The 144,179-nt window shown below is 38.1% G+C and overlaps 2 protein-coding genes and 1 long non-coding RNA gene across 5 annotated transcripts; 1 reads left to right on the forward strand and 2 right to left on the reverse strand.

The window, feature by feature from the left end:
* Positions 1-42,445: 42,445 nt before the first annotated feature.
* On the reverse strand, positions 42,446-54,921 carry LOC114475405 (pannexin-3). Of its 2 annotated transcripts, XM_028466174.1 has the most exons (6): positions 54,814-54,921; positions 52,541-52,733; positions 47,863-48,005; positions 46,892-47,106; positions 45,457-46,208; positions 42,446-42,623 (listed from the first exon to the last, which is right to left on the reverse strand). In XM_028466174.1, exons 2-6 carry the CDS (start codon positions 52,722-52,724, stop codon positions 42,565-42,567), a joined length of 1,353 nt encoding a protein of 450 aa, XP_028321975.1. In that variant the 5' UTR covers positions 52,725-52,733; positions 54,814-54,921; the 3' UTR covers positions 42,446-42,564. The 2 variants fall into 2 exon arrangements, with proteins under 2 accessions (XP_028321975.1, XP_028321974.1); XM_028466173.1 differs by lacking the exon at positions 42,446-42,623 and having other exon boundaries at positions 45,365-46,208.
* Positions 54,922-62,346: 7,425 nt separating this feature from the next.
* Positions 62,347-76,159, forward strand: LOC114475412 (uncharacterized). The gene is made up of 3 exons (XR_003675466.1): positions 62,347-62,542; positions 67,790-67,794; positions 76,150-76,159. It is a non-coding gene; the product is annotated as an uncharacterized LOC114475412 (long non-coding RNA).
* Positions 69,326-115,088, reverse strand: LOC114475403 (homeobox protein PKNOX2-like). Of its 2 annotated transcripts, XM_028466171.1 has the most exons (12): positions 114,959-115,088; positions 114,724-114,830; positions 111,314-111,450; positions 110,350-110,361; positions 84,567-84,738; positions 81,669-81,854; positions 81,473-81,593; positions 79,916-80,013; positions 76,575-76,694; positions 74,195-74,271; positions 72,050-72,228; positions 69,326-69,588 (listed from the first exon to the last, which is right to left on the reverse strand). In XM_028466171.1, the coding sequence occupies exons 2-12, from the start codon at positions 114,808-114,810 to the stop codon at positions 69,326-69,328; spliced, it is 1,452 nt and encodes a 483-aa protein (XP_028321972.1). In that variant the 5' UTR covers positions 114,811-114,830; positions 114,959-115,088. The 2 variants fall into 2 exon arrangements, with proteins under 2 accessions (XP_028321972.1, XP_028321973.1); XM_028466172.1 differs by lacking the exon at positions 110,350-110,361.
* Positions 115,089-144,179: the final 29,091 nt, after the last annotated feature.

Below are 144,179 nucleotides of genomic sequence, written 5' to 3' on the forward strand. Positions count from 1 at the left end.
GTCCGACTCATAATCAGAATAGATGCTTAAGTAGCCATCTGGTTTTCTTCAACCTGTAGTTTATTGGCCGAAAACAATAACAAGAGTGTGTGGATAGCCAACGACAATTGGTATGTTGTTCAGCTTTGGGATTCCAAACCCCCAAACACAGATGCCACCGTTTTCAAACACAAACACTGTTCATTTTGTCCACATAATGACAATAAAGTCTCTTTAGTCTTGTTTTTTGAAAGATGGCATGCATTCTTCTGCTTCAAATATATTTTTTAGCAAAAACCAAAAATAACAAACTTCTTAGTAAACAAAGGGTTTTCAGCTGTTTCTCAGTTTCACCCATGCACGTACGTTCCTGGTTTTCTGATGGGGCGTCACACATTGGTAATTGGGAGCCACTGAACTTGAAGGAGCAGTTCTTCGCATCTGGACAGATCATAGTAACCTGGAAGACATTAAATCGGCGTTCCTCCAAATTGCGATACCACTCGTAGCTTTGACGATATTGTCCCACCCTCACGTATTTCAAACCAATAGATTCCCTTCCTATATTTATGCCATTTGTGTATGTGTGTGTGTGTGTGTGTGTGTGTGTTGTCTGTTCCTCTCGCTTGTCAGTGTCTAGACATCCATCTTGTCGGTTAGGTGGTTTTTCAGGTGGCTTCCCCTCTATTTAAGTGCCCCTCCACACACACACACACACACACACACACACACACACACACACACACACACACACACACACACACACACACACACACACACACACACACACACACACACACACACACACACACAAAGATTATGAACTAATCTGTCATGGATCCACAGCAAGCGGCAGTAAAGTACTCAAATTAGATCGCTGTGAATTATTTAGCATCTGAAACTATTACTAGTCTGAATAATGCAGCACAAACGATTCATTTATGATTGTAATGTATTCATACAATTGCTGTTATAAGATGATTTATTTGCTTGAAAAAGGTTAAGTGGAAATTCAAACAATTCCCTTCACTGTCCAATGCATTGAGTGGATGAAAAGAGTGTGTAAATGTGATGCTTTTGTGTTAGATCGATAAAGACAGAGCCAAATATCAGCTTAAAAAAACATTAGAAAACTTGCACATGAGTATTTGGAGAGAGGAAATCAATAACTTATATTTTCCGTTAAATCCAGGCAAATTGTGCCAAACTATGTATTTTTTTTTAATTATATGTTTATTTGATGTCGACATCACAATTACATTGGTTACAACCCAGATGTATTGGTTTTAGGCTGGTTTTCCTTCTGGTTTAGTGGTGGACTGGGTCTGAATGGGTGAAGAACAGCTGATCTAAGGTTTGTCTGGGTTTTCGTTCAGAGGTCAACTTCTGATCCACTCCAAACAGCCACGTACTGTTACCAGTTCCATGAGCTAACCAGTTACTGTAACCAGTTACTAGAGTAGAGACTTTTCTAGGGAGAGAAACATAAACCTGACAAAGAGGCTCTCACTGATGGGTCAAAGCCAACGCTGTCGAGTGCTCACAAAGAGGCCAAACAGAAATATAGATTTTAAATTGTTTATTAAAGCAAAGTTCTTAAGAAATAGCGACATAATCAAAATAACTCAAAGAAACAAAAGGTACTGGAGACCCTGGCTAAACTGAACAAAGTAGAAAGGACACTGGGCCATCACACCTATGGCCTTATTTACAAAGGGCTCTATTCTACCATGTGTGTAAGTCAAAAAGCTGCTCAGCAGCGCTGTTTCTGTCTGTGTGCTATATTCCTCCTGTACTTAAGTCAGTCGCTGCACGCCTTCATCCCCGTTACACACTGTGGGTGGAGCCTCCCTGAAATGTGGGTGTTCCCATTCAAATCTGGCTTTACGCACATTCTCCGGTGTGATTATGTCCTTTTCCTCTTACGTTTTTCTAACCTTGGAATAAGTGCAGCGCCCCCATAAGGTGAAACATTATATTACACTAGAAATATGGACTTAGTTCCAATTGAAGCCACACAGACTCGTGTGTCGTGCAGCAGCAGCTGTGATCACTCAGCTGCTGCTGTGTGATTAATTAAAACTGTGACAGACACAGACTTCTGTCCACGTTGGTCACAGTGATTCAACTATTTTATGTCCAACATAAAGTCACAGTTTGATCCACTACAGAGTGAAACATGCTGTCATATGCAGATGAGGATGGAACACAAACTGTTCCCACACATATTTTAATGAGGCTCAGCTCAGGTCACTTTAAACTATTTATATTTAAAACTGTGTATTATGGAAGTTAATAGTTCTGTTTCACTGTAAACATCCCTCTGTATTAAAGCAGGACGATATGTGGACGCGTTATTACATCATATCTACATCATCTAACTCTGTCACACTTTACAGTGATGATGATGATGATGATGATGATGGAGAGAAATTTTAACTGTGACTCAGTCGCACTGCAATAATCTGATCAATAATCTGATCAATGGTCTGATCAATAATCTCTGTGCTGCAGATACCATACAACAATCTTTCTTACCGGTTCTGGCTCCAGCTCCTCCTCCTGCTGCTCATGACTGAAGAATAGTTTTTCATATTTACATTGGGGCTTCTGGGAAAAGCATTGCGTTGCCATGTTGGGAGTGAATAAACCTGCAAAACTGTAACTTTGTGTAATCCACTGATTTTAACATTGTACTTGTAATCTGATTACCAATCATTTAAACTGTAACTGTAATGGATTATAGTTACTCATATTTTGTAATCTGGTTATGCAACGCCGTTACATGTAATCCGTTACTCCCCAACACTGCCTGTAATTAGAAGAGCAGAGGAGGAGGAGAAAGTGACTGAGCAACTTAACACATTCCGGTGAGTTTGAATGACTGCTGCTGCTGTGAGACCCTAAGCACTGAGACCGACTCACTTACAGTGTTTTACTGTAATGTGCAGTTTTTCGGCTGAAAACAATAAGTGTGTAGGTAGCAAAAATAAAATTGCTTTGGTGATCAGTGATCACCCTGTAAAAGAGTGAGACGTGAAGTGAGTGAGTGCCTATAGACACGCCCACTCATGAATATGCATATGTAGGCCCCAAGACTATGAAGATAGATATGTTGCAAAATGAGAGAACTTGTAGAATATGATGTGAGCTTGTGTATTAAAAATCCACACTTTAAATAAATTTAATGTCACAAATGATAGGAAAAAGTGTATACACTGATATTTACACATAAAATTACAGCTGCAAACTTGTAATCTAACATTTATTCACATGTTTTTTTTTTAATTACTTGCGTAAATGATCGTTTACACCACAACTCTCCAGTTATAACTTCTCCAATCTACCGCTACAGAAACACAAACTACTTTTCTCGCTTGAGTTTTGCAACACATTTTGCGAGACGTCGGTAGCAAAACTGATTCATGCTCGTAGAAATGGCCCCTCCCCTCCCCGCTCCCCCGTGTGGGGGATTGTTCAATCAGAAGCAGGGATTTGGAGACAGTGGCTGTGTGCTCGGCTGCTTGGGGCTTCCTCGGATGTGTGTGTGGGGGCGGTGGCTGCCTCTCGGCCTGGGATCTTGGGGGCATCTGGGGGGTTGCTCGGCCGCGGGGTGGTTGCCTGGGGCTCCCTGGCCCCTGCTGTTTGCAGTAGCGGTTTTTTTTGCACATATACTGGTATACGATGCACTGGCACGCCTTGGGATGTGGGATAAAAATCATACTGGGCTTAACCTTAGACACGTTAATCCCAAATACCTGCTTTAGGTACTACCATTCACTCATTCCCCCTGTTCACAGCCACCACCATTATAGCTAAGCTTCACACTTGTCACCATACTGGCTGGATTACACAACATAATAAGCACAATATATTCTACAACCTCACATCTCACCCTCACTGCAAAACAATGTATTCTTCCCCACCTTTTCTATTTCCTGCCTTGAGTCTCTCCTCCCTGCTCCCTTCCCCCTCCCCCTCCACTTAGGTGTAACACTGCTCTCCCTTTTATATCCTCCCTATAATAAAATATTTCTTACCCTTCCTTAGGGAGGGCTGGTGATGGTCACAATTAAGCAATAAAATAAATCAATGTATTTTATTGCAATAACAAAATATGCATTGCTGTCTCATAATGATTGCACTTCCTGTGGTGTTGACCTTTGACAGCATGTGCAGACAAGTAAAAAAAAAAAAAAAAAAAAAGAGACAGTGGCTGTGTCTTTTTAGCGCAGCAGACAGTGATATGACCCAAACAAAGTCATTTTTCAAAGGTTGTTAGAGTGATTTATGAACAAAAATAGTGATGGAGAGTGATTCTCCTTGTTTATATTTAGGTTAACGCTATGTGGAGATGAGGATCTAGAGCTGACAGCTGATGCAGTGGCCAAGCGGTTCATGTATTTTAAAAAATCTACAATCTGTATAATGTGACGAAGCAATAAAACAATGAACATGTATGTGAACTGTCTCATGAAAATAAAGATTTTGTACACAAACCTCTAAGACATTTGATGACTACACTAGAGAAGATATAATTCAGCAAATGTAATCTTATTGCACCAAGAATAAAAAGGTGGACATACTGTTTGATGTGTTGGAAACGTTAAGTCTGAAATCTGAAACAAGGTCAGAAAGGGGGCAGATGAGAAGAAGAGTGACAGGAACAAGTAAGACCCTAAACTGGAGAAGCTTTCTTTGAGATGAAAGCAACAAGACTGAGTTGTTTCACTTCCTTGCAGAGCAGATCTGTGAAGCACAGACAACAAGCACACTCATTGTAACAAAAAGAGAAGATGCCATTAGCAACACAAAGAAAGCCCCTCGATACTGTGTCACCATGGCTGTCATGAAGAAGCTGACAAGTACATTGCAGGGATGCAACAACAGATGGGAGCAAGTCCCTCATCATCAAGGCTAGTGACACAGTCATCCTCGTCATAGCAGTGTCTGTACTGCCATCCTTACAAGAACTTGGTCTTGAGAACATGTGGATCGCCTTTGGCCAAGAAGCCAATATTCAATGGATTCCAGTCCATGCAGTAGTTTCTGCAATTTGTCCTGAGAAAGCTAGTGGAATACCATACTTTCATGTGTTCACTAGATGTGATATTGTATCTGCCTTCCACAGTAAAGGGAAGAAGACAGCATGGCAGACTTGGAACATCTGTGATGAGGTTTCTGAGACCTTCACCAATCTCAGCCAGCATCCAACATCAGTTAGTCAAGATCTGCAACACCTGGAGAGATCTGTTGTCCTAATGCAGTGATTCTCAACTGGTGGGTCAGGACCCAAAAGTGGGTCGCGGACCTGTACTGGGTGGGTCACGGACAGCTGGTCAAAAATAAATAAAAACTTAATGTCCCTCATGTTGGACTTGTCTTTTAGTTTGAAATATTTTTTTCTTTTGATAGACAGGCTGTGAAAATACATGTTACACAGGAAAATATATAGATTTATGTTTGAAAAAAGATTATATATGTGTGTTTTCAACAGCTAGTTTTGAAAAACTAAATTTGGTTGGTTGAATTCTAAAAAAAAAAAATGGGTCACGATTTGTCCTAATGTATGATAGATCAAGTGCAGCCACTGGTGTGGATGACGCAAGACTTGACCTCTTTGCCTGCAAGCAGAGGCCATACAACTCAATTCCACCAACAGAGGCAGGACTCAGAGAACATGCCAAGCATGCTGCTTATCAGGCTGGGATCATCTGGGACCAGGCTATCATCTCTAAATTAGTCACCAGCAGTCCTGCTGACTGGGGGTGGACCCAGAGAGGAGAGACGTGGCAGATTTGTTGGTCAACCTGACCCCTTTTGCAGCCAGCTGTCAGAAACTGACAAAGTGTTCCTGTAAAAAAAGTTGAAACCGGAAATGCAAGTGCTTCAGATCAGGGCTCCATCCCACAGCACTCTGCAGCTGCATATGTGACCAGTACCAGCCAGAGAAACATTTGTGTTACTCAGTTAAATTGGTGTTTCATGATGTTTTCAATAAAGTTATATATAAATCTTTTTTTTCTTGTTTTCCATTAATATTGTCATTTATATGTCTATATACTAAGACAACACAATGCATCTTAAATACAATTTTACACTAATATCATTCAAGTTAGTCAACCATACACATTTCTATAAAAAAAAAAAATTACCTTTGGGAGGCTAATTTGGCAACCATCTTGAAAAGCGGCCACCATCTTGGATTCTCCAATCGGACAGATTTCATCAATGGCCCTAAAGAACAACCAAACCAAATTTCATGCTTGTATCACAATTTGCAAGAGTTTTCTGTTATCTGTTCCACTAATGGATGTTGCTCTGGACGCACAGATCCTTTCTCTCCATGTTTTGTTTGTAAAACTTTCGTGTCGCGTTGATGGCAGGAGTGTCGGGCCAGAATCAGCTGAGCAGCATGTGTAATTTACGCAGCAATGGCACAATATTCACTACTCAGGAGCCAGACCTGCTGGATGATGGTCTGTAGATCATCTTCAAATGGTGCTGATTGACTGATTGACGGACTGTGTTAATGCTCAGATCAATAGGACGGTTTCTGTCCAAATCTGCCTGTTTTTCATGGACTGATCAGAGTAAAGTTACAGGACCTGACAGAGCAGCCGCATTGAATTAGTGGAAAAAATATCACTAGGTTTTAAAATTGTTTAAAAAAAAATAAAAAAAAAATAAAAAATGTATTTGTTCATTTAGTTTTCTACATTAATAAATGTTTGTGCAGCAGACAGAAGTCCATCTGTCTCCAATTTAACTTCCTCAAATGTCAGTGTGTGTTTCTGTTCTCTCACCTCTTCACATTGAACAAGCAAAACGCTCATTAACATAAGGCGGTCTGCACCAGTTCTGCACGCGCGCTAATCATTGCTGCAATTTTAGAGAATTCCTCGCAGCAGGTGAAGAAACTGTGTCACCACAGGATTTAGGGACGCACCTGGTTCACCAGCCTTTATTTCAGATCTTAGTGAATCCGCCCCTCTGAACGCAACAGCAAAGAACTGAGATCCACTGGATTAAAGATTATTTTACTTCAACACTTTCCCTCGGGGCTCATGTTTGAATTTAAAAACCACTGTGTGAGTGAGTGGAGCTGCCTGTACAAAAAGTGTACCACACATTGATAATTCAGTGTTTGATGTATTTTGGGGGGTTTTTGCATTCCCTGGTGTTTTTCTTTTCTCAGTATGCAGTCCAGGTTTCCTGTCTTCTCAAAGAAGAGCTCACACACAAAGCTCAGCTGGAGGAGAGCAGATGATATGATGTAGATTTGTTTTAAACCTCTGAGGTACAGACTCAGCATGAGGTGTCACTACAACAAACAGCTAACGTGGCTGAGCTAATGTTTGCTGCTGACTGATGATGAGCTTTAACAGTCACACAAATAGGAGGAAGAATTTAGAAAACAGCTTGGAAGCTACCGGTGTGTGTTTAGTTCTCTTTATGGTGATTGATGCCCATCTGTTCAAACATATCTTTACTCACCAAGTGGATACAAAAAAATAAAACATTAACCCACCCAGGAAAATATGTTTGAAAAGATATTTATTTTGTCACACAATGGAGGTGCTGTTGGTGTACTCTGCTCCCTTCCATAATCCATAAGTGGATGGTTCGGCAGGTGTGCAGGTTTAGGCAATCAGGGAGTGTTTGACATGCTCTCAGCAGCAACGGGGATCAGACAGCATGTGAGCAGTACCAGAACTGGATGTTTGGAGGACTTTCCCACTACAAACTGACACTGATCTTAGAAGACACCGCTGGTAAGAGCAAGTTGCTCCGTTCACTGCCTTATATGTTCAGTACAATGCTGAATTCAGGGACGTTCTGTACTTCTTAAATATGGCCTAATATGCACTGCTTTTGTTGTGGATTAGACTAAAACATTATTTGGAAACAATTTAAGTGTTTAAAAATAGAGAACTTGAGTTTTAAAACAATTAATAATAAACTATTTGGGTAAAATTGAACAATGATTCATTCATTCATTTTCAGACCCACTTTATCCTGTTCAGGGTCGTGGGGTCTGCCGGTGCCAATCTCCAGCTCTCATTGGGTGCTGGGCGGGGGTACACCCTGGACAGGGCGCCAGTCCATCACAGGGCAACACAGACAGACAAACAACCACTCACTCACTGGGCAATTTAGAGACTCCAATCAACCTTATAGTCATGTTTTTGGATTGTGGGAGGAACGGCACGGGGGAGAACATGCAAACTCCACACAGAAAGGAACCAGGTGTCCACCCCAGGGCTTGAACCCAGGACCTTCTTGCTGTGAGGCGGACGTGCTAACCACTAAACCACCAAAAACAAAGCTTGTTCATAGGCTGTTTTTCAGTAATGTGCAAATGTTTTGCATTGGGGCGACCGTGGCTCAGGTGGTAGAGGGTCATCTTCTGATCGAGAGGTTGGGGGTTCGATCCCAGTACCTGACTATGTGTCAAAGTGTCCTTGGGCAAGACACTGAACCCTAAGTTGCTCCCAGTGGTCGACTACCGTGTAAAGCGCTTTGAGACTGTTTCAGTGGGGATAAAGCTCTATATAAATCTAGTCCATTTACCATTTTTACCATTCCACAGGAATCTAAAAGTACAGGTATTATGTACTTATGCAGTGAAATAATGTGAATTGTTTATATATATATATACATGCTATAATTGCCCTTTCACAGCATCAATAAAATAACCTGCAATGAAATCAGTATTATTGTTTGTTTAGTATGATTATAACCATATCATAACATTTTGATTAGAAAACTATTTAAAAACATCTATTGATCATAATGATGGAATGAATGAGTGATAACACACATTTTAAAGAATGTTATTTTGTAAATAAGTGGAAAGAAACAATATTTAGCAGTGGTTGACAACCTTTTTTGGATTGTGACCCCATTTTAATTACAATAATTTCTGGTGACCACAAAATATATATATTTTTTTTACTAGAATTAGTTTTTGATCATGTTTTTTATCTCAGATATATAAAGAATATATATTCAAATATCTGTTTTACTTTTTCAGAAATTTCAGGTGACCCCATTTAAACTCCAGGCGACCCCACATAGGGTCTAGACCACAAGGTCAAAAAACACTGATTTATTGGCTCCTGAATAGATTTATTTCTATAGTTGTTATCATCTCACGCCTGGGGTCGGACCCAAACACTACTGTAACACACACAGCTCAGAAAGCTGCTTCTACATATGTGACATACAGCAACACAATGAGTCAAAAACTAGTCATTTATGTATTTTATAACATCTCACGCTTATTGAAACACATCAGCTGACTGTTCATTCACCGTGCAGCGTCATACCCAGTCCAACCACAGTCTGTGTTAAAAAGAAATTGTGTTAATTGATGCACACAAACAATAGCTGGGTTTCCAATACAGATTTTTGCAAAATAAAAACAATATTTCTAATGTCGACAAAGTATGTTTCCATTGAACATTGTTTTTTGGGGTGGAGCCTCGTAACTCCTGTAAAATCTCATCTTGTGAGACTTCTCTGCAGGAAGACAGACGCTCCAAACCTCCTTAGAACATTCTGTATTCCTTTATTGTTTCACGTCTAATGTGGCACTAATCGTTTTTAAGTTTAACGCTAAGAAATGTCTGGGTTTCCTCTTCTGTCCACACGTACCACATCATGTTTTCTCAGTGACCTGGTACATCACGTCCTATGACGTGTATTTGTGTAAAAAGTGTTTCCATAGCATTTTTGCGACACATTTCAATATAGAAACGTCTGAAAAACCTCATGAAAGCGTAAAAACGTTCTAGCAATACTTTAGTGTTTTTTTTTTTTTTTAAATTCAGTTGTTTCCATTACCAGTTTTTATTGAGATATTTAGATTTTGCACATTTCCAAGGGTAATGGAAACACAGCTATAGTTACTTGTGTTCAGCTTATTTTGGTTCATTGCAAAATCACACCTGCATTAATTGCCCTGGCATTTTTACTACATGTGTTTTTGTGTTTCCCACGGTCTCATGTAAACTTGTGAATGCATAATTTTTTGGAAACAAAAACAAAACGTTGTGGTGTAAACAGGGCTTTAGTTTACTCTCTCTTAGTCTACCTACCTCGCTCTCTTTTCCTAAACACACTGATCAACTCTAGCTAAATCTCAGTTGTCCAGAGCTGCCTTTGAACCTTTGAACTCATCTCATCTATGTCAGTGTAATTTACAGTTGGGTCATCAGAACTCTCAGAAGATTTTCCTCTCATTTAAAATGTGATTGCCTCCTTGACAAGTCACACATCTTGTTGAACAGTCATTACATGGGTCATCTGCATCCAGCAGGAAATGTTCACGCAAGACCGCAGAGTCATTTAAATTTCACTCCATCATAGCACTGAACCTAATTAGTGATTATGCATAAATACTTTGATTAGAAGAAGCATCAGTCCTTAAATTAAGTTTTTCATTCCCCTGGAAAGGATTAAATAAGACAAATATCAGCTATTATCTAAAGTTCTTTTTTTTTAATTTTGTTCAAATCCTGCAAATCTTGACTCTGATTTATCAAACAAATTGATCAAAAACTATAGCAGAAATATGTATTTTGATTTATTTAGTTTTTTTATTATTATTTATTGTCAAAGAATGATGTAATATTAGTCCTAAAAGTCTACAAACAAAACAAAAAAACAATGGTTGTCAGTTATCTTTATATAAGGGTTCCAACGCTATCAGTTACTAACTCATAATTTTCAGATAATTATGGGATAGTAACTCATAATTTTGAGACACTAAGTCATAATTATCAGGTACTATATTATTTATCAGATACTTTATGGTAATTATGAAATAGATTTTAATATTAATGATCCATTAATAAATTAATAAATGATCCCGTTGTCCTAATAAAGTATGTGATCCCAATTACGTGCACTAATAGAAGCCAACGAAGGGATCACCCTCGATACACGCCTTGATGTTTGCTTTTACTTATTGTACATAAGATCCCTCTTTTTACTATTTAACTGTCTGCACATTTCTTGTCTATTCTGCACATTCTGAGTGATCTCACTGAATGCCAAATGTAACAAGTACATTTCTCCATTGTGAGATCAATAAAGGATAATCTTATCTTATTTTGTCTAATCTTACCTAAGTCAGCTATGCAGATGACATTGTCATGTTTTGTAAGAGCACGACTGAACTAGGAAACATGCTGAGGATATGTGATGAAGAGTTTATTCAGTTTGGGCTAACAATTTCTGTAGCAAAAACAAAAAATGTCTTTCAATGTTACACATAAGGAAAAACATCTGAGGTAATTAGCAAGATAAAGGAGACATGTTGAGAATGTTACCAGCTTCACATACCTTGGCCATAGCATATCAAATGTGGAAGGTTGTTCTTTACTGTCCGACGTATTGTTTCAGCTCATAAGAAGTGGAATGAGATAAAAACCGTGCTCACAGATCGTAGGATAAAGCTGTCCACCCGGGTAAAGTTTCTAACGACGTATGTGCACAGCCATCTTACTGACAGTACCTAAGCTGGTGAAATTAGACTCCAATGCACCATCAAGACAAAGAGATAAAACACCATCGTTAGAAAAAGACAACGTAGACTTCAAATACCAATCTCAACATACTCCGCCTCACCCACTCTACACCGATCCGTAACCCTTAAGTACAACGCTCATATAACTAGACTGCCTGACTCAGCCCTGCAAAAACAACTTCTGTTTCGCTCTAATAATAGACCGTATAACCGTGACATATGGAAAAACTACCATAAACTGCAATGGGATATGCAAGATAAGTCAAGGTTCCTGCCTCTGGTGGAGTGAATCCTTGGCACTCAACCCGCTGAAGCAGTGGAAGGAGAAAATAGATGATGATGAAACCGTCTGCATGACATAAATGTATTTGTCTCAGAGAGAGAGATTTGATTTTTAATCAACTTTATTTGTTGCTCTTTTTTCTGAGAACACATCTCAACATAACAAAAGCCTCCACATTGTTACTCCCTAGAATAAAAAATAGATAAATAAATGGATGAATGAATAAATAAATAGTTCATTTACATGAGCACATCTCCAAACTGTAGTGTGTGATTAAAACACCAAACCTGCTGGAATGAGTCCAAATCTCCTGCTGCTTTGTAATAATTAAAATCAATGAGAAGTCTGGACTTCATCATATTAACACACACAGTGACAGATTCAACAATAAAACAATCCTCCACCTTCCTCCTCCGGCTAAAATACACGTCCATCTTGGCCCTAAAACAAAGTTTAAAAACTGGCATTTGTTCTTAAGTCAGCGTGTGTACTTAAAACTCAGGATAAAAGACTTGTTGGTAAAAACCTCTCCACATTTGGTAAAAACAGTTTGTAAGAACAGAAACAAGGATAAAAGACGAAGACAATGATAAACACAGTGAAACACAGTCTCTCTTTTGTCACAGTAGGGACACTTGTCCTCTACTGCTGGGTTGATTGTGGACACAAAGGAGTTCACTGAGATGATTCCATGGAGGACTCTCCAGTGAAGGTCTGCATGTCTCTTGAAGAGTGGAGGCTTATAGAAGGACCTCCACTCAGGTCTGGCTCCAGGAGCCAGCTGCAGATGTTTCCTCCATGGGGTGTCAGCTCTTTTGTCTAGTCTCGTTTTGTTAATTGTTTTCACCATTAGTCTGTCAAAGGTTTTCCCCGTGGTCCCATCCAGTGGTACAGGGTGTATATGTTCCATTTAAGGACCAGAACAGTCTTTAAAATCTGGTGCCAGAGAAATGGCAGGAAAAGGGTCTTGATCAGTCATCGTTTGAATAAAAGGGGAGTTTAAAAGCAGGCAGTCATGTCCCGTGAGGCTCTGTCTCCAAGAGTTTTTGTGTGACTCTTACTGACGTCAGTCCCAGCCGGGCAGCGAGTCCAGAGGGTCATCCATCCGGGGTCAAGCCAGCTCTGCTACCTGCCCCAGAGTAACAACCCCTGCAGTCTGTAGGCTCAAGGCCAGACTCTGACCTGCCCAGCTGGGAAGGTCTAGGCAGGTCCCCCACAGGACCGGCTCTTGGAGGATCCAATACAGAGAGTTCACCTGCCCCCACACTTGCCAACCTTGAGACCTCAAAATTAGGGAGGTTTTCAAAAGAGCGGCGGGGGGGGTAGTTTGCTTTTGAAAGAGAAAATGAAATAATTCAATTTCACAGTGTTTTTTTATTTGAAAAACACATTTGCAGCCAGTAACACAGCTCTTGAAGGAGCGTAGGTATGGGCAGGACCTTCAAAATTTAATTTGCAGGAAAGGAGTGCGTTAAGGGTTGAATTGTCCATCCTTGTTCTATTCTCTGTCACTATCTTTCTAACCATGCTGAACACCCTCTCTGATGATGCATTGCTGTGGGGCACGCACAAAAGTGCCTTCATCAAATGTACCAGAGTCTGGATTCTTCCATCTCTCCCTAGCATGGCCCAAAACCTGTCCATCCTTGCTTCCTGAGGAAGATCTTTCCTGCCAAGCACCTGGTATTCCACTACTTCTTCTTCCCTCAGTTTATCCAGGTCCAACCGCAGCTGAGGCAGACTTTTCCCTAACTCTATAACTGCAAATGAAAATGAGCAAATTCAGCATAAGTGAGCTGGGGATATAATTGCTTTCTGTTTTCCTCTTAAACAACTACCACCATCAATTAATGGGGATGCACGGTGCACCTGAGTTTGGAGAAAATTGATGCCGTGACTCTGGGTCCAACACGGACAGATTTTGGAGGATGATGTTGTCGAGGGGGAATGCAGTTATCATCTTTGTGGTCACAGCTACAAAGAAGTCTCTAACTGCCCTGTGACACATGATCAGATCAAAAAAAATTGCAGGCATTGTATGATGGGATGTCAGTTAGCTCTTAGGAGGTAAGATAACACAATAATCATAATGTTTACTTGATCATCATTGGGACAGAGGAGGAAAGGTCATCCATGTTGTCCTCCAAGAGGTTTTGTGCAGCTGCTCCAAGGAAGAGTTTGCTGTCTGGTAACTGTAGGCTGGCATCCTTCAGTGGGATGTCAGCGATAAGGCTGGCAGAGAGAAATCTTCCCATGAATCTTCTCACCAGGTTGGTCATCTCCTGGTGCAGCCTATGAACCATCACTCCTTCAGCCTAGAAACACATGATTGGATTATCAGTTCTGAAAAATTATAACGGCATTATTTATTATCACAATTATGTAAGTTTATCTTTTGATAGGCTGGCTGACCTGAAACATAACATTGAACTCTGCCAGTGGTTTCAGAACCTGGGAGAGGAAAAGGAAGAAGAACTTTGTCTTCTTGCTGGTTAAATGTTCTGCCAGCATCTTCACCTTGCCAGGCTTCTCCACATCCTCATGACTGGTAAAATATGCCTGCAGTGCATCCCACTGGCAGAGCATTTATGCAAGTCAGCAAGCTGAGTCACCTGGTTGCACAGTACGAAGTATATTTATTGGGAAAAAGTTAGCTCATTTGGATGAAAAGTTGACACAAAAAATGTAAAATAAATAACAAAAATGTGATACAAGTGTCTGAAAAAACTTGCAGAAATGGACAAAAAAATTGGCCACAGGAAAAAAGTAAAAAGGAGTTAAAAAGTTTCCCCCTTTTAAGGTTTTCTGGGGAATAACAATTGCAATCTAGACATAAAAAGCCACATGTTGAGAATCACTGACTTAAAGCTGATATTTGGAGTTTCTGAGAAATGTTGCGATGTCCCGCCCTAAACAGCTCCACTTCCTCCCCCTGTCTCTGCAATCTACCAGAAGCCACACCTCTACTTTTCTGCACGCACATAGTGGAACGTAACAAGGTCGATGATGCGTGGCCTTGTTTCTGTGCACCGTTCCACATTCACTTTGATTGACAGACTCAAAAACAGGAAGTAGAAGCCTATTGGCTGGGTGCACTCAGTGATCGTTTCCATGTGTATAGGGGTTTATAGGACGAAGGAGGGGCTTATAAACATTAATGTATATGAATGACCACTAACAGTAGACCATAGTAAAAGACTAAGACAGAAAGTTGGAGGAACGCCAAACTACAGTAAGAAATCAATTCAACTCTGAACCAGATCACAAAATAATAATAATACATTTATCATCAAAAGCCTGGTCTGTGTTTTTTTTAGTTTATATAAGGAAACAATGTTCAGATGTTAGAATTGTCACTAACGCAAATAAAAGTTTTACAGTCACTGACAGGATTTTTTTACAAAAGGCTTTTTTCTCAGGTTTTTGCTCTGAAACTGAAGATTTGTGTAAAACTTGCTCTATTCAACAGCTGATTACAGAAGAACAAAATGAGCCAGAAACATTTTGATGAAAGTAGAGGCTTTAATCTTTCAGAATCTGGTGTCAGATTTCAGATAGACATCGTAGAGAATATCCCGTGGGTCTGTAAAATCAGTCAAAATGCTCAAAAACGGCTGGAACTGAATTAATATTTCTACATGGTGTCTCTGATAATGTAGATTATTTGGATAGAAAATGTTTTTGTCCCAGTTTATGTCTCTGCTAATGGTTTGTGTTTCTATATCAACACTAACTGATTCATTATCCACACACTGAAAGGAAACCCCTCCACACATACAGTAATAATAATATCTGTTTGTTGATGCACTGCTTCATCAAATCTTTGTTTCAATTTCAACAGGATAAAAAAAACCTCCTTTATTAGTTTGAGTTTTAAATTGAATTAAAAACCAACAAGGAAGCTTTGTTAGATCCTAATTTATACTGTATTACCATTGGTCACAGAATAATATTGAAATTAACTCTGCAATAGCAGACAGGATAAAGATTTAATTAAATTTCCTTCTTCATTAAGGTTAACTAAACCATTAAATATGGTTAAAAAGCCAAATTATAATTTTAATGTGTAAATCAATCTGTTTTTTTTATTTTATTTTATTTTGTAATGAATATTAACAAAGCTAATTGTTGAGCAAGGAGTGTGGTGAACACGTTTCTGTAATTAAGTTGCTTTTATGGATACTTGTACTTCATTCATTCATTCATTTTCAGACCCACTTATTCCTGTTCAGGATCACGGGGGTGTGGCGATGCCAATCTCTGGCTCTCATTGGGCGCTGGGCGGGGCTACACCCTGGACAGGGCACCAGGCCATCGTAGGGCGGGGTACTTGTACTTTTTTAAGTATTTTTCTAAATCAGTAATTTTACTTGCACTTAAGTAAGTTTTAAAAGAAGTAAAGTCATTTATTACATTTCTACACCCAACAGTTACTGAGTAAATTATTGTTATTTTTGTTTTAAAATGATCAAAAGACATTATGAAACTACAAAAAATGAAATGACTCGTACCAAGATTTATTACCAATAATAAAAGTTATGGGTGAAAGTAACTAGTAACTTATACTTTGAGTATTATTTATTTGAGCTACTTTTTACTTGTATGTGAATACAATTTCATTCCAGTAACAGTGAGAATAGAAAACCATAGAGTTTACTGTGGTTGACGTACATTAGCTCCACATGTGAAGGTAAAAATGTATCAGTCACATTTGTTGTGGGTGGACTTCAGAGAGAACAAACAACTATTTGTTCTTCACATTTAAGACTTGTGGCTATCGTACTCGGCCTCGTGCACTTTGGTTTTCAGACATGTTCAGCTTGTTCTCCCTCTTTCTCTTTTCTCTCCTAAATTGTTGCCATGGCAGTTTGTTTGGAAGCTTTTGGATATGAAACAATCTGTGTGTTCTCTCTTCTCGTGAAGAATCAGGACTTTGAAATAAAGCCTCAGGCAGCATCGTGGTGCAGGTTTAACGCTATGGCTGTCAACGGTGAAAGCAGTCTTAGTCCTCAGTGAACCTATGCCCTGTTCTATTCTGCACAGGTAGAAGAAACATAATGGAAAAACATAATGGATGACCTTTGGTGGCAACAGGAAGTCGGACAGCAGCCAATTAGCAGAAAACAAGAGCTACCGTTAGTGCCCAATCCTTTCACTGGTCTGATCCTTTCAACGCATGTGCCAAACGGCATATTTTATGGCAGTTTGTGTACTATTTAAAAGTTTCAAACCCTGCTGTTAAAAAATCATTTTAAATGTATGTTTTCAGTGAATTACGATTTATTTTGTTTTTTTATTTTAATTTGTCTTCGTTTTTTTGATTGTTAATGTTGTGTATTGTGTATCAGTTCCACTTTTAGTAGTCGTTATATTACCTCGTATCTCCTTTGATCTGACGTGTTTGTGACCCAATGCGACGCAGCGGTTGTACAAAATGGTAATCATTTTGTACAACCTCCATCCATTTTGGTGTAACCCAGCGCACATTACCGTCAAAGAGCGCATCTGTTGCCCGGACATTGAACTGTTTGCTGTTGGGCTCCGACCATATTATCTGCCACGTGAGTTTTCACATGTTTTAATGGTGACATTCCTCCTGCTGCTAACCCAACATCATCCTGTGAAATCATAGCCCGGTTACAGACTTAGTGCATTCATCGCTATCTCGGGTGACTTTAATCACGTTCATCTGAATAAGACTTTGCCTGGTTTCACTCAATATGTGACCTGTCCGACCAGAGAGGGGAAGACGTTAGACCTGCTGTATGCTAATGTTACTGATGCACACGACTCCTATTCTCTCCCCCCGCTGGGTCGGTCAGATCACAACCTCATTCACCTCAGCCCCTCTTATCTGCCCCTGGTGAAACGCCAGCCTACGACCACGAGGACAGTGAGGAGATGGTCGGAGGAGGCGTTTGAGACACTAAGAGGATGCTTTGAGGCTACAAACTGGGATGCACTCTGTGAGCCACATGAAGAGGATATTGATAACCTCACAGAGTGCATCACCAATTATATTAACTTCTGTGTGGACACCACTGTCCCAGCTAAGACTGTGAAATGTTACCCTAACAATAAGCCCTGGGTAACAAAGGACATCAAAGCCACCCTGAACAATAAGAAGAGAGCGTTCAGAGATGGTAATAGGGAGGAGGTGAGAACAATACTGGGGGGCTTAAAAAAGACAATCAGAGAGGCAAAGGTGGAATATGGCAGGAAGCTGGAGAAGAAGCTTCAGCAAACTAACACTAGAGAGATCTGGAAAGGGATGAGGACCATCACCACAGCCAGCAACAGAGGGTTGGACGGTGGTGTGGACCAGGCCAACAAACTAAATCTGTTTTTCAACAGATTTGATACTGTGTCTACTGGACCCCCTACTGTCACCCCTAGTCACACCTCTGCTGGCTGCACTCAAACACAATCATCCCCCCTCCTCTTAACCTTTCACACCCCTGTGTGAACCATCCTCTCACCTCCTTCCCTGGCTCCCTGAATACACACACTTCTTTGAACTGTGCTGACACCCCTCCCCCCACACTTCCCTTCACAATAAACATCACAGCTGACCAGGTGAAAAGGCAACTGGTGAAACTTCACGCTGGAAAAGCTGTAGGACCTGATGGAGTCTGTCCCAGAGTACTGAAGGCTTGTGCGTCGCAGCTCTGTGGAATATTCCAGCACATCTTCACCATGAGCCTGAGTCTGCAGAGGGTCCCTGTGGTGTGGAAGACCTCCTGCCTGGTTCCTGTTCCAAAGACACCACGTCCCAGCAGCTCCAAGGATTACAGACCAGTCGTGTTGACCTCCCACATCATGAAGACCCTGGAGAGACGTATCCTGGTGCAGCTTCGACCATCTATCAGACCACACCTGGACCTACTACAGTTTGTCTACTAGCCCAAGGTTAGAGTTGAGGACACCATCACCTTCCTGCTCAACCATGTCTCCTCTCACCTGGACGTGATGGTGAGCACTGTGAGAGTCATGTTCGTTAACACCATCCGTCTGGTTCTACTGGGTGAGAAGCTGACAGAGATGCAGGTTGACTCCTCCATTGTGTCCTGGATTGTGGACTACTTAACTGGCAGACCACAGTATGTACGTCTGAGACACTGTGTGTCTGACAAAGTGGTCAGCAACACCGGGGCGTGACCCCTCAAGGGACTCTCCCTTCTCCCTTCCTCTTCACCACCTACACCACGGACTTCAGCTACTGCACTGGGACCTGTCATCTCCAGAAGTTCTCTGATGACTCTGCAGTGGTTGGATGTATCAGGGAGGGGGACGAGGTGGAGAACAGGGCTGCTGTGGACAGCTTTGTCACATGGAGTGAGAAAACCATCTACAGCTCAATGTGACAAAGACCAAGGAGCTGATTGTGGACCTGAGGAGAACCAAGAGGCCAGTCAGCCCTGTCTCCATCCAGGAGGTCAGTGTGTACATTGTGGAGGAGAACAAATACCTGGGAGTGGTGATTGATAATAAACTGGACTGGAGGAGGAACACTGACTCCCTCTACAGGAAGGACCAAAGCTGAGGTCCTTCAACATCTGCAGGAAAATGCTGAGGATGTTTAATGAGTCAGTGGTGGTGAGTGTGATCCTCTACGCTGTTGTTTGCTGGAGGAACAGACTGAGGGTCACAGACACCAACAGACTCATCCACAAGGTCAGTGACGTTGTGGATTAAACTGGACTCTCTGACAGTGGTGACAGAGAGGAGGAGCCTGTCCAAGGTGAAATACATCCTGGTCAATGTGTCCCACCCACTCCATGATGTGCTGGTCAATTACAGAAGCACCTTCAGCACCTTTAGAACCTTCAGCACCTTTAGAACCTTCAGCACCTTTAGAACCTTCAGCACCAGGCTGATCCAACCATGGTGCTCCACAGAACGTCACAGGAAATAATTCCTGCCTGTGGAGATCAAACTGTATAATTTATATAACTTCACAGCTTGATTGTTGTACATATTTAAATCACATTTGTATATTTGTATTATTTTGTAATATTTATATATATTTGTATATCATCATTATTATTATTATTATTATTATTATTATTATTATTATTACTATTATTATTATTATCTATCCTACTTTTTTCTGTGTGTTTCCGACCCCTATTTTTAACAGTCTTTACTTAATTATACACTTATTTATTGTTTATTCTTTGTCTTTGTTAATGTTTTTATTCTTTATTTGTGATGTGTTCTGTGGCTGAAACAAAAGCCATTTCCCCCTGGGATCAATAAAGTTATTCTGATTTTAAATGGGCTATTGCTGTCGTTAGAATACGTGAGGATGAAAAGAAAGCGATGTGGCAGCTCTGGTGAGTGTTTAAAACAGCTGCTGCTGATGTGATAAACACACATCCTGCAGCAGCATTTGTTGAACTCACAATCACAATATCTTCTTAAATATCCATGTGTTTTACTGTAATGTGCAGTTGTTTGGCTGAAAACAATACAAATATTGTGTGAATAGCAAAAGAAAATCGTGATAGTGATCAGTCTGTGTCTACAGACACGTCGTACTCATGCATATGCATAAAGGAACCAAAAACCACCTGTTTTTAGAAGCGTCATTAAAGTGACTTTTTAGAGGGCTAAAAAACAAATTAACCTCAAATCCTATGTTGTTGTGGTTCTCAGAACAAATATCAGAATACTGGACCTTTAAGAATTGAATATCATTATCTACTGCACTGCAGGTCGAGTCACATGTGACCTGAAGAACCAGGTTAGCCTATAACCTCCAGTCTGAACCAAAACACTGGCCCTTCAGAGTCGACTGCTGAAGACACAACCAAAGACTGGATTTAACCTTTTTAGAATGAAATGAAAGCGAACTATTGGCTGTTTGGAAACCCTGACCATGTTCAGACCCTTCAAGCTCCCTGAGCTCACTAGATACTCAAAGTAGGGGCGACCGTGGCTCAGTGGGAAAGTAGTCGCCCAGTAACTGAAGGATTATGTGGTGTGTGAGTGAGTGTTGGTGGCGGTGGGAGGGACCAATGGTTCACTATGGCAACCTGACTTCTGTCAGTCTGCCCCTGGGCAGGTGAACATACCAGGTGTGGACCCAGTGAAGAACTGAAGAGCTATGTGAGTGCTATCACTGATGGTGTTGACTAGCTAAACAGAGCTACACAGTGGTTACATCAGCTTTTTCCATCCGAGGCTTTTGGCTAAAGTCAAACTTTATCTGACGCAGAAGGATGTTTAAAAAGTTATTAATGCTTTATTTCCATCACACTTGGACTATTGCGACTCCTTCTATGTTAGCATTGGTTCGTCTAAAAATAACAAAAACACAAAAATAAACACAAGCACATACAGTAACTCTGGTGCTTTATTCACTGCATCGGCTTCTAGTTAAGGACAGGAATGATTTTACGACTCTTTTATTTGTTTTTAAGACCCTATATGGGTCCTGACTTTATTACGTCATATCAGCCGTCTAGAGCTCTGAGGTCAGCTAAGCAGATGGTTTCAGATGTTCCTCAATCCTTATTCAAATTAAGAGGTGGTCGATCAATCAATAAAACTCACTTATTTACTTTGACCTTTGGCTCAGTTTAGTTACTTATATTGTATTTTTATTTGTGGTGTCATACTTTCATGTAAAGTACTTTAACTGTGCTATATTAATAATAAAACTAACATTAGCTGAGTTTCCATTACATTTGGAAATGAACAAAATCTAAATATCACAATAAAAATGTGTAAAGGAAACAACTCATTATCAAAAAAATACAAAAAGAACAAGTTAAAAAAAACAAAAAAAAAAACACAAAAAACAGAAAAACGCTGCTTATCTGGTTTTTGGTTTTCCTGTATTTCTGTTTTGTTTTCAAGGTAATTATCTGTTATTTATCACTTTTAGTGTTATTGTGAAGAAAAAGCCAGAAGAACATTTTATAGCTGAAGAATCAAGCTTAAATCATGAATCCTTGTTTCCTCCTGGTGCTGTGTCCGTTCCGGGTCCCTCTGGCCTGGGGTCGGGTCCCTGCTGGCTCTGGGCTCGGCGGCGGGTGTCCTCCGTCTGCCTGTTCGGCGTGGCTCTGGTCGTCTGCTGGGCGTGGGCTTCGGCTCCTCCGCTAGGGTCTCGGGCGGGGAGCTCTCTGGGCCCTCCCCTCGGGGGGTTTGGCGCGGGGGGGTGGGGGGGGGGTGGGGGGGGGGGGTCTGGGGGTTGGGGGTTGGATCGGTGGCGTGGTGCGCTGGGTCCTTGGCTCCTTGGGGCTTTCTCGGATGTGTATGGGGGGGGGCGATGGTTGCCTCTCGGCTTGGGACCTTGGGGGCGTTCGGGGGGCTGCTTGGCCGTGGGGTGGTCGCCAGGGGCCCCTAGATTGCCAGCTCTTGCTGCTGGCCTGGCTGCTTCTTCGGGCCCGGGGGCGGCTCGTGGGTTTTGCAGTGGAGGTTCTTGGAAATACATTTGTCAGGGACGCACTGGCCTTGGGCTGTGGGATAACACTCATACTGGGCTCAACCACAGACACGTTGTTCCCAAATACCTGTTTTATGTAACTTCCACTCACTTCTTCCTCTGTTCACAGCCACCATCATTATTCCTAAGCCACACACTGGTCACCAGACTGGCTTGATAACACAACAATAAGCACAATATACACAACCACAATTTCACATCGCATCACTTGAAACCTATCGACTACTCCCCACCCATTCCATATCCTATCTTGTATCCCTCTTCCCTGTTAACTTCCTCACCCCCCTCCATCCCCTCACCTTGGTGTAACACTGCCCTCTCTTTGTTACATCCTCCCTTTAATAAAGTATTTCTTAACCTTCCCTAGGGAGGGCTGGTGATGGTCACAATTATGCAATGAAATAAATAAATTTATTTAATTGCAATAACAAAATATGCATTGCTGTTAAAAGATTGCACTTCTTGTAGTGTTAACCTTCAACAGAATGTGCAGACAAAGTAAAAAAAAAAAAAAAAAAAAAAAAAAAAAATGAATCCTTGTGTTTCTAAACACCTCCCTACTAATGCCAAATACATATTTTTAGAATGCAGCATGCTAAATAATTCATCTTTCAGCAAAATACTAAAAACTTTGCTAATCAGGAATGTTAATTGGAAGCTTTTCATTTGAATCCAAACTTAGTTTTCCAAACACAGTTAGCAGGAAAGCATTGCTACGACTGGCTAATGTTTACGCCCACATGCTCCGTCTGTCATCGACACACTGGCAATAGTTTGTGACTAAATGACTAAACTCAGTGACTCACATTCTGCATTTAAAGAAAAGAGCTATCTAACTAGGATGGCACAAGCACAATCTTTTTTAAAAAAACTAAATATCTACACTTAAAATGAGCCAAAATATTTCATGAAAACTCAACTTATTATTTTGAAAATGACACTTGCTGACTGTTTGATTCACTGTTTTGCACTGATTCTCCTAATCTTCAGTCTTTTTTAACCCATGAACACATTCATAGATGAGGTAGGCATATTTAAATATTATAATGTTGTTCAAACTCAAAAAGATGATATAATTTGGGAACTTGTTTATACAACTGTTCTGTAGGTTGTTCTTTTTTTTTTTTTTTTTTTTTTACAGGTGGAGCGTTGTTAGCATTAGAGCAGAAAGTAAAACAATAAAACTCTATCAAATATAAGTATGATTTAGCAACAGTAGTGGAAATAAAAAAGTTGAAATTGCTCTTTTTCTCCATCTTTAATCTGTGTCACACTGAAGATCAAACTGGTCTGTGTTTGAACTAAAATCACTTTTAAATGTTTGATCTAAAGCAGGGGTGCCCACGTCTGTAGGGCGGGGCTATTGAACTCAAAATGACCCTCACTTTCTTCTTCTTCTTCTTCTTCTTCTTCTTCTTCTTCTTCTTCTTCTTCTTCTTCTCTTCTTCTTCTCTTCTTTCTTCTTCTTCTTCTTCTTCTTCTTCTTCTTCTTCTTCTTCTTCTTCTTCTTCTTCTTCTTCTTCTTCTTCTTCTTCTTCTTCTTCTTCTTCTTCTTCTTTCTTCTTCTTCTTCTTCTTCTCTCTTCTTCTTCTTCTTCTTCTTCTTCTTCTTCTTCTTCTTCTTCTTCTTCTTCTTCTTCTTCTTCTTCTTTCTTCTTCTTCTTCTTCTTCTTCTTCTTCTTCTTCTTCTTCTTCTTCTTCTTCTTCTTCTTCTTCTTCTTCTTCTTCTTCTTCTCTTCCGTTAGTTCTCGTTAGATCAGAATGCAGTTTGCTATGAATATTCTATGAATTAATATTCAAATGAGTCGCTCGGAGCTCTTTTTTTGAAATGGGGCCCGGGGGCCCCACCCCCCATTTCCCATAATTTCCAAATTGATAGGAACTTAGTCATGTGATATATTGTTTCAAAGTTAATTCAACGTAGATTACGATTATGTCCCACACAATTTGATTAGGGGCCCGTGGGCTCATCCCCCCCTTTTTATTTTTTTAGCATTTTCTATTAAAGTTGTTTTCTCATTTATTTGTGAGGCAAATTTTGCAACAGTTGGTGGTACCGAGTCATTGACACATACCAATATATGAATGAGGCCCATTACTCCGTATGTGCCACGGGGGCGCCAGGGGGCCCCATTTTTCAAATAACTACTCCTCCGTTAATGCTCGTTGGATCAGGCTGTAATCTGACATAAATATTCTATGAGCGGATGTCTAGAGCCTCTCTGACACCTTTTTTTACTCAACCGAGTCATTGGACTGAATTCTCGGGAACGTGGTACACGTTCCTCGTGTGTATAACATACATTACATGGCCAATAAAGTTGATTCTGATTTTGATTCTGATGTTTTTCGGTGCAGAGACGTTGTTCATCTGACCTTGTTTTCATTGAAGGGCCAAAAATGAATCACAATGGAGAGCAGCAAGCAATACTAAACATTTATGTTCCAGTGCATGAAATTGAATATGCCAATAACCATACTTGCCAACCCTCCCGATTTTCCCGGGAGAATCCCGAATTTCATTGTACCTCCCGAAAATCTCCCGGGGCCACCATTCTCCCGATTTTCTCCCTATTTCCGCCCTGACATTGTCCGGGCGGACCATCCTTCACTGAGCGTCGTTTACGGCCGGACAATAATAACGACTACACCGCATAAGAAGAGGAAGAAGAGACATGGCGGCATGTAAGAAGAAGAAATATGCCTGAAAATTCCAAAATGACTGGAAAAAAAAATGTAACTTTATTCAGGACAGCTCAAAAGGGAAGGGTTATGAGGCCTGCAATGTGTGTAGGTCAGACTTCTCGATTGAACACGGTGGCCGAACGGACATCACGAGTCATCAACGGTCAGAGAAGCACAACTGCTGCAACGCAGCACCGTTCACAGCCCAGTATTTGGAGCCATGTGGCCAAATGGAGACCTGAGGGAGTTACTTTTGCTGAGACAAAGATGGCTATGCTGTTAGCTACAAGTAACATCCCATTTACGTTTGCGGATGTTTTCAACAAATCCGTGAAGGATATTGTCCCGGATTCAGAGATCGCTCGCCAGTATGCAAATGGCAGAACAAAAGCTACTCAAATAGTGAAAGGTAAGTGTATATAAAATAATATTGTTTTCTAAGAGTTACTATTTTAAGATTAAATTGTTAAATATATATATTTTTTTTTGTGTGTGTGTGTGTGTGTGTGTGTGTGTGTGTGTGTGTGTGTGTGTGTGTGTGTGTGTGTGTGTGTGTGTGTGTGTGTGTGTGTGTGTGTGTGTGTGTGTGTGTGTGTGTGTGTGTGTGTGTGTGTGTGTGTAAGCAGAACGTACAGTTAGTAGAAAAACAGTTTTTACATTATTATGTACTTTGATAGGAGGATTAGACAAGGGAGTGATTGAACTGTGCCAAAACCAACCCTTTGGTTTGATGTGTGATGAAAGCACAAGCCGAAACATGGATGTATTTTGTATTTACACTTCTCTTGTAAAGCCATTCGTGGGTGCTGTCAGTGAAAATTGTTTTCTAAATAAATATTTTTTTTTTAAAGGAGTTTGTGATATTGGCCAGGGTTTGTGATCCGAAAACTCAGGAGGTGGTGACAAGGTTTCTGCACATGCCAGTGTGTAACATTGGCACAACACATACAGTAACCTCTTTGAGTCACTGAACAGAGTGCTAAGGTAAATGTAAAGGTCACTAATGTCCATGTAAATACTTTACAATATGCTAGGAGACAGACCACTAATAAGTAATGTTGTATATTATTTATTCCTAGTGACAGAACAATTGATTGGAGAAATGTTGTGGCATTTAATAGTGATAATGCCAGTGTCATGAAGGGGAAGCACAATTCTGTTGTCAGCAGAATCAAAGGCATGCAGCCATCCCTAATGGACATGGGATGCATCTGTCATTTGGTCCAGTGAGCCACAGGATGTGGCATTAGGGCTCTTCACCAGCCTATTGAAGACATCTTCAGCAGCATATATGCTCACTTTGACATCAGGTAATCATATTGATATGTCACATGTTACACTTGCACATGTTTTCATTATTTAACAATTTCTTCACTTTAAAAAAAAAAAAAAAAAAACTTTCTCAACTTCAGTGCCAAACGTTGTGAAATCTTCAAAGAGTTTGTGGAGTTCACAGACTCAGAGACTCTGAAGATACTTTGATACTGTGCAACCAGGTGGCTCAACTTGCTGACTTGCATAAATGCTCTGCCAGTGGGATGCACTGCAGGCATATTTTGCCAGTCATGAGGATGTGGAGAAGCCTGGCAAGGTGAAGATGCTGGCAGAACATTTAACCAGCAAGAAGACAAAGTTCTTCTTCCTTTTCCTCTCCCAGGTTCTGAAACCACTGGCAGAGTTCAATGTTATGTTTCAGGTCAGCCAGCCTATCAAAAGATAAACTTACATAATTGTGATAATAAATAATGCCGTTATAATTTTTCAGAACTGATAATCCAATCATGTGTTTCTAGGCTGAAGGAGTGATGGTTCATAGGCTGCACCAGGAGATGACCAACCTGGTGAGAAGATTCATGGGAAGATTTCTCCCTGCCAGCCTTATCGCTGACATCCCACTGAAGGATGCCAGCCTACAGTTACCAGACAGCAAACTCTTCCTTGGAGCAGCTGCACAAAACCTCTTGGAGGACAACATGGATGACCTTTCCTCCTCTGTCCCAATGATGATCAAGTAAACATTATGATTATTGTGTTAGCTTACCTCCTAAGAGCTAACTGACATCCCATCATACAATGCCTGCAATTTTTTTGATCTGATCATGTGTCACAGGGCAGTTAGAGACTTCTCTGTAGCTGTGACCACAAAGATGATAACTGCATTCCCCCTCGACAACATCATCCTCCAAAACCTGTCCGTGTTGGACCCAGAGTCACGGCATCAATTTTCTCCAAACTCAGGTGCACCGTGCATCCCCATTAATTGATGGTGGTAGTTGTTTAAGAGGAAAACAGAAAGCAATTATATCCCCAGCTCACTTATGCAAAATTTGCTCATTTTCATTTGCAGTTATAGAGTTAGGGAAAAGTCTGCCGCAGCTGCGGTTGGACCTGGATAACCTGAGGGAAGAAGTAGTGGAATACCAGGTGCTTGGCATGAAAGATCTTCCTCAGGAAGCAAGGATGGACAGGTTTTGGGCCATGCTAGGGAGAGATGGAAGATTCCAGACTCTGGTACATTTGATGAAGGCACTTTTGTGCGTGCCCCACAGCAATGCATCATCAGAGAGGGTGTTCAGCATGGTTAGAAAGATAGTGACAGAGAATAGAACACGGATGGACAATTCAACCCTTAACGCACTCCTTTCCTGCAAAAATGTGGTTTTCAAATAAAAAAACACTGTGAAATTGAATTATTTCATTTTCTCTTTCAAAAGCAAACTACAACCCCCCCCCCCCCCCCCCCCCCCCGCTCTTTTGAAATCTCCCTAATTTTGAGGTCTCAAGGTTGGCAAGCGTGCCACTAACATAGAAATGAAGAACGCTTTTCCTTTTTGTGTTTTATGACATAAAATTATTAAACATCTAAATGTCTTAGTAAAATATAAATTAAACAAAATGGGACACAAAATACTGAGCCCATATGATCAGAAAACTACATTTTCCCTGCCTTGAAAAATCCTTAAAAACTCGAGATTAACAATGTAATTAGACCTCAACTATAATACTATTAATAATAATAAATTAGTTTTATATCATACTTTTAAAAGAAAACTCAAAGATGCTTTACAGGAAGGTTTTTCATCACTGTACAGTATTAGTTATCGTTTGCAGGCAAACCTTGGCCCTTGGGCCCCAAAATGGACGGCCACAATCTAAAGCAGAAGCAACTTTTATCACAGCAGGGGCCACAAAAATGTGTTTGTTTGAAGGGCCACATGATCAACATTCATGTCATCATTTACAATAAACACCAATCTGAGCATTAATATAGGAAACAAAAGTTTTACAAGTATTTTTCTGTGTTTTTCCGTTATTCTGTGTCTGTTTGTTGTTGTCTTGTTCGTTGTGAGGCATTTTGTGCATTTCTATAGTCCTTTTGTGTATTTTTCTTGTACAATATATATTTTTTGGAATCATATTGTGTATTTGTGCTGTCATTTTGTGTTTTTTGGAGTAATTTTTGTGTATTTTGTTGTTGTTTTGCTTGTTTGTTAGTGCTGTGGGTTTGTGGAGTCATTTTTAGTGTTTTTCTTGTTTTTTTGTCTTTTTGTTGTGATTTTTCCACAAATTTGTATATCACTGCTTATCTATTTGACCGAGGGCCTTTAGTTTCCTGCTTGTGATCTAAAGGATTAAAGTAGAAGCTGTAGGTTCAACTCTACCCATAGCTTTGTTGCAGTAAAATCCCAGTCATCTGTCTAAATTAGGGTTTTAAACACCTGTGACGCCCAGTGATTGTGAGCAGCTGCAGACGCTTTGTTTAAATGGGTCGTGTCCCAATGGCCTTCCTGTAATTTGAGAAAAAGCCAGTTATTCCAATTATTGACGAATCATTAGAGCGACTGCCTTTCATTTGTCATAAAAGCTGCTTTAACTGGGTTGGTGTGTTTTTGATTATCTGATGTCAGTAATTCATAACATGCTGCTGTGTTCATTTACAGTGAATCCTTGTCTGTTGATTAATAGTGAACGAATGACTTCCTTTCATTGGAAACAGCTGCAGACTGACAGTTTTACTGGATGTTTAGATGTAGATCTTTCTCTATGATCTGTCTGTTGACTCGTGTCCATAAGCTGCTCACACAGGAAGTGAAGGTGAAATAACTTCACAGGTAAAAACCAATAAAAGTAGACAGTGTGGTCACATGGAAAGTCATTGTGGAATTTTATCTGTGACCATCCTTTAAAAGTTTTATCACATTAAGTGGTTGTCTAAAGATGGAGCATCAGGAGAACTAATGTACAAACCTTATTCATGGAGAATGGAAGAAAAACTAACCAATAATATTAAACCAGTGAAAGGAAAGTTTCCACATTTCTAAGGAAACACTCTTTAAAAATGTGTGTGTGTGTGTGTGTGTGTGTGTGTGTGTGTGTGTGTGTGTGTGTGTGTGGGGTTTGTTTTTTTGTGGGGGGGTGTGTGTGTGTGTGTGTGTGTGTGTGTGTGTGTGTGTGTGTGTGTGTGGGGTGTGTGTGTGTGTGTGTGTGTGTGTGTGTGTGTGTACAGGTGTCAATAAAACAAAGCTGCTTTAAGACGTAGATGTTCCACTGATAGTTTGGAGCCAATGAAAACGTATCAGGAAGGTGGAAATAAATGACTTTTAATAATCAATACAGCAGCTGAACTAATGCAGTCACACCTTAATGAAGATGGGCTTCACCTGTGGAGGTGTGTGTGTGTGTGTGTGTGTGTGTGTGTTGGGGGGGGGTTAATCAACTCACTCAGTTCAAGCTGCAGAAAAGACAAGACAAAATCAAACCCATTTAACTGCATCTTCAAGGCCCAAGTTCATCATTATTTTTGGTTACATTTTATTCATTTTTGAATCACATTTCAGCATTTACTGTATATGTCTATGAATCAAATGGTTTGTTCCCTCCTCCCTGTTTATACAGCGTGATCTTTTAACCCCATCATAATTCAAAGCTGCGTTTTGGATCAATTTAGAGCAGTGGGTCCCAAACTGGGGTGCGTGTGCCCCAGGGGTACTTTATTTTTTAACATTATAGATATTTTTTTTACACAAACTTTTTTTTCTCATTCATCAATAATAATTTGTGTGTCGTCAGAAATAAATGAATAAATAGTCCTAAATTCAAGGTTAATTTTGGACGAGACACAGGAAAGAGTTTAGACGATGTAAATGTAAATAATGTATAACATGAGCTGAGGGGTACATGGGGCAATAAAGTCAGGAAAACAGTCATTTAGGGCAAAGCCAACTTCACCCAGTTTCCTTATCGTTCCTTCCGTTATGCTTCATTACTGCTTTGATGATGAGCGTTGATGATACGCTTTGATGATGCGCTTTGATGATGCGCTATCAGTGGATGGTTTGGATGTTACTAATGCAAAATAAAAATCTTCTCTCCATCTTTATTCCTCACAGGTGCTCTATAAGCCATGGATGACACTTGGCTGTTCTATGGTTAAAGCTGCAGTATGTCAGGTTTTTTTGCTGTTATTTGGTCATAAATCCACGCTAATCTTTGAGTATATTGTAATTCAAAGCATTGTGAGAGGACAGTGGACCACAGAACCTTCTCCTGAATCTGTGTTTAAGCTTTAGAAATCCAGGAGCGTGATGCAGCCAATCAAAATAAAGGAACACAATGATTAAAAAGAAATACACAAAAATATAAAACATAAATAACAAATTTACTAAATGGCAACAAAAATACACTAAATCACTCAAATAACAGAAAAATACACAAAAGAGGAAAGGAAAACCAACATACTCATCATTTTTATTTATTTATTTTTATTCCGTATATAAAATAGTACATAAATAACACAACATAAATCTGAAATGTGAACAGAAACCAACAAAATAACCCAAAAGTTGCACAAGACGACTAAAAATACACAAAAATAACAGATTAAGGTTTTAATTGACAACAAAAATACACATAATGATTGAACGAAACATACAAAATTAAGAGAAAAAAAAACCCACAAAAAGATTATATATATTTGAGAAAGTGAAAGTAATATTTCTGTTTCAGATTGTGTGTTTTCAGCTGTGATTTCTATATTTTACAGTACCTGTTACTGAGTTTAAACGTGCATCACATGCTTGAAATAAAATTATTTATCCACAGTTTAAAAAGGATGCAAACAATTTGTTTCTGTCCATTTTTATTTTTATTTTCTGGGGGTAAAATTATGTAATTTTTTGGCTTTTTTGTGTTTTTTCATTGTATATAAAGGAAATAAACATTTGTATGCCAAAAAACATTTGTAATTGCAACTAGGATGCCAATACTTTAATCCATGACTGTATGGCGCGCATGTGTCAAACTTAAGGCCCAGGGGCCAAATCCGGCCCTTCAGAGCATCCGTTTCGGACAGAGAAAACAGGAATCATTGTGTAAACTACAAAATTATTCAGTTGTAAATTGTGGTTAAAAGAACTAAAAAAAAAAAAAAAAAAAAAAAAAAAATGCAATTTTTCACAAATTATTCCACTTTGATATTGAACAATAAAAGTAAAATATTTATCTGTGATATGCGATAGCACGGCGTGTACTCTGTTCAGCTTGTACGGCTTAATATTCATAAAAATTGATGAAAATAAATCTATTAAATGTCATTATCATTATTTAAAAAGTAATATGACAAGATTTTTGTGACCCTGTCAGTCAACACGACAGATAATGGTAAAATCTGTTTATGATGTGGAGAAAATAAACTCACAATATCTAGTATAGAAGTGATGATGAACGTATGGGAGCTCTTCATCACGGGCCTGTCTGTGTTGTTTATGCTTTCCTTCCTCCATGACTTACAGTTGTGTGTTAATTATGTGGTCGTGTGAACAAAGAGGTGAACATCACTAGATCAATTCTGTCGTGAACTGAAGGTCACCTCAGTTCCACTCAGTGGTTCACCATCCTGAACGCTGTAAATCCTCCTGAATCCATAGGTTCTGACCTTCTTTCTGCTCTGAGATGTAGTTTAAACAGCAAACACAGTGTTTTCTAAAAACCTTTAGTGAGAACATCCTGTGCTACACAATGTTGGACATAAACAACATCTGTCCCCAACAATCCTGCTTGATTTTCTTCTTCCATATACAAAAAACAATTAGTTTGAACAAAAAACTCAGAACAAATAAATGAAAACAGAATAATGATGTTTAGATCAGTGGTTCTAAACCTGTTCAGCCCGTGACCCCAAAATAAAGGATCCAGAGACAGGGAATAATACCCACTGTTATCCAGGAAGTTTCCTATTATTTGGGCCATAATATATAACAGACATAGGAAACTGGCGGCCCAGTGGCCACATGTGGCCCTCGGTCTGATTTTATGCGGTCCCCAAAGTAAATGTACAAAAAGACAGAAAAATACACAAAACAAGAGCAAGAATACATTAATAGAAATACAAAGAATTACAGCATTGCAAGAAAAAACAAAATTTACAAAAATTACAGAAAATGACAAAAGAACACCAAAAAAACATATAATTTACAAAAAAATGCACAAAAACAAAGAAAACAAAGAACAAAGAAACAAGGATGAGGGATAAATAAAGGATAGAGAACAAATGATAAATAGGATAAATAGGATAAATAATAACTGTATATATATATATATATATATACAGTGCAGCAGATAATGTCATCATGGAGGTGGTGATCGGTGGGGGGGGGGGGGGGGGGGGGGGGGGTTCAGTGGGTGACTGGGGGTGTGTTCATGTGGATGGTGGCAGAGGGAAAGAAGCTGTTTTTGTGTCTGGAGGTTCTGGTCCTGATGGACCTAAACCTCCTACCAGAAGGGAGAGATTGAAACAGTTTATGACCGGGGTGGGAGGGGTCGGCCACAATCTTTCCTGCACGCCTCAAAATCCTGGAGGGGTACAGGTCCTGGAGGGAGGGAAGATTGCAGCCGATGACCTTCTCTGCAGAGTGGATGATATGCTGCAGTCTGGCCTTGTCCTTGGCCGTAGCTGCAGCGTACCAGATGGTGATGGAGGAGCAGAGGATGGACTGGATGATGGAGCTGTAGAAGTTCACCATCATCTTTGTTGGAACACTGAACTTCTTCAGCTGCTACAGGAAGTACATCCTCTGCTGAGCTTTTTTGATAAGGGAGCTGATGTTCAGCTCCCACTTGAGGTCCTGAGTGATGATGGTCCCCAGGAAGCAGAAGTACTCCACAGAGCTCACTGTAGAGTCTCCCAGGGTGAGGGGAGTGAGGGGGGCTGGGTTCTTCCTGAAGTCTGCTATCATCTCCACTGTCTTTAAAGCGTTGAGCTCCAGGTTGTTCTGGCTGCACCAGGACACCAGCCGGTCTGTCTCCACCTGTAGTCAGACTCGTCTCCATCAGAGATGAGACCATGATGGTCGTGTCATCTGCAAACTTCAGGAGTTTGACCGACTGGTGAGAGGAGGTGCAGCTGTTGGTGTACAGGGAGAAGAGCAGAGGAGATAGAACACAGCCCTGAGGAGATCCAGTGCTGATGGTCCTGGAGCAGAGATGGTTTTTCCAGCTTCACGTGCTGCTTCCTGTCAGACAGGAAGTCTGTGATCCACCTGCAGGTGGAGTCTGGCACGTTCAGCTGGGAAAGCTTGTCCTGAAGGAGAGCTGGGATTATTGTGTTAAAAGCAGAGCTGAAGTCCACAAACAGGATCCTGGCGTAGGAGCCTGGGGAGTCCAGGTGCTGGAGGATGAAGTGGAGAGCCAGGTTTACAGCATCGTCTACAGACCTGTTGGATCTATAAGCAAACTGCAGGGGGTCCAGGTGGGGGTCAGTGATGTCCTTGATGTGGGAGAGCATGAGGCGTTCAAAGGACTTCATGACCACAGATGTCAGAGCGACGGGTCTGTAGTCATTAAGTCCTGTGATCCTCAGCTTTTTAGGGACAGGAACGATGGTGGAGACCTTAAAACAGGCTGGTACGGTGCATGTCTCCAGTGAGGTGTTAAAATGTCTGTGAACACTGGAGACAGCTGATCAGCTATGCTTTAAGGTGGAGGGAGAGCCCATCTGTGTGCATCTGTTATTTCGGAGTAATTTGGTGTAGCAAAACGTTTATTTTAGGATTATGGCCTTCTCTGTAATGAGCGTGATATTGCGCACGCTACTTCCGGTTCCGGGTTCATGACGTCACGTTTATGACGTCACTGTGTCGCAGTTAATATTAAAAACATTTTTGTACCTCTAAAAGTTATTTAAGTTAATATTTTATGGTTATTTAAAATTATCCCTGTGATCCCAAACTTCCTTTAAGTCGCCGGTCACTGAGTCCACTTCCTCTAAAAAAAAAAAAATGTCCACTTCCTCTTCCGTCTCCATCTCTGTGCCTGTCATGCTGTCATCACGTCTCTGAATAGATCATTGAAACCATCAGACACAGGTGAGTCTTTTACAGACAAGTTTCCCATTGTTTAGACCATATAACTGTCTGTGTAATTATTCACTAACGCACTATTTCACGAGAGTCTTTATTGACCTCAACCCGTTCAATTCTCCATCTGGTAAACTGCAGATTCTCTGTGGTGTCGTGCATGGAAGCTAAGCTCTGACCACTCGGTTCAAAGGTAAACAATTTTTGTTTTTTTTTAAAACTTTAATTTACTTACTCACTCATGTAGTTTGGAGCTTTATGTTTTGTTTTGCGCAGTTTTGTTGTTTTTCTGATTGGCGCTACAATGTCTATGGAGTTTGGTTATCAGCGTCTCAAACATTTCACAGGAACACACGGTATTTATTTATAATAAAAAATATACTAAATTAGTAAAACAAAACAAAAAAACTAAACAATATTTATACAAAAAGTTCACAAAATGACTCCTGAATCACACTACCATGGCAACCAAAAACAATTGTACAAAAAATGCACAAAAACACAACAGAAAGATACACAAATATACATAATGACTTCAAAAAACATACATTACAGAAAAATACATCAAACAAAAAAATATAAAAGTGAGTAAAAAAAACAACAAACACATTCATCATGTTCATGTCCCATAGAATTAAACCAGGAAAATTGCACCCACATTTTGCACCGGCAATTAAAGCCCTTTATAACACTACAGAGTACAGAGTATGTACACCTCTATGTACATCCAACCTTCAAACATATTCTCATTTGGCCATAATTGACCACTTTACTTAAGCTCCCACATGAATGCATACTTCCGACAGGCACTGTACTAGTCTATCTAACTGCTGACATGAATGTTGATCATGTGACCCTCTGATAAAACAAACACATTTTTGTGGTCTCGCTTTGATAAAAGGTGGCCCACCTTTGGTATATAGTCATCTTAAAGATGTAAATCATGGTTTTAATCACTAATGAAATGAGTTCAAAGTGACCAAAAATGGTGGAAAAGGTGATGAAATGGGATTTTAAAAATCACAGAAATAGTTTCAAAGTTGTAAAAAGTTCAAAAGTTCTAAAAACGGTTCAAAGTGTCAATATTGGAACAATTATTTTAAACTGGTAAATAATGGACATGACAAATTGTGAATGTAGTTAAATTGGCAAAATTAATCATGAAATCTGGTGAAAAGAGGTTAAAAGTGACAATAATGGGTCAACAAACAGTATGTGACATTAGGTGTAAAAGTGGTAGAAATGATTTATAAGTGATGAACATGTCTGGAAAGTGGAAAAAATGTGTAGAAAAGTCATTGAAATATGATGTAGAAGTGTCAGAAATGGGAGAAATGTAGCAAAAATACATTAAAAGGAGCAAAAATATGGCAAGAAAAAGTGATGAAAATAGGTTAAAATAAGATGAGTTTGGTGGAGATGTAAAAAAAAGGGTAAAAAATAAGAAAAAATGGTTCTCAAATTGTTAAAAAAATATATATATTCATAGTTTCTTGAAGGCATCTAACGATCCCCTCCCAATGAAAGGTTATTTTATTATTATTATTATTATTATTATTATTTGGTATCACACACGTTTTATCTGGATGTCGAGGCACATTTTTAGAAGAGCGCACACACACACACACACACACACACACACACACACACACACACACACACACACACACACACAGTTGGCAGAGGAACGTCTCTCTGCTAATGTGTGATAAGCAGCTGTTTTCTCCTTTGTTTTGATCACAGGTTTTTATAAAAATCAACTGTGACCTCACTCTAAATTCATATAATATAATATAATATAATATAATGTAATGTAACCATGTCGACATGCATGGGTAGACCCCCTTTATGATGGCTCAATACTGCCCCCATGTGGCCTGAGCAGCAGCTGCAGCACAAACAGCAGATCGTTTTATCACAGACTGTATCAGATCCAAGGGCCACGTTATCAACATTCATGTCAGCATTAGAATAATGATCAATATGATTATTAATACAAGAACACTAAAACAAAGGGTGTGTGTGTTTTTGTTGGGTTTTTGTTTATTTTCTTGTTATTTTGTAATCATGTGTTTTTGGAGTCAGTTTATGTTTTTCTGTCTATTTTTTGTCATTCTTTGTACCTTTGTTTTTTTCTCATGTGGTTTTGTCGTCAATTTGTGTTTTTGCGTGATTTTCTGTTGTAGGAGTCATTTTTTATGTCAATTTATAAACTTTTGCATTTTATTTAGTTTTTTGTTTTTTGTAGTTGTTTTTTGGGACTAAACTTGTGTAGTTCAGTTATTTTGTGTGTTTTTCAAATAATTTAGTGCGTTTATTTGTGGTATCAAAACACAAATGACAATATTGAACAAAATATGAATTGAAAATGAAAAAAACTGCAAAGTTAAAACATACAGTATATACAAAAATACATATTACACTTTTTAAATGAAGCTGAATATTTCTGTACAACACAAAAACCTCACATAAACAATGTGATCAAACACAACCAATCATCTAAGTTATTAAGTTAAGTTGTTTTTTTATTTAAATTGTTTTGGGGGGGTGTTTGGTTGTTGTTTATTTTTCTTAATGTTGGTTTACTTCCTAACCTTGTGGGGGTCAGGGTGTAGCTGGGAGGGCTGTGTGACAGCCTGTGAGTGCTTTGCTTTGGGGGAGGGGCTCACGGCCTACGGCTGCTCGTTAGGGACAGTAACTGCAGAGCGATACGTGCTTTCACGTCACGTCTGAGTCTGACAAAAACATCAGAAAAGTATCAAATAACACCGGGAAAAGTAGCTCGACTTGTAGCTAGTAGCTTTTAAAAAAACAGTCACCAAGAAGATCTGAAAAGTTGCCAGATTTAGCGAGAAAGCTGCTAAAGTTGGTTACATTGGGTGTGGGGGTGGGGGTGGGGGTGGGATCTCCAGTGATTGGCCCTGGTGCACACGTGACATGTTTTTTTTTTAGGATATTAGTTTAGTTGTTCTTAAAAGCCCTTTGTGCATTCACTCATATAGATTCTACGCAGCTTTCAACTAATACTGAGTTACCATGACTACCTGTCAATATTGAGCTGTTCTGCAAAGCTCCCGGTGGTTGAACGGTTTCATTGCAGTCCAAACATATCCAACATTGCACACCTTTGAACCAAGCAGCAGCCATGTTGAAAGTCTCAAGCCTCTCTCTCACACACACACACACATACACATTACACACACACACATACACATTACACACACACACATACACATTACACACACACAGACACATTACACACACACACTCACACAAACATATTACACACACACATTGCACACACACAGACAGACATATTACACACACACACACACACACACACACACACACAGACATATTACACACACACACACACACACACACACACAGACAAATTACACAGACACACAGACACACAGACATTACACACACACATACATATTAAACACACACACAGGAATATTACACACACACACAGACATATTACACACACACACACAAACAGACATATTACACACACACACATGCACACACACACAGACATATTACACACACACATACATATTAAACACACACACACACAGGAATATTACACACACACACAGACATATCACACACACACACACACACACACATACAGACATATTACACACACACACACACACACAGACATATTACACACACACATACATATTAAACACACACACACAGGAATATTACACACACACACAGACATATTACACACACACACACACACACACACACACACACACACACACACACACACACAGACATATTACAGACACACACACACACATACAGACATATTTCACACACACATACATATTACACACACACACACAGGAATATTACACACACACACAGACATATTACACACACACACATACAGACATATTACACACACACATACATATTAAACACACACACACAGGAATATTACACACACACACAGACATATTACACACACACACACACACACACACACACACATACAGACATATTACACACACACACACACACATACAGACATATTTCACACACACATACATATTACACACACACAGACACATTACACACACACACACACACACAGACATATTACACACACACATACATATTAAACACACACACACACAGGAATATTACACACACACACAGACGTATTACACACACACACACACACACATACAGACATATTACACACACACACACACACACACACACAGACATATTACACACACACATACATATTAAACACACACACAGGAATATTACACACACACACAGACATATTACACACACACACACACACACACACACACATACAGACATATTACACACACACACACACATACAGACATATTTCACACACACATACATATTACACACACACACACAGGAATATTACACACACACACATACATATTACACACACACACACAGGAATATTACACACACACACACATACAGACATATTACACACACACACACAGGAATATTACACACACACACACACACACACACACATACAGACATATTACACACACACACACACACATACAGACATATTTCACACACACATACATATTACACACACACAGACACATTACACACACACACACACACACACACACACACACAGATATATTACACACACACACACACACACACACACACACACACACACACACAGATATATTACACACACACACACACACACACACACACACAGATATATTACACACACACACACACACACACACACACACACACACACACAGATATATTACACACACACACACACACACACACACACACACACACACACAGGCTTCATGGGATGGGTGATACTAAAACCCGTAAACATTTGGGAGCGATGCCAGAGTTCTGAGGACTATAATTAGTGGATCTGTATCGAGGTGGTTAATTCTTTCTTTTTCTTGGTTTTATTGATGAGTGAATGGAACCAGTGGGACCAATGAGCAGAGGAGACAGATGGTATTAAATACATGTTTTAGATTGTGTTTAAAAACTGCACTTTACACTGTGTTAATTGGGGATCATGTGTTTTTACTAAAATACTCCCCCTACATGTTGAACTCAGCTTTAAGCCTTCAGCAGCATTATTTAAAGCAGACTTTACAAACTCAAGTTATTAATATTAGTTTCCAAACACATTACAGTCACTCAGAGTAATGTTCTGTGCACATTTTATTTCTGTGTACGATTAGTGACTCACTTACTGAAATGTTAACATTATTGTGTCTGTATTATTGCCTTATTTGTCTTCAGTTGTCAGTGATTAGAACTAGAGCATTTTGTGTTGCTGGAATAAATAACATTAGATGAATATTTTCCAATTAGGACTGCAGAGAAAGTGATCATATATTTCTAAAAAAAACATTTTAACAAAGTAAACTGAAACAGTATTAAAGCACTCTACATTAGTGGTTCTCAACCTGTTCAGCCCACGACCCTGAAATTAGAGTGACAGACTGACAGAAAAAGTGGTAAAAATCATCAATATTGGAACAATTTGTTTAAACTGGCAAATAATGTCCATGGAAAATGGTGAATGTGGTTAAATTGGGAAAAAAAAAATCATGAAATCTGGTGAAAAGAGGTTAAAAGTGACAATTATGGGTAAATATATGTGACATTAGGTGTAAAAGTGGTAGAAATGGTTTATAAGTGATGAACATGTCTGGAAAGTGGAAAAAATGTGTAGAAAAGTCATTAAAATGTGATGTAGAAGTGTCAGAAATGGGAGAAATGTAGCAAAAATACATTAAAAGAAGCAGAAATATGACACAAAAGTGTTTGAATTATGATGGATGATCAGATCAAAATGTATAAACAAAGTGGAGGTTCTAAACAGTTTTCTCATAGATATAAATGTTAAAATGTGCATTAAAAATGAATAAAAATCAATCAAAAGTAATGATGAACTTGGGCCTTAAAGTTTCTGTTCTAAATCCATAGATATAAAATGTATTATACATTTCAAACCCTTTTTATGTTTCTATAAACTTCAAGTTTTTCTGCAGGAAAAACACTAAATATATATGAAATATTTGTGATGAAATAATTACAGACTTGACGATGTCATTAATCGATAGCAGAATTCAATTTAATGCGTTATTATTTTTGACACAATGACAGCTTTAAAGAAAATATTACACTTTTTTTATACTTATATTTAAGATAATAAATCCAGAACTTCACTGAAACTTAATACATGTTCTCTGGTTGGTAGGAGGTCATTACACATAAAACATATTTGGCCTTTATTTTGAAGGTAGAGGCTTTGATCTATTAGGTATTATTTGAAAAAAACATTATGATATGTCATGATTATAGTATATGAAAACTATGTGTTTACAATGGGAGTACTAAATGTCAGGATGATGTATCATATATCTCATGTTCTATACATTTCTAATACTCAAGACTTCAGAATTATTTAAATAAACATGAAAAACCAATAGTGGCAAAATGTAATACGAGCCTTAAAAATTACCAGAATATTGAGAAAACAAATAAAAACACCAAAAATGTCACTTTTGGTCACAAAGATGCTCCAAGGGTTAAAATATGGACAGTTTGGTGTCGCTGCAGAAAAAGGTAAAAAATACACAAAAATGGGCTTAAATTGTTAATATATATATATATATATATATATATATATATATATATATATATATATATATATTTTGGTTTCTTGAAGGTATCTGGTGACCCCCTCCCAGTGTGTTGAGCCCCCAAGATTGAAAACCCCCGTTCTACACCATGGTGTCAGGTTCTGTTTAGTTTTAGTTTTCTTTAATCCTTATTGTCCTATTTGTAGTTTCTCCTTCATTTATTTATTTAGTTTCATGTTGTGTTTTTGTGTTCCAGGTTTTCCTGTTCATGTCTCCACCTCCACCTGTGAGGTTTAGTCATGATCTCCCTCCTGTTTGACACCCTGGTGTGGCTCCTTCTCAACCAAGCCTAGAAAGCTGTTCATGTACGACACAATATTTTAGATCCAAAGGTGGTTTTTTTACACCTAATGTCACATATATTGACCCATTATTGTCACTTTTAACCTCTTTTCAACATATTTCATCATTATTTTTTTAGCCACATTCATGATTTGTCATGTCTATTTTTTGCCAGTTTTAATTAATTGTTCCTGCTTTTTAAATTATGTTTCCCCAACCCCCTCATTTCTGCCACTTACTGTATAAGCTCCAATATTAACACTTTGAACCCTTTTTACTACGTTTTCTGTCTGTTTTTATTCACTCTAATTTACAATTTTTAATCAAATTTTGTGGTTTTTAAAATTTTCGCTCACTTTGAACCATTTTATTAGTGATTAAAACCAGGATTTCCATCTTTAAGATGACTATAATAATAATAATAAACGTTCCTGGATAACAGTGGATATTATTCAGATGAATAAATAAATGTGGTTATCACAGATTCATAGAACAATGGACCATCATTTTACTGACTTTATGGATGGACCCCAAAAATCTCTCCTTTATTCCCTCTTATAGATGGTCCTGTCTCCACATGACTGTTCTTCAATGTTCATGTCTGTGTTCAACCACCTTCAGCTACAGTGGGGGTCCCTGCTCTATGGGACCTTTATTTTGGAGGGTCCCTGCTCTCTGGGACCTTTATTTTGGAGGGTCCCTGCTCTCTGGGACCTTTATTTTGGAGGGTCGTGGCCTGAACAGGTTGAGAACCACTGGTTTAAACCATTACTGCCATGTGTTTATGTTTTGTTCATTTACTTTGATACTATAAATGTGTTAAAAAAAAACAAAACACCAGAAGGCTATAAAAAAGCCTCATCATAATAAATAAATTGATTAATTAAATTAATAATCAGTTACTACAGCACACCTTTAGATCAGGGTAGTTTTAGCAGGTGTAGGGTATACGCAGTATTTTAAAAAGAAAACACATTTTCACACACCAAAAAAACAACATCATTTTATTGTTTTGTTTAATAAAGGACAATTTAAAAAATTAACATGCAAGTTATTATACCCAGTAAAAAAAAAAAAAGAGTTTTATGTACATGCAATGAATGTAATAAAAGAAAAACAACAACTGAATCTGGTTTCACACACAGGCCATATTTCTAACATTCTGGATTCTTCTTTTAAAATACATAAGTGATGATTACAATGAGAAACATCTCTAAAGTTCTGAGACCAACAGAAACCCTGGTGTCTCTGACGGACTGTCCTATAGGACGCCTAGTAATGAGTGAAAGGTGTGGTCTCCTTCAACTCATGGTACCCCTGGTGGTTTGGCTCTGTAAAGAGACAGAAAGGGCAGTTAGCGCTGGAAATACCACATTTCTATCTCTTTAACAAACGCCTTTAGCCTTTAGCCTTTAGCCTTCAGCCTTCAGCCTTTAGCCTTTAGCCTTCAGCCTTTAGCCTTCAGCTTTTAGCCTTTAGCCTTCAGCCTTTAGCCTTTAGCCTTTAGCCTTTAGCCTTTAGCCTTTAGCCTTTAGCCTTCAGCCTTTAGCCTTCAGCTTTTAGCCTTTAGCCTTCAGCTTTTAGCCTTTATCCTGCATGGCTTTAGAATCACCACACACAGTATCTGCCAGTGTTGGGGTCAATAATAGTTGTAATCGCGTTACTGATCATTATTTACAATTATGGCGTAAATGAAATTGTAATTTAAAAAAAACTGGTGCTGTCATAATGTAATTGTAATTGAGTTCAGAAATTGACTTTGTAATTGCCACAAAAATTCTATAAAAAATTGTCAATTATGTTTTAACGTGGAACCATGTTACAGTTTTATATACAGTTCTACACACATGTGGTGAATAATTATTAAAATATGTTTCATATCAAGCTTTCCCGCATTTAAAACCTATATTTTCATTGATTATGAAGCCTAACAATGTAATAAATACATAGGAAAGAAATTAAATATTTGTTTTTACTATATTTTACAGCTGATTTAGCATCCGTTAGCATTAGAGATGCTAACAGAAAGCTAACACAAAAGGAAGGTTAACTTTTATTAGGTTATTTATTTCAGGCGCAGTAATTGTGATTAATTTGTAATTGAACTTTAGTAATTGAGAACATAATTGTACCAGAAATTGACTTTCTGAGGATGAAAAGTATTTGTAATTGTAAAACATGCTGCTCGCAGTAATCATAATTGAATTGTATTTGAACATGGATAATTTAAAACATAAGTGTAACAGAAAAACCTAGTTGACCCCAACCCTGGTATCTGCTCTCATTGGCCCTCATTTATCAACCGTTGGTTTGATCAGATCTGAGCGTACGACCAAATTCACGCAAGCATCAGTATTTATCAAAGTTGACGTGGTCGTACGCCTGGGGCGACTCTTGGTTTGTAAAACATCTTTCTTCTGACACCATGTATAATAACGGAACCGGGACACGGTGGACTCACGTCAGCTCTCTGTTTATTCACATAACAGGAAACCCCTGAACCCCGAAGCGGTGCATTGTGGGAAATGTAGTCTACCGCTACAACATCCAGGGCTTATCCAGCGGAAAATAACAAATGAGAAATGAAACTTTTCTTACTTTCACTTATTTGTTTTCATATCTCGGACAAATGGATTCATTCAGAAAATATCCCCAAAAAAATGTGGACGTATGGTCACGCTAATGTTGTTAGCATCACAGATGGCGGAGAATATGGAGTCTTTGTTGCTCTGTTGTCGTATGGTAAATGAGGGGCGTTCAAAGACTGTTGGAAAGTTGATTTTTGATATATATATATTTTTTTTTTTATTCTATTTGGGACTAATTAAATAATATTGAAATAAAACAGCCACTGTCATACGCTACTATCAGATATCACGTCACATTTGACCTTGTGTACGATAATCTGTGGATTTACGGTGCTGCAGCAAAATCTGACTGCGTCTGAAAATAAAGGATTAAATTAAACATAAGCATATACACATTCAGGATAGATCAGAACAGATTATTAAAACAAATTGAACTAAATTCAACTTTCGACAACATAGCATTGGTGAGCGGAGCTTCTTCTAACGTGGCTTTTTTAAAGGGTTTTTTTATTGTTCATGTATTTTAACGTTTTATTTATTGCCTAAAGCAGGGGTGTCAAACTCATTTTAGTTCAGGGGCCAAATATGGAGCAGTTTGATTTCAAGTGCAGGGGACACATATTTTATGTTGGAAAACAAGTCATTTCAATGTTATTGTGCCCTAGTTTGCACTTCTAACTATATATATATATAAAACATAGAATACGTGAGAAACCGACAATATCCAAGCACTAAGTGACAGATATCAGTCAAAAACAGGATGTTATCGATATAAACGTCATTTTTTCCACGTGTGTCTCCAGGATCATGCTGTGAGGTTTGTTCTCAGCGCACACAGGGGGGCAGACATCTCCTGCTCAGTAGCTGATCCTTTAATTCCATTTTTTACACATTCATAAAACACATCTTTGTTTTGCTCATCCTTTGATGTGAGGATGCAGATTTACCCACAGGCTCTAATATCACCACATGCATCACTGTATTGTTGTTAGAGCTACTATCTTCACCAGGGAGCAAATCTTTATTCCTGGTTATTGTTTTCCAGAGTTTATTAGGGCTTTATTTACTGTGATTAGTTCCTATCTCCTTCTGATGCTCAGCGTACCAAAGCTACAATCAAACCAAACGTTCTTATTATGTGGTCTTCTATGTTGTTGTCGACAATAAAAGGTTTGTTGTGTGAATACGTCACTTTCTCTCCCTGTCCAATCAGAACCCTTCCCAACCCCTAGACCTAAAGAGGAATTAAATGAAGCAGAATAAACCTGTTTTCCATGTAAACCTTGATTCTGAATTACTATTTCCATGTAAACACAAAGCATAACACTTTAATTCTGAATAATTTGGCCACTGTAAACTCAGATTTGATGCAAGGTTGATAAGCGTGGGCCAATGTATCTTCATGTCTTGTTTAGAAAGGACCTCCTCTTGTATCAACACTACTGTAGCCTAGCCGTGCCACATCATCACTTTTACTTTTAGGCTCATTTGATAATTTTCTGCACATCCCAAATGATGAATATAAAAATGGCAACAAGCAGAATGCGTTTGAGTGTGTAGACGAGTGTTGTGGTACCGAGGCTCATATTCTCCTCCACTAGGGGCATCTTCTCGCTGCAGTTCTCCACTCGTCCTTGCGCGGCGCCCAGAATGGTCATGATGTCCACCAGGTTAAACTTCCCCTCCTCCTTTGCCTCTTCGATTTCCCCCGTCAGCTCCATGGCCGCCTCCTCGCGCTCCTCCATCTCCTCCTGACTCAGCATAGCGTCTAAGCTCTGTCCTGCGGTGCCGTTGCCCACCTGCGGCGGAGCCAGAGAGCACAGCGCTCTCACCTGGCCGTAGGACTTCAAGTGGGCCACATTGGCGCGTAAGAAGAGCAGGAGGACGTTGAGGTCGTTCAACGGACAGCCCAGTCTCTGCTGGTTGAGGAGGTCCAACGCTGGCAGGACGTCGTAGACGGAGATGAAGGATGTGTCCCAGACGAAGAGTCGGACGATACTGAACAGGACGATGGGGGCCAGGAGGAGGTAGATGGCCCCGTTGGTCACGCTGATCACTTGGAAAACCAGCTGACCGATCATTTTACACTGGACCAGTTCAGGAATCCAGATGTGGTCGCGCAGCATGCCGGTACGCACGTAGCAGCTGAACTCGTCCTGCAGGAAGGCGGAGAGGTGGAAGTAGGCCAGGTAGAGGCACGCCGCCGTCATGAAGGTCAGCAGCAGGAAACCACGCAGGAAGAGCATGCTGACCAGGAAGTAGGAGTTCTGTTTGCACCGCAGGTACCGCTCTAGGAGGGGGTACTCAAAGTAGCGCTTCTTCTTGGCCCTGAAATCACACACAGAACATCTCAGCAGCATCATCGCATTCACAAATGCTTTATTTATCTACGAGGGAAATGACTCTAATATTTCAAATAAAAAGAATAAACACTAAAGAAAGAAAGATTAAAGAAAATGAACATAATCTAATTAAATAAGGATTAAATACAAGTGCACACATTACAGTAGAAAAAAAAATAAAAAATTAAATACGGAAGAGTTTTGCATTCTTTGGTTTGTTTTTTCAGCTCTTTTTATCAGACACTTTTTTTCATCATAAGTTTTTTTCTGAACAATATTTTTTTTTTGGTTTGTGTTTTGGACAATTTTCTTTTTCTTCTGTTTTTCTGAGTAAAACTGTAACAAAATTATTAAAATGTTGTTTTTTAAAGTGTATTATTTTGCATGGATGCCATTGTTTACATTGAATATGATTAAAAATGACTCCCAATTTTTGCTTAATTTCAATAAATAACTCCCATGAAAACTTTAAATTTTTTTAACATTGCCAACATTCCTGAACTTAAGTTCCTGTTGAAATTTGCCAGATATTTTACACTGCTTTGCAACCCTACTGAGATATCCAGTAAAAAGCCATTTTTACTTTCCCCTGTGGGACGATTTGGATGTTTTAAATGGCCGGACTTGGCCCCCGGGCCTTGAGTTTGATACGTGTGTGTTAGTTGTTACCTCTGCAGCTCAGCCTGAAAGGTGAGTGGATTCTGGGTGTTCTGCCTCATCTCTAAGATGCTCTGAGCCAATCGTATGGAACGGTTGTAGGACTTGTCCAGTTCGTTGATGATAAAGAGCAGATCTGAGCCCAGCGTGGGCATCACCAGCTGTCTCCAGATCAGAGCAGGAAGGTACATGAGGACCGCCATGGTTAGCAGAGAGTAGGGGAACATCTACGAGGAACAACATAGGAACACAGATACACATTAGAGGGAGTGACAGGGTGAAAGTAATAGATTACAACTACGTTACTGTAAGTGAGTTGTTTTTATACTTGAACTTTTTTGAGTATATTTTTTATGCTCAAGCACGTTTCAAAAGAAGTAATTAATCACATTTTCACACTCAACCATTACTGAGTAAATTGTTATTTTTTGTTTTAAAATGATCAACAAAAAATGAAATGACCAGACAAAAATCAAATGCATCACATCATAGCCGACCAATCAGATTAAACGTAATGCCAAATCAGCATTGAATGCATGTATTAGTTATTATTTTATATATTATTTATAGTATATATACATATTTGGGGTTATTCACTATAACACTTCCTCCTCTACGTCACTTTCACTATGAAGAACACCAATGTGTGTTATTGCATAAAAAAAATGAATCATGATAATATTATGACAATTGCACCCATTAAATTAGGAAAAGTCATGAAATATGAAGCAAAATGATAAACATTGAATCCAATTCACTTTATTTATAAAGAACATTTAAACAACAAAACTTTCCAAAGTGCTGCACATGAGATCATAAAAACAAATGAGCTGCACCACTAAATAGAAAGAAAAAAATAATAATTAGAAATAAAACTGATTAACAAAACCAGAATCAAATTAATAATAAAATAAAATAAATACTGTAAAGACACAGGGGACCACACACACATGGACCCCAATGATAACAGGAGAGGGTCTTACTTTATGAACCCACAGAGAACGCTCCTCAGAGTGTCCGTCGGAGTCGAACTCGTGATGCATGAGCGAGTCCCAGCAGTACGTGTCCACATAGCTGGCCTGCTTCATGCTGAAGTTACTGGGAGGGAAACAGCTGATCTGAGGTCCTGCAGCAGAAACAAATCATCAAATTATGATGATTCGTCACAACCATCACTTCATGTTTCTTATTCAACACAAGACAGTACCAAACAGCCAGCCAGGGTTAAATATATGTAATAATAATGATGAATTATTCATGAATAAATTCATTTATTTTGGCAGATTAGGGATTCTCAACCTTGTGGTCAGGACCCCATTTGCGATCATGAGATACTGGGAGGGGATCGCCAGATGCCTTCAAAAAAGTAAGAATTTTATTAGCAATTTGCTCATTTTTTTCCCTTTTTCTGCAGCTTCACCAAACTTACCATATTTTAATCTATTTTCATCACTTTTTCTTGCCATATTTTTGCTCATTTTAATGCATTTTTGCTACATTATTCCCATTTAAAAAACACTTTTACATCACATTTCAATGATTTTTCTTCACATTTTTCCCACTTTCCACCACTTTTCCACCTAATGTCACATGTTGAACCATTATTGTCACTTTTAACCCATTATTTTCACCAGATTACATGCTTGTTTTTTCCCTCAATTAAACAACATTCATGATTTGTCGTGCCCATTATTTGCCATTATTCAAGAAACTAAACATATATTTTGAACAATTTGAGGCAAATTTTGCCTAGTTTTACCCTTTTTTCTACCACTACACCAAACTCTTTTTCTTGCCACATTTTTTACCCTTAAAATGCATTTTTGCTACTTTACTCCCATTTCTGACACATATAAACCATTTCTACCACTTTTACATCTATTGTCACATATATTGACCCATTATTGTCACTTTTATCCTCTTTTCACCATATTTCATGCTTTTTTAAAAAAAAAATAATTTCACCACATTCACCATTTGTCATAATTGTTCTAATATTGATACTTTGAACCCTTTTAACCACTTTTCTGTCTGTCTTTAATTTGCAAATTTTAACCAATTTCTGTGGTTTTTAAAATCCCATTTCACCTCCTTTTCCACCATTTTTATTCACTTTGAACCAATTTTATTAGTGATTAAAACCAGGATTTCCATCTTTAAGATGACTATAATGATAATAAACGTTCCTGGATAACAGTGGATATTATTCAGATGAATAAATAAATGTGGTTATCACAGATTCATAGAACAATGGACCATCATTTTACTGACTTTATGGATTGTGTGTGTGTGTGTGTGTGTGTGTGTGTGTGTGTGTGTGTGTGTGTGTGTGTGTGTGTGTGTGTGAGTGAGTGAGTGAGTGAGTGAGTGAGTGAGTGAGTGAGTGAGTGAGTGTGTGTGTGTGTGTGTGTGTGTGTGTGTGTGTGTGTGTGTGTGTGTGTGTGTGTGTTTTTGCTCTAAATGTGCAGTAAATCACATGTTTCTAAGTCATAACCTACTATTAAACATCTCTGGGTGGTTCCTGACTAAATTTAGTCCTTCTTTATTTCACCACATCTTGTGTCTGACCGCTCAGTGCCAATCTGTCATTTTCCTGTGTGTGCTCCACCCTCCACCCTAAACAGAACCCTGTGGGAGAGCTCCACCCATGATGTCGGGCAGAGAATAACTTTCTCAGTCAGAGCAGAAACATTCTGCTAATTAAACTAGTGATGTCAGACCACCCTCTCACTGTGTGATTAATCAGCCAAACTTCAACATTAACTCTGACTGAGGGTGATGTGTAAAATATGGTGTTTGGATCAGGCAGTGACTGTGTGTACATGCAGCACAGGCTTCATCGTGGAGATAAAACAACGTTAGATTCATGTGAACGAGAATAAAGTCAATAAGAGGAGCAGGAATAAAAGTTCAATGTTTTACTTTAAGTTTACAACATTACCCAGGTTCATAGTTAGAACAGATTTAAAGGGAGTTTATACCTTTACTATCAAAGCTTCACTTAAAAACAACTCAACCTTAGGATAATGATTAAAGCACATGTTTCAAACTCATGGCCCCGGGGCTAAATCCGGCCCTTTATACCATCCAATTTGGCCCGCGTGCAGTAGAAAGCAAACATGACAGAGAAACCATGAAATCATTGAATACATTTCTAACTAATTCAGTTGTAGATGTCTCAGTCCCTCCAAATACACAAATTCAATAAAACTATACAACACTCGGGTCAAGTTTAAAGCCAGGGGGCCAAATGTGGCCCTTTGGAGCATCCAAATTGGGCCACAGGAGAAATTAAAAATGACAGAAAAGATGAATTACCATCTAATTTAATTGTAGATATCTCAGCCCCTCCAAAGACTAACTCTACAATATTTACCCAAACACTGTCATTTGGAAATTCCTTGTTTTCCTACATAAATCCTGGGGCCCATTGAGATCAAACTGGTCCTTATTCGGCCCCTGAACCAGAATGAGTTAAACATCCCTGGCTTAAAGTTAAGTTCTACTTAGTGATTTCATCTTCCTCACACGTTCATGTAGGGACACGCAACAATATATGATATTTAAAGCTGCAGTATGTAGGGTTGTTTTGCCCCATTTGGTCATAAATCCATCTAATCTTTGATCATACTCTAATCCCAAGTGTTCTGAGAGGACCCTGGACCTCTGCTCCGTCTCTGGATTTAAGATTTATAAAACAAGGAGTGTGATGCTATTTTTCAGCCAATCAGAGATCTTTCTAGAGTGCTCCATCAGCTGTTTTGGGCGATGCTATTGGCTGCTCGACTAAAGCTGATGTGAGTTCATGTCTTACCTGTTGTACAAGTTGAATGGTTGACGTTCCAGCCGACCAGACTCAAAGGTTACAAGATAAAACAAGAGGAAAATGGAAAAATCGACGTGAAAAAGCAACAGTCTAAAGGTGCGTTCACACAGAAAGTGACTTCTAGACTTCTAGATTACATTAAAAATCAATGTAAATCAATGAAAACTGTGCTAAACTTTGAAGGCCGTCCTCTTCACAACACTTTAAATGGACTAAGAAGTTCTTTTAGTGATCGTCTGATGATGCCTGAGTGTTTCACTGAACGTCTAAGAAGGTATTTTATTCCAAGAGCAGTCCGTCATTTTAATGAACATTTGTAAAGTGTTGCTATGTCTGTGAAAGCTTTAAATTATGTCAATGGCATTTTTATTATATGTTGTGTTTTATTTGTATGTACTTTTTACTTCATGTTGTGAACTGTGTGTCTAAACCGTACAACTTGGTGTCAAATAATCTTTAGGGATTAATAAAGTTTGTCTAATCTAATGTTAATGATAAAAACATCAAGAAACTTCTCTTCCAGCAACTCAACCATAAATAACCTTTAGATATTCTCCATATGTGATGAATGAAATAAATATCTGTCATACAGGAGCTTTGCTTTGTAATTATAGAGCAGCAGCAGCAGCTGGTATGGTTGTTCTCAATCATGGTGTCAGTTAATTAACAACAGTAATCAACATCAGTAGCCACAGCTGATGATCACACATCAGCTCAGAGGAAAAGACTCCATAGGTGTGTTCCATAAAGGAGGTTTAACAAACTCTGAGTCTATCCATAAACTCTAGGTCAACATACCCTCCATGGTAAACTCTGTGTATCTGATTCATTACAGCTGGTATGAAGTGATAATGAAGGTTTACATACTCAGGGTTAATCAACCCTGAGTATGTAAACCTTGGGTTACTGACGTGCACACGCATGATAAAAAGCCATCATCAATGAATCAGAGATGACTCGAGCTGCCTTGGCAACCACCCGGAATAGTGTGATTTATGTTAGTGTTTGATGAATATGATCCTGTTCTAAAGGTGTGTTCCGTCTTCAGTGATTATAGTGATTAAATCACCTGTAATTAGTCACACTTTATGATCACTTCATCACTTTATCTCTTCAGTGACGTGACGAGTGGTGAATAATAATAATAAAATGTGTCTGAGGAGACGTGTCAGCATCAGAGGATGTCTGTATAGAGAGTCCTCCTGTTACACTGGATATAAACACAGTGACTGATGCTTCATATCTAATCATTTATATTGATTTTTAATGTAATATTATCACCAGAGTCATCTCTACATCCTAAAAAATATCATAAATAAACCCCTGAAGCAGGACGCGAACCCACGACTCATCACAGCGTCACAATTCACTGAGCCATCATAACTTCCTAGATGTATGATCTACAGATTTAACTGTATAATAATATAAAACAATAATCAATTCTTAAAAGTATATTAATTTAAATGATCATCTCCTTTATATTATCTACAGGTTTGTATTCAGTGCACATGCCTCCCTGGGCCACACCCTTTTGGCCCCGCCCACAATCCTAACCCTGGCAGTGCCTGATATGTGTCAGTTATTGCTATAATATTATCAGTGCTGTACATATTTGATCATTTTTTTTATACGTGGAAGTATAAACTAGAGCAAAATAATGATTAAATTACTCATTTTCCCGCCTTAAATCTATGGCCCACTTCAGATAAACAGTTTTATATTTGATCCCTGGACTAAAAGGCATTAAAGCAAAGACAAATAAACAAAGCTCTCATAAATCTAATATTTAACCAAATATTATGGTTCCATGTTTTAGAAGAAGCTGTGGGGCTCACCGAGGGAGATCTCGCGGGCGAAGGCCATGCTGACCAGCAGCAGAGGAAGACCCACGGACACATACTTGATGACCCTGTCCAGAGGAAGTTCTAACTCTAGATGGTTGATCCTGTGAAGCTGGGGGCCGTCCTGTAGCAGGGCGTCAGACAGCATGGCCTTAGCCGCTGCCTTAGCGATGGACATTTTCACCTCCTGCATCACAACAAATACCAAAATAAAAGAGTTTGATGTTTTATTATCAGACACTGAGCTGTGATCGAACTATAGAGCCACAGCACATAGAGCAGACATAGGCAACTGGTGGCCCAGGGGCCACACGTGGTCCTCGGTCTAATTCTGCATGGCCCCCTAAACAAATCCACCAAAAATTATATTCAAGAAATAGGAAGTAATAAGAAGCCCAACAGGGTTGGGTCAATTATAATTGGAATTGCGTAATTGATAATTAATTACAATTATGGCAGAATTTTAAACATAATTGTAATATAACAAATCTGTTGTTATTGTAAACATAACTAAATTGTAATTGAGTTTAGATAATTGACTTTGTAATTGTAATTGCCATGAAAATTCAATAACAATTATCAATTATAATTTAATGCTAAACTGGTGAACCATGTTACAGTTCTATACATACAGTTCTACACATATGTAGTTAATAATTAATAAAATATGTTTCATATCAAGCTTTCACACATTTGGGCATTTTAGAAAAATATAAATATAGTTGTACAGTGACACAATAAGGCTCAGACACCCACACCATAGATATTAAAAACATTGATTATGAAGCCTAACAAGGTAATCAATAGATAGGAAATAAATTAGAAAATATATATTTTTTTTTAATGTATTTTACAGATGATTTAGGACCCGTTAGCATTAGAGATGCTAACAGGAAGCTAACACAAGAGGAAGGTTCACTTTTATTAGGTTATTTATTTCAAGAAATTCAGGTAATTGTGATTAATATTATTTGAACTTTAGTAATTGAGAGTGTAATTGTAATTGACTTTCTGAAGATAATAAAATAAAGGTAATTTAATTGTAATTGGAAAAAAATGCTGGTCACTGTAAATGTAATTGAACATGGGATAAATAAAAACACAATTGTAACTGAAAAATGTAATTTGGCCCCAACCCTGTGATCCAACATAATACACAAAATAATGAGAAAAACACACAAAACAAAAGAAAAATGCACAGAATACACACACACACACACACACACACACACACACACACACACACACACACACACACACACACACACACACACAGACTCCTAATAAAACACTCAAAACAATCATCAAAACTCACAAAACAATGGCTCGTACACAATGCTAACACTATTTTATACAACACAATAAATACAATAAATACTAGAAAAACTTCACAAAGGCAAATATTGCTAATAAACGAAATGCAAACATACACAAAAAAATAAATAAATAAATATAATGACTAAAATAAAATGCCAGCAGAAATTCCCCAAATGACATAAAAACACAAAATGACTATTACTGCAATAAATCAATTATTAACAGAGGTGTAAAGAGTACTGATACATAGACTCAAGTACAAGTAAAAAGTAACTCAATTAAAACGTACTCACAGTATAAGTTATTAGTTACTTTCACCCACAATGTTTATTATTGGTAATAAATATTGGTACAGTTTCCTTTCATACAGTAAACATCTCATGTAGAAACTTAAAAAGGAAGAGACACAATCTACCACAATTGGAACTTAATTTATGTAAATCAAATTAAGTTAAAAGGTTTGTCAAAATGTACAATTCTTTATAAAAAAAAAAAAAAATAAATAAATTCAATTTAAAATAAATGAAAAAAATATCAGGCTAAAATAACAGATAGATAATAATAATATATAAATCAAAATAATACAAAATACTGTATAAAATAATAATAACTAATACATGCTCTGAGAAAAATAACCTCCATTCAGTGCTATGTTTGTTCAATATGTTTAATCTGATTAGTTCGTTATATATTTAAAACAAAAAAATAATAATTTACTCAGTAACGATTGGATGTAGAAATGTAACTAATTACTTTACCGCATTAAAAACATACTTAAGTACAAGTAAAATGAATGATTTAGAAATATATTTAAAAAAGTACCAATAAAATCAACTCAGTTACAGTAACATGAGTATCTGTAATCCATTACTTTCACCTCTGATTCATAACCATCCCATTGTGCATTACATTAGCAGCATTTAAAACCTAAATAATAAAACTATACTTACTGTTGTTCTCTGACTTCACTGAATGTGTCTGTAGTTTTTCTCCTGAAGTCCAGCTCAGAGTACAATACGCTCAGAGTACAGTAAGCTCAGAGTACAGTAAGCTCAGAGTACAGTAAGCTCAGAGTACAATACGCTCAGAGTACAGTACGCTGCTTTAAATGGACGGAAATCAGGGGTTGGATGGTGGATGGTGGGCGTGTCATGTTTTAATTACATAGAGTGTGAGCGGAACCCAGATGGCAGCACTCAGTGTGTGTGTGTGTGTGTGTGTGTGTGTGTGTGTGTGTGTGTGTGTGTGTGTGTGTGTGTGTGTGTGTGTGTGTGTGTGTGTGTGTGTGTGGAACCACTGCCAGTGGATTTTTGAACCTCTATCATTCTCCTCCTGTTTATTTCCAGCCTCAGAGTTACAGTTACAGCTGCATTTATAGTTACATTTACAGTTATAGTTACAGTTACAGTTATATTTACAGTTACAGCTGCATTTACAGTTACAGTTACAGTTACATTTACAGTCACAGCTGCATTTACAGTTACAGTTACATTTACAGTTACAGTTACAGTTATAGCTGCATTTACAGTTACATTTACAGTTACAGTTACAGTTACAGCTGCATTTACAGTTACATTTACAGTTATAGTTACAGTTACATTTACAGTTACAGTTACAGTTACAGCTGCATTTACAGTTACATTTACAGTTATAGTTACAGTTACATTTACAGTTACAGTTACAGTTACAGCTGCATTTGCAGTTACATTTACAGTTACAGTTACATTTACAGTTACATTTATAGTTACAGTTACATTTACAGTTACATTTATAGATACAGTTACAGCTAACTGCAAGGCCGGTGCGTTGACCTCTGCGCACCTCGCTGTTGTCTTGGTTCCACTGCCCTTGGTGCCTACGGGCCCGTGCACACGTCGGTCCTCCCTCTGGGCTCTCACAAAAGTGTGCAACCCGACTCCAGCTTCAGATACTACAGTATCCAAGCTTTGGACGAAAGCAAAAGCTGCCGTCTCGACAAAATCCAATGCTGTCATCAACGTTTCAGAGCAGCACACATTGGTCTGCATTCCTGCTGGCACCTATGCTAGCTGCCTCGTGGTAGCGTAAGCTAGCCACCTGCTCAGTTAACTGCGTCAATGCGGTGATGGAAGCTAAGGCCTCTCTCACCGAGGGAGCAGGATGCTCTGGGGCTCGCTTTAGTCTATGTGGGGTTCCACTATGGACAGGCACAAAGTCTGCCCCAATTGCCTGGTCTGGAACATGCCCGCATGGCGGTCGAAACTCCGGGCTTGTGTACACACTGTGCCGTGTTTAACGCACAAAGCCTCCACAGGAGACTGGCACGCCTGTCTGAGCAGGACTCTTTCCCCTCTCACGTTGTCCCCTTGGTAGCGAGTGATGTAGCGACTCTACTCTACTACGGCTGCTCAGGGTTCCAGCTGGGGTTCCCAGCTTGTCTTGGATTGTTTTGAACGGGCACATCTGTTCAGTTCAGATTGTGTCTTTGTTTACTCGGGTTGATGTTTCGGCCATCCTCGTGATTTGCCTTGGTTGCCTTCACATGAGGGATTTTCAGCTGTGGGTGGCCTCACATGGGCTCGATTCTATGCGCCATGGCGCCAGAGTGTGACGCGGCTCTGTGCCACTGGCACACATAAATTACTTAGAACTGTCAGCAGTGTTTCTCTCGCTGATCCACTTCCTTCCATCTCTCAGGGGACATCACGTCTTGGTGAGGATGGACACTACCACTGCGGTGGCGTAGGCAAGGCAAGGCAAATTTATTTATATAGCGCATTTCATACTCAAGGCAACTCAATGTGCTTTACATGATAAAACATTCAATTGTTTAAAATCAATAAGAACATTTAAATCAATAAGAACATTTAAAATCATCAGTAAAATCAATTAAAATCATCAGTAAAATCATCATTACATCAACAACATGACAAAAAATCTCTCTCTCAATCATATGCAGTAGAGAAAAAAAGTTCCTTTAACTTTGATTTAAAAATGTTCACATGTGATGCTGACTTCAGCTCCGCTGGCAGTTTGTTCCACTTCTTTGCAGCATAACAACTAAAAGCAGCATCACCATGGTTACTGTGAGCTCTGGGCTCCACTATCTGATCTGTGTCCATAGATCTGAGAGACCTGCTGGGTTCATACCTGACTAACATCTCACTGATGTATTCTGGACCAAACCCATTCACAGATTTATACACCAGCAGCAGAACTTTACAGTCTATTCTGAGGCTGACTGGGAGCCAGTGTAAAGACTTTAAAACTGGAGTAATGTGCTCTGACCTCTTTGTTCTGGTTAAGACCCGAGCTGCAGCGTTCTGAACCAGCTGTAGCTGTTTGATGCTCTTTTGGGGGATCCCTGTCAGAAGACCATTACAATAGTCCAGTCTGCTGGAGATAAAAGCATGGACCAGTTTCTCCTGATCTTTCTGAGCCATTAAACCTTTCACTCTGGAGATGTTCTTTAGGTGGTAGAAGGCTGTTTTTGTGATAGATTTGATCTGATGCTGAATGTCAGATCTGAGTCAATCAGAACACCAAGGTTTTTGACTTGGTCTTTATCTTCTAAAGATCCAGACTCAGATACTTGCTGATAGCAGTCCTCTTTTCATTGTTACCAAAGACAATCACCTCCGTCTTGTCATGGTTTAGTTAAAGGAAGTTTTCACTCATACAGCAGTTTACTTTTTCTAAGCAGTCACACAACACCTCAATGGGACCATGGTCATCTGGGTTCAGTGATAGATATAGTTGTGTGTCATCTGCATAGCTCTGATAATCAACCTTACAGTTGTGTAAAATTTGTCCTAAAGGAAGCATGTAAAGGTTAAACAGAAGGGGTCCAAGAACAGATCCCTGAGGAACCCCACAGGACATTGGTAATCTGTCAGATTCAAAGTTTACAATGTTTACAAAATAGCTTCGCTCCTCCAAGTATGACTTAAACCATTGCATTACTTTTCCATTTAGTCCAACCCATGTTTGCAATCTGTGCAACAAAATTGTATGATCTACAGTGTCAAATGCAGCACTTAGATCAATAGAATGAGAACAGGTACTTTTCCTGAATCAGTGTTCAACCTTATGTCATTGATCACTTTGATCAGATCAGTTTCAGTGCTGTGATGAGAACGAAAACCTGACTGAAATTTATCAAATATTTTGTTGAATGTTAAGAATTGACTCAGTTGGTTGAAGACCACCTTCTCAATGATCTTGGCCATGAATGGAAGGTTGCTGATTGGTCTATAGTTAGCCAGTATAGAGGCATCCAGTGTTCTCTTTTTTAACAGCGGTTTCACGCAGACTGATCCTGTGGAGTGTTCGGCGTCTCCTCTCGCTGAGAGCAACGCACATCCTGGGGATCATGAACGTGGGCGTCATCCTGTTATCCAGGGGCGCGCCGCTTTACGGGGAATGGATGCTGCACCCGGAGTTGCCGCTGTGGGCCTGTACCATCGAGCCACTCACACACTGATCCTGGTCGCTCCACTGTGGCTGGCCATGCATTGGCTGGCGGAGATTTACCGGCTGCTGTGTGCAGGTCCCTGGCAGCTCCTGCTGCACAGGGACCTATTGTCACAGGGGAGGGGCACGGTTATATACTCACGTCCAGACCGTCTGACGCTGTGGGCTTGGCCCCTGAGTGGCTCAATCTGTCAGCCATGGGATTATCACAGAGTGTGATTTCCACCATACAGAGAGCTCGAGCCCCCTCCACTAGGTCTCTTTATGGCTCTAGGTGGAGGCTGTTTGAGGGGTGGTGCCTCCAGAGGAACCACCTCCCTTTTCAGTGCCTGGTGGGAGTGATTTTGTCATTTTTGCAGGACCTAAAACCATTTTCCACTGTGAGTGTATATGGCAGCAATCGCCGCCTGTCATGTTGGCTTTGGGGATAAGTCGGGCAGTCAGCACCCACTGATCTGCTGGTTTCTGAAGTGAGCACGTAGACTCCCACCGTGGGACCTGGTGGTGGTTTTGGAGGGACTTAAACGTCCTCCTTTCGAACCATTTGAGGAGGCGGGCCTAAAGTTTGCCTATCTTAAAGCTGTCTGTCAGTGACATCCATGCGCTCTCGGTTCATCCGTCATGCGCTCAGATTTTCCTAGGTTATGTTCAATTTGTGTGATCTGCACTCATATGGATACGACGGGGAGCCTCAGGAGTAGCAATTGACTGTTCGTCTCCCCGCGAGGGGAAGCCTGTTACTAGGCAAAGCCTGTCACACTGGGTGATGGAGGCTATTGCTTTGGCTTACTCGCCTCATGGTCTACAGCCGCTTATTGATCTGCGTGTACACTCAACTCGGTGTCTTGCCACATCCTGGGCTGTGTTTAGGGTAGTGTCTGTTCATGACATCTGTGCAGCAGATAGTTGGACCTCGCCCCTCACGTTTGTCCACTTTTACATGCTGGACGGTTTTACTGTCCTGATGTGATCAGACTTCGGCCCTGGGGGCTGGTACCGCTCGATAAGCATGTCTACACTATGGGAGTTTCCATATTCTTTAGTGAGACATATTGTGAAATAGAACTTCAGGTTATGTATATAACCCCGGTTCTATGAGTAATATGAGTGAGATGTCTCACCAGACTACCCTTCTTGCTTGAACGAGGAGAAGAGGTGCTTTTTTTAAATGGTGCGCGTCTGTCCGTGTCTTCCTTTTATAAGAGGTGGGTCTCCCCCTAGCGGATGAACTCACTTCACCGGCTAATCAGGATTGGCAGATTAAAATAAATGCTTCTGAGGAATGCAGACAGAGGTTGCATCCCATACTGAGACATCTCACTCAGATTACTCATAGAAGTGGGATTACATACATGACCTAAAGATTCCATTGCAGAGTAAAATAAAGCCTCGTCCTACGCCTGTTTCTGTTACATAATTTATAATATTTAATTTAAAGAAAAAACATATTTTTCATCAGTCCCCGGGTGTTTACTGGTGAGTGCAGGCAGGGGGCTCCACAGCACCTCGTATAGATCTCACTGGTCTCTAAAGACCCTCTCCCTCCAGAGTCTCCCGTGCACTTCGTCCTCCGGCAGTGCCTGATAAGCCACTGTACGTCTTTACGCGTGTTCCTTTTTATAACATCTACAGGTGTTGCAGCCAGTTGATCAGCAGTTTTAGGCAATGATCATTTGATTTTAATTACAATTATTATTATTAATATAAAACTATATTGTAGGCGTGCACACGTCACTCTGGGGAGTCAGTATATTTTTTTTCCTCCTTCATTTTGGCAGATATATCCTTGTGTGTTGTGAAATGTGCAATTTTCGATTATTTCACACAAATGTATCAATTTCACAGAGCTGTCATTCATTTCATCCTTCTCCTGTTGGGGGCGGAGTTTCCCATTTCTCATGATTTTGTGTGCACGGCGGGTCAGAGCTGCTGTGGAGGTGGAAACGTTTTCTCACCAGGTTTTTTTTAAGTCCCAAATGAGGCCCCTGAAGAATGTTTGTGTTCCTTGAAAATGTCTGCACTGACACAAACACTATTACCTCTCATAATTTCACTAAGCATTATTGGAATGTTTTATTTGATGTTTATGCACAGTTTATGCATAATCAATGTAATCTGTTCATTAGACAATTTGTACATTTTAAGTGATATACTTTTGACTTTTACTCAAGTAGATTTTTGCACCAGTAACTTTACTTCTACTTAAGTAATATTTCATCAAAGTAACAGTACTTCTACTTAACTCATTTTTTTCTGTACTCTTTGTGCCTAGTATGATGTCATCACACCATGGGCATTTGTTGCTTTCATCCATGGAGCTAGCACTTCTACAAAGCAAGTCACTGACTTTTATATACAGTTGGCAGAGTTTATTTACTTTTATCCAGCATTGTTCAGGTGTTTGATTAAATCCCTGTTCCAGCATTTTCTCACTAAATAATTTAAAAACATGATTATTTTAGTGTGTGCTCACAAGCAGCTGAGAAACATGCTCACCTGACCAGATCTTAATCAAGGCTTTCATTTTCTTGCTCATCCATGTCTGTCCTCATGCCATCACCACAGTTTCCTTGTCCCCATTATGTCACGTCCTGTTTTTGGTCCCTCATCCTGTATTCGCTCCGGGTTGCTTTCTCATATGGAAGAAACGCACCATAGTAATGTGTTTATACAAGAAAGGGTTAAATCTAACAATGGAAAATACAGCACTGTCAATAGAGCTATCAACAGCTGGAATAACCTTGATGTAGAGACAAAACAAGCTGCAAACTTGACTAGATTTAAAGAAAAAACTCGGAACACATTCTTACACGAATACGAGATCAACACATCAACGAGATGGATCTTATCAACTGGTCAATGAACACAATCGACTCAATCTTCACGAACAGAAGATCACAACAACACAAACCAGCGTGTCCAATAGAGACATTCCCAAGTGGTTACGTCATGGATGGAAAGGGAAAAACCCAAATGCTGTGCCTCTCAATCCTCTCAGTGGAAGATGTGGAGGACCTCTACCTGTTAGGGGTCATGATCACTGGCCTGCTAATGATGGGGGTTTGTGCCTTTCTAATCCTTCTTATGCTAGGAAATCTATCTGAAGATAACAAGGAACTTTGAAAGAAGATGAACTTTTCTTTTGAACTGGAGGAACGCAAACAACGTCTGGGAATGAAATCTGTAGGGAACAAAGATGACACGAACAACGATGGAGAGGAGGAGGAATGAAAAAAGATAACACTGACTACAGATGAGAATAAATCCTACATAAAAAAGGACAAAAAAATAAATCAAATGAAATTGTGTTCAGAACAACCTAAGAATGTTTGACCACAGCGTTGATGTAAATTTTCTGTGTTCAAAACAGGGGGCGGGACTTAGATAACAAACTGCTTCTCTCGTCTCCTTTTTGGACAAAGCAAAATAAACTGAATAAATAAAAATAAAAAATAAATAAATGAACCATGCTTTGCTCAGAGGCAAACCCAGACCCACATTTTATAGTGGACCAGACTTTGCTTGTTTGCTCCACACCAGAGTTCGAGGGAGCTTTCATATATCACAAGAAGACCAGACTATTGGAGGAAATGAAGCATGGTGCAAAGAGGCATGTGTGAAAGCATCCTAATACTACTGTTTTTGTTTAAGTAGCAGTCAGTCCATCATGTTGTAACCTCAATTTATTTAAGCTTTATTTGCTAGGGACAGATTAGGGTGATCAGATTTTTAAAACTCAGTATATGCTTTTATTTTAATGAAAAAAGGTCACATAGATTACTTTTACATTTTTTTTAATTTAGGATGAAATGTTTAATTACAACGACTGAACCAAATATAAAGTGGCCATCAGTTAAAAAAAAATAAAAAATTAAAAAAAATGTTTTTTACATGATTTATCAGCTTTTTCAATCACCATGACAACTTGTGGTGCTTTTAGTTGCTCTAAAAAATCAGGAAAAGTCAAAGATATCAATGTAAACCTCTTTTGTTTACAGAAAGAGGATAACAACAGTTGTGTCCAGAAAATAATCTGTGACCACAGGGGGCGACAGTTCCAACTCTGAGGTTTGGTAGTAGACAAGGAAGCAGAGAAGAAGAGCTCTCCTAAGGGACCTTTACTATCCCTTAAACAGTGTGCTGACAGGCTCTGGTGGATGAAGTTAGTGAGTACATCACTGACTGTTGAAAGGCTCCCAACCAATAAGACTTCTATCCTCAGGGTTTGTTCAATGTTCTTTTCTTTTGTCAAACCAACGACCCACTGACTGCTGCAGGTCCATGTGGAGACAAGAACCATGTTCACGCCTACATTACATTATGGGATGTTAAGCATAGATTGTAAAAAGAATGGACACAACAAAGTCTTTTATTGTTAGAGCTCCTCCTGCTGACTGGCTGCAGTGTTGGTCATAAGCCCCGCCTCCTCAATGATAGATGGGATGTTGGTCAAACTGTAAAGTTAAAATACTTGTTACATCATTTTTTTTCCAAACTCTGCTGTGATCATTAGTTATTATCAACTTACATTGTGTTCAAGTGCTCATTTTTCTGTGAAGTTTGTTTTAAATCATATATTATATTATAATAAGTTATTTGTCATAAATGACGATGACTGACAGCTTGTTAAAATGAGTTGTTCTGCAGTAAACTGTTCTAAGCCTTTCACATTTCTTGTGAATTAGAATTTCTAGTGGGAAAGATACTTATGTTCTTGATGTATCTGGGCTGTGTAACTCATCAGGGCAGTACGCTAAATGGGTGGGGCGTGTTACCAGGGCTCCTCCCACCAGACCATACTGCGCAGACTCTGGCTCCAAATGACATCAAATGTGCAAGATGGAAGTGCCCCTAAGCGCCGTATTTTGGCTTTAAGAACGTTGAGTGAGAACAGCTACAGGACACGCCCACTGATGTTAAATAGAAGCTTGTTCTCCTTGGAACAGAAAAACATCATGTTTAGAGAAGAACAGAAACACACATTAAACAGTAATAGTACTGTACTGTAATACAGTGACCTTTGGAAAACTACAGGGATGTAATTACATTCATACATTGTGTAAAAATACATTCTGAGGAGCAGAGGCTACATTTAGTGTGTGTGTGTGTGTGTGTGTGTGTGTGCGTGTGTGTGTGTGCGTGCGTGTGTGCGTGTGTGTGTGCGTGCGTGCGTGCCTGTGCGTGCGCGTGTGCGTGCGCGTGCGCGTGCGTGCGTGCGTGCGTGCGTGCGTGTGCGTGCGTGTGTGCGTGTGTGTGTGTGTGTGTGTGCGTGTGTGCGTGTGTGTGTGTGTGTGTGCGTGTGTGCGTGTGTGTGCGTGTGTGTGTGTTTGTGTGTGCGTGTGTGCGTGTGTGTGTGTGTGTGTGTGCGTGTGTGTAGGCGACGTAGTGCATGTGAAATCACAGGCTTCAGTTGTGACCAGTGGGTGGAGTCTCCATACTGTATAGACTCTGTAATCTATGGTTGTGTGTTTCACAGAACATGAAGATCAGAAGAGTTTCTGTAAAACAAAATACAAATGTTTTCAAATGTCTTCATCCCAATAATCAGCTGAGCCACCAGTTCTCCCAGTGTGGGGTTCAGGGGTCACTGCCTCTGTGTTCTCCTCCTCCCACTGGGACCACATGGGCTTTGACCTTCAACATCTGCTCCAGATGTTCTTTGAGTCCTTGGTCCACATCCTCCTGTTCCTTCTTTTGAGTTTTTAGACATTTTATGTGTTTTGGAATTACATTAATTGTTATCTTTTTGTGCATGTGTTTCTTGAGTGATTACGTGTGTTTGTTATATTTTCGGTGTTATTCTTGTCTTTTGTACAATTTCATTGACATTTTGTTTGTCTTTGAAGTCATTTTGTATATGTTGTTGTTTTTTATTTTATGATGACATGGTTTCTTTTCTGTGTCTTTCTTGTCATTTTGTGAATTTCACTGTGTTTTCTGTGGGACATGTTGGGCTTCATATACTTTCCAACTTAATGAATTACAATTCTATTTTGGGGGGCCGCACCAAATGTGGCCCTCTTAGCAGCCATGTGTTATTGTTTTGACGTAAATGTATTTAAGGTGGGATTATAAAGGTGTGAATAAATAGTATTTCTACCCAGAGGAAATTGCAGGAGAGACACAAAGTAAGTTAATGATCAGGATAAGATCAGATGTTACTACACATCAAAACTAGTACCTTTACACATTTTTTATTATTAAAATTGGTCTATTGGAACACAATAGATTGTGACAACAAAGTTTACAAATGAAATACAAATGTTAATCTAATCTGCACCTTATTCTGGAAGATCCTTGTTCTTTAAAAATAAAAAAGCAATGGAGAAAAAAACCCAATGATGATAATAATAATAATAAGGGGCAACAGACGTTACAATGAACAGTCATCAGAACATTCAATATTACATGGTTTTCCTTTTCCTTCCACGTTAAACGAGTGATGCCGTTTGAGTTTGTAGTAGAAAACATGATTCACAGTTTCATTAAAAGCCTTCACATAAAAATGGAAAGAGTCGCTCTCGTCTCTTTCACGTCTTCCTGCCTCCAAAATGTTGCTCTTTAAAAACAAGTCTTTGTCAGTCATAAGTTGGACGTCGGCTCCAAAAAATGCCGTTTCAGTGTTTTGGAATCACCCAAAAGTCTCAGAAATCCATGCTCACTAAGAAACTATCATGTTCATGTGCTACACACACACACACACACACACACACACACACACACACACACACACACACACACACACACACACACACACATCTGAATAAATATCCAAACCAACACAAGATCTCAGACATTTGAAACATCCCATATACAAACATTGTGTGCAGTCAGCGAACACTGACTCACTATAACTCTGCAGATATGTAGCAATATTAGCGTAGATGTTCACTTCTCGAAGAAAGCATGAAAATGTGTAGATGTTTTTTTCTTTTAGTATATGCTGAATCCATTTTTAAAAGGATCCATACTGGGAAACCAATGGCTGCCACCAGGGACAACTATCCGGTCCAGTCCGCTACGTTTTTTTTTTTTTTTTTTTTTTGTCAAGCGAGTGGAGGTAGACATGGTAACAAGTGGCCAAAAATGGTCCAAAAGTGGCAAAAACATGGCAAAAAAAAAATTGAAAAGTGACTAAAATGGGCCAAAATCAGTAAAGAGTGGCCAAAAAATGAGCAAATAAAGAGGAACCAGGTGGTATGTAATGACAAAAGGTAGCTTAAATTAGCAAAATATGGCAACAATAGTGAAAAAGGGCAACAATGTGGAACAAAAAAAGGTCAAAATGTAGAGGGGAAAGAAACAAGTGTTAAAAAGTTAGCTTATTTAGATCAAACAATTAAAGAAAGGACAAAAATGTGATAAAAATGTCAAAAAGCAGCGAGAATGGACAAAAAATAAGAAAATGGGATATTTATTGGCAATAGGAAGTTAAAGTCTGAAAAAAGTGTCAGAACCTTTTGAAAAGGGGAAAATGGGACAAAGGAAAATAAAGGGTTAAAAGTTTCCTCCTTTTAAGGTTTTCTGGGGAAATAAATAAAATTAAGACAAAGAGCGAATAACAGCTTCTACACACACGTCTCTGATCAAGTAACGAGACTGCTCTGGACCATCCAAAAAGGATTTTGGTCCAGTTAGATTGATTGAATGGTGATCAGCCAATCACAGCCAGTCATTTGACGAAGCCGCCGTTCAGAAGGTAATAGTTAACAGCGGTGAGTAAAGTGACAAAAAAATGAGTAACAGGTGGCAAAAAATGGTGAAAAAGTGGCAGTAACGTGGAATGAAAAGAGTGAAAAGTGATTAAAATGGGCCAAAATCATTCAAGTGAAAAGGTGGTATATAATGTCAAAACATAGGTTAAATGAGCAAAATGTGACAGACAATAGCGAAAAATTGCAAAAATATGGAACAAAAAGAGGCAAAATGTAGTGGGAAAAAGGAAAAAAAAAAAGTTAAAGAATCGACAAAAATTAGATAAAAATGGGAAAAAAAAAACTTGCAAAAAAACCCCCAAAATTAGGAAAAATATATATGTATTGACAAAAGGAGCTAAAATCTGGAAAAACAAAGGTCTCATTTTTTTTGGAAAAGGGGCAAAAATGGGACGAGAATTCAAATGGGGTCCCGAGCCCAAGGTTGAGAATCCCTGTTCTATTGTAGCACCATGTCAGCAAAACAGTTTGTTTGTTGTTTATTGCAGTTATTTGATTTGTGATGATGACTGAGAAATAAATCAATGTTGCAGAAGTTTAATCAACTTGATGCATCACAATTTCACTGCTTCCATTTTCATTCCTAGTTCTGAGGGGGAACATAACTGAAGTTCTAGAGGGGTTGTCAAACAGATGGTGGCCATATTGGATCTTGATCTATATAAAACATATAGTATTTGAAGCCATTTCATCACAATCCTTGTTCTCAAAGATCATGTTTTTACATCAAACAGAACCAAAGTAATGGCAGGATTGAAATTCACAATACGGATGGCGGCCATCTTGGATTTCTCATTTTTGAGTGGGAACCAATGGTTTTCTAGCGTGGATCCCATTAAAAATGGATTCAGCAAACTCAAAAAACACCCATGTACACATTTTCATGTTTTCTTCCAGATGTGAACATCTTTTTGACGTATCTGCCGGGCTATCTATTTTTGTTTTCCTGCACATGGAAGAAGAACAAGTCCAAATAAAAGTGGTGCATGTGCAGAAGTGAGTGTCGTGTTTCTCTGGGATGAAGAATGAGAAGCTGTCTGACCTGAGAGGCTGTGAGTCGTTGAAAAAAGGCATGAATGACATCCACTGACAATCGTCACTTTAAACAGACACATGATGGACATCTTTGTAGTTTTTGTTGCTTTTGTACACGTTTCAAGTGAGAGTTTTGACTTTTTCACTTTGGAAACATTTCAAACAAAAGCTGTCTGCAAACAATCCTGGTGCCTAAAACTAAAGGTTCATACTCTACTTAATTACAGCAAGTTCATTTGATCTTCTTTTTGAATTAAATATGTTAAAGAGATCATCCTCTGTTTTTACAAATGTGTCCTAAAAACTTCTAAATGTTCTTATTAGTAGATCTATGTCTAAGAAAACACATTATTATGCACCATATTCATTTAATTACCTTTTAAAAATAGGACTATTTTACAGTTTTAGAGCCTGTGTTCCTCCATCTTGAAATCATGTGATTGATGATGTCACACGGCCCCACTGTCTGTAAACATCCCATTGTTTTCTATTGGAGTGAAACATTCAGCCTGATTTATACATCATTTAGTAACTTTAGATCATTTAGTAACTTTAGATCATTTAGTAACTTTAGATCATTTAGTAATTTTAGATCATTTAGTAACTTTTTCAGTCAAACAAAAACTTGTACTACTTTTTTTTGCTTTAAAAAAACAGGAAAATGTCGATGTTGGAACCTGGAAAAAAATCTGTGACCAACAGGAGCGACAGTTCCAACTCTGAGGTTTGGTAGTCGACAATGAAGCAGAGAAGAAGAGCTCAGTGTGCTGACACGCTCTGGTGTCTGAAGTTAGAGAGTCAATCACAGACAGTTGAAGACACACAATTGTCCTGTTGGGTAGGAGTCCTTCAACAAACAAATATGGTGCAAAATAATGTGTTTTGTACATTTCAAAGGTTTTAGGCCACATTTGTAAAAACAGTGGAATTTCCCTTTAAAGTTAAATTTTTTCGAGAAAGTTACTTTGATCTCCTGACATGTTTCGACTGCCAACTGTCACTAGCTTTGTTTCCATTATAAATTTACACAAAATAAAAGCAATATTTCTAAAATGTATGTGTTTCCATTGAAGGTTGTTTTGGGGGAGGAGCCTGGTAACTCTGGTGAAATCTCATCCCGTGAAACTTCTCTGTAGGAAGATGAACCCTCCGAACCTCCTTAGAACACACTGCATTCAAAGGTTGTTTCACGTCTAAAGTGGCATTAAAAATGATTAAGTCTAATGATAAGAAATGTCTGGGTCTCCTCTTCTGTCCCCACGTAACGCGCCATGTTTTGAAGTGGTCATGTTACCATGTTCGTCACGTCCTATCCCAAGATATTTGTGTGTTTTTTTTTTCTAAATTCAGATGTTCAAGTTTCAGGAAAAGAGTCTCAAGTGTGGGAGCTAAGTGTTCTGCACATGCCTCTGAAGAAGACTGACAGTTGGCAGTCGAAACATGTCAGGAGGTCAATGTGAATTTCCTGTAAAAAGTAATGTGTGAATGCTGCATGATTTGTGTTCTTTGTTTATTGTAGTTTTTCCTTTTATTATTATTTCAAATCTATTTATTTAAATTTATCACACAAATATTTGACATCTTTGAGTTTAGTCTCACATGTTTAGTGTAATTATTGATAAAAACCTCTCCTGGAAGCCAGTGTGTGTTCACTGTGTGTGGTATTGTGCAGCTTTGTGTAGCAGATTGTTGAACCTGTTTCAGGCGTGATTGTCGTTTTCTCTCAGCTGTGTTTCCTCCCCAGGCTCTGACCTTATCCTCTGGGTTACTGATGGAAACATATGACACTGTGATGGTGGACATGTTGTATACTTATTGGCTTTTTCCATCTATCCAAGAACAAATGTTTCCATTGTGTTTTTTTTTCTGCAAATGAAAGTAGAAGTTTTGGGTTGGGACCAAACACGTCATCCATCATGTGTGCAGCACTTTGAATACATTCAGCAAAAGTAGTTTTTACACATACAGTCAAAAAGTTGTCATTGTGCAAAAATGTGTGAATCCAAACGTCATAGTTTGTGCTCCAAATGTCCTTTGATTGAATAAATAGCCCAATATCTGCTGTCCAATCACGTCGCACCGTACGGAAACATCATTGTTGCTGTTGTTGTGTGAAACGCAACACAACATTTGTGTGTGCGACGAGGCTCACCGTGAGTCTCTCATCAAACGCTTTGAAAACGCACTAAAGTATGAAGACTGTGGTGCGTTTGGAGTCTGAGGTCAAAGTTCACCCCATAGCCCCACCCCCCCTCACTGGTTACTCCAGTTCCTCCCTGAGCTCCAAGTCCAGATCCCTCCGCCCCGCCCCCCCCCTGCTCCTGTCACGCTCGTCCTCTCCGTCCTCTTCTTCTTCCTCTTCCTCCTCCATCCCGTCGTCTTCCTCCTCTTCCTCCTCTTCCTCCTCCTCCTCTTCCTCCTCCGTTCCGTCCATGGAGTCGTCGGCCCCCAGCATGGCCTGCTGCATGGCCAGGGTGGCCGAGTCTGAGGAGAGGGACTGCAGGCCGTCCATGGTCAGAGGGTCTGTAGGGACGGACAGACGGTCAGTGAGCTTTAAAGACAAGTCTTCACTTATCAACCGTTGGTACGTTCAGATCTGAGCGTTCCACGTTCAGGGTTCTCACCAGGAGTTTTTCACAGCACAAGGGGTTTGTTTGGTGCACAAGCGTGGGCCATCGGCGTGGACGATTTTCAAATATATAACTTTCTAAGGATCAAATTTAGTGATGTAAAGCTATAGTTGGGATTTGTTTTTGGTTTTTATCTTTGTTCCTTTACTTTATATATATATAGTCTTACTTTACTTTATATACCAAGCATGAGTAACTCTCTAACTACATTCATCATCACCTTCACCACTTCACCAAATAACCTTTAGCTCTATACTGTATATATATATATATATATATATATATATATATATATATATATATATATATATATATATATATATATATATAGGCCCTCCACTAATTAATATACACACTGTAGATACAACAAATAACATTTGATTCAAAGACTGATTCAAAGATGCGATTTTAAAAATTTAAATGAGGTATTATTTGGGAGCTGCAGTAATATTGAAACGAACACACACACGTGTGCGGAGGAAACGGAGGAAAAGAAAATACACACAGAGCTTTAATCAAGCCGAACACGGCCCAAATCTGTCCGACCAGAATGAAGCTGATGTCTCTTTAAACCTGAACACGATGCGTGTGTATATGAGCGCACATGTAGAATGATCTGTTGTGAGTTATGAACATGACAAGCAGCTAAATGTCAGCTACACACTACGTCCTGATTGAAAATCTGTTTATATTGGATGGTAACTACGGTTACCAAGCAGAGAATGTACACAGGCAGCATCGGGGACAGCTGAGTGGCATCAGGGGTCCTCTGGGTCCTCAGATAAAGACAGGAACATCTCAGCAGATTGTCTGTATTAGATAGACGGTGCGGCTGATTAATGTGTTTCTGGGTGATTCAGATTAAAAAGGAAGTTAAAACAACCAGTGAACGTCTGGGAGTACCTTTGTGTCCAACAATTATTACAACGGTACCTTTAAAACAGGAAAAAACAACAGAAAATCCCCCCTACATTGTTGGAAATGGAGCATAGGGGGCGCCATCACAATGTCGGGGGTCCCTATGCTCAATAGCACTGGAGAGAACCCTGGCATGAGTTTGACCAAATTCACTAAGCTTCAGTATTAATCAATAGAGATGTGATCGTACGCCACGATCAGATCTAACGTACACACACACACACACACACACACACACACACACACACACACACACACACACACACACACACACACACACACACACACACACACACACAGACAGGAGCACTTCTTCTGCTCTGTATTGGACCCTGGGAACCCTGCTGTACCCCAGAGAAAGTGTGTGACATAATTTTTAGCCTAATCAATAAACTTTTTACAATGTTGCATTGATGAGTTTCTTTTGATGTGTCAGCTCAGCCTGAGGAGCCACATCTCAGGAACTCTTCACTGGGATCTAATATGGAGGAAACAGGACCTATTTCATGCTTTAAAATGTAAAGTAGTCATTTTTTATTTCTTTTAATGTGTTATTTATTGCCTGAAGCGTGCAGACAACTGATTCTAATAAAAACGTAATATTTTCTTGTGTGTCTCCAGGATTTCTGTTGTGAAGTTTGTTAATTTGTTCTCAGTGCACACAGGGGGGCAGACGTCTCCTGCTCAGTAGCTGATCCTCTTTAACAGAGCGTTTAAATGAGCTCCTTTAATTCCACTTTTCACACGTTCAGAAAGCTCATCTTTGTTTTGCTCCACCTCAGATGTTTATTTTCCCACCAGTGTTTGTTTGACCTCAGTGGGCGGAGCCTCCGAACTAGGAAGATTTAAGGGCGTAGCATGTTAATGACACTCAAATTCAGCCGCCACATTCATCAACACCTGATCATTGGTACGCTGGGATTAGTCAGATACCAATGTTTGATGAATTACACCTTGGTCCTGTTCTACCACACAATGTGAACTCACATCTGAACCCGTTTTCACTAACGGTTGATAAATGAGGGCCATGATGTTTTCTACTATAAACTGAGCCTCAGTTCAACACAAAGGATGCACTTACAGAACACACATGGATCCCTTTGTGTCTCCAAACTTTAGAGATTTGTTGATAAAAGCTGCTGATCCTGGGAATACCAAACTGTTCTTTTTTAACTCCTGCCCATCACTACAAAAGTCCTGCTGTTCATCCTTCCTCTGACACTGCCTCAAACAAAACAAATGTTTTTGTTTCTTCTTAAAGTTGTCACTATCTATAACGCTATAATGTCTACATCTAGAATACGATGCTCTACTGACATCTAGTGGTTGTTCCAGTGACACATAAACCCATTGGAGCCTTTGGCAGTGATTCAGCTCAGATTGGATAAGCAGATCCAATAGACAGAACCTGATGAAGCGTTAAAGTGCCAGCTCACTGTCTGAGTTGTTTCCCGTGTGAGATCGATGCGTCTGCAGAACTCCGGCCACGATGGAGTCGGGCCAGAAACGCTGCGTTGGACGATGCTGGGACTTCATCTTCTTGGCTTTGGGAGCTGGGTCTGGATTACTGGCATCCAACATGGGCTGGAGGATACGCCGACGGGCATTGATGAACCTGAGAGGGAGAGAAAGGACTCATTGGATCAAGTCGGAGTGGAAAACAATCAGTTTAAACAAGGGTTTGTTAAATTAAATTTGAAATTGAAATAGAAGAAATGCATGAATGAATCTTTGGGGTATCACACAGACTAGCCTTTTATTACTGTAATATTAGTGTTAGTTTATTTAAAGTTTTACCTTTTCTTGTTCCTTTTTTTGAGTAAATGAAAAATAATACAGTGGGGCAAAAAAATTATTTGGCAGCCACCGATTGTCCAAATTGTCCCACTTAAAAAGATGAGGTCTGTAATTTTCATCATATCTAAATTTCAACTGTGAGAGATAGAATACCTTCAAACACACATTAGACCTTGTGGAAACTTTAGAAATATTATTTATTTTGTGAAAATCTGTATTGGAAACACAGCTAGAGAGCCAAACACACCACCCGGGAAACTAAGGAGTTACTCCGTAAAAAGCATTTCAAGGAACTGGAGTGGCCTATAGTCTCTAAACCTCAACCCTATAGAACATTTGTGGAGGGAGTTGAACGTCCGTATTGCGACAGCCCCCAAAACATCACAGCTCTAGAGATCAGCTACAGTGTTTGTGTATGCTAACCTGGTGAAGAGGAAGCATGTGACCTCTGTCAATGCCAACCAAGGCTACATTACATTACCAAATATTTATTCTGCACCATTATACAATGAAGTTATTTTCACATTCTGTCTCTCACAGTTGAAGTGTCGCTATGATGAAAATCACAGACATTTGGTGGGACAACTTTCACAATCGGTGACTGCCAAATATTATATTTACCCCACTGAATATGGGTGAAAATTTCATTACAGGCACATTTGTGATGTTGTAAATGGTGTAATGTAAAGGTGGAACTTAATGTTCATGTTAGCGGTTCTGTGGGACCAGCTGATTGATTACCTTCACCTGGGGTCTGGACTAATTAGAGCTTCTCCCTTCACTCCCTTCACTCCCAGAGACTATTTCAGAGCAGTCCCACCACTCTGCTCTGTTTACCACACTTTGTTTTGTTTTTTTACTCTTTTATTAATAATGGGAGTTTATTTATGTAAATAATGTCCCTGTTTTACCCTTTCAGACGATAAGACAAGAAAGTTATGTTTTCTGTTAACCATGCCTTCGGTTGAATTTCCTATGTTGGTTTAAGTTCTTTTTCCACCTATTTAGGTTATTTTTTATTATTATTTTTTTCAGTGTATTATTTATATAACAAAATATTCAAACAAAAAGCACAATTTAAAAATATATAACAAGACTGAAACAGGCAGAAGCAAAAATGTGTATCCTCCCAGAATTAACCTTTACATTCAAGTGTCACTCATTTTTATGTCTAAATGTGTTTTTTGAAAGTGTATTATTTTGGATGGATGCCAATATTTGTTTGGATATAATACAAGGATTTAAAATCACACAATTCCTACCAATTTTTTTTTTTTTTTTTTAATATTGCCAAAATTCTCGACCTTAAGTTCCTGTGGAAATTTTGCAGATATTTTACGCCCCTTTGCAACCCTACTGAGATATTCACAACTACATTATTTGGTCATTTACACGATTTAGATGTTTGAAAGAGTTTGACACCTGTGAACGAGGTTAACTAGAAATGTTGAATTTTTCTGCTTTATTGAGCAACACACATGATATTTTAGTGGGTCACATTTTTACTGAAAACAGTATGTTAAAAAGTATCAAGCCTAGACATAATTTTTCCTGAATGTGCTCAGAATGAAAATTTCACCCTTAAACGGACTATTAAATATACGTAATATTAACAATATTATGTAAAACAGCATGTACATTAGTATAGTCACAAATTCTAAATGTTCATGTGAGCTGAAATGATTTTATTTTGCTGCTCTATTTTTCCACATACATGTAGCTGGGCTGTCTGTCCAACAGATGGCGGTAGAGTTCAGTAAATGCCTTTTTTCTCACAGACTTACCAGTTGTTCACTTGCAGTAGGGTTAAATTAGTCTGAGCTGCAATCTGCCTCTTCTCGTCCTCTGTGGGGTACGGATGCTGGAAGAGAACAAACAATATGTCCTGTTAGCAAAACAACCTGGCTAATGTTGTAGTACTGTACTCAGATCTTGGTCTTGGTCTAAAGACCAGATTTTAAAGGTCTTGGCCTTGTTCTGGACTTGAAAGCATCTTTACTTAGTCTTGCCACGATCTTGTAGTGTCCCAACTCGTGTTTTTTTTTTTTTTTTTTTTTTTTTTTGTCAAGACCAGCACTGATTTCTGCAATTCTTTAACTTTACTAATGTGATAATGTATATTTATGTATGTATTAGTTTATTTAGGAAGGACAGAACAGAAAGCATTGTTACATCTGACATAGCAACCAATGCCAAGACCTGGTCACCAATATAAGACAGACAAAGACTAACAGTGATACATAGTTATACATACAGTATCACATGCTAAAATATAAATTATTCAGACACTTTTCAAAAAAATAGTGTTCACACGCTTGGTTTAACTTCAACCAGTGCTTCACTTTGATTATACACACATTTGCAATTTAATTTCAAGAATGTATATGTAATAAAACTATCTAGACTTTAAAAATAGTTTTTCTACAATTGTACAGTAGTGCCACCTTTTTGTCCAACATTTTTACTGCCTATTTGTACAGAGAGGTGGTACTTTTCATGGCCAACTGGGTAGCTTGTCCCCACACAGTGATACAGCATGAATAATGGGAGAGAATCATTCAATGGAAATACAATTTTGCAGCATTTATGGACAAAACAAGATCTTATTAAACGAAAGCCATTCAAAATGGTATTGATAGTCTGTAATGTTTTCTTTATATGTGCTTCAAATTACAAGTTCAAAGACAACTCCAAGATATTTTATGGAGTTGATTAGATTTCTGTTTATCAGTATCTGAAAGTTGTCTAGTGATTTTTTTTTTTTTTTTTTTTTTTTTGTGTAGATAAAAACATAGCAACTGTTTTTGAATGATTTAAAGACATGCAGTTTTCCTCTAACCACTGGGAGACACTAACTAATGGTTTGTTTAGTAGCTCTGCAGCCTTTTCTGGAGTCTGAGCTGAGATATACATCACAGTGTCATCAGCATAAAGCATAAAGCACTCAGCCTCTTTGCAGATGTTTGGCAGTTCATTAATATAGAGATAGAACAACAAGGGGCCCAATATAGAGCCCTGAGGGATCCCTGTTTTGTATTCCAGAGGGACTGAAATGGTGCCATTAATCTGTTGACGCTGTAGTGTTGAATGAGGAAAAGAACCTGGTAAAATAAATCTCTTTGATTCGTGTTTTTATCTTGTCTGTCAAATGTATTTTAAAAATCCAAAACTAAAGAGGGAGAATGTTCTTTAACTGATTTTTATTAATTGATTTTTTTATGGTCTCGGATAATTTGGGTCTTGACTCCCAAAAGTTTTGGTCTTGGATAATGTGGTCTTGAGCCAAGGTTGGGTTTATTAGAATTGTAATTGCATAAATTGGTAACTGATTATATTTATGATGTAATTATAATTGAAAAAAACCTGTTGCAATTGAATTGTAATTTAGTTCAGATAATTGACTTTGTAATTGTAATGGTCATGAACATTTTATAGAAAAATGTCATTTACAATTTGATAAAATGCTAAAATGGGGAACCATGTTACAGTTCTATGGCTTACACATAGGCATACGTAGTAAACAATTATTAAAATATGTTTCATATTAAGTTTTCCTCTCAGTTCTCTTGAGGATCATTTTACCATTTAAAAAATAATTTAAATATATGGGTATAGTCCACAACAAAAATATGAATACCAATATATTCATTGATTAGGAAGCCTTACAAGGTAAACAAGAGATGAAAAACTAATTAGATGATAGATAATATTTATTAGTGTATTTTACAACTGACTTAAGACATGGTCAAACTGACCCATTAGCATTAGAGATGCTAACAGAAAGCTAACACAAGAGGAAGGTTAGGTTTAATAAGAGTTATTTATCAAAGGCTCAGTAATTGGAATTAATTGTAATTCAAATTTAGTAATTGAGACTGTAACTGTAATTTAAAAATGTAATTCACCCCAACCCTGTCTTGAACACAACAATAAACCTGGAAACTTTAAATTTGTCCTAAAAAGACATGCTTCAAATGCCACTTGTTAAAAACATGTTCATAAAATAACATTGATTATTATTAATAATAATAATAATAATAATAATAATAATAATAATAATAATAATAATAATAATAATAGTATAGCACTGCTGCCGATGCTTTAAAAACATTCGTAGATAATAATGTGAGATCTAGATTCTTCATGTGGACATTTGGTTCTCACCATGAGGTGCTGGAAGAGCCAGGAGCGCATGATGTTGGTGGCGTGTTTGGGAAGAACTCCTCTCTTGTTCTTGGACTTCTTGTCTTCGTTGTCCAGCAGAGAGGACAAGTCCAAGTTCACCTTCACCACAGGAACAGGAGGAGGACAAGGAGCAGGAGGAGGACAAGGAACAGGAGGAGGACAAGGAGGAGGAGAGGGAAAAAGAAGCTGATCATAGGGCTTACTTATTGTTGCCACGGAAACAAAGGGAGAATACCAATTATCTCTTTCTCTGAAGCAAGGGCAGAGACACCTACTTAAGTGTCACCATGGTAACTGAGTTTAAGTAATGATGCAGAAATTATTTCTCAAATAGCTGTTGGCATAGTGTGTAGTTGTTACTGTAGAGCAAAGGATGAGCACGTGTTAAACTCAAGGCCCAGGGGATAAAATGTGGCCTTTCAGAGCAACTGATTCGGCCCACAGGAGAAAGTGAAAATAACAGACAAAACATGAATTGTTGTGTAAATTTCAAAATAATTCAGTTGTAAATTGTAAATTGTTTAAATTGTTAAAATTGAATCAAAATGTATAAAAAGAAATTTAAAAAATCAAAGGAAATTTTGGTATCTGTCACATTTAGCTATATATATATAACTGACTAACATTAATCATTTGTGTCAATGAGCTTTTATTTTGGTACTTCCGGTGAATTAGCTAAATATTTAGTTTTGTCCATGACATTTAGATTCAACATATAAATTTAACATTTTTCTTCTGTCAGTCTGCCCCAAGGCAGCTGTGGCTACAATAGTAGCTTACCGCTACTAAGTGAAAAAAAATAATGCAATGTAAAGTGCTTTGACCAAAATAAGGGGCTATATAAATCCAATGCCATATTTAGCATTTATATTTAATATTTACCAGTTTGATTAAAACATTGACATTATATTTTTACAAAAAAAAATCACAAACTTCACAAAAATTGCTGTAAATCTGGTCAAAAGTACATTTCACATTTAGATTTAGATTTTAAATTTAGCAATTACAGCAACATTGACATTATTTTTTTTACAAGAACCCCCCTCCAAATTTCACAAATATTGCTGTAAATCTGGTCAACAGTCTAACATTTAAAAATTCACATATACAGTATTTTCATTCTTTTATAGTTTAATTCGTGACATTTAGATTCAACATTTAGGTTTAGATTAACATTTAACATTTACATTTAGCATTTAAATTTAATAATTAATATTTACATTTAATAATTAACATTTAGATTTAACATTGACATTATATTTTCATGAGAAAAATAAAAAATCCCAATTGCTGTACATCTGGTCAAAAGTACCATTAAAAATTTCACATACATTATTTTAAATGTGGTTTGTTGCTAAATGTTGTAAAAAGTTTGTTTATTTTGGCAACTTTACAATCGGCGCAATTGTTGTTTTCTTGCCTAAAACTTCATCTGTGATCGAACTGGTCCATATTTGACCCTTGAACTGAAATCACTTTGACACCCCTGCTTTAGAACAACCAGGAGAAAGTAAAAATAACTGAGAAAACATGAATCGTTGAGTAAATTACCAAATATTTCATTTGTAGATTGTCTCAGTTCCTACAAAGACACACATTCAATGAAACCACAATATTTGCAGGACTCACAGTTTTCCCTAATGCTTCTATCACACAATGGCTGTGATTTTTAGTCTGAAATTCATGCTCTGTCTGTCTCAGTGTTCGTCGTAATGACTCAAATCAAGCTTGGATCGAGTGTGTTTGAGCCAAAGTCGACACATGGACTCACACACACCATATGTGTGTCTCAGACTGTGTCAATAATTCTCTGCTAGCAGTCGCACTCCAAACAATAACATCTGAATATCCAGTTCTCACTGAACACAAAGACAGGCTTTGGTCAACAACAGTGAAGAGGATGGTGAACATCTCAAACATTTTAGTTCAGGGTCCAAACACAGACCACTTAAACCCTTGCTATCAAACATTTTGTAAAACGACAGCTCCAAATGGCCGAGTTGGATTTTTGCTCCCTTATGAGTCAATAGGGAGCAGAGGCTCCTCCTCCTGACAATCCTGGCTCCTCCTACACTACATAAGAATGTGAGCTCCTCCCTCTCAAATGACCTCACAGGTAAAACAAACATGGAGAAGGCAGGGTTGTTTTACCATTGAACAATGACAAATATATGTTTACTGCCCTCATCAGAGTCTCTCACCCAGGGTTTCCACTGGATACGTCTCCGCTGCGCCACGGCACCGATTCGGTTTTTCACCGCCGTCCAGTAATTCACACCGGTTGTGTTTTCAGTGCGTCACAGAGCGCTCCGGTTGAACAACTGTGACGTCACGAGACAGAGCAGTTCTCACGATATTTATATAATCGCACGAGAACGCAGTTAAATGTATGTGTTCTAAACACAACAATAAACAGATAAACAGGTCAGTGTTCCTAACGAGGGAGAACAAGAAGTGTATCAGCGGAAAGGTTTGGTCCCCCCTTTTCAGCCACCGTACTGGAGGCCCTAAAATGTACCATAGAGGGAAACTCTACCAGGGGTAACCTCGGTCATTGTGGGTCAGCATCTACACCCGTACATATGCATGAAAGCCCAAAAACAGCCTGTTTTTAGGAGCGTCATGAAAGTGATTTTTCAACAAATAAACCTCAAACACTTTGTTGTTGGGGTTTTTGGAACAAATGAAGATGGGTGAAAAATAGCAGAATACTGGACCTTTAAACCAGTGATTCTCAACTGGTGGGTCAGGACCCAAAAGTGGGTCGTTGACCTGTACTGGGTGGATCACGGACAGCTGGTCAAAATTAAATAATTGCTTAATGGCTCTCATGGTGTATTTTATTTTGAAAGAAACTTTTCTTTTGATAGGCATGCTGTGAAATGCATGCTCCACATGAAAATATGTAGATTTATGTTGGAAAAAAACATTATGTGTTTTCAACAGCTATTTTTGAAAAAAAACATTTTGTTGGTTGAATTCTAAAAAAAAAAAAAAAAATGTGGGTCCCAGGGTGGGACCACTGCTTTAAATGATCAGTGAGTGTACTAAACAAAACAGTGAAAAGGTGTGTGTGCAGCATCTTTAACCTTCTCTTTATTCTGACAAAATCACATTAAAAAAAGCCTCAACAGAAGAAGAAGAAAGTGCTCACATGACTTTGATCTGCATCACTAAAGCTCTGTGAGTGTCAGAGAACAAACACCTTTCATTTTGTCCCACAGCGGGGGGGCGGGGTAAGTGTTTAGACAGCGACGCCCACTGGGTGGTCACAAAGTGAGTCTGTGGGAGGTTATGGGGTCAGAGGTCAGAGTTTTTACCTGTGAGTTCTGGATCTGGATACTTCCTGGTGCCAGGGTCTGTGTTAGCACTTGGCCTTGCGACGTCACCATGGCAACGGGCTGGTACAGGGTTCCACCTGAGGGGATAATTTACCACCAATCAGAACGCCACAAACAGCAGCCAGAGGAACTGATTAATGACCTTTAACCCCACGATGAAAATACTGTTATGCTCTGGGCTTAATTAGCCTCGATCAAGGAGCTGGTGTGTGTGTGTGCGCGTGTGTGCGTGTGCGTGTGTGTGTGTGCGCGTGTGTGCCTGTGTGCGTGTGTGTGTGTGTGTGTGTGTGTGTGTGTGTGATCAAAGACAGACGCATCGATTGGCTTTAGGGTGCAGATGGAGATCATCTCCACAGGCTAGGATTAGCATTTCACTGTAGCAGCCTGACATTATTAGAACTCAGCAGATACCCAGTCTGGAAGGATTCCCTCATCAGCAGCAGTAAAAACACACACCAGTCAATAGCACTAGACACATGTCAAACATTTAATATATATACTGTATGAGCATGTCAGCTCTACTACTATTTAACTCACACTGTTTCATAAAAGGTTTGTAGGTCAATAGTGTATAGCCTAGATCAGTGGTTCACAAACTGGGGGCACAATAAGGGACCTAGAATGGCATAAAAAGTTAAATAAATAAATAAATAAAGCGTTTTTACTGTTCTAAAATATGTGATTGCAATTTTAAATTTTGTTTCAAATAATTTTGCGATTTTTTTTTTTTTTTTTTTTTTTTTTTTATTCCTTTTGAGAGTTTTTCATTGTTCAGATGATAAGTTTTATACTGTATGTTCATGTCAAATCCTGCATCTGTGCTCTGATGGATGATGCATTCATGTCTGACATTAGATTTTAATAAAACAGTCAACATGTTTTTATCTAGAAGGAATAATTTCATTTCTGCACCTGAAATTGTTATAAAGGGAGAAAAAAATGCTAATTGTGGAATATTTAGATTTTGAGTTGGACCGAAAACTGTTGTTTATAAAACTTAAACTTTGTAGTTATCTGTGAAATGTCCCTGATAAATAAATAAATACATAAATAAATACATAAATAAATAAATAAATAAATAAATAAAAGGAGGGCGCAGCAGAAAAACTTTGGGAACCACTGGCCCACTGACCACAGGAAGTTACACTCAAAGTCAGGAAGTTACAGCCCCAGGAATAAGTAAATGCTATTTGAAATTCACATTTTGTGGCATCCATTAATATCATTGTGATCTAATTAGTATTTTATTTTATTGATTAATCAAAAGTGTAAAGTTTTGAATCTTTTACACCAGTCAGACTTATTATATTTAAACCTTATTTGTTTGTTTCTACAGATAAAAGTCGTAATATTTTGAGAATAAAGTCAAATTATTTCGATTAAACCTTAAAATCAAAGTAAACTAGCCATGTCTGTTTTTTCTTTGTTTACACAGATTAAAATAAATAATAAATCTATAAATATTTGTATAAATAACAGATCCTATGGACACACTATAGGGACAAATCCTATGAGGATGATGATGATGAAGCCTACCTGACACCACTTGGGAGTTGATGGTCGTCATGGTGACGTTGCCCTGCTGCAGACCTCCAGCAGGAATCACCATCCCTGAGGGGTTAACAGTGCTGGATGGAGAGGAGGTCTGAATTAGTTCCTGGAGGAATCATAGAGGGAGACACAGTGAGGGGCGGTGAGGACCGTGAGCCAGGTGCTAAATAACAGCACTGACCTGCTGCATGCTGAGGCCGGTGTGGGTGGGGGAGTACGGCCCCCCCAGGTCGTTACGGAGCAGGTTGTCGCTGTGCATCTTTGTTTTCAGACAGGTGATGTAACGATTACAGAAGTCCTTACAGAGCTCGTTCACCTTCTCCAGCTCCAGGAGGTGGATCCTCAGCACCTGGATAGCCTTCACCATCTATATATAATATATATAATTATTATTAATAATAATAATAATAATAATAATAATAATAATAATAATAATAATAATAATATAAGAGGTGGATCCTCAGCACCTAGATAGCCTTCACCATCTACATATAATATATATAATTATTATTAATAATAATAATAATAATAATAATAATAATAATAATAATAATAATAATAATAATATAAGAGGTGGATCCTCAGCACCTGGATAGCCTTCACCATCTATATATAATATATACAATTATTAATAATAATAATAATAATAATAATAATAATAATAATAATAATAATAATAATAATATAGGAGGTGGATCCTCAGCACCTGGATAGCCTTCACCATCTATATATAATATATATAATTATTATTATTAATAATAATAATAATAATAATAATAATAATAATAATAATAATAATAATAATATAAGAGGTGGATCCTCAGCACCTGGATAGCCTTCACCATCTATATATAATATATATAAATATAATTATTAATAATAATAATAATAATAATAATAATAATAATAATAATAATAATAATAATAATAATAATAATAATAATAATAATAATAATAATAAAGGAGGTCGATAGCATTCACCATTTATATATAATAATAATAATAATAATAATAATAATAATAATAATAATAATAATAATAATAATAATAATAATTGTTTTTGTCATATCGTGAATTTGTGCTGCCATTTTTGCGTTTTTGATGTAAATTTTATCTATTTCTGTTGTTGCTTTGCTTTTTTGTTATAACTGTGGGTTTGCAGGTCATTTCATGTGTATTTCTTGTCATTTTCTGTAATTTTGTTTGTTAGTATTGTTATTTTGTTAATTTTTGTAGTATTTTATGTGTTTGTTAGTACTTTCTGTGTTTTTCTCTTGTCTTTTACTGTATTTTCCTGCAATGTTGTAATTCTTTGTATTTTTTAATGTATTCTTGCTCTTGTTTTGTACATTTTTTTGTCATTTTGAACATTTACTTTGGGGGCCTCATAAAATTAGGCCGAGGGCCACATGTGGCCCCCGGGCTGCCAGTTGCCTATGGCTAACATACTGTACATAATACTGTGATGATCAGCAGAGTTTCCTGTAGTGCAAACATCACATGGTCTCTGTCTGGGTCAGTGATGAAGGTCAACAGAACGGTGAGAAAAGTGCTGGTCCAGGAGGAGATAAATCATCTAATTAATACGTTTAATCAGAGGAGCAGAAAGTCTAGTGTCCTCTACTCACAGCAGCTCATAAAACAGCTCTAAAGTGAGTAGAGTGCACTTTTTAAACATGTCCTAGCTCCTCCCCATCCTCGGTGAAGAGCAGCAGAATCCTATAATTAATAATTACCATCATCCAAGGACAGGGAAAAAATGATGTAATCACCAAAAAGTCATGATGAGATGTTTTACAGAAAGACTAAAGTCATACATTTGATTCAGAAATGTGAAATACTGTATATATAGATGAATGATGGGATTTGTAAATATCCTAAAAATTTGTCAAAAATGCTGCTATATGGTGACTTTTGGTGCATTATATTAGTGTAATTGTGGCTTTTCTATTATGTAGCACTTTTCTTATCATGATGTATTTTCTCACACGTTGAAATCTTGTATCCATGACAATGATGATAAAGAATTGAGCATCATTATCAATTTACCTCTTTCCAGTTGAAAATTTACCAACGTATAGTATAGCAGTACATACCTGTCAATTTTTAGATTTGAAATTATGGGAAATTTTTCTAGCGCCCACTACATCTTTGTTTTTATCACCAGAACGTTTACATTCATCATCTCTGTTCTGAGTTGTTTCTGGGTTTGTTGCTGATGTCAGCACTAATCTAATCTAATCTAATCTAATCTCGTGAGAACTTCCACTCAGGCCATTTCAGGTGGAAGTTCTCGCGAGGCTAGTGACGGAGTTCAGTTTAGTAAGACATATTTTAATTATTATTACATTAAAATACAGGATATTTACAGGAAAATACTAATACGGTAAGATGGTGGGAAAGAGGAGTAAAATACGGGAGTTTTCTGGCCAAAACAGGATACTTGACAGGTATGTAGTAGAATGGGGGCGTGGTCTGTTAGTAGTCCTCTGTAGAATTCTGTCTGGTACTGGAACATATCTGCATGATTTACATCATTTATGTGTGATTTGCTTGTAGTTGGTTTTGGTAATATATTTAGTTGTATCAATGCACATTAATATTCATAATATATCTTACATATACCCTTACATTTGTGATTTACGTAACCCAGTACCCTGGACCTTTACCTCTTTTCACCATATTTCATGCTTAATTTTGCAAATTGACCCACATTCACCATTTGTCACGCCCATTTTTTGCCAGTTTAAACTAATTGTTCCTACTTTTTAAATGACATCGTTATTTTGGGGGTCGTGGGTTGAGAACCACTAGATTAGTGGAGACAAGTTAAACTTATTTTTATTTAGTATTTGTTAGAATGTCAGAACAAAATAAATATTTTTATATTTTTCATTGATTTATTCTTTGAAGCATTAATATAAATAGCTGATTATTGGTGTCACTGTACCCCTCATAATGATAATAATTGAACCATTTGACCAGTAAACCAACCTTTGTTCTCTTTTATTGACATGCTTTGGTTGTAAACCTCATTTTTTTAATCACTGAGATGAGAATCGAGGAGTCGTTTTCTTACCAAATTGTCAAGCTCGGGGTCTTCGCTAAAAAAGGGTTTGTGTTCTCGCTCCTGCTGATGAACAAAGTTTTCAATGTCCACGTCGAAGCTGGCCGACGTGATGCATTCAGAGCCCTGAGTCGCCTGCTCACATTTCTCAAACAGCAACGCCAGCAGTGGGAAGAGTGGATGTCTGAGAAGAGCAGGAGAAGAATATATTATATAAACTCAGTCTGTGATAAGATCTACTGATATATGTGTGAGCAGAACATGCTGACTGTGCAGAAAAAGCATGTTTGTCTTTGGTTCCTCTTTCATTAACTGAGAAAAACATAAACTTTTATTAAAAAACTTTTCAAGTGCAATGAAGTAAATAAACACTGTAAACAAAGGCTAAACATAAGATCAGACAAAAAGAGCAGCTCAAAACTAACACATCCATCCATCCATCCATCCAGCTTCTCCCGCTTAGCCGTTTCCGGGTCGCGGGGGCAGCATCCTCAGTAGGGAGGCCCAGACTTCCCTCTCCCTGGCCACTTCCTCCAGCTCTTCCGGGGGGACCCCGAGACGTTCCCAGGCCAGCCGAGAGACATAGTCTCTCCAGCATGTCCTGCGTCTTCCCCGGGGCCTCCTTCCGGAGGGACGTGCCCTGAACGCCTCACTAGGGAGGCGTTCACCCTAGTGAGGCGTTCAGGGGGCATCCTAATTAGGTGCCCGAGCCACCTCATCTGGCTCTTCTCGATGCGGAGGACTCTACTTTGAGCCCCTCCCGAATGACTGAGCTTCTCACCCTATCTCTAAGGGAGAGCCCAGCCACCCTACGGAGGAAACTCATTTCGGTCGCTTGTACCAGTGATCTTGTTCGTTCGGTCATGACCCAAAGTTCATGACCATAGGTGAGGGTTGGAACGTAGACCGACCTGTAAATCGAGAGCTTCGCTTTTTGGCTCAGCTCCCTTTTTACAATGACGGACTGGTGCAGACTCCGCATCACTGCAGAAGCCGCACCAATCCGCCTGTCGATCTCTCGCTCCATCCTTCCCTCACTCGTGAACAAGACCCGAGGTACTTGAACTCCTCCACCTGGGGTAGAACCTCATCTCCAACCCGGAGAAGGCACTCCACCTTTTTCCGGTCGAGAACCATGGACTCGGATTTGGAGGTGCTGATTCTCATTCCGGCCGCTTCACACTTGGCTGCGAACCGATCCAGTGAGAGTTGAAGGTCACGGTATGTTGGAGCCAAAATGACCACATCATCTACACATCTGAACCGGACCCCCTCAACGCCCTGACTGCGCCTAGAAATTCTGTCCATAAAAGTTATGAACAGAATCGGTGACAAAGGGCAGCCCTGGCGGAGTCCAACCCTCACCGGAAACGATTTCGACTTACTGCCGGCAATGCGGACCAGACTCTGACTCCGGTCATACAGGGAACGAACAGCTCCTATCAGGAGGTTCGATACCCCATACTCCCGGAGGACCCCCCACAGGAATTCCCGAGGGACACGGTCAAATGCCTTTTCCAGGTCCACAAAACACATGTGGACTGGTTGTGCAAATTCCCATGACCCCTCAAGGCCCCTCTGCTGAGGGTGTAGAGCTGGTCCACAGTTCCACGGCCAGGACGAAAACCACATTGCTCCTCCTGAATCCGAGGTTCAACTATCCGGCGGACCCTCCTCTCCAGTACCCCTGAATAGACCATACCGCGGAGGCTGAGGAGTGTGATCCCTCTATAATTGGAACACACCCTCCGGTCCCCCTTCTTAAAAAGGGGGACCACCACCCCGGTCTGCCAATCCAGAGGCACTGCCCCCGATGTCCACGCGATGTTGCAGAGTCGTGTCAGCCATGACAGCCCCACAACATCCAGGGCCTTGAGGAACTCCGGGCGGATCTCATCCACCCCCGGAGCCCTGCCACCGAGGAGCTTTTTAACCACCTCGGCAACCTCAGCCCCAGAGATAGGAGAGCCCACTCTCGGGTCCCTGGGCCCTGCTTCCTGATTGGAAGGCATGCCGGTGGGATTGAGGAGGTCTTCGAAGTATTCCCCCCACCAATCCACAACGTCTCGAGTCGAGGTCAGCAGCGCACCATCCGCACCATACATAGTGTTGACGGTGCACTGCTTCCCCCTCCTGAGACGCCGGATGGTGGTCCAGAATCTCTTTGAAGCTGTCCGGAAGTCGTTCTCCATGGCCTCACTGAACTCCTCCCATGTCCAGGCTTTTGCCTCGGCGACCGCCGTGGCTGCACTCCGCTTGGCCCGTCGGTACCTGTCTGCTGCCTCCGGAGTCTTACAGGCCAAAAAGGCCCGGTAGGACTCCTTCTTCAGCTTGACGGCATCCCTCACCCCCGGTGTCCACCAACGGGTTCGGGTATTACCACCACGACAGGCACCGACTACCTTGAGGCCACAGCACCGATCAGCCGCCTCAGCAACAGAGGCACGGAACATGGCCCACTCGGACTCGATGTCCCCCGCCTCTTCCGAGACATGGTTGAAGTTTTCCCGGAGGTGGGAGTTGAAGCTCCTTCTGACGGGAGACTCTGCCAGGCGTTCCCAGCAGACCCTCACTATACGTTTGGGTCTGCCAGGTCTAACCGGCATCCTCCCCCGCCATCGGAGCCAACTCACCACCAGGTGGTGATCAGTTGACAGCTCCGCCCCTCTCTTTACCCGAGTGTCCAAGACATGCGGCCGCAAGTCCGATGACACGACTACGAAGTCGATCATCGAACTGCGGCCTAGGGTGTCCTGGTGCCAAGTGCACATATGGACACCCTTATGCTTGAACATGGTGTTTGTTATGGACAATCTGTGACGAGCACAGAAGTCCAACAACAAAACACCGCTCGGGTTCCGATCAGGGGGGCCGTTCCTCTCAATCACGCCTCTCCAGGTCTCACTGTCGCTGCCAACGTGAGCGTTGAAGTCCCCCAGCAGAACGAGGGAATCCACAGAAGGAGCACTCTCCAGTACTCCCTCTAAGGAATCCAAGAAGGGTGGATGCTCCGAGCTGCTTATTGGCCCATAGGCACAAACAACAGTCATGATCCGTCCCCCCACCCGAAGGCGGAGGGAGGCCACCTCCTCGTCTACCGGGGTAAACTCCAACGTACAAGCACTAAGTCGGGGGGCAAGAAGTATAGCCACCCCGGCCCGGCGCCTCTCACCATTGGCGACTCCAGAGTAGAAGAGAGTCCAACCCCTTTCGAGAAGGCTGGTTCCAGAGCCCTTGTTTTGTGTCGAGGTGAGACCGACTATATGTAGTCCGAACTTCTCCACCTCGCACACAAGCTCAGGCTCCTTCCCCGCCAGAAAGGTGACATTCCACGTCCTTAACGCTAGCTTCTGTAGCCGGGGATCAGATCGCCAAGGCCCCCGCCCTGGACGACTGCCCGATCCACACTGCACCGGCCTCATATGATCCCTCCTGCAGGTGGTGGGCCTACGGGAGGGCGGGCCCACGTCGTCATTTCGGGCTCTGCCCGGCCGGGGGCCCGTGGGCAAAGCCCCGGCCACCAGGCGCTCGCACTCGAGCCCCAACCCCGGGCCTGGCTCCAAGGTGGGGCCCCGGTAGCACCAATCCGGGCGACGTGAACTGCCTTTGTTGTTTCATGTACATATATGGCTATATATGTACTAACACAGAGGGATAATAATTCTCAGTAAAACCATAAAAACACATCTGCCTTTGCGTGAATAAAAAAAATCTGAAGTGGTTGAAAAAGTACATTTTAATGCACTTTTGCTCAGAAACAATATTTCGCAAAACAATGAATGTTGCATGAACAGAAATTCATTTATCAACAATAAAATATGGAATGAATACATTAGCAAACATGTAATAGTAATTATTAGAAATCAAATTATGCTAGACAAGTAATTTAATATGTAGCACGTTTCTTTTATTAATCTTTCAAAGATAATCTTTCTGTGTGGTTTGGGGAAAACTTTGAATATAATTTATCTGAAAACAAATGAAAAAAACACAACTCTTTATTGCACAGAATTTACGTCTTTTTGTCGTTACCGTTGTGTGGAATTTAAAGTGTTTTCTATTTGTTGTTTTTTTCATCACGTTTTCTATGATTTTTAGTCAAAAAATAAGTAGAGCAGAATGAAGAATGGGCTCAGGACCTACACACTCTAAGATCTGAAATAAAACCAGGTTTGTCCCTAAATTCTATGGAGACGCAGTTTCTTCACCTGCTGCGAGGAATTCACTAAGATTGCAGCAATAATTAGTGCACGTGCAGAACTGGTGCAGACCGCCTTGTCTAAATGAGCATTTTGTACGTTCAATGTGGAGACGTGAGTGCACGGAAACACACACTGACATTTGAGGAAGTTAAATTGGAGACAGATGGACTTCTATGTCTGCTGCACAAACATTTAATAATGTAGAAAACTACATAAACAAATAAAAATGTTTTATTTTTTAGTTTTAAACAACTTTAAAACCTAATTATATTTTTCCCCTAATTGAATGTGTCTGTTTTGTCAGGTCCTGTAACTTTGCTATGATCAGTTCATGAAAAACAGGCAGATTTGGACAGAAACCGTCCCATTGATCTGAGTTAATACAACAACACAGTCAGTCAATCAGTCAATCAGCACCAATTGAAGATGATCTACTGACCATCATCCAGCAGGTCTGAGCAGCGCTGTGTCGCAACACTCTCATATGTTAACATTGTTCCATCACTGAATAAATTAAGCATCTGATCAGCTGATTCTGGTCTTATGCTCCTTTCATCAACGCAACCTCTTCACCACACCTGACTCCACACACACCGCCGCGAGTGTGCAGCTTTTTCTCTCCCTCACACACACTTTACTCTGTTAATATTGGGCGACCGTGGCTCAGGTGGTGGAGGGTCGTCTTCTGATCGAGAAGTTGGGGGTTCGATCCCAGTACCTGACTATGAGTTGAAGTGTCCTTGGGCAAGACACTGAACCCTAAGTTCCTCCCAGTGGTCGACTAGTGCCTTGCATGGCAGTCCTGTCCCACTGGTGTGTGAATGTGAGAGTGAATGGGTGAATGAGCTGATATGTAAAGCGCTTTGGGACTGTTTCAGTGGTGATAAAGCTCTATATAAATCATGTCCATTTACCATTTACCAATATTGACTATTGTTTTATTTAGACTATTTTCTCATACTAGAAATGTTAACTGGGGCATTTTTTTTCCGTCTTTGCTGTGTTTTGTGTCAACATTTACTGCAGCTGATCTCTGTGTGTGTTTTTGCACCTGCTTCTGAGTCGTACTATTTTCGGTGCATAAAACAATCTCCGCAAACAGTTCCAGGTTTGATGAATCGCATTGCGTCCCCAGTATTAATTTATTTGCATTTCCTCCTCCCATATTTTTGCTCCCCTTGTGTCATATGAATTACTAATAAAACGCTGTCCTTTTAACTATAAATGAAGTTAATAAACATATCTGTGTTTCAATGGACAACAACTCACTATGGAAACAGCAGCAGAGAGCACAGCTGGATGTATTTCATGTAAAATACTACTAACATACTGTAATACAACGGTCACTCATCAGGTGTGGAAAAGGTGGTGAAATGGGATTTTTAAAATTGGTTAATTTTGCAAATTAGAGATGGCAAAAATGGACAGTAAAAGTGGTAAAAAGGGTTCAAAGTGTCAATATTCGAACAATTAGTTTAAACAGGAAAATAATGGGCATGACAAATGGTGAATGTGGTTAAATTGGCAAAATAATCATGAAATATGATGAAAAGAGGTTAATAGTGACAATAATGGGTCAACATATGTGAAAACTTTTGTTATTGACCAAATACATATTTTCCACCATTATTTGCAAATGAATTCATTAAAAATCCTACAATGTGATTTATTTTTCTCATTTTGTCTCTCATAGTTAAGGTTTATCTATGATGAAAATTACAGGCCTCTCGTCTTTTTAAGTGAGAGAACTTGTACAATTGGTGGCTGAATAAATACTTTTTTGCACCACTGTAAACATATTTGCTTCTGCCTGTTTCAGTATTGTGTATTTTTAAATTGTGATTTATGTTTGAAGATATTTTTGTTAGACTGAAACAAACTGAAGCTGAAACTGAAACTGAATAATGTCATTTATTTAAATAAAGCATCTCTTCTATATATTCACATTAGGAATCTAGTGCAGAACAAAAGTTAAACACGTTTTTCAAACAAGGAAATCAAAGAAAACATGACATGTGGTCTGTAGCTTTTCCTGAACCGACAAGGTTTTTACACATCCCGCAGGAGGCTTTATCATGATAATAGTGTGTGTGTGTGTGTGTGTGTGTGTGTGTGTGTGTGTGTGTGTGTGTGTGTGTGTGTGTGTGTGTGTGTGTGTGTGTGTGTGTGTGTGTGTGTGTGTGTGTGTGTGTGTGTGTGTGTGTGTGTGTGTGTGTGTGTGTGTGTGTGTGTGTCCCATGGCTCTCATTTGCAGCCTGTAATAGTCGTCTATATTAGACTCTAATCTGCCTGATCCCAATTTAATGTGGCTCCTCCACCAGACGAGGCGTGAATACTAAACAGGAGAGAGTCGTAGACGTACACAGAGTAGAGCGTAGAACGTAGAGCAGGAGCTTCCGGCTCTGTCGTGTTACTATTATTATTATTATTATTATTATTAATATTCTGCTGATGGAGGAAGAAGAGAAGATAACAAACAGGAATGAAGAAAGCCCCCCCGGCCAATGATCATCCCCCACATTCAGTCTTAATTAATGATTAAAAAAAACGCAGGGGAAGTGTTTATGTTTCATCCTTTTTTTTCTAGATAATAATAAAATCTGTCACTACTCTATAATAGATAGACAGTAGAATTTGACAATGTTTTTAACTTTTTTTTTCACCAGAGGATGTAAAATCACACACAAACATGATCACATGTCTCACCTACTGTAAAATATAATAAATAGCTGTGGGAGGAGCTACAGAGGAGGACACGCCCCTATAGGATGATAAAGAGAAACCTTTAATAACAGATTATAAAAGGCTGTATGTGTGTTTGTGTCAAAGACTTTATTAGTGTGAGTTATTACACCTGTTAATGATGTGGAAATGAAAAGATTGAAAGTCTTTGACTGACAGATGGACATGATGAGTGAGGGCTACAGAGGTCCCTGATCAGGAAGATCTACAATTAATCTACAAAGAGAGATGTTAGAAATATGCATTTACATCAATCTGACAATACCATTCACGATATGTCACGATACAATATATCTCGATACTAAACAAATTGCAATACAGTATATCACAATATCAATAATCAAAAATGTCACCTTACAATGTATTTCATTTTTTTAAACTTGTGAGAACCAGTAAATAGTAACTAACTGTAAATCAAGCACAAATATTAAACACAAGTGGAATGTTTATTAAACTGTCAAATTACATTTTTCTAAAAAGTTTAACTTTTGCTTCTACAACAGATTCTATTAAGTTCTTAAATTCTATAATAAAAAGTCAACACATACATCTATCAAAGTGTCCAGTATGTTTTACAAAAATAAAGCTAAAATTAATTGAGGAGCGACTTATTTTAACGACGTCCGAAGGTGCGTTCACTGACACCTAGTGACTGGGAGTTTACGTGCTAAGATTTTTAGCTAAAAACATGATTTACATGATACAATAAATGTACTGTAAAATATTGCAATATATCGCTCAATCAATTTTTTCTTACACCCTTAGTGAGTGCGCAGCAAAGGGCTAGCTTAGCATTAGCTTAGCCAGCATTCTGCGAGGAAACTTTGGCATCCACATGTGTGTTTGAGTACAAACATAGTAACAATGATCTAATCATCATCATCATCATCATCATCATCATCATCATCATCATCATCATCATCATCTTTATCAAATAAATAAACAATTTGAGTGTCTCGAAAAGCGCTTTTAAATAAAATGTATTATTATTATTATTATTATTATTATTATTATTGTTATTGTTATTATTATTATTATTATTATTATTATTATTATTATTATTATTATTATTATTATTATTATTATAATTATTATTGTTAGAACACTTGCTCTATATGAGAGTGGTATAGATCTATTCCATCAAACAGCCAACGTCATTAAAACGTCCTATTTTAGGAAAAATCTGGCTGGTTCGTCTTAGCCTTGATTTAGCAACAATATTATTTAGTCATTGAAATTGGGGGGGTTTGACCGTCAAAATTGGTCCATATTTAGCCCCAATACAGTCGTTGAAATGAAGTCGTCATTGGATCGTCCAACGAAATCAATTTTTTGCCAAAATATAGTCCTAGAAATGAAGTTGCTTTTGAATCGTCCAACTTGGTCCAAAAATAGTCATTGTAAAAAGGACTTATCATTTGTGGGGATCAGTAGCCGAACAATTTTAACCCTTTTATTTGGAATATTTGGACCAAATTAGCCAAAAAAAATAAGAATAAAATGTATTTTAAGAACTTGAAACATAACAGCCCATAAACTTAAAACAAAAATACGAATCAGATCCTGGTACAAGTTGACTACAAACGTTCCCACAATTAGGAATTACATTTTAGACTTAGACTTTTTTATGAACTTTACAGTACAGATAAGAACGAAATTCTGTTGCATTGGCTTGTATTGCAAGAGATAAATAAAATAAAATAAAAAAGGATAAAAAAATTAAAAAAAAACAGCAGCAAGTATTTACATAAAGTAGTATTAAAAAAAAAAGGTGTCTAATGTCTAATATTCCTATACAGATAAATATATAGCACTTTATTTAATGTATGTCGTATTTTAACACTTTTAATCAATAAATTAATTCAAAAATTTGAACAAAATTAATCTTAAATTCATAATACTACGACCAGAAAAACACGGCTTTTCAACTTTCACTTTTCTACCAAATTTTGACGTTGTTTAGACGGGATAGGGTGGGATATTTTCTACGTGTAAGTAAAGCTCTGCTCTACATCATAGTGGTATATAGATCTATATATTCTAGGTGTTAGTGAAGCTATGCTCTACATCATAGTGGTATATAGATCTATAAATTCTAGATGTTAGTGGAGCTCTGCTCTACATCATAGTGGCATATAGATCTATATATTCTACGTGTTAGTGGAGCTCTGCTCTACATCATAGTGGTATATAGATCTATATATTCTAGGTGTTAGTGGAGCTATGCTCTACATCATAGTTGTATATAGATATATATGTTCTAGGTGTAAGTGAAGCTCTGCTCTACATCATAGTGGTATATAGATCTATATATTCTAGGTGTTAGTGGAGCTCTGCTCTACATCATAGTGGTATATATGTAGATCTATATATTCTAGGTGTTAGTGGAGCTCTGCTCTACATCATAGTGGTATATATGTAGATCTATATATTCTAGGTGTTAGTGGAGCTCTGCGCTACATCATAGTGGTATATAGATCTATAAATTCTAGGTGTTAGTGGAGCTCTGCTCTACATCATAGTGGTATATAGATCTATAAATTCTAGATGTTAGTGGAGCTCTGCTCTACATCATAGTGGTATATAGATCTATATATTCTACGTGTTAGTGGAGCTCTGCTCTACATCATAGTGGCATATAGATCTATAAATTCTAGATGTTAGTGGAGCTCTGCTCTACATCATAGTGGTATATAGATCTATATATTCTAGGTGTTAGTGAAGCTCTGCTCTACATCATAGTGGTATATAGATCTATATATTCTACGTGTTAGTGAAGCTCTGCTCTACATCATAGTGGCATATAGATCTATATATTCTACATGTTAGTGGAGCTCTGCTCTACATCATAGTTGTATATAGATATATATGTTCTAGGTGTTAGTGAAGCTCTGCTCTACATCATAGTTGTATATAGATCTATATATTCTACGTGTTAGTGAAGCTCTGCTCTACATCATAGTGGTATATAAATCTGTATATTCTAGATGTTAGTGGAGCTCTGCTCTACATCATAGTGGTATATAGATCTGTATATTCTAGGTGTTAGTGGAGCTCTGCTCTACATCATAGTGGTATATAGATCTATATATTTTAGGTGTTAGTGAAGCTCTGCTCTACATCATAGTGGTATATATGTAGATCTATATATTCTAGGTGTTAGTGGAGCTCTGCAGCAAAGCGTCAGGTGTAGAATGTGAGGCATTAAATGCTAATGTTCTAGAGGTATCCGTGTTCTGCATGAGAGGAGGAAATGTCTACTTTTAACGACGTTCTGTTGCGCACAGTTGGACGTCAGCGTCTCAGAGGAGGTAAAAACACCAGCCGCCGGCGCTCCCTCTGACCTTTAGACAGGAAGTCAGGATTAGGGTAGATGATGTGTGAAAAAGGCAAGCGTTTCTCCCAACGCTAACGCTGCGTGTGTTTCTCTGTGTGTGTGTGTGTGCTTTCCAGCCTCCCGCCACCTTGGGCACCCCCCCATGCCAACTGCCAGGAGCTCCAACTTCTATCTGCAGTGCGACGGAGTGGAGATTGCCGACTGGGGGATCATTATAAGGGCCATAAAAGAGCGATTTACAGGACGACCAGTGAGTGGAGTGAGCAACGGTTCCCGCCCCCAACCCCCCCCCACATACCACCACACCCCCCACCACTACGGTGGTTCACCAGTGGAAAACCAAGATGGAGCATCAAAGCTAACGGGGAGCATGGGGAATTAACCATGAAGGTGAAAAACAAGATAGAAAATGGTAAACAATCAGGATACTGTAAACCTGGGGGGGAATGGGGGGGTCTTATAACATTCAATAGCTACATTTCACTATCCGGAATTAATATTATAGATTTCAACAACATGATTGTCAAAAATACAGTATAAGACATCTGTAACTCAGTGTAATATGTCTTTTTTGTTGCTTAGTTGTGGTTCAAATAAGTCAGAAATATTGGGGTTTTTCACCCCTCGACCACATTTTATGTCAAACTTGTCTTTTGTACAATAATTGCGCAATATAGAAATAGATTACTTTCAGCCATGTGGAACTTATATAATAGCTATTTAGTATTATTATTATTATTATTAGAAGTAGTAGTAGTTGTAGTAGTAGGATTTGTTTATATATATATATATATATATATATATATATATATATATATATATATATATATATTAAAATTAAACCTAAACATCACTGTAGGTTATTGAGTGTAGACAAAAATCTAAATACATATCCATCACAGCACTTGTTAATTGAAAACAATGTAAATTGTCATATTTTCTGGCAGCCACTCCATAGTCATTTTAATATGAACCATGATTTTACTTATATTAAAAAAAAGGTTTAGACACCAAGTTTATGGTTGTATGTAACTTAGAAGGTTTATTACGTGGCATATTCAACCTGGAGGCGGCCATTTTGAAAATAGGGAGGGGCGAGAAAAATTCAACCCAGATATTTCAGATTTATTTGACTCTTAAACAATAAAATACATTTTTGGCAAGAATTTTGAATTTTAGACATATTTCTGACATACCGCATCAGACTATAGCCATAATAATAATAATAATCTGTAACTCAGTTTTGACTGTTATATATATCTGATCAATATCTGATATATTTTGATTTCCATAAAATAGAACACGTAGGAGAACCTCAACATACTCAAAGTACTCAATGTTTTCTTGAATCTACCTAAAATACAATATAGTAGATAAATAACTTATTGTCCATAAGGTTTAAAAAGCATAAACATTTACTGTAAGTACACACATAAAAACTAGAAACTAAACTTATTTAACTTCATATATCAGAGGTCCCAACCTTTTACAGGTCGATACATTTTAATATCACAAACGTCCGTTCACCACCTCTGTATTTCATTTGAAAGAATGTTTAAGTGTACGGTTATAGTATACAGTATACATTAATACAGTTATTTGATGTTTATTGTGTGATGTGTATATTTTTTAACTAGTTACTAGACTTTTCAGGAGACTTTTCTGATCCCAAGGTTGAAAAACCACTAAGTTCTACCAGTGGTTCCTTGGTTTTTAAATCCCTCTCTGAACCTCCTTTTATCATCCAGGAGTTCTTCATGATCATAGTTTTTAATAAAATCCACCAATATTTATAACCATCTCTGACTTTAGTCGCTCTCTTCTCTCTGCTGTGTCTCGTCAAAACGAAGAGCCATCTTTAAAGATTCTGTCATTAGTAAAATGACCGTAATAACATGATACTGGCTGTAAAGAGCAACTCATTAGCTTTTAGAAACTGGAGTTTCTCAGATAAAGCCAATATTAGCGGAGTTACGGTCATTTAAAAAATTGCGTTCCCCAAGATGTGTTCAGGGTCCCTGGGACAGATGGACACATCACAGTAAGAAAAAGACACTTTTTTTTGCTCCAAACACTTTCATTTTGTGAGTGACGGAAGAACGGTTTGTCTTTATTGTTTGTTTTTTTTTTTTACCGAACACGACAAAAATAATCAGTAAAAGTGCAAAGTTTTTCATTTTCATAATTATTGTTCTACTTAAACTATCAATATCATTTAAACACTGGTATTTATTGGGATTCCTCACTTTCAACTAGAGATGTAACGATTCACTCAACTCCCGATACGATTTGATTCACGATACTGGGTTCACGATATGATTCTCTCATGATTTATTTTAGTAAAAAATACTGTATTATTTTCCTTTTATTTTTCATTGTCAAAATAATCCCTTGATAAAATATTCAAAACAATGCAATTTAACTAAAAATAAGTCTTGAATGAAATAAAGGAATAATACAAATGAAGAAGAAGTCTATTAATTTAAATTCTGGTTCTATAGTAAATGATGCAAAACTGCATAAAAGTTATTTTTTTCTTTTTAAAAGTGCAACTGAAAATGTATTTTATGCCTTAACAATTGAACTTTAAAAAAAAAAAACAGTCATTGCACTGATTTACGTCAGATATTAGTTTGAACCAGCAGAGGGCGCTGGTAAACCAGTGGTCGGTTGACATGCAGATATCCTAGCAGTGAAGAAGAGATGCTATGCTAGCAGACAGAGCTAATAGAAAAACGTGACTTTTACAGATATTCACGTAATATTACAGATATTCTTTTGGTGCTAAAGGGGTAAGGAATCATTTATGAACATGTTTAAGAGTAGAAGGCGGCCAGAAAGAGAGTAGTAGCAGATTCCGCCCGCCGCCTACGCTTCTGGACAAGAGAAGGATGAATAGATACCGCCCTTTGCTGTTTAAAAAAAGTACTGCAATTCAATTTTCAGAGAATTGATGTGAACCGTGATACCTATGAATGGATTTTTAACTGCCTTACGATTAATCGTTACATCCCTACTTTCAACACAAGTTTAAACGGAGACTGATGCTGCATCTTAAACTGGTCATGTGATTAGGGTAAGAGTTAAATATATCTCTGACTTAATAAATTAAACCATGACTATCTGTAAATCTAGTTTGAGATACAAGTTCATTCAGACTAGGCCTAATTCCAGTTCAAGATATCTATCACATCATTTGGACTAGTTCAAACATCATTAAAGATGTCTACAAATGTCATTAAAGATATCTAAAATGGGTGGGAGTGGCTAATAGATATATTTAAATGAAGTTATGAATAGTCATAATTTAGATGCAGATATCCACATTTCACATTGTGTCTGTATTTAACAGAATTAAAGATATGATGTCGTGAAAAACATCATTAACAAAGGAACGAATGGAAGAATGTCATTGTAGATATTAAATGTTAAAAGGGCTCGCCATGGGTGGGGGAACTGTCTGCTATGGATCTACAACAGACCCATGATACAGACCTATGATACAGACCTGTGATACAGACCTATGATACAGATCTATGATACAGACCTGTGATACAGACCTATGATACAGACCTATGATACAGACCTATGATACAGACCTATGATACAGACCTATGATACAGATCTATGATACAGACCTATGATACAGACCTATGATACAGATCTATGATACAGATCTATGATACAGACATATGATACAGACCTATGATACAGACCTATGATACAGACCTATGATACAGACATATGATACAGATCTATGATACAGACCTATGATACAGACCTATGATACAGACCTATGATACAGACCTATGATACAGACCTATGATACAGACATATGATACAGACCTATGATACAGACCTATGATACAGACCTATGATACAGACCTATGATACAGACCTATGATACAGACCTATGATACAGACCTATGATACAGATCTATGATACAGACCTATGATACAGACCTATGATACAGACCTATGATACAGACCTATGATACAGACCTATGATACAGACATATGATACAGACATATGATACAGATCTATGATACAGATCTATGATACAGACCTATGATACAGACCCGTGATACAGACGTATGATACAGACCCATTATACAGACCCATGATACGTGTGGATGAGGACAAGCTGAGGCTGATTCATCACAAACAGCAAGACTCGTTTGTACTTTAATGTGTAAAATACTGTGGGGCCACCTAGGTGTGTGTGTGTGTGTGTGTGTGTGTGTGTGTGTGTGTGTGTGTGTGTGTAGCCTGGGGGAAATGGGGGGCCTTTCCGGAAATAAACAGCAGGACTCCACCTTCAACTGACTTCTAATGTATGGAGGCCTGATTGAACTGGTGAACAGTGGGGGGGCTACAGAGCAAAAGGAGAGACCCCCCATCATGCACTCTGCCACACACACACACACACACACACACACACACTACTGGGTGAAGTTTTTTTGGTGCTAATTTCAATGGTGGACAAAGTACACACAAATACACACTACGGGTGGTTTTTACTATTTTTACTCAAAGCTGCTGAGTCGATCAATAATTATCAGATAATGACAGTGTGTGGGACTCACTGATCAATTATTCCAAGATTATTTGCTCGAAAAAAACATGTTTAAGGTTAAAATTGCTGTTTTGATCTCCACTGTAAACTCTCTTAGTGACATTGTTGGTGCATTGCATTGTGGGATGTGGAGTCCTATAGGTGGATCATAGAAGTGTTTTTATTTCATTTTTACTGTAATTTCTTGTGTTTTCCCCCCAAAAAATCTCTGGAAATGTGACTTTCCAATATATTTCTGGTGTTTTCACTACAATGGTGGTTGTTTCTTTTGGGATTTATAGGAAAGATCCGGAAATGGAATGTCTCACAAAGTGAGGTGGTATCACCAGGAACACACTAGGATCACTTTCCTCTTTGTCTGGTGAAGAAATACAAAAAAATCACAGAAAGAATGAAGGGAAAAAAAACACGTCTATGGATCTGTTCACAGGACTCAACATCCCACAATGCAATGCACTAAACTTCTCTGATAATGTCATTAACAGAGTGTTTACGTCCGGGATGGAAACAACAGTTTAGAAGATGTCTGAGCACAAAAAAGATGAATCTGCTTTTCAACGCGTTTCCTTAACCATTACGTCACCGCCGCCTCCTGTACCGATATGTAAAATCACAGCATGTGGTCAATTCACATGCATGATGTAAGTTTGATGACAAATGTGAATTGTTTTACCCGCAACGTTTTTTAAAGGAACATTGTCTAACCATAAATTATTTACCAAATTAATAATCTTATGATAACTAGGTATGACAATGTTTAAAAACAGCATTAAAATACATGTATTACCTGTTTTATACTGTGAGAAAGTACAATACCATTATTTTTGGAGTAATGTAATGTCTATATTTCATTTTAATGATGTGTGTGTGTGTTTTCATCCACACACCAGACGTCTTCTCAACTTCAGACTAACACGTCATTTAACGTCAGCTTGATCACTGAGAATTTAGGATAGAAATGTACTTTATTTCTTAAAAAGATTAAAGAGCATACTTTATAAATGTTACTAAAATACAGTTGTGACTGTAGATAATACTGAATAATGATTTGTAATAAACAAAAGCACACACACACACGCGCTACGTGTCAATGCGCGCGTGTGTGTGTGTGTGTGTGTGTAAAACTGTTTTAATTTCATATAAAAAGTGACGAAAAACAGTTGAAATGTTGAACGTCCAGATGAGGTCGTGGTCAACGCGATATGAACATGATCTGTTCAGTGAAATGTCTTTATCTGATAAAAAAATAGATATTTTCCATCAACTTTAAGTAAAATTGCTCAACAAAAGTCCACTTTAGACTTTATAGACTTCTATAAATACTTATGTATCATAATCACAGAACATGATTAGAAAGTATTTTGTCATGTGATCATTGATCAGTGCTTTTAGATCAATCTCAACCACGGAAAGAGTTAATGATCAGAAACATCTGAGGTTCTGTTGTATGAATTGCTTTAGGACTCACTATTAATCACAACCACGGCACTGAACAGAGCATCACATTAATTACTACCTTAATAGTCTAAATAAAAAGTTTAATGATCACTATATGAGTCTGTTGATGTCCTACAGTTGCTTCGTATACTTTCATTGTTAATCCACCTCAAAGATTAGTGACTGTAATAACAAACGTAAGTTACGTGTGTCGCAGTGAGTGAATGATGTCACCTGGCAACACATAAAAACTCACCATAATATGTGCAGAACATAATGTCTTTTGATAAACCAATCAATACGAGATGCTTTTTAAGAATAAGGCTGAGATACGTGAACACGAGCCGATTGTGCTCGTAGCGAGAGTTTGTTTGAAAGCAATAAAGATAAAATATCAGTCTGTCTGAGTGGAATCTTCTTTCCACGGGGTATTGCTCGACAGCTGTGAAGTGTAAATGTGTTTTCTTCTGTGTTTGCTGGAGGCCATTGTTGTGCCAAGCCAGGATAATGGTGATTACTAACTTTCCTCTGTAAAAAACACAACTATTAAAGGGAGAAAAGAAGGTAAATGTTGGACTTCCTCTCTGGTCCAGAGTCAGGCTGTGAGGAAACTCATGAAAATCACTATCTGAAAAACAGCCAATAAAACCACTTGAGCTTTAAAAGGGTTTCCTGCGTCGGAGGGCGACACACGCTGACCCTGGAAATAAAACGAGGTGCGCGCCTGTTTTTAAGCCACGTCGGGAGGTGAAGAAAGGCTCAGAAGCAGAAGAAGCATCACAGCAGTGGAGGAGACAATAATGCGTCAGATAAACAGACTTTATGGAGCATCACGGAGACGCATAAACACAGAGGAGACGACAAAACGTCCTCAGACCCGTCAAATTAAAAGATTTTTACACTTTAGTACAACACGAGAAGTTCTCAAGTCTGCACTCTTTTAAAAAGGATGGATTAAAGAAATAAATTCTGGAGTTTCTGAAGTTCTACTGACAGTGTGATGTCATGTAAACGTTCAAAACAAAGCATTACATTCAGCCTTAAAGCAAAACATTAGCATGAGACAAGCTACCTGTATAGATATTCTCCTTTCTTCATGCTATGGTAGCCATAGGCAACAGGCGGCCCGCGGACCACATGCGGACCTCAGTAAATTTAATGCAGCCCCCAAAACAAATCCTCTAAAAATTATAACTCAAGAAGTCGGAAGGAATAAGCAGCCAAACATACAACACAAAATAAGTCCAAAAAAGCACAAAATGAAAGCAAAGTAACTGCAAAAACATCAAAAGATTGACAGAACTACACAACATGACACCAAAGACACACACAATGCAAACAAAATGGCAGAAAAACACACAAAACAACCAAATAAATACAGAAAATTATTACTTTGCACAAACAGTCACCAACATTCAGAAAATTACAGGAATAAAAAATTACAACAAGAACACAAATGACAACAAAAATTGACAAAATGACAGAAAAATACATGAAATGATTTTTTTTAAAATGCACAAAATGACAACAGCATAAAATGTACACAAAGTAACTGTAAAATACACAAAATGACTCTTAAAACACACATATACACACTAATGACAGATGATGATGATGATGATGATGATGATGTGTGAATGCAGGAATGTAAGAAGTTAATAAAATCAGGTTTTCCACACAAACAAACATTAATCTGACGTTAATATGAGACTCGGACAGAAAAATGTGTCCGATCCTCACCCTGCAATAATCTGATCAATAATCTGATTAATAATCTGATCAAATCAACCTGTTACATTGTTTATCAACTAAGGTGTTTCAAATTAAAAGTGAACTTTATCATTTTCACGGATTTCAATGACATTCAGAAGCATTGGTAAAATTCCATGTTCCGTAATTTCGAGACAGCTCAAAAATAATGACATCATGGCCCCGCCTCCCTTGCTTCAGACCGCCTTCATGCACAGACTATGCACTTTTGTTTGATTTACGCACAGTGGGCGTGTCAGGAGCCTGAACCGGAGAATACGAACAGGAGAGAGGCGTAAAAAACCGCCTGCAGGAGACGGAAGAATAGAGCCCATAATGTGCAGGTTTGAGGTTGAAAAACCTTCTTTGTTACTGCTGTGAACCATAGCATAGACATTAGTGAGGGTCATCCCTGTGGTAACGGCTAGGTTTGACTGTACGTGTAAACAGCAGCTGTAGAGGTAGTTAAAGTGTGTTTCCAAAGCCAAAGTGAGTCTGATTGAAGGCTGAATCTAGAGAACCTGACAAACAAAGGCTTCTTAATAAGATGCAGACGAGCCAGAAGGATCTTTATAGTAAATGCCACAACTCATTAGGCTAATTACCCTATCACACATTCATTCCAGCGCTCATAACAAAGAAGGCAGAGGCAGAGAGGAAACCACACATCTCCTCATAAAGTTGGCATTCCTGCAATTAGTGAAAAGCAACATTAAAGCCGACACAGACTTCCTGAGAGGAATAATTAAAGGAAAACGGCAGCGATGCTAATTCTCGTTGGCTTTTCTCTTTTCAAAGTCCACAGCCCTGCGTAGAGCTGCTATTTCTGTCTTTTAACATCATTTCTCTCACTGTGGGAGAAGGAAAAGACTCACATTTAATTGTGTTTACAACGTGGGATCAAGGAGTGTTTAGTCATTAGTTCCTCGAAGGGCAAAAAAAAAAAAAAAAAAGGACTTTTTCTCTATAAAACGCTGCGTCGTCTCTTTTTAATAACGGAGAATCCACGACCCCGTCACTCGTTATTTCCTCTCAGCACATGCTGCACAAAGGTAATCACAGCTTTTTAACTGGCCATCACACACACATTAACACACTCATTCTATAGCCTTCATAGCACCATTTCACTGGAAAGGACCTCAGAACTCTCATCGTGCTATTCTAGCATCCCATCAGAACGCTGATCATCAGCAGATATCTGCTGTAAAACTAAATGATACGAACCATCGTCTGCTCTAAAGGTCACTGAGAAGACAAGGAAAGACTACAGTAAGAAAAGACTTAATGGTACAAACTACATTTATTACAAATAGTGATGCATAGAAAAGCTTTGGCCGAAAAAGACCCAAAAATGCAGGATATTGTGATGACGCTGACTTTGAGGGATTATTATCATTTCATCACTACTTTAGTACAAGGGTTCTCAACCTTGGGGACTGGCACCCATTTGGGGTCGTGAGACACGGGGAGGAGGTCACCAGATGCCCTCAAGAAACTAAGAATATTTTTTTTAACAATTTGAGCTCATTTTTGTTCATTTTTACCCTTTTCTACACCAAATTTTCCATATTTTAACCTATTTTCATCACTTTTTATTGTCATATTTTGGTTCTTTTTAATGTATTTTTGCTACATTTCTCCCATTTCTGACACTTCAACATCATATTTTAATGACTTTTCTACACATTTTTTTCCACTTTCCAGACATGTCAATCAATCAATCAATCAATCAATCTTTATTTGTATAGCACCAAATCATAACCAATGGTATCTCAAGGCACTTTACAGTAGAGCAGTCTTAAGGACGGACTCTTCATTTTATGGATACACACATATGCATATATACGTATATACACATACATATGTATCCCACACCCAACATGAATTCATCACTTATAAACCATTTCTACCACTTTTACACCTAATGTCACATATTTTGACCCATTATTGTCACTTTTAACCTCTTTTCATCATATTTCATGATTGTTTTTGCCAATTTAACCACATTCACCATTTGTCATGTCCATTATTTACTAGTTTAAAGTAATTGTTCCAAAATTGACACTTTGAACCTTTTTTACCCCTGGGATTGAGAGACACTGGGAGGGGTCACCAGATACCGTCAAGAAACTAAGAATATGTTTTAAACAATTTGACCCCAATTTTGCAAATTTCAAAATTACACCAAACTTGCCATATTTTGACCTATTTTTATCTCTTTTCTTGCCATATTTTTGCTCTTTTTAATGTATTTTTGCAAAATTGTTCCACTCTCATTTTCAGAGTTGAAAAAAACACTTTCAACCACTTTTCCACCTAATGTTAAATATGTTAACCCATTATTGTCCCTTTTAAGCACATTTCATACCTATTATTTGCCAGTTTAAACCCATTTTTACCACTTTTTCTGTCTGTTTTTGTCCACTCCTAATTTGCAACTTTTAGCCAATTTCTGTAGTTTTTAAAATCCCATTTCACCAACGTTTCTACCTTTTTTGGTCACTTTGAACCCATTTTATTTTAAATCTAATCAAATGAACTTAATCATTTGTTAGAAACTTCATTTACAGAGAAAGTGCCAGTGCAGAAACAATAAAACAGCACAAATCCATTCACACGTTAAAATTCTGACGTTCATGAGTTCCCTAATAAATAGATTAAAAAACAATAATACATTAAAAGAAAATAGGACAAAAATGATAATCCTCAGCTACAAATGTTGTGTTGCAATCAGCTGTTTAACAGGAAGATGGAGGTGGACCCCAAAAATCTCTCCTTTATTCCCCCTTATAGATGGTCCTGTCTCCACATGACTGTTCTTCAATGTTCATGTCTGTGTTCAACCACATTCAGCTACAGTGGGGGTCCCTGCTCTATGGGACCTTTATTTTGGAGGGTCCCCGCTCTCTGGGACCTTTATTTTTGGAGGGTCCCCGCTCTCTGGGACCTTTATTTTTGGAGGGTCCCCGCTCTCTGGGACCTTTATTTTTGGAGGGTCCCCGCTCTATGGGACCTTTAGTTTTGGAGGGTCCCCGCTCTCTGGGACCTTTATTTTGGAGGGTCCCCGCTCTCTGGGACCTTTATTTTTGGAGGGTCCCCGCTCTCTGGGACCTTTATTTTTGGAGGGTCCCCACTCTCTGGGACCTTTATTTTGGAGGGTCCCCGCTCTCTGGGACCTTTAGTTTTGGAGGGTCCCCGCTCTCTGGGACCTTTATTTTGGAGGGTCCCCGCTCTCTGGGACCTTTATTTTTGGAGGGTCCCCGCTCTATGGGACCTTTATTTTTGGAGGGTCCCCACTCTCTGGGACCTTTATTTTGGAGGGTCCCCGCTCTCTGGGACCTTTATTTTGGAGGGTCCCAGCTCTCTGGGACCTTTATTTTGGAGGGTCCCTGCTCTCTGGGACCTTTATTTTGGAGGGTCCCCGCTCTCTGGGACCTTTATTTTGGAGGGTCCCAGCTCTATGGGACCTTTATTTTTGGAGGGTCCCTGCTCTCTGGGACCTTTATTTTGGAGGGTCCCAGCTCTCTGGGACCTTTATTTTGGAGGGTCCCTGCTCTCTGGGACCTTTATTTTGGAGGGTCCCTGCTCTCTGGGACCTTTATTTTGGAGGGTCCCTGCTCTCTGGGACCTTTATTTTGGAGGGTCCCTGCTCTCTGGGACCTTTATTTTGGAGGGTCCCAGCTCTCTGGGACCTTTATTTTGGAGGGTCCCCGCTCTCTGGGACCTTTATTTTGGAGGGTCCCAGCTCTCTGGGACCTTTATTTTGGAGGGTCCCTGCTCTCTGGGACCTTTATTTTGGAGGGTCCCTGCTCTCTGGGACCTTTATTTTGGAGGGTCCCTGCTCTCTGGGACCTTTATTTTGGAGGGTCCCCGCTCTCTGGGACCTTTATTTTGCAGAACCAGAGCAGAGACAATGTAAAGTTCTCTCTCAGTGTGATCTATGGTTCAAAAGAAAATAAACAGATTAAGTAATCAGATTACTTCACGTAATCCAATCTTGGTTTTGTTCCAGATCAAACCTGAAGTTTGGGTTTTTCAGACATTTTTAGTTGAATTAGGATCACTTTGATCCAAAACATCTGGATGAAACTGAAGGGTGGATTCAAAGCCCTTAATGTAACAAAACTTTAAAAGTGTATCATGGATCATACAGTATAGCCGATCATATTTAATGTACACATGAATGGGGTCAAGTTAAACATTGAGCATTGTTAAATAAATAACTATTTAAATAGTTTTTACTGATCAATTCTTTGAAGCATTGATATATTTCATACAACTGCAATGTTTTAATTTAGTGAGTTTAGATCATATTTATAGCTATGAATGAAATGGGATAATATGATAATTACTTTGGTTTTCTCATTTCTCATTTCATTTCCATGCATTCCTAAATATATACAGTAAGTATAGTTGATTATCTGTTCATGGAATCAAAATGCATGAAAATAACATGAAAATGTTGGTTCGACTCTTATAATTGGTTAAAATAAACGCCGTAATGTGCTGCTCACTATCAGACAACAGAAGGAAAATTTGCATGATGATGTCGTGCTGTTCCTTTAATCCATGAAGCCCCCGACACGACTCTGAACCCTCAGTGCATCACTTCCTCTGTTCTTTAGAATGTTGAAAAAAACTGTTTCATTAAATGATCAGACATTCATGTTTTTATGGAGTTCATTAGAACAGTGGTTCTCTACCTTTTATAGGCCGTGACCCTCCAAAATAAAGGTCCCAGAGAGCGGGGACCCTCTAAAATAAAGGTCCCAGAGAGTGGGGACCCTCCAAAATAAAGGTTCCAGAGAGTGGGGACCCCCACTGAATGTGGTTGAACACAGACATGAACATTGAAGAACAGTCATGTGGAGACAGGACCATCTATAAGGGGGAATAAAGGAGAGATTTTTGGGGTCCATCCATAAAGTCAGTAAAATGATGGTCCATTGTTCTATGAATCTGTGATAACCACATTTATTTATTCATCTGAATAAGATCCACTGTTATCCAGGAACATTTATTATTATTATTATAGTCATCTTAAAGATGGAAATCATGGTTTTAATCACTAATAAAATGGTTCAAAGTGACCAAAAATGGTGGAAAAGGAGGTGAAATGGGATTTTAAAAAACATAGGAATTGGTTAAAAGTTGCAAATTAAAGTGGATAAAAACTGACAGAAAAAGTGGTAAAAAGGGTTCAAAGTGTCAATATTTGAACAATTAGTTTAAACTAGAAAATAATGTACATGATGAAACGTGAATCTGGTTAAATTGGCCACAAAATAATCATGAAATCTGGTGAAAATAGATTAAAAGTGACAATAATGGGTCAACATGTGACATTAGGTGTAAAAGTGGTAGAAATGGTTTATAAGTGATGAACATGTCTGGAAAGTGGAAAAAAATGTGCAGAAGAGACATTAAAATTTGATGTAGAAATGTCAGAAATGGGAGAAAAGTAGCAAAAAAATATTAAAAGGAGCAAAAAAGAAAAAGTGATGAAAATAGGTTAAAATATGGTGAGTTTGGTTTATTTACAGAAAAAGGGAAAAAATCTGCAAAAATGGGCTTAAATTGTTCAAAAAATACTCTTCGTTTCTTAAAGGCATCTGAGGACCCCCTGTCAGTGGGTGGCAACCCCAGTGTTGAGAACCACTGCATTAGTGTGTGGTGCTAATGTATTCTGGGTAGAAAGGAGGACCGCGGGCGGATTCTATCATTCTATTCTACTTCCTGTAGAACAGGAGAGAAACACGGTGTTTAAAGCCCAAAGTGAACAGGAGGTGGGGGGGGGGGTGATCTCACATCAAAGGCAGCCCCAGTCCCAGAGGATCAGCTGGTGACTTTACATCGGCTCGCCTCAGGTGGGAGCGCGGGGGCCCACGCTCCCTCAGACGGATACCTGCGGGGGGCCCCGAGGAGCCCCCGACACGCTGTGCAGCGTCACTGCTGCAGGTCTGTCTCACGCTGAGCTACAAATGTAGCTCTAGTTGTTAGCGGTCCACAGATACTCCCCGTTTGATTAAAAGCATCTGTATAATGAATAATTTAGTTCATAAATAGATAATAAAATCTCATTATAGGGAAACATCAATATTCCAGGGATGAGCAGGAGGGGAAGAATTTTATTGTGTTTTTTTTTCCATGGAAAGCCTTAAAAAGTCCTTGGATCAGGTTGAAGAGGGACGTCCTAATCAATTTTAACGACCTTCCACTGTTTATATGTGTCCTAAAACCTTTTAAATGTCCTTATTAGTAGATCTATGTCTAACAAAACACATTATTATTGTTATATAGGACTACTTTACAGTTTTAGAGCCTGTGTTCCTCCATCTTTAAATCATGTGATTGATGATGTCACACCACTGCGTGTAAACATCTCATTGTTTTCTATTGGAGTGAAACATTCAGCCTGATTTATAGATCATTTAGTAGATTTATAGATTATTTAACAGCTTTTTCAGTCAAAATAACTTTTGGTTGCTCTAAAAAAAAAACAACAGGAAACGTTAAAGATGCAAATGTAAACCTCTTTTGTTCACAGAAAAGCAGTTGTGTCCACAGGGGGCGCTAGTTCCAATCACAGGGGTTACGTTCTACGTTGTCCTGACGCTCGCCCCAAGCCCGTCATCGTTTGTGACGTACTTCCATGGGCTCCGCGTCGTGCGGGAAGGCTTGGCCCCCTTTCATAACTGCCTGCAGTTCTAGTTATTATTATTATGTCCCATCACAAAGTGTAAAGGAGGATATACAGTAGGTTTGAGCTCCGTCCATCAGTTTAACATAATAAGATAGTTAGTCATTTTATATTCTGATGTGATAATATTTTCTTATATATACATAAGTTCTTAGATTTAGGACATTTAGGAAATGACCACTATGGCGGGGGATGTTGATGACTATGTTTTCTTGTTTAATTTGCTTCCTCACAGGAGTTGAAAATTTATATTTTCGTAAAAATAATTAAAATATGTCAAATAAACAAAATGGAATTTAAAAAATCAATGTGGAAAACAGAATTTGGAAAAGATTTAATGAATTTATAGGGCCTTACTTCTGTTACTTACAGTAAAACATATTTAATGAACATGGACATAAGGACATAAGGTGATTAACATTATAATTTTAATTATGAGTCCGAAGGTCACACTCAAATATATGCAGTGTTGGTTTTACCCACAGTTACAGCTAAAGACCATACTTCACTGTGTGATATATACTGTACCTGATATATTCTATGTTTTATGATTCCCAATAAATTCAGGAAAAGACAAAAATGTTGCCAACGATGTTCATGCTTTGTGTGTATTCATGCCATTCATTTATTTATCTTTAATACGTGAGTTATTTAGGGTCAGAGTCCAAGTGTTAATATTCTGGTTTAACACAGTACAAAATCAAACAAAAATACTTTAAGTATGCATCTCATAATTGTGTGTAAAGATAATATTCCTAATCTGTGGTTGAGGAAAGAAAGAAGTGTAATTAGAGCGAATTGTTTCCATTGCTCTTCATGCACATTTGTTCACATGACCCATCAACACAAAAGTGCAGCCATGTCATTCAGAATGAAACACAACTGATACAAACACACAGTAAAGATGTGAACATGCTGTTAGCTTTGATCTTTAGCTTTGATCTAAACCCAGTGTCACTGACTCACTGTGTGTGTGTGTGTGTGTGTGTGTGTGTGTGTGTGTGTGTGTGTGTTCTGATCAGCCTTAGACTGTCTGAGAAGTGATGCTTACCTTTGAAAATGACTGTTGGCGTGAAAAGAGAAATAAACCATGTTTTACAAATGTGATCTGAGTCAAAAATGCTTTTCTTTGCTCGTGTTTGGCAAAAATCACTGAAAGTCTTTAGATCTCAGCTGTGATTATATGTAGCGTTGAATAAAGTCCCTTTGTTCAGATTATACAGGTTCTCTGGATGATTATCTACATGATCTCAACACATTCAGATCAGTGGAACCTAAGCTGCCTTTGATGAGTGAGAGAATGTATTGGAAGTGTTTAAAAATGACACAGAAGAAGAATGAAAGGAAGTCTTTTCTCAGTTTAATTTTAAATGCTTTGATGTTTTAGGCCCGTGGTCGTCATTGGAATCAAAGCCATCAGAACGTCTTATATAATAATCATTGGTTTCTGTAAATCATGTGTCAAACTCAAGGCTCGGGGGCCAAATCTGGCCTTTTAGAGCATCTGATTCAGGCCAAAGGAGAAAAATCATCGAGAAAACATGACTTATTGTGTAAATGACCAAATAATCCAGTAGTAGATATTTAAAATTCACCAACTGTACAATATTTCTAGAGGTTTGCATGTTTCCTTTGTTTATATCACATTAATGGAGTCATTTTTAATTGCAAATTGTGGAAAGATTTCTACGACATTCCTCTAAATTATGTAAAAAATAGTGACAAAATCAATATTTTTTTTGCAGTGAATTGAACTAATAATGAAAACTATTAATGTTAAACATTTTTTCCCAACCTAAGATCTGTGGCCCACTTAAGGTCAAACTGGTCCATATTTGGCCCCTGGTGTAAAACAAGTGAAAGATATTCTCCAGGAACAGAAATGAAATGTTCACAAAAACAAAACGTTGAAAATGTTCAAACCTGAAGAAGCAGAACCAGCTGAGACGTTAATGTGTTGATCCAACAGCAGAGAACGACCTCGTGTGTGTGTGTGTGTAGTAACGTGCACTGACCTGTACACGGCCCTCTTGTCAGACTCGAGCTGGGCCTGGGGGTCAAGGGTCACGCTGACTGAAGCGTTTCCTGCTGCAGACGCTGCTGGGATGTGGACCTGTGGGGTCTTATTGTTCTGCTGAGTCGTGCCCGTCATCTGCCACACAACAACACATACACACAGTTACACACAAGTTCAAACTTGTGCAGATAATTTAGATTATTGATTGATTGACTTTATTTATTTTGATTAATATTCTACATTGATACAATTTAAATACAAATTGTATAAAAAAAAAGAAAAAAGAAATAAACAGGCAATTTAGCCCCTCCTTTTCCCTCTGCACACTGGTAATTTATACCTTTCATCAGTAGCATTCATATATATATATATATATATATATATATATATATATATATATATATATATATATATATATATATATATATATATTTGTATGAACTTTTGAATATACTGTATATATAATAAAAGTCTGAATATGCATTATACAGTACATGAAAGTTTGAAAATTCAATTCTAATACTATTCAATTCAAAGTCTTGAATACTATTAGTAACAATATTATCTCCAGTATTTTAATAAATACAATATTCTGCAATTTTCAGGTTTTTAGTTAAATCAATTAATCAATATATCCTATACTATTAAATAATTTTAACAGCTGTCTTTTGTCATTTTACTAATGTATCTATAATAGTTTTTGTGTATTTCCCCACACCACGACACAAATATGTTAGGTATGGCATAACCAAGGGACAATATATCAACTAAACGCTGCTTTTGTTTAGTGAGTCCATAGTTTTATATAGTATGCGTATTGATTTGGACACTTTTGTACTCAATATGTGATTTCCAATGTAGACATCTAATAATTCAGCTTCATAAACATCGTTTTGATGTAGTTTTGCATTTTTAACATTTCTATTACCTGAAAAAATGGTTTTATTTTCATTTAAAGATGAACTTATTGTAATCAAACCTTCAACATATCTTCTCCTGTACAAAATACATGTGTATCATCAGCAAACACAAAACTTTTTAGTACGCTTGATGCAGACAAAAATCTCATTTATATATTTATATATAAGAGTAAATCATTTTGGTCTTAAGACTGATCCTTGTGGAACGCCACGTTACTTTCAACTGAGATTCAGTATTATTTATAACCACATCCTGATATCTGTTATATAAATCATGTTTATCCATTGTTCTGCTATACTCCTTAAACCGTATTATTATGGATCATTGTTGCTCAACAGGTCAGTGTTGGTTGTATGTATGTTTTTTAGATTGTGTCATGGACATATGCACCGTTTTATCATCATTTCCATCGGAATCTTTTTTATTTGTTATGAAATGAGCAAAAACCAAGTAATGTCTCTGATTCCTCTCCTCCTTCAGTTCACTGTGAGCTCTCACTGAGTCTAGATGATGATATCATCCCAACCCCCCTTTACCCTTCTTTTTTTTTTTTTTTTTTTCTGGTGCCGTGAGGGTGGAGGGCTTCAAGTCTTAATCCCAACACCAAATGGGAAATAAATTAGCTCCTTCACACTTAACTAGCTCTCATTTGCATTTGCCGAGTGAGCGGCTGTGTCTCCCCTGGCACTAATCCTGCGGGCGGGGGTAGAGAGAGTCGCAGGGTTAGGTCATCGGATGAACCCGCTCCACCTCACACGCTGCTACAGTAGTAAAAAAATTATTAAAAATGATGTTCCAATTATCACGGCGACCTACGGGAGGGAGCACGTGTTGTGCTGAACGCAGCAGGCGGGGGGGCGGACCTCTCATTCTCCTGCTCTGACATACAGCGTGTATTACGTCTTAATTACAGCGTACGAGTCAAACGTAGAGGAATTCATTTAAACGAACCTACAGAGACGTGATCTGCACCAGCTTCTTAATAATGAGGAGGATTTTATGACCTTATAACACGTCTGAGTGTCACATTAGACTAATTAGTAATTAGGACATCATATGTGTTTTATATTTATATCTATATGTGTGTGTTAGAGTGTAGGGACTGTATTTAATGCTAAATCTTTCCATTTTTGTATTTATTCCAGTCTGACCACTTGTCATGTGACTAAGGATGGGAACCAAATTTGTTGCTTTTTAGGTTTACGACCAAATTGCTTCATTTTTTTTTTTTTTTTTTTTGTGGATTCCTAATAAACAGGATCAGAACCAACTAAGCTCTGGCACTACCAGTCGCACCAAACAAAAACTCAGTTATTTTGGCCAAAAATGGGTAACAGAGGAACGCTGACTCAGCTTTCATTTTTCACCTATGCACACAAATACTGTCAATATAGATCCTCTCACATAGAGCTGTTGTTAAATTAGTGCATTATTTAAAAAAAGAATGAAGAAATTTGTGAAACAATTGTTGCTAATGCTAGGTGAATGCTAATGCTAAGTTAGTGCTAATGCTAGACTAATGCTAAGTTAATATTAGGTTAATGCTATTGCTTGGCTAATGTTAATGCTATAGGTTAATATTAATATTAGGCCAATGTTATTGTGAGGTTATTGCTACTGTTAGGCTAATTTTAATGCTATTGCTAGGTTAGTGGTAATGCTAGGCTAATGCTAATGCAAGATTAGAACAAATGCTAGGTTAGTGCTAATGCTAGCTAATGATAATGCTTGTCAGTGCCTAATCCTTTCACGGACCGGATCCTTTCAGATCCTTTTAACGCATGCATAAACGTGTCTCCATCCAGTCGGTAGTTTGTGTATTATTTAAAATGTTGAAAACCTGCTATTTAAAAAGAATTATAAATTTATGTTTTGAGTGAATTCCGATCATTTTTGAATATTATCTTATTTGCTGTTTGGTTTTTGATTCTCAATGTTGTGTATTGTGTTTTTATCCATTTGTTTTAATTAACAATTAAAAACACCACAAAACAGTCACGTATTTAAATATGTACTAATAAAATATTTAACAAACGTCGTATGGTCAGTTTACTTTCTAATATCACGTCCCAGCAGCTCTGTCTTAAAGAATATGAGAGAAGGAAGTGACGTAGTCTACGCACATGTGTTGAAATGATCTGAAAGGACACTGACAATGATTGCTTAAGCTAATGCTAGCTAATGTCAATGCAAGCTAATGCTAAATTTTATCAATGTTAATGCTAACTAATGCTAATGTTAATGCTAATTTATGCAAATGCTAAGCTAATGCAGCGTTGTTATTATTATTATTATTATTATGAGAAATAAATATTGTAAATTGGAACAGTTTATTACAGCACAAACACACACAAAAGTACCCAATATTGGTACCATTGATACTGATTCACAGGTATCGAGTATTGTTTCCAATGTGAAAGGTACCATCTCTACATGTGACCAACATGTGACCCCACTTCTCGTTGCTGATTTGCTGATTGCTCGTACCTGTTGGCTCTCCTGATACGATGGTGGAGGAACGCTCTGAGTGGCCATCATTGTCACTGTAGGTGCTGGAGAAACATGTTGCATCATGGGACAGCTTCACATTGAGACTGGAGAGAAACACAAAGCAGGAAGTAGGTAAATAAGGATTAGGAATCCATGAAGTATCTTATAACAACAGTAGCCAGCAGGTGGTGCTGTGATCAATAACACATGATAAACCCATAGGGATTCTTACCGGGGGGCAAAAGAAAAAAACATCTTGTGAGTTGTGCCAACTGCAATGTGTGTAACATCTATCTATAAAAACAAGGAATCTCTGTCTGTCTGTGTCTCAAATACTGTATCTCTGGTGCTCAGGGACACACAGGGACAGACAGGGACAGACAGGGACAGACAAGGACAGACAGGGACAGACAGGGACAGACAAGGACAGACAGGGACAGACAGGGACAGACAAGGACAGACAGGGACACACAGGGACAGACAAGGACAGACAGGGACAGACAGGGACAGACAAGGACAGACAGGGACAGACAAGGACAGACAGGGACAGACAGGGACAGACAAGGACAGACAGGGACAGACAGGGACAGACAAGGACAGACAAGGACAGACAGGGACAGACAGGGACAGACAAGGACAGACAGGGACAGACAGGGACAGACAAGGACAGACAGGGACAGACAGGGACAGACAAGGACAGACAAGGACAGACAGGGACAGACAGAGCTCATACTTGCTACGTAGCTGCAGCTTGGTTCAAAGTTGTGCGATGTCACATTTATTTGGACTGAAATGCTACAGTTAATAAATTATTTCATTTAAAAAAAATGTTCTTTGCTGGAGCCTTTAGTCACGTGGCACGCTACAGCCAATCACTGCACACCGTAGTCACGTCATAGTCACATGTGTGCACTACAGCCAATCACTGCATCCAAGCCAGCACACACTGTGTGTTTGTGTGTGCATGCATCATTTTGGCTGTTTTTAAACTTTTTTAGCAGTTTGCACATAGTCCCAGTGTGTACATCCAGCCACTATCACTGTGGGCAGAGACAGAACCACACACACACACACACACACACACACACATCTCAAAACACGCCCTCACCACACATAAGGTATTCATGATAAAAAATGTTCTAAATGAGGAAAATAAAACAAAAAACTACACAAAAAAACAGAAAAGCACATAAATATACAAAATTAAGACAAAATAACTATAAATATACACAAAATGACTCCAAAAAACATACATTACAGAAAAATACACCAAACAACAAAAATGAGTAAAAAAAAAACAACTAACACATTTATCATATTCATGTCTCGTAGAATTAAAGCAGATAAATCACACTATTTTATTTTACACCCACAAACAAACCCTTTATAACAGAGTACAGAGTATATACACCTTTATGTACATCAACACATACTCATTTGGTCATAACTGACAACTCTACTTAGGCTCCTCCCACTATATGAATACATACTTCCAACTGTCACTGTACTAGTAGACAATAATGTAATAATGATTAGTAACATAATTGATAATGTTGAAGACAAAAATGTGCGTTGACGCATCGTTTAATGTTGTAAATTCATGATAACATATTTCAGTACCATACATGACCTGCTGGGGGCAGTGTTGCTTCACTATTTACAGTGACAAGAAGAATTTGCGCAACAGAAAAAAAACAACTTAAAGTCTCAATAGTTTGGAACCGTTTCACTGAAAACTTCTACTACACAACGGACGATTTTCAGATCAAATATAATTTTTGCTCCGCAAAGATTTATAATGAGGTAAAAAAGTAAAGTAAAAAGTAAAGCAGCTAATATGTCAACTTCCCAATGACATTAGATTAGAATATATAATGTAGATCTATGAGACAAAAAGTCTGATAATACATTTCTGAAACAATATTTAGTAAATTTCATGAACCATTTTATTGTGAAAAGCGTATTTAACCTCAACAACTACTGTAAATCTGAAATTTCATCCATTAGAACAACATATTTAAAATGTCCACTTCAAAATTCTGAATGACATTTATCCATCAAATTATTTTATTAATAAAAAGTTTAAACTCGACGTGGAAGATTGTTACTTATGCAAAACTAATTTAAAAACAACCAAACATTTATTTCACGAGTGTGAAATAATCAAATCTACGGGGAAATCTCTGTATGATTTGCTGTTTTCTAATCATATAAACATTGATTTCTGGTCATTTCAAAATATTCAATTTGGCCTATTCCTTAAAAAATGAAAAAACCTACTTTTGATCAATGATTTAATTATAATATATATACACACAAATACATATATGCTAAATGCCCCCGCCATGGTCTGTTTTAGATTTGGAGATTCCTAGATTAAATTGAAAATGTCCATGCAAGAAAATTATAAAATTTGATACATAGGTTAAATATATTTTTAAAAATATCCTTTGTACAATGTTCTTATATTTTTACATCTAATTTTTATCTTTTGTGTGCTTTTTCTCATATCGTTTTTGGTTGTTCAACTTTTTTTGTTGGTGCATTGATGTATAACTGAGGAAGTTGTATATTATCTTGTTTGTAAAAAAAAACAACTTATACGACACCTATTAGTAGACATTTTGTACAGTCACTGTGTTTTATGGCACTTAAAACAGGTGTATTTTATGTACATTGTATTGTATTTTTTTCAATGAATTTGGTAAAACTGTAATGAAACCTTTTGACCACTAGGATCGTATAAATAAACCTTTTTATTGACTCGTTTAATTCCTGATGTGTTGCAGCTAAAGCTGCAGAAGGAGCAAAACGACTGATCTATTAATACTGGATAAACCAAAACAAAAGGAAAATAAAGCCAACTAGAATTTTGGCATTTCCTGAAGAAAATGCAAGTGAGGATGCATGTGCTAGCCCCCGTCGCACTACAATAGCATAGCATAAACCTAGCAATAGCCTTAACGTTGTAATAACTTAGCAACAATCGCTAAAACCAGTTTATATACTAGTATAAGTAAATTCCCAGTATGAGCTGAAAGTGAACAAACAGCTGAAGCATTAGTTGAAAAGTTAGTTTAAAGGTTTAAAAAAGGTTGAAAAAGGTCAAAAAAAAAGGTTGAAAGAGTTTGAAAAGGTTGAAAAAGGTTGAAAAGTTTGAAAAAGTTTGAAAAGTTTGAAAAGTATGAAAAAGTTTGAAATGTTTGAAATGTTTGAAAAAGTTTGAAAAGGTTGAAACAGTTGAATGGTTTGGATCAGTTTCAAAATGGCCGACGATGAAGAGGGTCAAAGGGCACAAAAGGGTCAAAAAGGTTCGAACTTTCAATGTATGTGGATGAGAGCAAAAAGTTCCACGAGAAATAACTCAAAAAGTTGAAAAGTTTTCAAAACACTGAGATATAGCAGAGATGTGCAGAATTTTCTGAAGAGTTTGATACATTAATTGTTGAAATTGGTTGAAAATTGTGGGACGAGTTTGAGAATACGGAAGAAGAATAACATAGTAGAAGAATAATAATAAAGGGGAACGAATACAATAGTGAGGATACCAATGCATCCTCACTATTTATTGCAGCAGCAGCTTCATAAAAACACTTGTTTACCAATTGCAGGCGGCTACGCTAGTTTTGCTAATTAGCGCCGCCTTCAAAGTGCTGCGTTGTGGTCGAGTCACCTTGGTTGTGTGAGGCTGCTGTAACCCAGCCAATCAAAAAGGCCTAATTAGGACCCTTGTTGCTGGGCTAATTGCTATTGGCCGGGACCCCACAGGGTTGAGGGCCGTACCCTGTGGAACCCCCCACCCCCACCCCTACCCCCACTGACAGAGCTAATTGGTTCAGTACTGTTTTACACACACATGCACACTTCTGGACCCCCGACCGCTACTGCAGCACAGCTGGACCCCAGCCCTAAGCTCCATATAACCTACTGTATGTGCCTAACATGGGGGGGGACCCTTAAATGTGGCTGGAGGGAAGCACACAGGTGGTTGTGATGAATGTCATGTTGAACGTCATTAAAGATTTGATCTTATTACAAAAATCTAAATGTCTCCACTTTTAAACAATATATCAGCCATAAGCAACTGGCAGCCCGGGGGCCACACGCGGCCCTCCGTCTAATATTGTGTGGCCCCCAAAACAAAATTGTGTTATAATAACTCACAAAACTCCAGAAACACAAAGAACGACAGCAAAATGTCAACAAAGACACACTAAATAAAATCACGACAAAAACAGCAACAAATACAAAGGGACTTCAAAGACACAAAATGCTAATGAAATTTCCTAAAATGACAGAAAAATTCACAAAATGACAAAAAAAAAAACAGACATGACTTGGAAAAACACAAAGGCAACAAAAATCTGCCATATTGCCAAAAAAATAAATTCAAAAACACACAAAATGTCTAAAAACTATATATATATATATATATATAAAAACAAGAAATCCCACATAAAAGGACGACAAAGACAAAACCATTTCTTCTTTCCTGTATTCATTCTTCTAAATGCTAACATAAATGATGATAATGTGGTCCCTTGGAGCAGACAATCACATTTTTGTTGCCCTCATTGTGATAGAAGTTACAGGTACAGCCATATATAATGTGCATCATATAGAGCTGTACATAATCATTAATCTAACGATACGATCACAATGTGCATGTCACAATAAGATATATACTAATACTAAACAATACGACGGACGTGGACAACTGTGCAAATAAACGTGATTGTTTAATCCGAGGGTCACATTATTGACATGTAGAAAAATACACAAAAGAACAAAAGCTTTGTGTGTTTTGTCTGTAATTTGTTTGTTTTTTTTTGTTTTGTTTTTGTCTGTAGTTTTGTGAGATTGTTTTGTGTATTATTGTTGTTGGTTTTGGAGTCATTTTATGTTGTTATTGTTTTGTGAAGTTTTATTGTCATTTGACAACCTCCCTCCTGACCATGGCTCAGGTGGTAGAGGGTCGTCTTCTGATCGAGAGGTTGGGGGTTCGATCCCAGTACCTGACTATGTGTCGAAGTGTCCTTGGGCAAGACACTGAACCCTAAGTTGCTCCCAGTGGTCGACTAGTGCCTTGCATGGCGTGATTGAGTGAATGAGCTGATGTGTAAAGCGCTTTGAGACTGTTTCAGTGGTGATAAAGCTCTATATAAATCATGTCCATTTACCATTTTGTATGATTTTCTCTGATTTTGTTTTTTGTTTTGTGTGTTTGTGGATTAATTTTGTCTATTGTTGTCACCTTGTGTGTTTTTCGTTAATGTTGCATTTTGTGTGTTTGCTTTGGGGGCCACACAAAATTAGAGCGAGGGCCGCATGTGGCCCCTGGGCCGCCAGTTGCCTACGTCTGCAATACGATGTACATATTGTAATATCAATATTCACAAATGTAACCTTTACAAGTACAAAATGGTATGAAATACATTTTATTTCATTTTCTTTTTAAGTAAATAACTAACTGTAATTCAAGAGCAAATATCAAAAACAAGTGGTTTGTTTATCAAAGTTTGAAATTACATTTTGCTTCTACAACAGATTCTGATTCTGTTCTTAAATTATTATTTTTTTAAAAGTAAAAGTGCCCAATATGTTTTATTAAAAAAAAGTCATAGAGGACTATATATATATATATATATATATATATATATATATATATATATATATATATATATATGCAGATGTTAGCGACATTAAATGTTTTTTTCATTGAAAAACATCATTAAGAAAATTGATTTGGGTATTTTTTGGATTAATACTGTAATTGCACGGTGAAATATCGCGATATATTGGCAAATCGATTTTAAAGACCACTAATATTTGCTCTATCTGAGAAGTTTCTGAAAGCTATTGAGTTGTTTGTTATCGTAGTATCATGTCATTACGGTCATTTTAATCACATGTGACGGAATCATTAAAGATGCTGCTTTGTTTAGACAAACTCGTCACACACGAGGAAAAGAGAAAGAGAGACTAAAGTCTAAGAGATTAAAAATACCAATGGATTTAAGTGAAAAAGCAAAGGATGATGAGAAACCTCCATGGATGGATGTTCAGAGGAGACTCAGCTTTTCTACCATATTGTCATTTCTAGAATCAAGAAAACGTGGAGTAATCTGAGTATGAAGAGGTCAGATCTTTGCACTTCATTACAGAACCATCAACTCAGAAACTCTACCATGAAACTGTACAAACTACCATAAAGATATAAAACTATTCCACAATAGGAAATCACATCAACGCTTTGCTAAATGAGTCGCAGACTAAAATCTACTGTTAAAAGAATTATTAGGAAGGAGTCCTAATGGGACAATAATGATCCAGTTTGTGCTGAGATAGAAGGTTTTTATAGCAACATTATGCAGAACTCCTGCTTCCAGCTCCAAAAACTCCTGCTGATGCTAATCACGCTAAACGCAGAATCACTCACATGAATAAAGTTTAGACATGTTTTATTTTACCAAAGTTTGAACCAGAACTGATGAAAACCAAGCACACTTTATAACCTCCAACAACACTGTCCAGCCTTACGCAGAGGGCAGCGCTGTGCAGCACGATTTCTAGGATAATAATAATAATTCATAGTGTGATTTATAATTCTACAACTTCATTTATCAGACGCTTTTGGCCAAAGTGATGTCACACAAGAGGTCGTGTAGTTAAATATCTTTTATCTAACAGCACATTTTAATAGTCAACAGTATTGAGCTACAAGAGATTATGATTTGTTTATTTAATCCATCCATACATCCATTTTCAGACCCACTTCCTGTTTAGGGCCACGGGGGTCTGCCGGTGCCAATCTCCAGCTCTCATTGGGCGCTGGGCGGGGCTACACCATGGACAGGGCGCCAGTCCATCGCAGGTTTATTTAATCATTCATCATAAAACAAATAGGTCAACGACTGGAAGGGAAACTAGGCTGTTGCTAGGCAACTAGGGTTGGGCATCGTTTGGATTTTAACGATTCTGATTTTAAGTCTGATTCTCAATTTCCATTTCTGTTCTAAATGATTCTCGATTTCAATTCTTTGAGTTGCGCAAGTCAACAGGTCAGATTTCATTTGAAAAAGCCTTTACACAGGTTATTTTTGGTTGCTGTACTGTAACTACAGTATTCAATAAACAAAGGTTTCCAACTGTAACTGTAAAAGTGAAACTTTCTGAAATAAAACTACAAACAAGTTGTCAGCGTCTAAAAAACATAGAGCTACAGGTAGATGTGAAACTAAATAAAACAAACCCTGGAACAGTCATGTGACAAATCAATTTGTTCTAGTTGAGAAAGATTAAGTTCATTTTAGTTGTTCTGCACTTTCAGCAATGACGCGCGGGTGACGATAATCCAAGATGGCGGCGGCCTGGACTCAAGCCTAGACTATGTAATAAAAGACTTAAAAGACATGGATATAATGAAAAGAGTGGATGGACAGAGACATAAACATGTAGACTTTAACACAGACACACACAGACTTATTAAACACACACAGACTTATTAAACACACACAGACTTATTAAACACACACAGACTTATTAAACACACACAGACTTATTAAACACACAGACTTATTAAACACACACAGACTTATTAAACACACACAGATTTATTAAACACACACTGACTTATTAAACACACACAGACTTATTAAACACACACAGACTTATTAAACACACACTGACTTATTAAACACACACAGACTTATTAAACACACACAGACTTATTAAACACACACAGACTTATTAAATTCACATGTACCTCGGTAAACGTACTAGACTTCATCGGGAGGCTGGCACTAGGACCCTGAGACGGCGTAAATGCATCCCCGTACTCCGTTCCTATTTGGAACCCAACCTTATAGGCAACACATAAACATTTTCTAACTGAAAGTTGAGGGTTTTTAGAACAGATTAATGAGACTGTGTAAAAAAGTCCCAGTTGTTGTTGTTGTTGTTGTTGTTGTTGTTGTTGTTGTTGTTGTTGTTGTTGTTGTTGTTGTTGTTGTTGTTGTTGTTGTTGTTGTTGTTGTTGGATGAAACTAAAAATAAAATAAAACATGTCCTCTGTGGGGTTTTGTCATGTTTATTTTAAGTTAAAAATGATAATCATTATAATGATGATGTAAATCATCAAACTCATTTTAGTTCAGGGGCCAAATACAGATGTTTCATCTCTAGTGGGTCACAGATTTTATGTTGGAAAATGAGTAATTTCAACATTATTGTTCCTAGTTTACATTTCTACATATACATAAAATACTAAACATGTTAGAAACTGACCATATCCACCAATAAGTGATAGATATCAGTTCCAACAGGATCTACACTTTAATGTTCCTAGATTATGTAACACATTTTGATTTAAATAAGGGAAATATTACGTCAAAATTTGTGGAAAATTGAAAGATTTTGTAAGAATTTTGAGTTTTTCCACTGGTTTATGTGATATAAGCATCGGGAAAATTGTGATCACCTGCAAATAATGTTGAGTTTCATTTACACAATGATATTCTGTCATTTTTACTTTCTCTTGCGGGCCAAGTTGGATGCTCTAAAGGGTGATATTGGGCCCCCTGGCCACGGGTTTAACACGTGTGATGGAAATGATCTTGATTAAAACGTGAACTGAAAATACTAAAGTCAGTCTTGGTCCCACACTAGGCATGAGATGTATGGAAATAATAAAAACTATAGAAATAAATCTATTCAGGAGACACTAAATACTGTTTTATACTAAATGAGATTCTTTAAAATGTGTGTTATCACTCATTCATTCCATCATTATGATCTATACATATTTTTAAATAGTTTTCTAAGCAAAATGTTAGAGTCGGACTCAAACCATAAAAAGTTTGAGAACCACTGGTCTAAAGGAACCAGAGATGAAACTTTTAAATGACGTCCAAAACGTGCCAACGTTCCCGTGTTAAACACTGGGTTTGGTTTCCAATTAGTTGCAAATCTGCATGTTTTATTATAGCAGGGTGTGTGTGTGTGTGTGTGTGTGTGTGTGTGTGTGTGTGTGTGTGTGTGTGTGTGTGTGTGTGTGTGTGTGTGTGTGTGTGTGTGTGTGTGTTGTGTACTACTGACTGACTGATTGTGTCTTTGTGTTCTCATTCCAAACGCTATCAGCTGAAAGGCATCTTCTCCGTTATTATCAGACCTCATTTTAATTGCAAATGCAGCGAGCGTGATAGTGATTAAATGGAAAATTGCACATTAATTGATGAGAACGAAGATAAAGCAATTCCAATTACTGCACAGTATTTTAGGGGTCTCTCAAGTTTCACCATCACTTGCAGGAAACGGGCGAAAACGGGCGACCACGGGCCAAAAATGAGACGGAGATCGTGTGTCCATTAACACACACACACACACACACACAAATACGTGCACAAACACATGCCGTATCAACACTGCTGGAGTGCCAATGTACATGAAAAAAAAAACAAAAAACAAAAGAACTAACAAATAAATTGAAAATAGAATTTTAATAAACCTCTGATATCCAAAAGCCAAACAGTATGTGCGGCCCCCAAAAATGTAATTTCAAGAAGTTGGAATAAATATAATGCACAAAATAACTCCCAAAACACACAAAACCACAGCAAAATGCAAAAAGTACAAGAAACAGACAAAAAATTCTAAAAATACACAAAATAACCACAAAGACAAACACAACAACCATTTAAATAAAATGACAACAAAAACCCAAAGACACACAAACTGTCAACAAAAATGCACAAAATTACAGGAAAATACAAAAAAAACGACATAAATAGAGAAAGTGACCGACAAAAACGCACGAATCAACAACAAAAAAGCATAAAATAACAGAAAATAACACACAAGAACAAAAACACACATAATGGCTAAAAACTGACAAAAACAACAACACATATAGATTTTTGTGATTTCATCCCTAAGGCAGAGTTACACAATACGTGGTAGAAATCCATTTTAAGGATGAACTACGTGTTTGTTCTGTTCCTCAACAAAGGCCGTTGAAAATTGCACATCAATCGGAGAGAGCATGTAGTCGTAATCAAAACTCAAAAGCGTAAAAAATGGGAAATGAAAAGTCGTCCCAGAATAATTCCAACGTACATCAAAGGCTTTTGTGAGTCTGTGTTGGAGGCTTTGATCAGGTTGTGTAGTTAGAAACATTCACAGAGCTTTCACATATTTACATTAACATCTGCATTTAATCACACGTCATGTGATCGCTGCCCACAGTCCGAACATCTGACGGAACGAATCAAACCAAAGAGCAAAAAAGTTTACAGATGTTTTATTTTACCAAGGTTTGAAGCAGCAGTGATCAAAACTATACTTTTATAAACTCCACAACAAATTTATAATTTTGATTAGCTTAAAAAAAGTTGAAACAGAGTGTAAAAGTGTTTCCATATTTCTTTGTTTGTTTTGACCTTTTGTAAAAGTAGAGAAAAAAAACAAAAAGCAAAGTTTCGAGAATAAAGTTGAAATTTTGAGAATAAATTTGAAATTTTGAGAATAAAATTACATATTTGAGATTGAAGTTGAAATGTCGAGAATTAATGAGAAATTTTAAGAATAAATTAGAACATTTTAGAATAAAATTAATATTTTGAGAATACATTTTAAATTTCGAGAATAAAGTAAACATTTCAAGATTAAAGTTGAAATTTTGAGATTAAAGTTGAAATGTTGAGATTAAAATCAAAAAGCTAAGATTTAAATTGAAATGTCAAGAATAAATTTGAAATTAGGTACAGATTAAGGTAAAAATTTTGAGATTACAGTCTTTTCATTTTCAAATTTAAAAAATTTAACTCTACAATATGGTGATAAAAGTTAAAGGTTTTCTAATAAAGTCAAATCTACAGAAGCTGACGAGGACCAAACAGCAGTGTTGTGTTCAAGACCACACTATCTGAGACCAAGACCATAAACATTGTATTTATTTTTAATTTAAAAAAATATATAAATAAATAAAATTATGGCAAGGTTCAACAGTTAAATAACATTCTCTCTTTAATTTTAGTTTATTTTAAATACATTTGATTGAGAAAAAAGGTGCCTGCAAAAAATTAGCTAAAATATAAAAACTGCTACTGATAAATTCACAATTATTCTACATATTTGAAAACAAGATTTCTATATCAGCTGAATGTACAGCAAGTGTTTAAAAACGTTTCTGTCAAGAAATAAGATGTGAAACTAAATAAAACAAACCCTGGAACAGTCATGTGACAAATCAATCAACAGTTCTTGTTGAGAATTATTATTATTATTCTGGATACAGTGGAAACAGAAACTATAAAAAATAGTTATATTGTGAACCTGTTTATTTTGTAGGGAACATATTATATGTAATTGGAGTCTAAAGACACAAAAAAAACACCACTTTAAAAAGAAAATAGACTCGAGACTAAGACCAGTCTCGACTACTACAACACTACCAAACAGTCTACATCCAAACTTTAGACTTTTGTCAAAATATTGTATTTTGAGATCATCTTCAAAATTTTTACTTTAATCTCAACATTTAGACTTTAATCTTGATTTGCCCAAATTTATTTTCTCCCTCTGAATTGGCCCTAATCGTCTTCCGTTCCAGGGTTTCCATGGATACGGTTGATTACAGGTGTAACATTAGGAAGTTTCCTGATCTGAGCTGATGTACAGTATGTGCCTGAGGTTTTACAGAGTGTCATAATTCAAAGTTTGGTGCCAGAGAGAAAGCGTCTCCGTTTTGTCTCAGGGCGATTAATCAACACTTCACAGGAAGTCGGTGACAAAAGGTGGCAGAGCTGGGGGGTGAGGGTGAGGATGAGTTCATCACAAGTTCATATGAAATTATATTAACCACAGTAATAATACCCACAGTAATCATTGTAATGCTGCAGTCTGCACAATTAAAAATAAACAAAAAAAACACTGGATTCCATTCTAACCCTGTTAGTCACTTAGTTCAGTGGTTCTCAACCTTTTCAGCCCACAGTCATGTGGAGACAGAACCATCTATGAGAGCTTTTAGGGTCCATTCATAAAGTCAGTAAAATGATGGTCCATTGTTCTATGAATCTGTGATAACCACATTTATTTATTCATCTGAATAATATCCACCTTTATCCAGGAACATTTATTATTATTATTATTATTATTATTATTATTATTATTATTATTATTATTATTATTATTATTATTATTATAGTCATCTTAAAGATGGAAATCCTGGTTTTAATCACTAATAAAATGAGTTAAAAGTGACCAAAAATATTGGAAAAAGTGGTGAAATGGGATTTTAAAAACCACAGAAATTGGTCAAAAATTGCAAATTGAAGTGGTGAAAAATGGACAGAAAAAGTGGTAAAAAAAAAACGTTCAAAGTGTCAATATTAGAACAATTATTTTAAACTGGAAAATAATGGGCATGATGAAACGTGAATGTGGTTAAATTGGCAACATGTGACTGTAACTGTATACAATGTGTTACATGTGACTGTAACTGTATACAGTGTGTTACATGTGACTGTAACTGTATACTGTGTGTTACATGTGACTGTAACTGTATACAGTGTGTTACATGTGACTGTAACTGTATACAGTGTGTTACATGTGACTGTAACTGTATAAAGTGTGTAACATGTGATGTAACTGTATACAGTGTGTTACATGTGACTGTAACTGTATACAGTGTGTTACATGTGACTGTAACTGTATACAGTGTGTTACATGATATGTAACTGTATACAGTGTGTTACAGGTGACTCTAACTGTATACTGTGTGTTACATGTGACTGTAACTGTATACAGTGTGTTACATGTGACTGTAACTGTATACTGTGTGTTACATGTGACTGTAACTGTATACAGTGTGTTACATGTGACTGTAACTGTATACAGTGTGTTACATGTGATGTAACTGTATACTGTGTGTTACATGTGACTGTAACTGTATACAGTGTGTTACATGTGATGTAACTGTATACTGTGTGTTACATGTGACTGTAACTGTATACAGTGTGTTACATGTGACTGTAACTGTATACTGTGTGTTACATGTGACTGTAACTGTATACAGTGTGTTACATGTGACTGTAACTGTATACAGTGTGTTACATGTGACTGTAACTGTATACTGTGTGTTACATGTGACTGTAACTGTATACAGTGTGTTACATGTGATGTAACTGTATACTGTGTGTTACATGTGACTGTAACTGTATACAGTGTGTTACATGTGACTGTAACTGTATACTGTGTGTTACATGTGACTGTAACTGTATACTGTTTGTTACATGTGACTGTAACTGTATACTGTGTGTTACATGTGACTGTAACTGTATACAGTGTGTTACATGTGATGTAACTGTATACAGTGTGTTACATGTGATGTAACTGTATACAGTGTGTTACATGTGATGTAACTGTATACAGTGTGTTACAGGTGACTGTAACTGAGCAGAGATATAAAATATAATAGGACTGTGCTGTATTTTTTGGCACATCGTCTACAACAGGCGAGCCAAACTCATTTTTGCTCAGTGGCCAAATACATAACAGTTTGATCCTAAGTGTTCTGTATATTTGTGAAAAAAGAACCATATCTCTGTTATTGTTTCCTATCTTCCATGTCTAAGTGATTTAAAACGTTTTTTTTAATGAACCTACAAGTGGAGTTTCCATAAATGTATACATTTGTCATTTTATAGTAATTTGCAGTGATTAATGCTTTCTCTCATTTTTCAAATGTTTTATGGGCCGATTTTAATGCTCTAAAGGGCCGGATTTGGCCCCCGGGCCTTGAGTTTGACACCTGTGGTCTACAATGTAACTGTCAAACTCTGATCATAATATTTCAGTTTAAATGTTATACAGGGATGTCTGGGTTTGGACGTATCATCACCTTATTTTTTGGCTTGTTGAGTTAGTAATTGATTTTAATAATTATAAGAATGCATTACATTTTTTAATGTTATTTCATATTTTATTTTTTATTAAGAAGTTGAAACAGAACTTTTACCAAAGTATTGTGACAACCTGTGTGTGTGTGTGTGTGTGTGTGTGTGTGTGTGTGTGTGTGCGTGTGTGTGTGTGTGTGTGTGTGTGTGTGTGTGTGCGTGCGTGTGTGTGTGTGTGTGTGTGTGTGTGTGTGTGTGTGTGTGCGCGCGTGTGCGCTTGTGTGCGTGTGTGTGTGTGTGTGCGCGTGTGTGCGTGTGTGTGTGTGTGTGTGTGTGTGTGTGTGTGTGTGTGTGTGTGTGTGTGTGTGTGTGTGTGTGTGTGTGTGTTTTCTGTCCCATACATCCAGGGCCTGATTGAACATTGGTCTCAGGTGTGAGTCTCTAAAGGGGGCGGAGCTACAACTATAAATCCAGTGAAGACCTTCTGCTTGGTTTGACTGTACAACCACATGTTGTCTTAGTGTTCTCATGGGTTCTGATTGGTCATTTAGTTATTTTTTATGTGAAATGAATATTAAATAAATGTTATTTCCTCCTCTTCAGCGTCATGTGTCATGAACTTGTTACAGTATCTAAACTTTTACTGCAGTAAAAAAAAAAAAAAAAAAAACACATTTTACCACATCTGGTTTGGAGAAATGATAGAAAAATGTGTGAACCCTGTTTAGTGGTTCAATCAAGCTAACAGCAGTAGTTAGCTAAGCCTGTCTCATTGTAAAGCAGATACGACTCAAGCTTAAAACAAAGAAACATTAAAAATGAAGGAAATCACCAGCTGTGTGACACTAAATAATGTAAATGTACGTGTTTCATTATGTTCCTCTAAATGTAATGACATGAGTGTGTTTTACACTATATATACTGTATATACTATATATATATATATATATTAATACCAAGATCAATGTCAGATTTGTATAAGTCTCCATTCTATCACAGAAAATACACATTTACTCTAACACACTAGTTCCAGTACTAACTAGTATTTAACATATGATTATTATAGACGTGTGTAAATGGAGGAAACATAAATTCACACTCTATAAACACAAAAAGAAGTTCAGTCTACAGATGTTTCTGATCCTATTGAATCAGTTTAATGGAACTTAATCTAAGGGTTTGTTCACAGCGACAGATAGTCCTGATTGTCCTCCTCAGAGCGTTTCCAGTCAAAGTATACAGTGAATATGTTCAGTGTGAACACAACCAGATCAAATACAGGAAGTATTTTTAATTTAATTTTTTTTAAATTTTAATTATTTTATTAATGTTACTCTCTGTTATTTTTAGGGACATGCTTCTCACACACACAGGTCTGAATCACACAAACAGATCCTGTGAACATGCATCAATGGAGCGCTGTCAGAGTGGGGCTTCTTCCACAATGAAGGGAGCACACCAGAGCAGTGTTGGGGTTTGATGCCTTGCTCAAGGGCACTTCGACAGTGCCCTGACACCTCTCCAGCTACCAGAACAACTTCTGTATTTTGGTCCGCATTGGGACTTGAACCAGCCCCCTTCCGGTTTCCAACCCATGTCTCTACGGACTGAGCTACTGCCGCCCGTATCAAAGCATCAGAGATGACGTAGAACGCACGGCATTGTGGGTGATCAGGAGAACTGGTGAGGGCCCAAACCAGAGCTTTAAAACCAGGAAAAGCAGGACAACTTGTTTCTGCTCCATTGTTGAATGTTGGTAAAGAACAAACGGAGAAGGAAGAAGTTTGAGAGAAGTACAGATCTGGATTTGATCCATAGATGAGAACATTTACTTCAGGTGCCAAGAGAAGTCTCTACTACAGTAACTAGTTACAGTAACTCGTTACAGTAACTGGTAGGGATGTAACGATTCACTCAACTCCCGATGCGATTCTCTCACAATTTATTTTACAAATTGGGACTGTAGACAAAAGATGACTGAAAAATATTCCTTTATTTTTTATAGAAAATACTGTACAATTTTCCTTTACTATTTTTCAATGTCAAAAGAATCCCTTGATAAACTATTTAAAACAATGCAATTTAACTAAAAATAAATCCTGAATGAAATTAATAAAAGAACAATACGAATGAAGAAGAAGTCTATTAATTTAAATTCTGGTTATATAGTAAACAATGCAAAACTGCCTAATAGTTCTTTTTAAAAGTGCAACTGAAAATGTATTTTGTGCCTTAACAATTGGACTTCATTGCACTGTATTTACATCAGATATTTGTTTGGACCAGCAGAGGGCGCTGGTAACCCAGTGCTCGGTTGGCATGCAGCTATTCTAGCAGTGAAGAAGAGATGCTTTGCTAGCAGACAGAGCTAATAGAATAACGTGACTTTTACAGATATTCACGTAATATTACAGATATTCTTTCGGTGCTAAAGGGGTAATGAATCATTTATGAACATGTTTAAGAGTAGAAGGCGATTCCGCCTGGCGCCTACGCTTCTGGACAAGAGAAGGATAAATAGATAGCGCCCTCTGCTGTTTAAAAAAAGTACTGCGATTCAATTTTCAGAGAATCGATGTGAACCGTGATACCTATGAATCGATTTTTAACTGCCTTATGATTAATCGTTACATCCCTAGTAACTAGTTACAGTAACTGGTTCCCTTCAAGCGATGCGACACACAATTCCAGCAACTCAATCACATGATCTGCATCACTGGAAGTCACTCAAAGTTGAACATTGTAACGAGACTTGGAGTGATGCTGTGTCACAACATCCAACAAGTTTCTCCCTACGTCACTTCCCTGGTTCTTACGTCACTGGAGTGGATGAAGCCATGAAAAAGTGGGACACTGGATAGTTTTGCTGCCCCTCAGGGCTGAGATCATTGTTTCTGCTGGAGTTAGCATGTGGTAGACTAGCGTACTAGCCAGAGAGGTTCACTCTACCTTGGCTTCAGCAACATGGTACAGGATAAGCAGGTACAGAAAACAGAACGAAACGAAAGTACAGATGGACCCTTTCCTACGATCACTTTAGAAATGCCAGTGAAATAACGTACAGCGTGTGAGGAAAACAAAATACACAAATAACACCAGAAAAAATATCTGGTCAACCATACAAACTCCAGAGATATCTCTAGTCCCAACCCAGGGAATCATATACAGAGCATACAAGCCTGCATGTATTTTTTATTATTTTCTACCTGCTCATACAGTTTTTATTGATTGGCTTCCATTTTTAAACCTTGATGCGTACTCGTTCAAATCATTATCTGCATTTAAAGGACCCTGGATTGGGAAGGTGGGGCAGTTCATAGATCTTAGAGAAATAAGCCTGATACTGATCGACTAGTGAAGCTATTCTACTGATCGTGTTCCTCAGAATCTAGAAGCGTTCTATGAATAAAAGCTTTGACATATTCATGTAGGGGAGGGGTTCTCAACCTTGGGGTCAGGGACACTGGGATGGGTCTTCAGATGCCTTCTAGAAACAGAATTTTGGAACAATTTGAGCCCATTTGTACTTATTTTTTACAATTTTTCTGCCACTACACCAAACTCACCATATTTTAACCTATTTTCATCACTTTTTCTTACCATATTTTTGCTCCTTTTAATGTATTTTTGCTACATTTATCTCATTTCTGACACTACATCACATTTTATCCCTTTTCTGCACATTTTTTCCACTTTTCAGACATGTTCAGCACTTATAAACCCTTTTCATCACTTTTACATCTAATGTCACATATATTGATCCATTATTGTCACTTTTAACCTCTGTTCATCATATTTCATGATTATTTTTTGCCATTTTAACCATATTCACTATTTGTCATGACCATTATTTGTGAGTTTAAACTAATTGTTCCAATATTGACACTTTGAACCATTTTTACCATTTTTTCTGTCTGTTTTTATTCACTCTAATTTACAACTTTTAACCAATTTCTGTGGTTTTTAAAAATCCCATTTCACCACATTTTCCACCATTTTATTAGTGATTAAAACCATGATGTCCATCTTTAAGATGACTATAATAATAATAATAATAAACGTTCCTGGATAACAGTGGATATTATTCAGATGAATAAATAAATGTGGTTATCACAGATTCATAGAACAATGGACCATCATTTTACTGACTTTATGGATGGACCCCAAAAATCTCTCCTTTATTCCCCCTTATAGATGGTCCTGTCTCCACATGACTGTTCTTCAATGTTCATGTCTGTGTTCAACCACCTTCAGCTACAGTGGGGGTCCCTGCTCTATGGGACCTTTATTTTGGAGGGTCCCCGCTCTATGGAAACTTTATTTTGGAGGGTCCCCGCTCTATGGGACCTTTATTTTGGAGGGTCCCCGCTCTATGGGACCTTTATTTTGGAGGGTCCCCGCTCTATGGGACCTTTATTTTGGAGGGTCCCCGCTCTCTGGACTTTTATTTTGGAGGGTCCCCGCTCTATGGGACCTTTATTTTGGGGGGTCAGGCCTGAACATGTTGAGAACCACTGGTCTTGGCAAGACTTAAACTTGCTCTATTTAAAACATGAATAACTATTGCACTCAAACAGAGAAATGAACACTTTCCCATTTCACTTCCATTTAATCTGTAGTGGTTTTGTGCCTGTGGTAAAGGTTTGACCTGCCAGTGTAATGAATCGTATTTAGATGATTGGGGGGGGCGTCACCTCGGTTAGCCGTTATACGTCTGCAGGAGAGGAGGATGAATAAATAAATCAGGTGTTTTTGAATATGAGTGGGATCTAATCATTGCCTTATTGTCAGAGCTGATTTACAATGCAAACACCAGCGGGTGAACGAGGCCTTGATGGAGCCCAGGAAAACGATGGAAGGAAAGAAGGGCAGAATGGTAATGAGGCTGTGGCCAGGGATGGGGATTGGGGGGGGGGTAAACATTTGTGGTCAAACTTAGGAATCAGACAACACACAGATCAAAGCTGCAAACAAAGCAACACACACACACACACACACACAGAGAGAGGAAGTGGTGCACATGCAAACACAGGCTTGTTTATTAATGCATAAATTCCAGCTGAAAACAGATGCTGCAAAGATTTACCAGACGTCCTGTAGGCAGTATCTGTACACACACACACGTACTCACACACGTACACACACACACGTACACACACGTACACACACACGTACACAGCCTGAGGCAAACACAGTCTAACCCAGTGGTCTTTGGGCTTCAAATCCCCCCAGGCTATAAACAGGAGTCAGAACCAAGTCCACACTCCCAGACCAGCTCATTAACCCTCAGCCTCACACACACATTCCAACACAGTATTATTTATTTATTCATCTGCTCCTCCTGTTGGTTCCATTCATCAGATGTGAAGCGTAGATATGAAGGATGCAGAGCTGAGGTGGATTTGGTCTGAGGTGTAGTTTTGGATTACAGGAGGAATCACGTGAGATGTGTTCATAGATGAAAGAATGAGATCTAAAAGCTTTAATTTGTCTGAAAAAAGGGGATTTTATATTCTGTACTAGTGTCAGAGCAAGATGTAAAAGTAATAAACTTTGTGGTTTACTGTGTCTGACACTAAAGTTGAAAGTAAAAAGGTCCAATATTACACGCTTGAATAAAAACATGATATCATGATATGTTTTGAGACTTTATTAATTGTGATTAATTAATTACAGAAAAATAATGCACTAAAAAAACTAGTGTTTTTTTTTCACTTCAAACAGCGTGGGACTTTTCTCAATGCACGCGTTTCCTGTGTAACCATCATAATGATGCACACACCACAACAGGAGAACCACATAGACATTATATACGTAGACGCTACATCGACTGTGGAGGAACACGTCAACAGCACCGCCATCTTGGACCTGTGGTGGTGGAGGCAGCAGTGCATGAACATTATGACAGAAAGACATATTTCTCAATCTCTAAGTAGAATTATGCGTTGATTTTTGAACAAATTTCCAAACTGTTTAATTTTTTTTTTAAAACATCACAGATGTAGCTATGATATATTTATGTTTAAAATGCTGGTTTCACCACTTAACACATAATATCCACATCCTTGAATATTTCAGTTCTTTGGCTACAATAATTAATGATGATGATATAATAGTGTCTAACATTTGTTACAAACAAACCCAGTGAAAATTGCTTGAGAATTGAGTGATTTATGACAACTTTAATAGTGTAAACACTAGGGATGTAACGATTCACTCAACTCCCGATACGATTCGATTCACGATACTGGGTTCACAATACGATTCTCTCACGATTTATTTTACAAAATGAGACTGTAGACAAATGATGATTGAAAAATATTCCTTTATTTTTTTGGGGGGAAAAAAACTAGAAAATACTGTACAATTTCCTTTCATTTTTCATTGTCAAAAGAATCCCTTGATAAACTATTCAAAATAATGCAATTTAACTAAAAATAAATCTTGAATTAAATAAATAAAGGGATAATACAAATGAAGAAGAAGCTTATTAATTTAAATTCTGGTTCTATAATAAACAATGCAAAACTGCATAATAGTTCTTTTTTTTTTTTTAAAAGTGCAACTGAAAATGTATTTTGTGCCTTAACGATTGGACTTTAAAAAAAAAAAAAAAACGTCATTGCCCTGTATTTACGTCAGATATTTGTTTGGACCAGCAGAGGGCGCTGGTAACCCAGTGGTCGGTTGGCATGCAGATATTCCACCAGTGAAGAAGAGAAGCTACGCTAGCAGACAGAGCTAATAGAATAACGTGACTTTTACAGATATTCATGTAATATTGCAGATATTCTTTCAGTGCTGAAGGGGTAATGAATCATTTATTAACATATTTAAGAGTAGAAGGCAGCCAGAAAGAAAGTATTAGCAGACTCCGCCCGCTGCCTACACTTCTGGATAGTGCCCCCTGCTGGTTAAAAAAAGTACTGCGATTCAATTTTCAGAAGATCGATATCAATCGTGATACCTATGAATCGATTTTTAATTGCCTTACGATTAATCGTTACATCCCTAGTAAACACATAATTCCTCTATAGATGTAATGCACTGTAGGAGCAATTGCCACCTGTCCAAAATGGCCACCCTGTAGACGCACCGCTCTCGTGGGTGACAGTATTCAATGTGGCGTCTACGTATTATGATGTCTATGGAGAAAGAGTTTGCGGATCAGTGGAGGTCTGCTAGCCTCAGCTAGCACCTAAATGCTAAACATGTAGCAGCTAGCACCTCAATGCTAAACATGTAGCAGCTAGCACCTCAATGCTAACATGTAGCAACTAGCACCTCAATGCTAACATGTAGCAACTAGCACCTCAATGCTAACATGTAGCAACTAGCACCTCAATGCTAACATGTAGCAACTAGCACCTCAATGTTAACATGTAGCAACTAGCACTTCAATGCTAACATGTAGCAGCTAACACCTCAATGTTAAACATGTAGCAGCTAGCACCTCAATGTTAAACATGTAGCAGCGAACACCTCAATGCTAACATGTAGCAGCTAACACCTCAATGCTAACATGTAGCAGCTAACACCTCAATGCTAACATGTAGCAGCTAACACCTCAATGCTAACATGTAGCAACTAGCACCTCAATGCTAACATGTAGCAGCTAACACCTCAATGCTAACATGTAGCAGCTAGCACCTCAATGCTAACATGTAGCAGCTAGTACATCAATGCTAACATGTAGCAGCTAGCAGGGACAATGGTCCTAGTGGAGCAGACAGTGTCTCCAATCCACACTGACACTCAGACAGGGTTCAGAACCAATAATAAATCCATGAGTGACAAATGAACAAAGTCAGTGATAAATGATTGTAGTGACAGTCGACCACTCTGTGGTAGAGGATGTGGGCGGGGCTAGAAGCTCTGCTACAGATAGCTTCATCAGTTGCTCTGTTTATTTCATGATATCCAGATCATTTTACACTGTTCAGTTTACACTTCTCTGGAATGTTCTGGACTAACTGATGTTTTTTATTTTCATACAAAAACAAAAAAATCCAGAAAAGCATGAATATATATCTTAGTTAAATATAAGTTAGTGCTTTGTGAACAATGCAATCTTAATATTCTTTATTCATATTACACATTATATTAGCACTCAGTGATGAAATAATAAACACTATTTATTTGTTTAAGAACATTTATTTTTTTCATTGATTCAGTTATAAACCAACATACATTTAAACTGGAAAACATTGCTTCTCATGTCAGATATCGTCTATAAATGTTTGGGCTCAGTTATGTCTTCCTTGGCCTCCGTAGCTACGTTAGCATTAGCATTAGAACCAAATTGTCTGTGCTTCAGCTTGTGTTTCTGGATCTTTTTCTGTTTATGGAGTTAATTTAAAATGTGGTGGTAACGACAGTTTGTTTTCTGAAGCTTCTCCACATTCCCTTTGTGACTCTGAGCTGCCAAACAGAAGCTATTAGAGTGATGCTTGGTACTGGGTCTGCTGGTTTGGTTCTGGAGCTGGAATCAGGTCCAACTGGACCACTTTAATTCTCTGTAGCACTTATCTGAACAAAAAGCTTTTAAAAACAACTCCATCTGCCTTAAAGATGATGAGTGTTTCTTCAGGAGTTATAAGATGTTCTGCCATTTTAGGACCTTCTGTTTTACAGAATCCACCAAAAAATGAACCTGTGATAATGTTTTTTTTTTTTTAATTTCCTGCAGATCCATCAGTCTCGTCCTAATCAATTTCCAAATGACATTTTCTGCCTGAATTAAATCTATAACCTTTCCTATTTCTTCCTTTCACACCAAACTTCTTCTATAATGAATGTCCTTCACATATTTAAATAGACCCCACAGTCTTAATGAAGACACAAGGATGGGGGGGTGGGGGGGTGTCATAATGGCATTAGCGCTGATTTTTTATTGCACTTCTTGTTTTCCTTGTTTTTATGCAAATGTGTGTTTGGATATTACCAACACAGTTTGATTGTTGTGCTGCTGATACAAAAATGATTAGAGTTCTAAATAAAATGGATTGTGGTTAAAAGTACGTTTCTGGAATCCCCCAAAGGATTGTGGTTCGCACAAATAACCTTATTAACATAGCTGAAAGCCTTATGCTAATGAGGCCCAGGCTAAACATACAGTATAAGACAAAGGCACCATTTTAATGTGCATCAACCTATAAAAAATCAACAAAAACAGGTCATTTTAATTCACCGTACACTCACATCTACTGAACTGTGTTCGACTATAAGTTATAAATGTTTATAAAACAGGAAACTTTGGTTAAGTGTCAAAAATAAGTAGATTTTAACTATCGTACAAACACATAAAGCCCAACTTCTGATTAGAAAACCAGCGTTCACAGCACACACTATTAACTGTGCTAATGAACTGCTAGTTAAAAACATTTGATCGTATCATTTAAAGGTGTAACAATTCATCCATTAGATTGATTAATCTGTTCCTACGATCCAACCACAACAATCTGTGCTCGGCTAGTTGTCCTTCCTGATCACACAAATCGATCTTAAAGGGTTTTAAAAGGTAGTCAATTGATTATATCGAGTAAATAACTGATGTGATTAAATACAGCAAACTTTATATGGATGTTTTTAAAGATATTTTATTCATGAAGACGTTAGTGTGTGTGACGTCATGGCCACGCCCCCAGCAGACAACTGAACATGTGATGGAGGAGAATTGGATGGAACCACCTTTGGGTGCAGTGTGTGAAACACACAGATATTCTAAAGCTGTGGTTCACTGTGTCCACCAACATGTAGCATTAGCTTGTTAGCAATAGCTCGTTAGCGTTAGCTCTGCAGAAGCCTCATGATAACCATCAACCACTGCTCATTTAACCTCAACACATCATTGTTGATATTAATATTGGATTATTTTTATGTATAAAAACAATCAGAAGAGTCGGGTAAATATAATATGGATATAGTTCACGTCCTGTTCATTTAAACTGAAGTGTTGGTTGGACTTCATTCTAATAAAATGTGAAAACATTTGACATTAAGTATTGTTTACAAACATCAGTAATCTAGTAAAGCTCACTCGTACTGTTCAGTATCAGGGATTTATTTCACTCACACTGTACACATTATTATTATTATTTTGGGATAAAAAGTTACTGAATCAATTCTAATCGAATCGTTCTAAATGAACCAATATCATAAATCGGCAACAACAAAACATGATTAAAAACGAATTGTTGTTAAAACGTATCGTTCCATAACAGTCATAGAATTAACCCCAAAAATACTGACTCTGGTGTTATTTACCAAACTAACCACGACTATTCATCCAAATATGAAACTATGTCAATAACTGAGAGTATTTGTTATTCGTGGGAAGTATGTTTGTTAGATGAGGCATTGATCTTTACACGTAGCAGAATCCATTGGTAGAGTATGTCTGGATAAACAGATCATGTTTTTCATTGTGGTATTAATTAATAACACCGTATTTTCAAAAAATTAACTGGTTTCATGCTGTATGACTGCGTGTTAACTGCATTTAGAATAATGGCTCTGTGATAAATCAACGTCTGCTAGATACAAGACATTCAAATACACACCAAAGTCCTGTAAATACTGTAAGATAGGGGGCGGGGTTTAGAGGGCGGGGCTACTGATCATTGAAAAGAGAGTTTTTAAAAATGGAGGAAATAGTGACCACATTTGTTTTGTCAGTCACTCTGTGTGAAAAAGAGTCACTGAAGAAAAAACACACCAGTGTTTAGTATTAATTGGTATTAATGTTAATTATGACGACTAAAATGTTTTGACAATAACTAGATTGTGACTAAATAAAAAAAACACGTGAACGACAACTATTTACAGTATGTTATAACATATTTGTATTTTTTGCCAACTAACAGACACTGAACTGTGATCATGTAGTTTTATGCATTGATCACATTAAATCTCTCTGTGTTTACAAACATCCAATATCAGATTGATCAATTAGGATTGAATATTTAAAAAAATAAAATACATAAGCTTTTATTTTGTACTTTAGTCGACTATATCTGTAACTGACTTTCAAATGAGCACAAAAAAATACAAATTTGACCATTTTAGTGAAAATTCTGAAGCAGAGAAAACTCATTTAGAATGAAGAAGATGATCAGAATCAGATTTTTATCTAAAGACGTGCGCAGGTGATCAGATCAGATAGTGTCGTCTAAAGACTGTTGATGTGAAAAATGAGACGTGTCTGACGTATTAAAGACGTCATTAACCAACACTTCCCATTGGCTGGTTTAAAAGAGACAGAGATGATCAGTGATAAAGCATAGAGGGGATGTGAGGACAAAAACCCATCAGACCTGATAAAGAAAATCTATTTCTGCATCAGTTGCATCGTGGGTAAATTTACACAAACTGGCGTAGCATCATTTCCAAAAACAAGCACATCGACAGGCAAAGACACACACACACACACACACACACACACACACACACACACACACGCCCCTGGGACGATGATGGGTGCAGTCGGTGCCAACTTTAAAAATAGCGTTTTTCGTCTGTGTGATGCTAGCACTCAGAGAAGCAGAATGTGGCCTCAACAAGATCAATAAATATCTCACAATGTTGTAATTTAAAGTGTGTAGTGTTGGTCCCACTCTGCTTGGGTCATCAATTAGTCAAGTAGCTAATATATGTATATATATGTATATATATATATATATATATATAATAGCAATTTACCATTTACATATATCATTATCAGGATACAAATCTATATTGTTTTTTTTTAATATCACACAGCACAACAATGTTCTGATAAAAACCAACACACCTCTCTGATGTTCTGGGTTTGATCAGGATATCAAACTCATCCCATTCTTATTTAGCGTGTAGCATCAAACCTGTTCTAGGACTAGCCTTTACTCATCTTTCTGTTTTATATGGATATAGATACAGTACCAGTAGCTACCAGAGGAAAAGGCACTCATTACAACAACCCATGTTTCTAACACATGATTAAACTGGAGTGATGGTGGACAGAATACTGGAATCCTTCCTAATCTCCTTGTAGTATTCAATCTTTAATACAGGCCATTAGTCTGGAAGCACTCAGCAGACGTTTGAGTTCTGTGGGGATGAGGGGGCGGGACAAACACACGCAGAGTAACCAATCAAACGAAGAGCAAACGTAGCGTAACAAACATAGATCTTTTTTCCTAAACCTTCAGTTGGAAGAATAACACAAACATCCTTCCTCAATATAAATGGTTTTAAAGCTGATTCTTGTTGTGATTGCAACAATATTATCAAACATAACAATATATCCAAACAAAACAATATATCCAAACAAAACAATATATCCAAACAAAACAATATATCCAAACAAAACAATATATCCAAACAAAACAATATATCCAAACAAAACAATATATCCAAACAAAACAATATATCCAAACAAAACAATATATCCAAACATAACAATATATCCAAACATAACAATATATCCAAACATAACGATGTTTCCAGGTGTTTATAAACAGAGCAGCAGCTGTGAACGTCTTCTCCATGGTGGACACCATGTTTGTTTAGACACTGCTTGGCCAGGAGATATGACGTAATTTCTGGAAGTGAGCAGAAACCGCCGCATTACCCCACCCACTTTCTCATGAAAAGTAAGGAAGTGGGTGTGGCTTATCGCCCCCCCCCCACATCTTGGTCTTCCAGTATCTAGGCTCAATTTACACGACTCAGGCTTTATTGATGGATTTTCAGAGATTGTATCAATAAACTCTCCCAGCAAAACCATTGATGAGTAGTCTAACAAAACCACAGGGGATTTGATCAACCACCTCCTTCCCAGATAGCACACCGATACATCTGGCAGTAATCCAGCACTTCTGGCTCGTTCAAAATAGATCCGAGCCAAAATTGGCCCAAATATGATTCTGTAAATGTGGGTTATCTTGTTATTTTGGAACATATTTGGGCCAGTTTTGGCAGAATTATGGTAAGTTAGCTCCAACTAATCTGGATGTGAGCCAAAAGTTGCCCATATATAACGGAGTTCCTACAGCTTTAGTCAAATTACATTCAAGACTTTTTAAGACTTTAACTGCCATTTAAAAGCAAGTTAAGGACCAACTTCACAGTAAACACAATTGGGGGAAAAACTGCCACATAAATCATATTTGGTTTAGGTAAATTGTTTTCTAGTGTCTAGTGCAGATGAAAACACACAAAAATAGATTGACATGATCAAAAACACAGGATAACAACAAAAATAGCCATAACTTTAGAAAACAACAAAAATACAAAAAATAAAAACCATTAGGAAAAATCTTTGTTGGACACTCAATTTCCGTTAAATTTACATTTTCCCATGTTGTTTAAAAAAAAAAAAAAAATAGTTACCATTTATTTTGAAATGTGAGACTAATTACAATCATAAAATCATACTTATTTGTGTTGAAAATAAAGACTTTTGAAACATTGATTTAAGATATTTTAATGACAATGAAGGCCTTATTTTAAGATTCATAAGTTTAATGCCTTTTAAGACTTTTTAAGGATCCGTAGGAACCCTGATATAAGGTCCTTATCTATTTGACATCTGGCATGTGATGGTTTGGTTCTGACAAACAGGAGTAGAGCACCAAAGTACCATCATTTACTGAGTAGATACTGTAGAAACACATTTATAAATCTGTGATATACTGGTGGCGTCTTATCCAGGGGGGGTTTAATCCTGCCTTATACTGCTAGATACAAGACATTCATATACACACCAAAGTCCATTGAAAAATCTGGGACTTTAAGTTACTGTATACTGTGAGATAGGGGGCGGGGTCAACAGCAGCAGCCAATGATCATTGAAAAGAGAAAAAAAAACATGTTTTCATCAGCGGAAGTTTTTAAAAGCAGCGGATAGCGGCTGCATCTGTTGCTAGTCACTCTGTGCAATGAAAAGTCGCTGAAACAATCTAAAAAGTTTCTGAATGTAGTAGCAAAGTCAATAAAGTGTCTTCCCCTCGGTTCTCGGTTTGAACCCACTGAGGGACATTGAGCAAGTCCCTTAACCCTAACTTCTCCCAGAACGTCATTCTAAATGAGAACTACAAAAATTAATTCAGAATTTAGTGTTTGTGCTATTCTCCTCCTGTACTTAAGTCAGTCACTGCACGCCATCATCCCAGTTACACACTGTGGGTGGAGCCTCCCTGAAATGTGGGCATTCCCGTTCAAATCTGAGTTTACGCGCATTCTCCGGTGTGCATAAGTCCTTTTCCTCTTACGTTCTTCTAACTATGGAATAAGTGCAGCGCCCCCATAAGGTGAAACATTATATTACACTAGAAATATGGACTTAGTTCCATTTGAAGCCACACAGATTCGTGCGTCGTGCAGCAGCAGCTGTGATCACTCAGCTGCTGCTGTGTGATTAATTAAAACTATGACAGACACAGACTTCTGTCCACGTTGGTCACAGTGATTCAACTATTTTATGTCCAACATAAAGTCACAGTTTGATCCACTACAGAGTGAAACATGCTGTCATATGCAGATGAGGATGGAACACAAACTGTTCCCACACATATTTTAATGAGGCTCAGCTCAGGTCACTTTAAAATATTTATATTTAAAACTGTGTATTGTAGAAGTTAATAGTTCTGTTTCACTGTAAACATCTCTCTGTATTAAAGCAGGACGCTCTGTGGACGAGTTATTACATCATATCTACATCATCTAACTCTGTCACACTTTACAGTGATGATGATGATGATGATGATGATCAAAGAGAGATTTTAACTGTGACTCAGTCACACTACAATGATCTGATCAAATCAACCTGTTTCATTGTTTATCAATGAAGGCGTTTTAAATTAAAAGTGAACTTTTTAATTTTCACGGATTTCAATGACATTTACAAGCGTTGGTAAAACTCCAGGTTTCGTGATATTTAGACAGCCCCAAAAAAATGACATCACCTTCAGCCCGCCTTCATTCACACATACGCGCTTTTTGGCTCCTTACACATGGTGGGCGTGTCAGGAACCTGGACCGTAGAATACGCGTAGGAGACAAATGCGTAACTGCAGGCGCACAAAAAAGTGCTTAAGTCCAGACGGGAGAATAGAGCTAGAGATAGAGGGGAAACCAATGAAAGCATTAAAAATATGGGGGTTTTATAATGTTTATGTTTAGTTATAACCACACTGAATATTACCAGCAACACACAAAACGACAACAAAGACTAAATGAGAGAAAAATACACAAGATCACTACAAAATACACCAAAATAACTAAATGAGAAATAATAATTTAAACACACAAAATAATAAAAAATATACATAATAATAAAAAGAACAAACAAATAACAACAAAATCATTCACAAGTAAAACGCAAAAATCGGTTGATTAAATCGCCCGATTAAATCGGTCGGCCAATGAATGAATCGGTCGATCACTAGTTTTTTTTTTTTTTTTCATCATTTTGACTTTTCCTAGCGGGCCAAATTTAGCCCCCGGACCTTGAGTTTGGCACGTGCCCTAACACAAAAGCTTTCTGAACGTTTGTTCCATGTTACGCAAAATAATAAA

Source organism: Gouania willdenowi, chromosome 14 (genome assembly GCF_900634775.1).
Source record: "Gouania willdenowi chromosome 14, fGouWil2.1, whole genome shotgun sequence".
Taxonomy (NCBI): domain Eukaryota; kingdom Metazoa; phylum Chordata; class Actinopteri; order Blenniiformes; family Gobiesocidae; genus Gouania; species Gouania willdenowi.

Bases quoted from the DNA above. Each gene is read 5' to 3' on its own strand.
- LOC114475405 (XM_028466173.1), bottom strand. From the start codon at position 52,724: ATGTCCATCGCTAAGGCAGCGGCTAAGGCCATGCTGTCTGACGCCCTG. The intron at 48,006-52,540 runs GTGAGCCCCACA...TTTCTGCTGCAG, and splicing joins CGCCCGCGAGATCTCCCTCG to GACCTCAGATCAGCTGTTTC. The intron at 47,107-47,862 runs GTAAGACCCTCT...TGTTCCTCGTAG, and splicing joins GTTCTCTGTGGGTTCATAAA to ATGTTCCCCTACTCTCTGCT.
- LOC114475403 (XM_028466171.1), bottom strand. From the start codon at position 114,810: ATGATGCAACATGTTTCTCCAGCACCTACAGTGACAATGATGGCCACT. The intron at 80,014-81,472 runs GTAGGCTTCATC...TTATCCCCTCAG, and splicing joins CAACTCCCAAGTGGTGTCAG to GTGGAACCCTGTACCAGCCC. The intron at 74,272-76,574 runs GTGAGAACCAAA...GTTCTCTTCCAG, and splicing joins GGCTCTTCCAGCACCTCATG to CATCCGTACCCCACAGAGGA.